At 38.5% G+C, this 121,960-nt stretch overlaps 4 protein-coding genes and 1 long non-coding RNA gene across 15 annotated transcripts; 2 read left to right on the top strand and 3 right to left on the bottom strand.

Moving 5' to 3' along the window:
• Positions 1-11,490: 11,490 nt before the first annotated feature.
• On the top strand, positions 11,491-14,263 carry LOC18425213 (short-chain dehydrogenase/reductase 1). Its single transcript, XM_011630967.3, has 5 exons — positions 11,491-11,547; positions 11,952-12,195; positions 13,063-13,140; positions 13,354-13,539; positions 13,680-14,263. The coding sequence occupies exons 1-5, from the start codon at positions 11,516-11,518 to the stop codon at positions 14,055-14,057; spliced, it is 918 nt and encodes a 305-aa protein (XP_011629269.2). The 5' UTR covers positions 11,491-11,515; the 3' UTR covers positions 14,058-14,263.
• Positions 11,765-13,149, bottom strand: LOC148783470 (uncharacterized). The gene is made up of 2 exons (XR_016057995.1): positions 13,009-13,149; positions 11,765-12,612 (listed from the first exon to the last, which is right to left on the bottom strand). It is a non-coding gene; the product is annotated as an uncharacterized LOC148783470 (long non-coding RNA).
• A 2,554-nt stretch (positions 14,264-16,817) lies between the features above and the next one.
• On the bottom strand, positions 16,818-46,459 carry LOC18425212 (F-box family protein). Its single transcript, XM_006829778.4, has 4 exons — positions 45,871-46,459; positions 44,927-45,100; positions 17,605-17,767; positions 16,818-17,324 (listed from the first exon to the last, which is right to left on the bottom strand). The coding sequence occupies exons 1-4, from the start codon at positions 46,083-46,085 to the stop codon at positions 17,172-17,174; spliced, it is 705 nt and encodes a 234-aa protein (XP_006829841.1). The 5' UTR covers positions 46,086-46,459; the 3' UTR covers positions 16,818-17,171.
• A 4,794-nt stretch (positions 46,460-51,253) lies between these two features.
• Positions 51,254-83,693, top strand: LOC18425211 (mediator of RNA polymerase II transcription subunit). Of its 10 annotated transcripts, none has more exons than XR_016057829.1 (8): positions 51,254-51,597; positions 74,596-74,764; positions 80,804-81,111; positions 81,230-81,299; positions 81,969-82,028; positions 82,323-82,391; positions 83,037-83,080; positions 83,222-83,693. XR_016057829.1 is itself a non-coding variant. In XM_088869795.1 (7 exons), exons 1-7 carry the CDS (start codon positions 51,294-51,296, stop codon positions 83,406-83,408), a joined length of 903 nt encoding a protein of 300 aa, XP_088725921.1. In that variant the 5' UTR covers positions 51,254-51,293; the 3' UTR covers positions 83,409-83,693. The 10 variants fall into 10 exon arrangements, 8 of the variants coding, with proteins under 8 accessions (XP_088725921.1, XP_088725873.1, XP_020517619.2 ...); XR_016057857.1 differs by having other exon boundaries at positions 83,037-83,089; XM_088869795.1 differs by lacking the exon at positions 80,804-81,111.
• A 14,249-nt stretch (positions 83,694-97,942) lies between these two features.
• On the bottom strand, positions 97,943-101,194 carry LOC18425210 (uncharacterized). 2 transcript variants are annotated; one of them, XM_006829776.4, is made up of 3 exons: positions 100,109-101,194; positions 99,311-99,736; positions 97,943-98,512 (listed from the first exon to the last, which is right to left on the bottom strand). In XM_006829776.4, exons 1-3 carry the CDS (start codon positions 100,623-100,625, stop codon positions 98,250-98,252), a joined length of 1,206 nt encoding a protein of 401 aa, XP_006829839.3. In that variant the 5' UTR covers positions 100,626-101,194; the 3' UTR covers positions 97,943-98,249. The 2 variants fall into 2 exon arrangements, with proteins under 2 accessions (XP_006829839.3, XP_088725542.1); XM_088869416.1 differs by having other exon boundaries at positions 99,996-100,968.
• Positions 101,195-121,960: the final 20,766 nt, after the last annotated feature.

The following is a 121,960-nucleotide window of genomic DNA, read 5'->3' as shown; positions in this document are numbered from 1 at the left end:
GTTGGTCCAACTTGTTGGATTGTCAACTGATGCTTTTATTAGATTGGTCTAAAGTAAAAATTAATTTTAGTAAAAATATGGTCTAACCCATTCGACCAATGCTCCAGCTAGTTTTGAATGGAGCAAAATCCTCACTGATCAGTAGCTAATATTGAATGAACCAAAATCCTTACTGATCAGTGGCCTATCTGATCCTCATAACATTGGTCAATTTTGACCAGTTCGATATAAAGTTGGACAATATTTTATTTTAACTTTTCTCAAATCCGTTCCAACCCATTTAACCAATGATTGGACTGATTTTGAACGGACCAAACTCCTTACTCATCAATGAGTGCAAGTGAGGTCTTTATCATTTTTTTTGGGTAAGTAAGTGGGGGAGAAGGTCCCCTACCCGATTTTCATTAATAATAAAGAAGAATAGTACAACTCATAAAGTTGCAACTCTAAAGTAGGGCACTTGCACTGTATCATGAAGTAATGCAAAAGAAAGAAAACCCGGTGGTCTAGCTCACCTAACATTGACATCTGAAAAAGTTATGGCTTTCTTAGCAAGTGCATCAACAATTATATTCACCTCACGATAAATAAACACTAGAGATCAAACACAATTGATAGCTTATGACGGTAATTAACAACAACAATAAAGAGCACCCATGGAACTTTGCATCGATCTTGGATTACATTGACTAACAATGACGAATCACTCTCGATCTGTAAAGGGAAACAATTTAGCTGGATGGCCAAGTCTACCCTTGCTTGCAAGGCATAAAACTCTGCAAAATTGTTTGATGTTGTTAGAATTCATAGGAGCATAGAATGGAGAATGGAAAGAGAAAAAGAGAGAACACAACATTTACGTGGTTCAAGCTGAAACCTTACCTCAACGGATCCAAAGCCTAACCGGCTACATCTTCACTATTTTGGATGAATGTTTATATCAAGAAGTACCTCTATATATAGAGGACAATCACATAATTACAAGAGATAAATATGATATGATTCTTGGATATAGATGTAAATAGTAGGATGCCCTATCACCAAACTAACTTGATGACCAAGTAATATTAACTTGTCTCTTATTATCTTCTAGATACCTAATCTTATCGAGAGATATATACCTATACATCAATAATAATGTATACCCGAGATATCCATATCCTAACAGATGTTACTACAAGGGGTTTGACAAATGCAGCAATAAAACTGTTGTCATCACTTCTAAGAACACCTCTGCCACCTGCAAGCCCAGGATTATGGAATGAAGCCCCATCAATATTTAATCTGAAGTGATTACAAGGAAAAAAACCATATAACTGGTATGGGGTGTTTGATTTCTTGCTGGCGCCACATAATTTGGAAGTTGTATATGATTTCTCTCATTGATAGGTGGATGGTCCAGGTTTTAGCGTCTACCATTTCTCTTTCATGAGAGGTGATTCTCCTGAGCAAGTGTTCATGTTTGGACATCCTCCCCTAAAAACTCGACGATTCCGTTCCTCTTATATCATCCAGACTGTAGTGAAGAAAAGGGAGTGCCACACATTTAAAAGACCTTCTTATTTGAATCTGAAGGCAATCCAGTTCCTAAGCTTAGTTGCAATGGATGAGTCTGGATTAAGTCTTTTATTGCACTTCCACGCAACCAATCTTCAAATACCCTGCGAAAAAACACAATGGAAAAGGAGGTGACAAATACTATCATCATGAGAACAACAAAAAGGGCACACGAAAATCGTGGAGATCCCTCTTTGTTGCCGAAAATAAAAGGTAGGGAGTCAATTATGTATAGCCAGCCGAGAAAACCACTTAGCCTTGGGGTGAGACTTTGAAGACCACAAACCCTTGAAGATTGGCTGAATAGGACCCCTGTGTCAAATAAAATTTCATTCCTCCTTGATAGAGAATAAACCATTAAAAGAGTCAATTCGTACCAAGAAATCTTATTATAGCTGTAATGGAGTTACAAATGATTCTACCTCTTTGCAAATTCTGATTAGAGGACCAAAAGTAGGAGAAGGAAGTTGCCAAGTCTGAGGAAAACCTTGCAAATAATCAGCTACCTTTGATTCAGCAAAAACTCCAAGATCCTTATGAATCTGGGCACCATAAGATTCTCATATAGATTTCTCCAAAAGCCAAGGATCTACCCAAAAATCCATTATCTCGCGGTCCCTAATAATCCATCTGATATTATGGCGTAGGATCTTTATCATTAATGACCATTGATGTAAATACATTATTTATCACTTGTTTGTCTCATTTGACAGAGGTCTTAGCTGTGTCCATCGACCCTTAAATCAAAATCTGAACTCCCTGAATCCCTATTCTATAATTTCATGCCTCCTTAATAGAGAATAAACCATTAAAAGAGTGAATCAGTACCAAGAAATCCCGTTATGGCTATAATGGAGTTACAAATGATTCTACCTCTTTGCAAATTCTGATTAGAGGACCAAAAGTAGGAGAAGGAAGTTGCCAAGTCTGATGAGAACCTTGCAAATAATCAGCTACCTTTGATTTAGCAAAAACTCCAAGATCCTTATGAACATGGGCACCATAAGACTCTCATATAGATTTCTCCAAAAGCCAAGGATCCACCCAAAAATCCATTATCTTGCCGTCCCTAATAATCCATCTGACATTATGGCATTAGATCTTTATCCTTAATGACTATTGATGCAAACACATTATTTATCTCTTGTTTGTCTTATTTGACAGAGGTCTTAGCCGTGTCCATCGAACCTTAAATCAAAATCCGAACTCCCTGCATCCCTATTCTATAATTTCTAAGTTTAAAGCAGGCCCATATTGCTACGCTTGGGTAGGGTCTGCAGGCCTTATGATTAAAATATATAATTATATTTATTTAAATATTATATATCACATATTATTTAAATAATAACACTATCAGGTTGGTTCCGTGTTGAGTCCACATGGACCCGAACCCGACCTATCGGGTCCAATTTTTTGAGCCATACCCAAACCCGGATAGGGTTCGATCGTTGGGTCCCGGGTCCCGAGTCCATTGCCACCCCTAGGCTAGGCTTGAAAGACCCTATGCCAACCTGCCCCCCAACACGTTTGGCAGCACTAGTTACAGAATAGGGAAAATATCATTAAAATGGTCCAATCATACGAAGGAATCAATGAGGGGTACAAATCAATGAGAAAAATGTTTAACTGATTGCTACCGAAAAATGAAAACCTAGAAGCCGGTTCAGGATTTCAAGTTCTAGGCCCAAAATGAACTAAACAAACAAAAAAAAAAAAAACTTGGTTCGGCACTTGAACAACTCTGACAAGAAAAGGGATTTAATTCTAAAATTTCTAGGGTGTTTTCATAAAGGAAAGTTTTCTTAAACTGCATATAAGAAATCAACAATTTTTTCATGCGGGCTGAACCGCATTGCTACAATATGCGAACCCAAGGTATAAAGCATCCATTTTAAAGATGGATGCAAATAAGTGGTCCATTTAAAAACAATTGAAACTAACTATCCAAATGTTTTCTTAATAGAATTATTATTTCTAATCTTCAAAATTTATTTATTTTTTTATATTCATTATCTCCATATTAGAGATTACATGTCCTTAAAAATTAAGTCCGAAAATCCATCTCAAAAATAGATTTTTAAGAGGTCACTCATTTCTATATTGACTCATAGAAACCGTGTCCTTATATTTATTATTTGTACTTTTTTTATTATTAAAAAATTAAAAAAAAATTATATATAATGAGACCATTTATCTTTGATACAAAGATGTCACAATTATTTATAACCATTCGATGTAAAATCTTATAACTTGGATATGGCACAAACTTCGAAAAATTTTCTTCTAAAGTTTGAACTTGGTCAATGGAATAAGTGCAGCCATCCAATTTCACATCTAATGGTCAAGATTAATTCTGACTTCCTTGCAGTAAAGATAAATGGTCTCATTGTATACTTTTCATTTTAAAATACCCATCAAAACACACATGACCATGAATTGAAATGAAAAAAGGGAAGTATTAAATTATTAAAAAGTCAGGTACATTTTGATAAATAAAAATAGAAGGAAAAAAAAAGACGTCATTGTAGCTATCTTTTTGAAAATTAATACTCAATTCGGATGTCAAATAAAAAAACCTTCCCATTGAAAAAAGTTGTAATTTTTTTCAACCTTATTAATAAATATTATCATCTTTTTTTATTAGTTTGCTGGACTGTTTGGATGGTGTGGACTTATTAAAATGAGTTTCACGAAGGGACAAGGCGCTGAAGCAGGGGTGGGCGGGAGGTATATTTGCACTCCTCTCACAATAACATACGCTCTCTCCTCATACAAGTCCTACTAGCTCCATTTGAGAGAGAGAGAGAAAATGCTTGCCTCACTCGAAGCTAGTGTTGTAGTTATGCAGGCAGCCAAGCATGGTGGTGGAGTAAAAATGAGTTGCAACTGACATCTAGAGAGAGAAAATGGCGCCATGGCCAAAGCTCAAATCCTAGTTTCTGCAACTCTTTTTCGTCATACATTTTCTCCCATTTCGAATCATACAACTCTTCTTCCTCAGCCAATTTATAGAGATGGGATTTGGGGTTTTTGTCTCTTTCGGGGTTGAAGCTTGGGAGCAAAAGATGGATGGTTTTTACAGAGATGGGATTTAGCGTGATTGGTTTCTGGTGACTCAAGTTTAGAGAGAGAAAGTAGATAGATGGGTTTTGGGCGTTTCTATTGTTCATGAGTTCGTGAGAGATGGCCCATCTGAAAAATTTGTGAGAGGAGTGCAAATATGCCTCCCGTTCTTGCTGTTTCCTTCGCGCTTGGTCTTCTTGACTTGATTTCTTCAACGAGGGGAGGGATAGGGCTAGGGCTTTTGCTTGCTCCCAATGTGCAGAGAGGTGAGGAGAGGGAAAGTGTCGAGAGGGCGTGAGGGAAAGTAGGGAGAGGGAGAGGGGAAGTATGGGAGAGAGTGAAGAGTAGGGTTAGGGCTTCAATGTGCAGAAAAGTGAGGAGACGGAAGAAGGGGAGAGAGATGGAGATCAGGGTTTCAATGTCCCTGCAACAACTCTCTCTCTCTCTCTCTCTCTCTCAAGTTTCGTCTCTCGCTCAACGCAAAAACTAGAGAGAAAGAGGGCTTTGTCACTGAGAGAGATAGAAGGCTTTGTCACTGAGAGCAGAGAGGTGACAGAGGAGAGAGCAGAGAGACGATAGGGAGGTAGAGTAGAGAGGGTTGAGAGAGAGTGAGGCGAGATAGAGCATAAGAGGCTCGGAAGGAGACGAAGGAAAATGCCATAAAAAAAATTCAAAGTCCAACTCGAATTTTTTTGGATGGTGAATTTGTTTTTACAAGATATTTTTTTCTTCCAATCTAAAATTTTGGCAAAATCGTGTAGTTGTCCAAATGACCAAAGTCCATTTCGCAAGATTTTTGGATTGCAATCCAAAAATATTTCAATTTTGGGTACATCCAAACTGGCCCTTAGAAATAAGTAACAATAACCTCACTAGGGCGTTAAGAGACCAGTGTGTTTATGTAATGGAGAAGCATTTTATAAAGGAAAAAGTTTATATAAGGATGCTACCTTATAATGTTGAACTACGGATGCCCCTCAAAAATCCATCGGAAAATATAGTTTTAATGTTGAAAAACCCTTTGATTGATCATCTCGACATCAAGATGTATGACTATGAAAAATAAAAAGTTCTCAAATCTCAAAAATAATGCATTTTACAACATATTATCTACACCGTCCATTTTCAAGATTTTCATATGTTTACAGATCTACTTTATTTTAACCATTTTTTAAATTTAAAATTTTATAATTAGATATAAAAATAGATTTTGAGATAATCCTAAGAACATTTTACATCAAAATTATATACCATGATAAAATTTGAAGGTGCACCTTACCTCTACACCTACGGATGCGTCTCTACGCAAACTGCACCCTTTTATAGCTATACTATACTCTTGCAATGAAACACTATATAGAGTGTTTATACTGTAGAGTGTTTATACTATACTCTTGCAGGAGCATACTGTACATCTACTCCCTTTATCAAATACTTGGGAGAATTTTTTCAAATTAGAATTTTGGGAAACACCTAAAAATGATTAGATGATTATTTTCAAAAGTGGAAAAAAAATGAATTTTTAAGTTTTCTAATGCCTAGATCTCACTATCCAAAAATTTTGCAGTCTCTATTCAATCTTGACACATTATTGTTTTCAGGTATATAGAAAGTGCAATTAGGAAATTTTTTCAAATGAGGTTAGCCTATGGGATGAAGAGATTATATCCTCAAAACTTGGAGTCCAACAATTAGTCCTACGTTGAGTTTTACCCAAAGGAGTAAATAACTAGTAAACTCTCCCCAAAGCATAACATTTATTTTTATTTTTGGGAATTGAAAGTTATTTTTAAGGTTTGATTGTTTGAAGGAAAAAGTTTATATAAGGTTGCAATCTCAAAGTGTAGCATTACAGATACACCTAAAAAGTCCATTAGAGAATGTTGTGTTAATGTTGAAAAATATGAATATGAAAAAAAAAAAAGATTATGAGTTCTAGAAATAGTGCATCTTACAACACATTATCTAGACTATCCATTTTCAAGATTTCTATCTATATATAGATCTACTTGATTTAAACCATTTTTTTATTTTAAAATTTTGTAATTAGATATGACAATAGATTTTTAGATAATCTTAAAAAAAAATTACATCAAAATTAAATGTTATATTAAATTTGGAGCAGCGCCTTAACTGGATTGTTTAAGGTTGCAACCTTATACCTTGTTTGAATGAGGTGAGTGCATGTTCGAATTTTGGAATCATTCAAATGCCACTTTCTAAAATTGTGGTTTCATTTGACGGTAATATGAAATCACTCCCCACGTGTATAGGAAGTGACTTTTTTTATTATAATATAATAAAACAATAAGAGTTGATTTTGTCTTAAAATATATATATATATATATATATATATATATATATATATATATATATATATATATATATATATATATATATATATAATAAGACAATATTAAAAAATTCAATTATACGGTGATATGAAATCACTTCCCATGTGCATTGGGAGTGACTTCGTTTTATTATAATATAATAAGATAATATTAGAAAATAATGCTAGGGTCATTCACGTCAATTTTTATAGGGAAAGCTTTCTATATTCTCTCTACATAATATATCCAATCGGGGACGGGGAGCATTCATACTATGCGAATTTGATGTATAGCTTTGTGCCTAAAACTTGAAATCCTTCTTCTTTGCCTTCCCTTCCTTTTTCTTACATCTTGCGCTTCCTCTGATATATATATATATATATATATATATATATATATATATATATATATATATATATATATATATATATATATATATATATATATATATATATATATATATATATATATATATATATATATAGTATCGAGAAATATGGCTTCAATATTAGAAATCTTTGTGATAGCCTTAAAATATATTTTCATTTTTAATTATAAAATTTAAGCTTCAAAAATAGTGTAGGTTGAGCTGATCTATGAAAACTTGAAAATTGACGGTCCAAAAATGCGTTACAAATGCACTATTTTCAAAACTCGAAATCTATTTTTTTTCTCATGTTCATGCAACTTGATATCGAGATGATCAATTCGAGGATATTTGGACATCAAAACAACCTCTTCTAGTAAAATTTGTTAGGTGGGCTCTAATTTGATTGTTTAGTGCCTCGGTTCTCTAAAAACTTTTTCCTATGTATAAGGACATCCTAGGATTACTGATAAGAACTAGGAAGTGTTTGGTGCTTCAATTAATTTCACACAAAAACACACACTAATAAGAGAGGCCGAATAAACAAGTAAACCATGGAAAACAATCCATCTCCACAAGAGATATCCGAAATTCAGAGAGGCTATCCGGATTTAGCATTGAAGAATATCGCATTCCATTCTAAAAAAAGAATATCGCATTGTTTTTATTGTAAAACCAAGTATTTGAGGCAAGATATTCCACCGATTTTTATTTATTATTTTTATTTTTATAAAAGTCTGGATATCCTCCTCAATGGTTGCAGTATTTCCATTTATTTATTATTTATTTATTTATTATCCATGTTCCTAACCCATCTCTCTCTCCACCCGAACAGAAACGGACAAATCAGATTTGCTGGCAATGATCCACTTAAACTAGGCCAAATCTCTGTCTCTGTCATGCCCTAATGAAGTGTTGGATGCCCATACTGTCATACCCTAATGAAGTGATGCATGCCCATACTAAGGAACTGGGAGTTAAGGTAGAAGAAGATAATAAAACAACATGTTTAAGTACGTTATCAAGATAGGGGTGGCAATGGACCCGGACCCAACCCGAAACTTGACGTGCAGATCCGACCATGGTCCGGGGTGTTCAAGAATTGGACCCGGCGAGTCATGTCCGAGTCTTAATATTGGACTCAAATACTATTCATGTAGACCCGACCCAAATATTGTTATTATATAAATAATACTTAAATAAACATAACTATATCTTTTAGTTATAATATTTATATAATATATATATATATATATATATATATATATATATATATATATATATATATATATATATATATATATATATATATATATTTAACCTAAATTTAAATATATTTAATTATTTATTTTCTATTTTTTTGGATCGAGTTCAGTTGGGTTCGGATCTAGGTCCCATAATTTTTTGAGTCCAGGTCGAACCCAAACTTGAACCCGACCCGACCCATTGCCACCTGACCCATTGCCACCCCTATAACAGGATCTGACATATTACCAAACCATTGAGGGGGCCTGATTTAGTTAAAACCAGTCCGACATTGATCGAACCGGTTGAATCCAATCTTAAAACAAAACAAAAAAAGAAAATACAAGTGATAGTTTAAACTTTAAAAATATATAATATACTAAAAATATTGTGATTTTTTTTTTGTTGGTCAAATTTGTCAAAAGTAATTGGTTAGACCAGCCGAATCAAGTCCAACATTGATTTTAACTTCCATTTTCTTTTTCTTTTTTTTTTCTTTTTTTTTTTTTTTTAATATTGGACCAAACCAACCAAAATACTGGCTAAAATGCCAGACATTTAAATCTTTTTCTTTTTTTTGGAAAAGATGTGTCAGCATTGACCAGAATCTTTAGCCGCAGGCGACTACCATTTGTTAATACCAGTGATTTAAAAAACGCCGAGTCGAACCGGACTCGCTCGGTTCGACTCGAGAATCGGCACTGGACGTGCCGATTCGGGAAAATTACACGAAATCACCCGGTTCTAAAGAGAACCGAGCGATTCTGTACAGTGACTCGCCGATTCACTGTATGTAATCGTCGAGTCACGTGAAGAACACGGGCTGCACAATGTTCTTCACGGTATTCTTAAAAATTTTTCATTTTTTTATCATTTTTCTTGTTTTCTTCCATGTGATCGAATATGCAGGCTTTATGCAACTTTTTTCAGCCTTTTCATGGATTAAATGGCAGAGAAATTTAGTGTTTTTGGATCATGAAAGTTGCATTTTTAGGGTTTCCGTCTTTTCTTGTGTTTCATGCCAAATAGGGCATGAATCTGTGAAAATTTATAAGCATTTTGATCGTAAAGCTGTTCATCAAAAAATTCTATTACAAATTTGTGATAATCGTTGAGAAAAACAGAGTAATTTGGAGATTGAAGGCTTGGATTCACGAAACCAGGTAAGAACTTTGGGTTTTTTTTTTTTTCTGCCATATGATCCATTCCAATGCATATTTTAAAACTAATGAGTTACATTTGTAGGGGTTTTAATCTTTATTATATCTTTTATCATGTAACATATTCAATTTTATTTAATTTGCTCAATTATAGCCTGATTTTTTAGATGAACATAGTGATGTCTATGAAAAAAAATTTCTGCTGTTTTTTTTTTTTTTTCGCCTTTCGATTTTTGGTTCACCATATATTACAAAGAATGTGTTAGATTTCTAGGGTTTTTAATCGTTATTGTCTTGTTTATAATCAGATGTATTCAATTTGATCTGATTTATTCAATTTGAGCTTCAGTTTTTAGATTCAATGACTGTTGTCTGGAAAGAGCTGCGTTTTTTTTTTTTTTTTTGCTCAATTTAATCGATTTGATTTGATTTATTGATGATAATGTGTTCATAATTTAGGGTTTTGATTCCTTATATTGTTGTTTATCAAAAACTGTACTCAATTGGATGTAATTTATTTGCTTGGAGGTGGATTTTTGAGTTAAAATGACTGATGTACGGTGGCTATGAGAAAAACAGAATTTTTTTTTTTTTTTTTTTTTTTTTTGTAATCCATGATCGAATTGTTTTTTTTTTTTTTTTTGTAATCCATGATTCAATTTTTTGAAAATTTTTTTTTTTTTTTTTTTTTTTGTAATGCATGATCGAATTTATTTTATTTTATTTTTTTTCGTAATCCATGATCTAATTTTTTTGAAAATTTGTTTTTTTGTTTTTTTTTTTGTAATCTATGATCGAATTTTTTGTAATCCATGGTCGAATTTTTTGTAATCCATGATCGAATTTTTCGTAATCCATGATCGAATTTTTTGTAATCCATAATCAAATTTTTTGCAATCCATAATCCATGATCGAATTTTTTGTAATCCATGATCGAATTTTTTGAAAATTTGTTGTACTTTTTTTTTTTTTTTATCTACGATTGAATTTTTTGTAAAATGATGATTTTCCGAAAAGATGTGAAAATCGTGACAAAGTTTTGATTATCATGAGGTATTAAACCAATATTATTCACATATCGAGTCCCAACAGTAATAGGGTAAGGATGAGCACGACAGTATAGGTGAGCATGAAGGATGGACAAGTTTCCAGGATTTTGGATTGGGAACACAACAGAACACTAACACTCAGGGATTTGAATATAGTTAAATGCCTGCTAATATCGATGATTCGTTTTTAGATCAAATCAATGAATTGTCAAACGAATTCAATAAATGGCACCAGCATGACCAAGAAGAAGAACATCGTCCTCTGTCATATTATTTTTAGATCATATATTACTAATTGTATGCTTTATTGTCGTCCATGTATGTTGATATACTTATTCCATAATAATTCTATGTTTATCCTTTTGTGTGACGTAAATTAAATGGTAAATAGTAGTTCATACAGGAAAAGAACATATCAATATTTGCATATTCATGCAAAGAAATGAAAATTATTAATAGAGTACCCTCATTTTTTATTGAATTCTTAAAAAAACAATATTTATAATGAATTGTAATAATTTTTTCGAATTTTTTTGAAGCTTTAATATGATCGATTCACTCGATTTTCGATCCGAATCGTCGATTCACCGATCCGGATAGATTTTTGAGATACCCAATCCGAGTCACCGATCCGCCTTTTTAAACCATTGGTTAATACAAAGGGTCCCCATCCACTTCCAGTTGTTATAAGTACAATCGTTACCCCAGCCGCCACCACCATTTCTGGTAGTAGCAGGAAAGATGGAAGAGAAAGGCATGCTAATAAGACCTAGGTGATGTGCTCACTTCTTCCACTTCCTCCTTTCTCCTTCTTTCTTCCTCTTTTTTCCCCTTTTTTTGATAGTTTTCATAACATTTTTTTGAAGAATCCTTCCATTTTTTCTTCCTCTTTTCTCCCCTTTTATTCTCCTTCTCCCCTTTTTTGTTAGTTTTCACAACAGTTTTTTGAAGAATCCTTCCATTTTTACACTTAGAGATGTTAAACCCAAGTCCCATAACCTACAAATGCATCAAGTTTTAAGTCAGAGAGTGTCACAAGTCATCAAAAGGATTGAACCAACTCTCTTTTTTCCTGCAAATCCATGAAGATTCTAGTTAAAGAACAGTATAGCAGGAGAGAGAGAGAGAGAGAGAGAGAAGAGCACCAAGCTCAAGCTCAGCTGAATCCATTATGCAGGTATGCAGTGGTCACAGGAGCTAACAGAGGGATAGGACTGGAAATAGTCCGGCAGCTAGCTTCACAAGGCATCAATGTGATATTAACATCAAGAAACACAGAGAGGGGGATCAAAGCCACTTCAGATCTCAACAACTCTGGTCTTCCTAATGTGACATTCCACCAACTAGATGTGAGAGACCCCATTAGCATTTCCTCCTTTGCCAAGTTCATTCAGATCCAATATGGAAAACTTGATATTCTGGTAAGATTTGAGCTCAGAGCCTTCACCATCCATATGATCACCAGCACCACCACTACCACCACCATCAAAAATCAATATCATCAATCTAGATCAACAAATAGAGGGATAGAGCACCGTGATTAGGTGGGATCGAGGTCCCTACGAATCGAGATTTTATGAAAAGGGGGTGAGCTCCCTCAAAAAAAATGATTTCTGGTCGAGATCCCAGCTTCAGACTGCAGGAGCGCTCCCAGTAACCATGATCAGTATCATCATTTTATCCTAAGCCAAATTCATTCAAACCAATTACACCAACCAAAAATAAATAAATAAATAAAAACTTAGCCAAGTTTCAAAGCATAGTTCTGATGTTATCACCATCAATATCATTGCATCCTCAGCCAACTTCATTGATTGACAGCCAATATGTAAAACTTTCTGCTTAGCCAAATCAAAAATATGAAAAGGAAAGCTCAATGATATATGGATGCAGTTAGCATGCAGCCAAGCCCGCACATGTAAAAATGCGGGGCCTTGATAAATTTATTTTTGATATAGAATTCGATCCTAATTTTTAGAAAATACATAATCTTTAACATGGACATCATGAATATGAATAAATAAATAAATTTTGAAAACTACAAATAATAATTGTATTAAAAAAAACATTTGAACCGTTAGTTTCAATTGTTTTTAAATGGACCATCTATTTGCATCATCTTTAAGATGGATGCTTTATACCTCTAGACTGCATATTATACAAATGCGGTCCAGCCTGCATGAAACAATTGTTCATGATATATATAAGACAGAAGTTTCACAGTCATCTCTAACCACATAATAGCTCTGATATCGTCGTAACCATCATCATCATTCATGAACTTGCAGGTAAATAATGCAGCAGCTTCTGGGGTGTCAGTGGATGCTGAAGCACTGAGGGCCATGAACATTGATCCAGAATGTTGGGTAAGTGACCTGCATATTGTTTGATTATCCAGGATTTAGTATGAAAGTAACATATAATCCAAAAGTCTAAAGAACATTATATTTGTCGGTTCATCACTGACCATCAAATTGAGGGATGGTGAGGGAGAGGAAGTGGAACTGTCTATCAGGTCATGACTTGTTCCGAGGGGGCTCTGTATACCTCTAACATGTAACCTTGTTTCATTGATGAAGCTTTCTGGTAAGGCAACCAACATGGTACAATGGGTTGTTCGCCAAACCTATGAATTGGCAGAAGAATGCTTGGATACAAACTACTATGGATTGAAAAGATTGGTGGAAGCACTTGTTCCTCTTTTGCAACTTTCAGACTCGGGAGCAAACCTTGTGAATGTAACCTCTCTTAGAGGAGAGCTCAAGGTAAACAAACCTAAAAAGTTTTGCCGTTTACAACATGGCAAGGCTTACAGTTAACACTTAAAAAAAAGGCTTATAATTCATATGATCAAAAAGAAAAAATAGCATTTCATAAAATTCTCATCTCTCTCTCTATGGTTCAGAGGATGCCCAACCCGAAGCTTCGGGCGGAGTTGGAAGATGTAAATAATTTGACAGAAGAGAAATTAGATGAAATGCTTCAGAAGTTTTTGAAGGATTTGAAGAATGGAGAGCTCGAGAAAAATGGTTGGCCCCTTATGTTACCATCATATAGTATGTCGAAAACTGCCCTTAACGCTTATACAAGAATTCTAGCAAAGAAATTCCCCAAAATGTGCATAAACTGTGTTCATCCTGGGTTCGTGAATACCAAACTGAATTGGAATACAGGAATCATCCCTGCTGAAGAGGGGGCCAAAGGTCCTGTCAAGGTGGCTTTGCTACCGAAAGGGGGTCCTTCTGGCTTCTATTTCGATGAGACTGAAATCTCAGCATTCTGATATAAGCATTTTGGCGCATGATCAGGAGATAGCTGCCGAGTCTATCTATGAGAGTAAGAGACATGCCAGTGTGTTGTGTGTGTTTGTGTTAGAGGAAGTATCGAGAGAGAGCTCAAAAACCATTGAAAGATGTATCTTTCTAGTTCATCGAAATATTTACCTTGTGAGCTCTTCCAATCAAATAAAGCTATTGAGTTCTTTTAGAATCCTGGTGCCTTCCTGCAATTGTCCCTAAATTTCAATGTTAGAATCAATTCAACTCAACTTAAGCAGAACACTCACGATCATTCTGTGAAATAACTTATATTATCCAAAGCATGAAGTAAACAAAGCTGTCACATTCACTTCCAATTCCAAAATTTTAATGAATGAAAAGATGTTGCATTCACTTTCCACCAAGTGATCCATGTATCAGTACCGCAGACCAAGTTTCTTGTCAAAAACAGATTCATAATTCTATGTATTTGCATTGCAAAGAACCACAAGAATTAAATGGGTATTACCTTCTCATACAACTCTTCTAATCTACTTTTCCTCAAAATTAACCTGATCAATGATACAACTATCTTCAGACTAAAGAACCATCTCCATGTCTACCTGTAAAACATAAATGATAGTATAAGACTCTAAGCAATATGTATTCACATATGTTTCCATTGCATGTTCTCTCTCTAACCTGGCTACCTTGTCTTTATTGTTAAGTGCTCATGCCTGCCAGCGAAGCATGCTTACCTTCAAGTAAACCAACGACAGGAACTTCTTTCAAGAACATAATTCACCTCATTTATTTTCATCAAGCAGCTTATAAAGACAAAGAAGGCTCTGGAAAGTGGAAAAGTGGTCTATAGAATGAGCTTAAGGTTTGATGAACAATGGAACACAAAATTGAACAATCACCATGAAGAAATGAACTGCAAGTTTCTTATTTAAAACTGGTGTATGCATTCAAGTCTCTCTTAGATCTACATGTGTGTCCAATTTATACAATCGGGATCCATTGTTCTGAAACAGAGATGTCAAATTTTCTTTAATGGGAGGCTCCTATTCCTCCAAAGTAATAGTTGCTAGGTGGCCCTGCTCAAAGCTTCATCATCAACCTGTTAACCGGGTTCATCAACCTGTTTAGCCTGGTTCCCAGGGTCCAAGTTTCTTCCACAGTTGATCACATAGATCTTGAACCTTCCGAAAGTTTTTTTTTTTTTTTTTTAATATTACCCGCTGGTAGTGGGTTAGCAATTTTTTGAAACTATTAGTACTGTTCAAAAGGGATTAGCATTGGTAGGAATGGAAACCGAGACCGATAACTAAGTCACTTGTGGTGCTAAGACATGGCATCCAAATTTAGTCAAATGGTGATTATTTTTTCTTTGTAATTGATCGAAGGCAAATTGATCGATTATTGTTTGTTTTTCTAGGGTTCTTTGATTGCCCCGATTTAAACTAATTTATAATTGTATAGTGGGTACTGGTATAGTCTGTTGGTGGAAGTGGCAGGGTGATGATGTCAGTGATTGTGGTAGAACAGTCAGAGTGGTGGCGGTGGTAACCATGGGGAAGCGGAAGTGCTGGTAGTGGTAGTAGTGCGGTGGTGGTGCTGGTCGTTTGGTGGTGGGGGTAGCAGTGATGGAGTGGTGTGGGAAGGTATAATTACATCTCGTACGATCATTTCCCTACGCATAAAACATGAATTTCACTTCATAACAGGAGGTATGGTTCCAATATGAACAAGAAGCCCTTATAACTGTTCCGAAGTAAATAAAATAAATCTCAATTTTCAATATCCCTTTTATTCAAAAACTTCAAAAATAAAGCAAAAAACCCTGATTGAAATTATCTCAAAGCATGCTTACAAGTACTCAAAAGCCAAGAGTCATCATCATCGTCAAAACCTTTTCCCAATTAATTGGAATTAGTTACACGAATCTCAGTCCATCATTTTGCTTTATCAAAGGTCACACTTTCAGTGAAACCATAAATCCCCATATTTTTTTTCACTACTTCCAACCATGTCCTTTTGGACTTATTTATATACATATTGAAAAAAGAGACAATAAAACCCATATGGACAAAACAAAAAAAAACTGTTTTATCTATGCGAATGTGTAGTTCCACAAGAGCATTCAAAATCCCCTTCAAGGTATGGGCACAAAATGAAAGTCTAAATTAAAACCTGCAGTGGAAAATGGATCTTTTAAGCCCTTCAATAATTTTATAAAAACATTTGAGCTCTTCAATGAAATTTTCCCAAAAATTTTAGTTGATCAATGCATCATTATGACTTACTAATTTTTGTTTCCACAAAATTTATTGTCTAATACAGAGTCGTAACTCTATGCATGTTTCCTTAGTGATGCACCAAAAGAATCAGGACAGTTAGCCTTTGAATACATCTGTGTCATATTCAGTTTCACAATTCTCAGATTTAAGCTGATCAATGGCACCTATCCTCATGTGGGAGAACCATACTTGGTACTTCAGCCAGATAAACAGAGGCTTCATGCTTACCTGCAACATATTCATGACACGATGTATTTGCACACATTTCCAGTTCATGTTTCCTCTAGCTAACATGGCAGACTTCAGTTTATCGAGTGGATGCCCTGCAAATCCTTGTAGAAACATGCCTACCTTCGTACAAACGAACTAATCACTTTTAAGAACATAATTCAACTATTCACCGTTTTTTTTTTCGTCACTGCTTTAAAGAATTCAAGGTTTAGTATTCAACGATCAAATATTAACTAAACAGATGCAGTTAAATGAGTAAAAAAACACATTCATAAATTTAATAGTTGTGCATACATCATCAACTCACTAGAATTCCAACGTGCATTCAATTTGTACAAAGAAGACCAGCTGTTCTGAGACAGATCAATTTCTCCTTAACAAAGGCCCAAGTGAACAGTCACCATGCAAAAGATGGCTCCTATTTCGTAGCATTCACCATCAATCCTGCTCAGTGAAAATCACTCCCGAGAGGTTCTAAGAATACATAGATCATGCATACAGATTATTACAGGACATGACCCAAAAGTGGGTCCCTCTCTCATCACCATCCATTACTTCTTTGGAAAGTGATGATGCCAAGGAACTATGGTAATCCATAATATACAATCAAATGGTATTACAATCTTTGAGCTGCTTCATCTTCTTAGGCTTCACTTGGCTTTCATGGATACTCATCTCTGGTTGATAGCTAGGCACAGGGTGATATTTCAAGGATGCCAACCTTTCCTGGTTTCTAGCCATCTTCCACTTATGAACATCCTGTTCATTAAATTAAAAAAAAATCATTTTATCAATGATTATCAATGGAACATGGTACCAGTGGTGATGTAAAAGAAGCCACAGCCAAGTACAAAATAAATTAAGGGAAACCAACAAAATGGCACGCCCACACCTTCATAAATCACGCAGACACCCTAGGCATGTGGAATTTCAAAGTGGTGCCTGAACAAGTAGGTTTCAAGACATTGCGCTAAAAATTTCTAGGGATTTTTGAGATAGTTTCCCATAAATCAATGATTGGGAGAGGAATAACACTTACACGGGCCCTCGTGAACCTTGCAATGCATTCTTTGCAAACTCTGAGTTCCATCTCAAGTGCTTGAATTCGGGACTCCACAGGAACAGAACTTTGAGCAATCACCTCTTTCTGATGACCACAAATAACTTCAGGCTGCCATACATTCAGCGCCACTGAAGCGTGTCTGTGAAACCCCAAACAAGATCAGAGGGAAAAAAAAAATTACTAACCCAACAAGTACATAAATAATGCTTCCTGGGCATACGAGCAGCTTTGCTAACGATGCAAATTGAATTCAAAAAAATTGATTTGTTCTGAATTTTATTTTACTTTGGGGCACGGTTGTAATTTTGTATTATTTATTGGTTGAATTGGGACTTAAGTATAAGGGGGCTAAAAGGAAATTTATTTAGACAATTGGGTAGGATGGTCAATTTCCTACTTGTACGGGAGTGACGAAATTCTTCGTTGGAAGATGGATAGGTTATAATAGAAAGTAGATAAAGATAAAAAGTAGATAGAGATATTCATGGGGCCCACATGACTTAGAGAGAGAAAGAGAGAGAGAGACATATGTTAAAGTTGGTTAGAAAGATAGAGAGGGGGAGAATTTTCAGGTGGGTTTAGTTGATATGTAAACAAACAGGGTGGTACGTACATATTTAGGAGAGAGTTGGGTTTTTTCGTGAAGAGATATTTTTTGAATGAAAGTATAAAAGAGTATTTATTCTCTTTGGCTTGAATTACAGCCACTTATTTATCTCCATTGTTGCTGATTTTTGCTTGTGTTTCAAGATCAAAACCTCCTTGAAGGAAGGCTGGATTTATTTTCCGGACTCCTTTCGCATCAAGTGGTATCAGAGCAACAAGTGGCGACTACGATGGCTAGTCATGTAGGTTGTGGTCATGGGAATATTGTGTTATACCGAAGGATCGACAACTTGACGGAGATGGTTGCATGGTTGCTGTAAGAGAGAGATCGGCAGCAAGGTACCCCAAACGAAGAGGTTCCAGCATTGATGGATCCGAATCATGACGGTCTTGATGGAGATGGGCACAAAGCACGACTTGAATCTGGGACAGAGCAGGCTGATGATGTGTCTGTTTATCCAAATTTGCTTGATGCGCGACGGCGTCGATGGGGGCATGAATCTGATGAAGAGTCGGGCAACAGACCACCAAGAGGCCGATATGACCGGCATAGGGGTAGGGATAGGGAGGAATCATGTGATCGACATCAAGATGCACAGAGGTACAAGCATGAGGAGTTTGCAATCCATATTCTGCAAGGAGACATTGCTTTTGCTAGTTCTAATTGAGAGGTGATATCAAACCCGTCCATTTTCGATGTCATTTTCCCTAGAAGAATTTTTTATTGGTTGAGTATGGTTGAGCGCTTCTTTGATTGGAAAGAATTGTCCGATTCAAAGAAGGTCAAGCTTGTGGCTCTTAAACTTAGGGGGCTTGCATCAATATGGCAAGATCAAGTTCAAGAAGTATGGGTTCGAAAGGGATGGTGGGATCAAGTTCAAGGAAGCACGGGTTCGAAAGGGCAAAGAAAATATCAGCTCATGGGCCAAGATGAAAGAAAGGATGTGTGAACAGTTTCTCCTGCTACAAAATCCATTTGAGAGTATACAAACGAGTATTACCGCTTACACTTGTGTAATGGGTTAGTGGAGGCCGATGATCAAAACGTGGCACGTTATGGTTCGAGGCTGCAGGGTTGATCCGAGATAAGCTCATCCTGCATCATGTGCCTTGGTTGGAGGCAGTCTATCAAGCCGACTTGAAGGTGGAGGAACAACAAAGAAAGGGCAGCCATACGCCAACCCATACCAAGAGCAGGATCATCACAGACTGGGAGGCCGGCGCCTCCAACCCGGGGTGTTTATGCAGCAAAATATGACCCAGCTGCCGGCACCTAAGCACAAACCCGAGCCCAAGAGGCTACTAGCCCAAGGTGTTTTAGGTGCAATGAGGTGGGGCACCAAGCTACAGAATGGCCATTGAATGCAGCCAGCGCCACACCAATTTGGTAGAGCCTAAGCATGACACTGAACAAGGGAAAGACAATGAGGAACACCCAGTGATTGTTGCTGAAAACGAGGCTGATTTTGATGACCACATCAACGAAGTGGTGGCTGATCAAGGAGATACCTTGCTGGTTAGACATGTTCTCTCATTACCACGTGCACCCAAGGAAGAGCGTTGGCTGAGGACTAACACATTTCGCACCTGGTGTACATGTAACGACAAGGTATGAAAAGTCATCATTGATAGCGGTAGTTGCGAAAACATGGTCTCTCAAGAGATAATAGACAAGTTGCATCTCAAAGTCGGAAAGCATCCATATCCTTACGAGTTCACATGGTTCAAGAGCGGGAATGAGGTACCTGCTACTTCTTGATGCATAAAATTTTTGATCTGTAATTTCTATAAGGATGAGGTATGGTGTGATGTTGCACCAATAGATATTTGCCACATACTCCTATGACATCCCTAGCAATATGACCGGAAAAAAAAATTCACAATGGTGAACGTCACACACCTTTTGGAAGGATAGTCGCAAGGTGTTATTGCTGCCCTTGTGTGAGGAGACTCCACCCAATTCTTGTAAAGAGGAGGGTGTAGCTCTTCTCTCAAACAGTTTATGCAAGTGAGTGAGGAGACTGAGCTGATTTATGCACTTGTGGGAAAGGACTTCGGGCAGCTTGTTTCAGTGCGAGAAGCTCTTAAACCACTCTTATTGGAGTTTGAGGACCTTCTGCCAGATGAGTTACCTGTTGGATTGCCGCCTATAAGGAATATACAACATTGTATAGACCTCATACCTGGGTCAAGTTTACCTCACCTATCAGCATATAGAATTGAGTCCTAAAGAACATGATGAGCTCCAGAGGCAGGTGGGTGAGTTGTAGGCAAAAGGGCTTATAAGGATTAGCATGAGTTCATGCACAGTACTAGATTTACTTACCCCTAAGAAAGATGGATCATGGAGGATGTGTTGTGACAGCAGGGCAATTAACCAAATAACAGTTACATACCAATTCCCTATTCCACAGTTAGGTGATATGCTTGACATGTTAGCTGAGGCTACTGTATTTTCAAAATTTGACTTGAGAAGTGGCTACCATCAAATTCGCATACGCGAAGGAGTTGAGTGAAAGACTGCTTTTAAAACAAGGAGTGGGTTGTATGAGTTATTGGTGATGCCTTTTGGCCTATCAAATGTGCACGTTTATGCACAAGATGACACAGGTGCTACGACATTTTATTGGCAAATTTATGGTGGTTTATTTGATAATGTACTTGTTTATTGCAGTAGTTTAAAAACCGGATCGGTGCCCCAGATCGAGCACCCCCCAAAAACCCATCCGGATCGGTGAATCGACGTTTCGGATCGGGAATTGATCGAATCGGTTGGATTCGGTCTTTTAAATAATTCAAAAAATTTATTAAAAATCATTATAAATGTTGTTTTTTCAAAATCTAATAAGGATGAGGGTGCTACATTAATAAATTTTATTTTTTGCATCAATATGTGAATATTGAGAAGTTAACCTTCTCTCAAAAAAAAATATGAGAATATTGAGATGTTCTTTTCTTGTATGAAGATTCTCATCAATCATTTATTAAAACCTAACTATATACAATATTATACATTGAAATTAGAATTATTGGTTTGTTTTTTATTATTTTATCATCATTTTACTATACAAATAAGAATAAATTTGAAATTTGTCTTATAATATCATCTAATTTAAAAATCTAATTTACAACTATAACAAAAAAATAATACATTGCATAATTTATAATGTAAATAAATTAATAAATAAAATATAAGATTAGATTATCATTGTAATTAGTATAATTATTAATTACAATATTATAATAAACGTGATTCAAAAAACCAGGTTATGACCTCACAAATAAATAAATCTAATATATAATAATTAGTGTTGATACAAATATAGAATTTAGTAAGACAATTTGCAATCATATTTCAATAAAATTTGGAAAATAAATAAAGAAATTCATATTTCCAATGTGGGACAATTGATAAAGCAACTTGAAATAAATTCTAAAGTGGTATGAGCTAATGTTACTTTTCTCTTAAAATATCCCATAAACTAGTATTTTTTTTAATGTTCAATAAACCAGTATTAGTATTATTTTTTGCTTTTTTTAATATCCTATGAGGTAGTACTATTTTTTTTAATCCCAATTACCTAATAGCCTAATAGTAATAGTGTTTTTTTTTTGGATAAGTAAATTTAAATTTTTTTGGTGAAGGATAGAGGTGGTGGGCCTTATCAAGCAATTATTATTTTTAATAATTTTCCTCATTTTGTCTCTCTTAAAAAAAATTTAAAAAAATCACTATAAATCTCTAAAAATAGTGTTCTTTTAGTTTCTAAAAGAAATTAGGAGTGGTGCATTACGTACTTTCATTATTTTGGAAAAATAGGTGCATAAAGAGATGTTTTTTTTTTATAATGTTAACTTTTTATTGTTGTATAAGTGAGTACCAGTGAAGGGGGAGAGAGAGCACCTCGAGTACACACAAGAGGGGTATCTCGGTCAAAAAATAGGTCCCGAGACCCTATACAAAAGATTAGCCTTGTCTCCTGCCAGATAACAAAAAATTGTGGTGTAGCAAAAAAATGATCACCCGAGTACAATTAAAAAAGAAAAGCTAACTATAGTCCTGGGACCCCTCTGTGTCCAGAGCAAAAAAGGAGATGGACCGGTCAGGGTCTTCCACAGTTGCCCGTGCTCCGTCTTTAGCTAGAAGATCAACGAGCTCGTTCGACGTCCGCCAGGTACGTCCATAAGACGATCATATCCCTGCATATGTGGTGAATTTCGTCAAAAATCCTTGAGAGGTACAAAGGAGGAAGGGAGGTGCCTGCTGCCCAAGAGATGATATTTTGGGCATCTCCTTCCACCACCAAAAGTTGACCCCATGAGGGATTGAACCTTTTGAGGCCCAAGAGAAGAGCCAAAGCCTCAGCAAGCTGGGAATCTCCTTGTCCCTTCCGAGTAGGTGAGGAGAATATTGCTATTGTGATCACGAAATGCCCCTCCTGCCCCGGAAGGCCCTGGGTGCCCCAGCAAACACCCATCAAAGTTGAGTTTGACGGTGTTTTCTGAAGGGGGCTGCCAGTTGTGAGGCCTTTTGTTCTTGTGAGGTTGGAGGTGCATGATATTCTCCCACTGACTGAGAAACGTGTTAGAGGGGATTCCTACAAAGTCCCTGTGGGTAGAAGCCCAAAAAGTTACTAGGGAAGTAACCTCATGGAAAAGCACTAGAACTTCGTTTTTTAGGCCTCGGAACACCCTCTCATTCCTTTCTAACCATATGACCCATATGGTAGCAGCGAAAGCTGACTTCCACAAAGTCCTACCGGCCTTAGGCTAATAGTTGCCAGAATAGGAGGAGGTGAGAACCATAACCGAAGGTGGGAGTACCCAATGAAAGTGGAACAGCTGAAGTATTAGGCTCCAAAGCTCGTAAACCTGGCTGCAATGTAGGAAAAGGTGAGGGTTCGTCTCTTCCTCTTGCAGGCACATAGCGCATTTGTTAGGAAGCGGAAGGCCTATTTTTTGAAATTGATGGACTGTGAGAGCCCATTGGTGGCAGTCTATCCAATTGAACATTTGGACTTTTGGAGGGGCTATAGTTGACTAGACTTTGGTCAGGACAGAGGTGGGGTTCAGGGGGTAAGTAGGGGGTTGAATAAGTTTGTTGTAGGAGGCAACTGAGAATCTTCCGGACGGACAGAGAGTCCACACCAGAGAATCAGTCCCTGATGGAGATAAGAAGATTGGGTGTAAGGCAAGGGACAGAGAAATGAAGAGTGAAGTCTCTTCTTCGGTTAGGTTTCTTGAAAGAGGGATTCCACAACCTACGACCGCCTGAAAGAACCATTTCTTTAGCTACAGTGGACTCTTTGTTGGAGGAGAGGTGAAAGAGAGAGGAGAAAAGGTCCTTCAGAGGGGAATGTCCAATCCAAAGGTCGGACCAAAAACGCCCTCTCGTTCCTTCTTTAGGATGGAAGCGAATAGATTGATTGAAAAGGGCAAGCCAGGAAGTTAAGGATTTACAGACTCCTGAGGCCCTACTTCGGGAGGTCCTGTCAGGCACCCACTTGTGATCCGGGATCCTGTATTTGTTGCGAATGACCGGTGCCCGGAGAGAGTTAGGTCGGGTGGCCAAATCTCCACCACCATTTTCTTAGCAAAGCCAGGTTTTGTTTTCTCAGATCCCTGATACCTAGGCCACCTTGGGATTTGGGTAGTCGGACACTGTCCCAAGAAACAAGATGGTGTTTGGTTTTTTCCCCTTAGCCAGACCAGAGAAAGTTTCTCATAAGCTGGTCCAGCCTGTTAGCAACCAAGGCTGGCATGTGGAAGATGGACATAAGGTAAACCGGGGCATTGGCCAATGTAGCTTTGACTAGCGTCGAGCAGCCTGCCAAGGAGAGGAACCTTCCTCTCCAGCCAGCCAGACGCCTATCCACTCTATCAATAATCTGAACCCGTTGTCTTTTTTTGGGCTTCCCTAAACCCAAAGGAATGCCCAATTATGTGGTGGGGAGATCCTCTACTTTAAAGTCCTAAGTAGGAATAAGGCCTCTAATCTCTTGTGTTGTCAGACCCACCCCCATCATTATTGATTTATCCATGTAGACTTTGAAGCCAGTGGCAGTCTCAAAACATTTGAGGAAGAGACTGAGGTTGTCGATCTCGAGTAGGGATGCGTCAAGAAAAACTAAGGTATCATCTGCGTATTGCAGATGTGACACCGACAAAGGGCCTTGTGAGCTACTTTGGAAGGCTGAAAGAAGACCTTCTTGGTCAAGACGGGAAATAGATCAGCTGAAAACCTCTGCAACAATAGCGAAGAGAAAGGGGGACAAAGGGACCCCTTGGTGAAGGCCCTTCGAGGAAGGGAATAACCTTTAGGGCTCCCATTTATAAGAATAGAGAAATGGGGGTGGGAAATACATCCTTTCATCCACTTTCTCCAAAGGTGTCCAAAACCCATCATGGCCATCGTTTCATCAAGTAGTGACCAATCGACATGGTCACAGGCTCTTTCCCAGTCAACTTTGAAAATTAAGCCTGGTTTCTTTGATAAGTGCCTAGTGTGGAGGCACTCATGAGACCACTACCCCATCCAGAATCTGCCTATCTTGAATGACGGTAGATTGGGACGGGGAGATGGTCAGTGGGAGGACATGCTTGAGTCTCGATGCCAGAGCCTTAGCTAGAATCTTGTAAGAAGATTTTAGTAGGCTAATGGGACGAAAATCCTGTAGCTCCTCTGCCCCCTCAATTTTGGGAACAAGAGCGATAAAAGTTGTGTTTATCGCTTCGTTTAAGATCCTCCTATGGTGGAATTCTTCGAAGAAGCTGCAGAGGTCAGGTAAGAAAGTACCCAAGAAGGATTTAAAGGGGGCCACCGGGAATTCATCCAGCCCCGGAGCTTTGTCTTTGGCTAGTTGGTCAATGGCACAAGTGATTTCCTCTACTGAGAAAGGTCGTTCCAGCCACTGTAACCAATGAGTTGGAAGGGTAAGAAGTCTAGAGCGGTCATTCTTGGTCGGTAGTCCAAAGGGTAGAGACACTTGAAATAAGCAAGGATGGTGGATTCTATCTCATCGGGCTGAAACAGATAGCGATTATCCACCTTGATATTGGATACCGAATTGTCTTTTCTACGGCAGTTTGCTATGCGGTTAAAGAAGGCAGTGCTCTGGTCCCCTGTTTAAACCATTTGGCTCTGGATCTCTGGTACCAGAAAATTTCTTCTTTCTTGAGGGTGGATAGGTAGGCCAACTTGGTTTGGGTTCCAAGGTTAGCTTTCTGTGAGGGGTCTGAACTCTTCTATCCCATCTAGGTCTTGAATGGATTGTAGCAGAGAGTTTTTAGTTTGAGAGTAGTTTCCATGTAGAGACTTGCTCCAAGTAATGAGAGACTTTTTGAGGAGTTGGAGTTTGGTTTGAAACTTATAACCAGCTCTACTCGAAACCTGAGATGAGAAAGACGACCACCAACTAGGGATAAGACCAGAGAGGGAATGCTCTTCTAACCAGGCCAGTTCGAAGCGAAAACGTTTCGGGCCCCTTGTAATAGCCAGGGTATTCAGCAGAAAGGGGCAGTGATGTAACAACCCAAATTTTTTTTATAAAACTAGAAAGTAATAATAATAGTAATAATTCTAAAAGATACCAATAATATATTGCTAATTTTATATTATTAATATAAATATTGATTAACATTAAATAATATGATATTATTGTTAAATAAGTTAGTCCTCAAAAATGGTCACACCCATGTTAATATATCATTGCATAATAATTGAGGGTTTATCTTTATAAAATGGACATTCGGTCCACCATCTTTTTATCTTACTTTTACCTCTCATTAAGTGGCATGGCATGGCATCTAAGCCTATTTCATTTAAATTTGACACCTCCTTTATGAGGTTTTAGGTGTACTCTGTCTCTAGAGCAAACTCTTAAGTTCTCTACCCACTACTCCATTAGAGCTCATAGTGGAAGCTTGAGGAGACTGTGTAAGGAGGAGTTGGGGGCATTGTTTCTCATTAGGTAGGTGGATTTAGAATCTATGTATTACTAATTTTATTCAAGTATGAAGTGTACAAGAGTAGAATGTAGCAACATGTGCATGGATGTGCAAGAGTAAGCCAGAAATCTTGGAAATTAAGTGTTAGAATCCATGATTCGTTAACCTATGTTAATTGTGAAAATGTTTGCAAAATCCTCCTGTGAATTTAGTTAAGTTCAAGAAGGTTTTGACTAAATATTAGACTTTGGCTTGAAAGACAATATTTATGCTTTAGTACGTAGTAAAATTGGGAAATGAAATTTCTAGGAATTGTGGGTGTTTTTGTATCGAATTATTCAGTGACCAAATGGTGGCCAAATAGACCCAAATCGGTCTTGAATGAAAGATATGTTTGTCTAATATAATTTTGCTTCTTGTACTATCTTGAAATTCTTCATATTTTAGGATTTACAGTTCATAATGTGTGAATGTCACTTTTGATAGACAACAGAAATTCCAGCCAATGTCACCTACGTTTTACTGAACTTTTGGCCAACCAATAAGTGTCCAAATACCTCCAAATCACCACCATTTGAACCGTATATGCGTCTACTATAATGATCATATTAAAAACCATGCTCAAATTCTTTATGAATGAGAAGCTATACTCTCAATTACGTAAATAGGTCACTGTAGACAGTTTTAATAAATTGCAGAATTGATGTTCCTGTGGTCATGCATTTTAAACGACCAAATGATGCCCGTTTTCTTCCAAACCACAATCATTTTAAAGAGTTATGAGTAAACTTGAAATCACATGTTGAGCACTTTCGAAATTCTTCCTAATTTGAGAGTTACATGATTAAATGCGAAGTCATGTCACTGTGGGTAGCTATTACGGAAACTCAAAACTGATGTCACTGTTGCCACCAATTTTGTATGACCAACAGAGATCATTTTTCTTCCAAATCACCACCATTTGAAAAGTTTATGGGAACACTCAAAATTGCATGTAAAGACTTTCGTGAAAAACCCCCTAGATTGAAAGCTATGCCCATTTATTGGGATTAGGTCACTATTGACAGAACTTTCCAGAAATTGTGCATGCTCAAGTATGAATGCTATTTGGTGAATGTTATATGCTATTCAATTAGTGATTGTGAATGCTATGTAGTGAATGAAATGCTATTTAGCAAATGTTATGTGATATTCATTTGGTGAATGTGAATGCTATACAATAAATACCATGAAAGGGATGTGAATACTATTTAGTGAATGTTATGTGATATCTAAATAGTGAATGTGCATAAAGCGAGTATCATGACATGAGTGTGAATGTTAATTAGTGAGTGCCCTGTAATATTTATATGTTGAAGTGTCATATAATGAATGCTATGCAATGAAATTCAATGTGCTGGCAATGTGAAAGGCCTGAGTGCCAAAGAATGAATGCTAAGTGAAGAGTAATCTGAAGGCATGCTCCAAGCATGACCCTCTTTTGTGATTGACAATAGTGAAGTGATGCAGTGACGCCACGCACAGGTTACTTGTGGTGGTATGATGTGACATGATAAGAGAATAAGGCCGGCAATGTTTGTTAACTCCCTGTAGGATACGAGAGGAATTAGGTAGAAAGTGTAATGGGTGGGTCGCGCCCCCCAAAATTTAGTGTATTATAAGAAGTAAATAGTAAACTGTCTTGTAAGGCAAGTGTCTATCAAAGCCCCAAAGCACGTTGGGGACTGTGTGTGTAAGTGTGAGGGCATTACCGAATAGGACACTCATTGTAATTGCCCTCTTTCCCAAGTGATGGTAGAAGTCCTAAACAATGAGATTTGGCTTGGCCAGATGAATAAGGTTACTTCTATTCGAGAATAGGTGAATCTAAGGAGTGAGCGGTTAATGATTGGATGTGTGAATGTGAATGATGATATTTACATTGATTATATGATAACCATAATGTTCAATATGCCATCCGTGATAATTATATTGATAAGATTGCTAAATTGAATGCTTTTTCCTCTATAATTGCTTATAGTCAAAAGAATTATTCATGATGCCTAGATGGATATATCACTGATGCATAGCAACTACATCCTCTTACTGGCCTTTATAGCTCATTCATCTTTTTCTATCCCCGTAGAGTAGAAGTTGTAGGTCAAGAACAACCAGTAGGGTGATCGATCTGGTTGACGAAAGCTCGTACGTGTCGAGGAGATCTTTTGCTTGTATGTGTCTAGCGGCCATGGACCATGTTTTTGTCTATATTGAAGTTAGATGTTATGTACCCAAGCCTTCGGTGCCTTGAACAATTATATTACTCCAAGTTGTTTATGTAATAATATAAGTTTCAATTTTATTTTACCTAGATCTTGTGCATTTTTTTATAGAATTTCTTTACTTTCTTGGTTTGCTTGGTTTACCGCTTCATTAAAGCAACGCCACTCCGACCTGAGTAATGTTCGCTACCTCTGAATCACGAACCCGTACCCTGCCACCCTCCGACGAGAACAGTAGGGCCAAGAAGTGGGGTCGTAACAGTTTCAAAGTATGCCAATCAAATCTCATATTATAGATCAGGCAATGCAATATGCTCAAAGCATGCTGACCGCTACGCACCATTGACCATGCAATACACTCAAAGCAGGCCAATCAAATTTCATATCACAAGTCGGGCAATGCAATACGCTCGAAGCATGCCGACTGTCACACATCATTGACCATGCAATACGCTCAAAGCAGGCCAATTAAATTTCATATCACAAGTCGGGCAATGCAATACACTCAAAGCATGCCGACTGTCGCACATCATTGACCATGCAATACGATCAAAGCAGGCCAATCAAATTTCATATCACAAGCCGGGCAATGCAATACGCTCAAAGCAGGCCAATCAAATTTCATATCACAAGGCCGGCAATGCAATACGCTTAAAGCATGTCGACTGTCACACATCATTGGCCATGCAATACGCTCAAAGCATGCCAACTATCACACATCATTGGCCATGCAATACGCTCAAAGCAGGCCAATCACAAGTCGAGCAATGCAATACTCTCAAAGCATGCCGATAGAATCACAAAATCAGGCCCTATAATACACTAAAAGCAGGCACCTCACTATTATCAATTATGGTCATACAATACGCTCAAAGCAGACCAAACAAATCTCATATCATAGTATGGCAGCACAATATACCTAAAGCACGCCAATCAAACACACATCACAGTATGGCAGTGCAATCAAACACATATCACTTATCATCTCATATCTCCTCATATCACATATCATACCACATCACATCACACTACCAAAATGATGCCATAACACATAACAGAAAAGCAATCATGATCAAACAGAATCCTAGCATATCATATAACAATCAAAGGGCTTACTTTGGTTCTCTGGGGTGGAGCCCCTTGCCTCCTGATCTACAAGTGCAAACACTCGGCTTTGAGTCCTTGGCTTAGGCTCGGCTCCCATCACAAGGCAATTTCTGATCAAGTGGCCCAATTTGCCACACTTAAAACATGGCTTCGTCCTTAGCCAGCACTCGGGAGCCGCATGATCGAGCTTCCCACAAGAACCACATGGCATTGGCTGGTTCTGTCTAATATCGCCCTGAAAGGTCCTCTGGGATTTGTCATGTCTCTGATCTCCTCTCTCTTGGAAATCTCTCGAAGGCGGGGGCCTTGTCTTGCGCAGCTCCTTCCTCAGCCGGTATTCATCACAATCTCTCTCTATTTTCCTAGCCAGATCCACCAGTGAGGAAAAAGTCTTAAGATTGGCCGCCATTATTCGTCCTCAAATATCCAGCCTAAGGCCCCTCTCAAACTTATTTACTTTTTGAGCCTCCGTATTGATTACATGCGGAGCATATCGAGACAATTCTGAAAACTTAGCCGCATATTGCTCCACAGTTAACTTCCCTTGTTGCAATTCTATAAACTCTACTTCTTTCCTCTCCTTTACAGAATCAGAGAAGTACTTCTCATTAAAGGCCTCCAAAAAATTCCCCCAGTTTACTTCGGTCCCTGACCCTTCCCATAATTGCTTCACTAAGCCCCACCAATGCTCAGCATCTCCTTCTAACATGAAGGTTCCCAGCTTAACCTTCTATTCCTCAGTGCATTGCAAGACTCTAAACATTTTCTCAACCTGCATCAGCCATCTCTCGGCTTTCTCTACTCCACCAAGTCTTGCAAAGGTGGGTGGCCCTAACTTCTTAAACTTCTCAACAAAACTACTATCATAAAGTCCTGGGCCAGAGGCAGTCGAAGCTGACATATTCTCCTCCATCATCAGGGTCATGGCCTCGAAAATCTTCAAAAATTCACCGAGGACCTCGACATTCTCATTGCTGGAGCTCGCATTATTGCTCCGAGTCCTCGGCATCTCCAACCTAAAACAAAAACAGCTAGTCACCAACCTAGCCAAAACAATTCTAGAGACACTTCTACAACTCTCTAAGCCAAGGATCCTATCCAGACTACTCTGATACCATATCTGTACTCCCTGGCCCCTACCGTTCTCGTCGGAGGGTGGCAGCGTACGGGTTCGTGATTCAGAGGCAGCGAACGCTACTCAGGTCGGAGTGGCGTGTTGCTTTAAGTAACTTTGAGTAATATAATTGCTCAAGACACGGAAGGCCTGGGTACACAACATCTAACTTCAATATAGACAAAAACATGGTCCACGACCGCTAGACACATACAAGCAAAAGATCTCCTCGACAGGTACGAGCCTTCGTCAACCAGATCGATCACCCTACCGGTTGTTCTTGACCTACAGCTTCTACTCTATAGGGATGGAAAAAGAGGAATGAGCTATAAAACCCAGTAAGAGGATCTAGTTGCTATGCATCAGTGATATATCCATCCAGCCATCATGAATAGACTATAAGCAATCTCAGAAGAAAAAGCATTCAATTTAGCAATCTTATCAATACAATCATCACGGATGGCATATTGAACATTATGGTTATCATATAATCAATATAACTATCATCATTCACATTCACACATCCCATCATTAACCACTCACTCCTTAGATTCACCTATTCCCGAAGAAGCCATATTCATCAGGACAAACTAAATCTCATTGTTTACGACTTCTACCATCACTTGGGAGAGAGGGCAATGACAATGACTATCCTATTCAGTAATGCCCTCACGTGCCTTGCAAGGCACAATTTACTATTTACTTCTTATAATACACTAAATTTCGGGGGGTGCGATCCACCCATTACACTTTCCACCTAACTCCCCTAGTATCCTACAGGGAGTTAACAAACATTGTCGGCCTTACTCTCTTATCAAGTCACATCATACCACCATGGGTAACCCATGCGTGGCGTCATTGCATCAATTCACTATTATCAATCACAAAAGAGGGTCATGCTTGGAGCATGCCTTCAGATCACTCTTCACTTAGCATTCATTCTTTGGCACTCAGGCCCTTCACATTGCCAACACATAGAATTGTATTGCATAGCATTCATTATATGGCACTTCAGCACATGAATATTACAGGGCACTCACTAATTAACATTCACACTCATGTCATGATACTCGCTACATAATATGCACATTCACTATTTAGATATCACATAACATTCACTAAATAGCATTCACATCCCTTTCATGGTATTTACTGCATAGCATTCACATTCACCGATTGAATATCACATAACATTTACTAAATAGCATTTCATTCACTGCATAGCATTCACATTCACTAATTGAATATCATATAACACTCACCAAATAACATTCATACTTGAGCATGCACAATTTCTGAAAAGTTCTGTCAATAGTGACCTAATCCCCCATAAAATGGGCATAGCTTTCAATCTAGGGGGTTTTTCACTAAAGTCTTTACATGCAATTTTGAATTTTCCCATAAACCTTCCAAATGGTGGTGATTTGGAAGAAAGAGGATCTCTTTTGGTCATACAAAATTGGTGGCAACAGTGACATCAGTTCTGAGTTTCCATAATAGCTACCCACAGTGACATGTCTTCGCATTTAATCGTGTAACTCTCAAATTAGGAAGAATTTCAAAAAGTGCTCAACATATGATTTCAAGTTTACTCATAACTCTTTAAAATGACTACGGTTTGGAAGAAAATGGGCATCATTTGGTCGTTTAAAATGCATGACCACAGGAACATCAATTCTGCAATTTATTAAAACTGTCTACAGTGACCTATTTACGTAATTGAGAGTATAGCTTCTCACTCATGAAGAATTTGAACATGGTTTTAATATGAACATTATAGTAGATGCATATACGGTTCAAATGGTGGTGATTTGGAGGTATTTGGACACTTATTGTTTGGCCAAAAGTTCAGCAAAAAGTAGGTGATAGTGGCTGGAATTTCTGTTGTCTGTCAACAGTGACATATTCACACATTATGGACTGTAAATCCCACAATATGAAGAATTTCATGATAGTACAAGAAGTAAAATTATATTAGACAAGCATATCTTTCATTCAAGACCGATTTAGGTCCATTTGGCCACCATTTGGTCACTGAACAATTCGATAGAAAAACACCCACAATTCCTGGAACTTCATTTTCCAATCCATTCTTCAATTTTACTACCTACTAAAGCATAAATAATGTCTTTCAAGCCAAAACCTTCTTCAACTTAACTAAATTCACAGGAGGATTTTACAAACATTTTCACAATTAACATAGGCTAACCAAGTATGGATTCTAACACTTAATTTACAAGATTTCAGGCTTACTCTTGCACATCCATACACATGTTCCTACATTCTACTCTTCTTCACCTCATGCTTAAATAAAATTAGTAATACATAGCTTCTAAATCCACCTTCCTGATGAGAAACAGTGCCCCCAACTCCTTACACAGTCTCTTCAAGCTTCCACAGTGAGCTCTAATGGAGTAGTGGGTAGAGAACTTAAGAGTTTGCCCTAGAGAGAGAGAGAGTTTTAGAGAGAGAGTACACCTAACACCTCATAAAGGAGGTGTCAAATTTAAATGAAATGCGCTTGCTTAGATGCCACGCCACTTAATGAGAGGTAAAAGTAAGATAAAAAAATGGTGGACCGAATGTCCATTTTATAAAGATAAACCCTCAATTATTATGCAATGATATATTAACAAGGGTGTGACCATTTTTTAGAACTAACTTATTTAACAATAATATCACATTATTTAATATTAATCAATATTTATATTAATAATATAAAATTATCAATATATTACTGGTATCTTTTAGAATTATTACTATTTTTATTTTTATTATTTTCCAGTTTTATAAAAAGAATCCGAGGTAGGTTTAGGCAGGGTGAGAGAATGGGAGCCAGGGACCAGAGAGTAGGAAACGGTCCAGCTTGGCAAGGGAAGGTTGAGCAGAGTGGTTGGACCAAGTATACCTATTCCCTTGGAAAGTGATGTCCATGAGTTCTTGGCGAGACACAAAGTCAGAAAAGTCAAGCATGCCTTGTGAGATGTTTGGATTGAGATTCCTCTCGTATGACCACCTGGTGATATTGAAATCCCCACCCAAATACCAGGCTGTGTGGGGTAAAGAAGCAATAAAATCTAATCAGACCAGAGGCGAGAACGGAAAGAGGCAGAGTTAGGTCCGTAAATAGCAGAGAATTTGAAGGGAAACCCGTCTAAAATCCGAGAGAGGAGGACCGTGACCGAGAAAGAACCTATGTGAGAGGAATGGAGATGGTGCTCAGTTGGGTTCCAGAGAACCCACATTCCACCAAAGGCCCCTTCCGCCGGTAGGGTAACCCATTGGCAGGGTCTTCTACCCCACACACTACGGACTAACCGTAGGTCAGGCTCCGGCTATTTGGTTTCAGTTAAGGCTAGGATGGCAGCACAAAGTTTGACAGAGAGGTCTCTAACAAAGTCCCTTTGGGACTTCTGTCCCAAACCTCTAATGTTCCAGGAAAGGATCTGCATTGATAGAGGAAGGAGCAGCAGGGGAGGCAATCCTGGCCGACCGCCTAGAAGAGGGAAGCACCGGGGTGGTGGAAGGAGTTTGGGCACCGTCGGAGTGTTTGTCATAGCTAACAGAGGAAAAGAGATTAAGCAACTCCCTTTGACCTTTTACGCTCACCTTGGCACGACTATGGGCATCAGCTAGCAAGAAGCAGTACGTCGGGCCTTCAGATCCGTCGTGTTCGAAGCCCATCACCCGGAATATCTCCTTCATTCATTCTGCGACTCTGTTGTCCCCATCCCCGTCGACCCTTTCGACTTCTGCATCTGCCAAGGGGGGAGAGATGGGAGCAGGAGAGGAGGGGACGGTAGAGGCTCTAGGCAGATCATTGTTAGGGTGAGAACCAAGCGGGGAGAGGGCCAAGGCAATTCCAAGGGAGGTTCTGAGGGTGGGGGGGATGATTGAGAAGGGTAAAGGTCAGGCGGCAAAGGTGGTGAGTCCATTGAAGTGGGAGTGGGAGGTAGGGCAGCAGACGATGCAGACGCAGGGGCCTCCGACATGTCAAAGGCGAGGAGGGATTCAACGGGAACTTCAGGGGAGGGGGCCGGAAGATAACCCAGGTAGGAAGGGGGAGGGAAAGCACCAAAGAAAGGGGTGGAGGAAAAGGGGGAAAGCGTTGTTGCACCGTACGCGCTAAGAGGTCCTAGACTTGGGGTTGGGTTGTCAAGTGACAGGTAGTGGTGGGGGTAGGGGTGGGGGACAGCTGCAAACGAGCAGGGATAAAAGGTTGGGTAGGGGAAGTGAACGGGGTGAACCTACCGATATGGATAAGTTGCGAGGATTGGGGAAGTAAGGGGCGAGGAGAGAGGAGAGGTAGGCCGGGTCAGGGGGGAGGGGTCAAGCGAGTGCACTGCAAGGATGCCATAGGGGAGCAGGGAGGTGTCCACTTCCATTGACAAAAGTGAGGAGAACCACACAGAGGACGGTGAAAAACCACCCTTGGAAAGAAGGTGTAGTGGTAGGAAGGAAAAAGAAAGCAGTGGGAGGGCCCAAGGGTTGAGAGAAGGGCTGACCTTTCAACTGCCAGAAAGAGAAGGGGAAGCCAGATGAGGAAGCAAGGGAGGGGGCCAGCCGGGGGGAGGTGGTTGAGGGGATGGGGGAGTGGCCGGAAATGGGGGGGAGGGAGAAGAGACCCCCTGGGAACCAGAAGGGGGAGAGGAGAGAGGAGAGAGAAGAGCGAAAGGTTTGAAAAGGGGGTGGGGATATCTCACCCAAGGGAGGGGGAGAGGGGACAGGTGGCGGAGATCCAAGCGCAGACGGGACGGAGGTAGGTGAGGAGGGAGCAGAAGGCGGCTGTGAGAAGCCAAGTGTCAAAGCAAGGGGGCGGTGTCATCAAGGGGATAGAAAAGGAGGGCAGAAGAAAGGACAGCAACAGGGGAAGAGGGGGGAGATGGTGGCTGAGGGTCGCCAAGTGTCGCAACAAGCAGAGCAAAGGCAGACGAAGGGGCTGGCGAAGGTGCCAGCTGGGGGGGGGGGGGAGGGGGACGGCAACGCCGTTGACCGCATGTCGAGCATGCGAGGCAACAAGCAAGGGTGAGCAGAGAGAGTGGGAACAGGTGTTGGAGCCTCGACAGGGATCTCAGGATGATGGTCAAGTTACTAGGGAAGGATCCCAAAAGGCCTTTCGAAGGAGAAACTAGGTCACTGGCGCAGCCCGACAGGGGCGAAGGATGGTCACCATCCACTAGTACCTCCTTCCCGGGTCTGTGTGGAGGAGGGGCCAATAGGCCCGAGGGGGACCCATTGTGATCCGCTACCCCACCGCCTTTGAGACGAGAGCCAGAGGGGGAGGGCTCGAGGCCAAGCTGTGGTTCCAGCGAACGGGCACAGGCTTTTGTAGGGGGGACTAGCGAGGCACCGCGTGGTTGCCAGGTGGAGAGCTGAGGGCGAGAAGGAGGACCGGGCCCAGTGCGGCCCACAACTGGAGTAGGGCCATGGAGCTGGTAGCGGCGACGCCGCTTGTGGTGGCTTGGGTTCTGGGAAACAGTGGTCCAAGAAGAGGGTGAAGGGCCCTTAGCCACGCGAGACCGCCAGTAGTTGAGAAAATTGACCGAGGGGGGGGAAGCCTCCGACCAAGAGAGGGATATAGGGTAAAAAAGGTTATCAGTCTCGATCCACACACAAGGTGGGATGACCTCTGAATCCAAAACTTCCACCAGAAGACGAATGGACCCAAGCAGAAGGGTTCAATGGACTTCCAATGAATGGAAATAAGACTGCCACAAGCCTCTGCCACTCTCCGAAAAGTGGACGGAGACCAAACATGAAGGGGCAAGCGGTGAAGAGTGAGCCAGATTTTGCGCTTTCTAAATGACCCTTCCAAAGGGGTCCAAGCTCGAAGACGGAGGGTAGCCCCTTTGAAGGCTAAACAGTTGGAGTTCTGTAACGCCTGACAAGCATGTTCTGTGGACGAGAAGGAGAAAAGAAAGTCACCGGAGAGGCGCATGGCTGTGATGTTAGGGTCCTGCCAAAAGTTTTGTGACCATTTTTCTATTCCTCTCGCATCAACTCATGAAGGCTGGAACATTCCAACCAGGGAGGCAAGATATTTGGATTGAAGAAGGGCGGATTCTTCAGGGGAGATGGAGACAAAGAAAGGGCAAAACAGGGAAGCCTTAAAAGGAGGGGAAGAAGACCCCTTCGAGGCCACAGGAGACGCTAAGGGAGAAGGGGAAGACGAGGGGCGACCAGTTACCTATGAGTAGGAAAAAGGGAGGGAGGAGGTGGGGGCAGCAGCCGCTGAAAGCTCCCGCAAAGAGGTGGGTGGAGGGGCATGTTTCACCTTCAGGACGGAGGGGTCGAACACACGAAGAGGGGGCTGCGGCCTGGTAGGGAGAAGGGGAGCATGCCGGGATGGCTTGGGGTAAAGGTCATAGATAAGGTTCTAGTTGAAAGGGGAGGGAGCGAAGGAGGACGACAACGACGTCTCCGCCTCATTTTTTCTACTCTAGTATTTCATGTGCATACTAAGATGTTGTTTTCCTGCCTGGATGTCTACATAATTATTAATTGTAATATAGTATTACAATATTATATCAAAACAATTTAAAAATATTAGAAACAATTCCATATTATAAGATTAAAAGAATTAATTTCCCAAATAAATTAGTATCACATCAAAGTATCAAACATATATTACTTCGTTTTACTCATCCATATTGCAACCTAACTAACAATAATAATATATATTGAAATTGAAGTTGTTGGTTTATAACTTTATATTTTATAATTATTTTACTATACAAATGAAAATATAAAATGTCTTATAAAATCATCTAATTTAAAAAATCTTACTTACAATTATAAGAAAAAATAAAATATTACAAAATTTATAATATAAATAAATTAATAAATAAAATACAAGATTTGGTTATTAATAAACTAAAAAAATTCATATTTTGCAATGTGCGATAATTGATAAAGCGACTTGAAATAAATTCTAATGTGGAATGAATTAGTGTTATTTTTCTCTCTTAAAATATCTTCTAAACTAATATTTCTTTTAATATTCAATAGATTATAATTAATATTATTTTTTTTGTTTTTTTTAATATCCTATGAGCTAGTACTAATTTTTTAATCCCAATTAACTAATTAATTAATTATTAATCATATAATGAAATAATCCCATGAGATAATAGCCTAATAGAGTTGTTATGTTTTTTTTGGGTAAGTAAATTTAAATTTTTTTTGTGAAAGATAGGGGTGATGGGCACCCAATTATTATTTTTAATAATTTTTTTCCTCTTTTTATCGTATAATTTAATTGCCACCATCAGGCGTGCACCCTTCTTATTCATGACGTACGTACACCATCGTGCGTACACCATCTCACTCCAATTTGCTTTCTATGAAGTTTATTAGAAAGCAAAAGTGTATTAAAAAATTGTCCCACATCGAAGCGATATGGAAGAAAAGATCCTATAAAAGAATCAAACCAACCCAAGTTATTGGATGTTGTTGTTGTGGGTTTGTGCACGCTGACATAAGAAGTTAGGGGTAAAGTGGGTTTGTGCATGCTGACATAAGCATGCTGGGGTTTGGGGCTTTAATTCATGGGTCAGTATATAGTTGAAATTTTTAATAGAAAAACGTTAGTGCGAGTCAGATCCTGCGATCCATGACATCACTTGGTGACTCCTGATGTCATCAAGGCGATTCTAGGTAGAGAATCGTCCGAATCCCATTTTTCTACACGATCCAGGACGGGCTGGGCGCTACTCGATCCGGATCGGGTCGTCGATTTTTAAAACACTGGTTTATAGTATAGATGTCAATGCCCATGTTGATCATCTTTGCCAACTACTAACAATGCTAAGGGCTGAGAAGCTATACATCAATCTAAAAAAGTGTTCCTTCTTGGCCATAGCCTGGTATTTTTGGGCTATGTTGTGTCTTCAGATGGGGTGAAGGTAGATCCTAAGAAGATGCGTGCTATAGTAGAGTGGCCACTTCCAAAATCAGTAACAGAAGTGCGAAGTTTTCATGGACTTGCTACTTTCTATAGGAGGCTCATTTGAAATTTCAGCAGTATTATGGCCCCAGTTACCTAGTGCTTGAAGGGTGAAGCTTTTCATTGGACTTCAGCTGCAAATAAAGCTTTTGACACCATCAAAAAGAAGATGACGAATGCTCCAGTGCTTGCATTGCTATATTTCAACAATGTTTTGGAGGTAGAATGCGATGCATGAGGCAAGAAGAAAGTATTCCACATATGATGTTGAGTCCTATGCGGTGCCTCAAGACTGGCAACATTATTTGGTGCAGCGAGAGTTTATCCTATCTATCGATCATGATGCGTTGAAGCATATTCATAGCTAGAAGAAGCTTAATGCATGCCATGCAAAGTGGATGGCTCACTTGTAAGATTTCACATTCACTATTCGGCACCAGTGAAGGGATCAAAATCAAGTGGCCGATGCACTGCGCCGACACTTCTACGTCTTGCGCACCATGGCTGTAAATGTGGTGGGTCTTGAAGCTATTCGGGAAGCATATTTGACGGATCTATATTTCAGCCCTATTGTTTCAAAGTGCAGTTCATGTGATCATTCATCTGACTACCAGTTCACTTTATTTGATGGATATTTATTTTATAGTGCACGGTTATGTATTCCTGATACTTCTCTACAAGAGCATCTTATATCAGATCTCCATGGAGGAGGCCTTGTTTGTCATTTTGGCAGAGATAAGACGTATGCCCTGGTGGAGGAGCAATATTGTTTGACACGCATGAGGGATGAGTATCGTTTTGTTGACAAGTGCAAAGTATGTTACGTGACCAAGGGACATTCTCATAACACTGACCTTTACACACCATTACTTGTCCCGACTAAGCCCATTACCTATCCCAACTAAGCCCATTACCTGTCCCGATTAGGCCTTAGGTTGATTTATCCATGGATTTCATTATGGGGTTGCCTAAGACATCACAGAGATAGGATAAACCCTTTAAAGAGATCGTGCAATTACAAGGCCTTCCCAAGAGCATTATTTCAGACCGTGATACTCGTTTCCTTAGTCATTTTTGGAGGACTTTATGGGAGAAAATGGGTACTAAGTTGCAATCCAATAATGCTTATTATCCACAGATAGATGGCCAGACCGAGGTGATCAAGTGTGGACAACATGCTAAAGAGTTTGATTAGAGAAAATGTGAAAGTGTTGGATTTGGTATTACCGCAAGTTGAATTTGCTTATAATAATTATCCAAATTGGTATACTGGGAAGACTCATTTTACAGTGGTTTATGGTATATCTTCTTTACATTTTTATAATTTAATTCCTTTGCCTGCACGTGAGATTGTAAATCTAGATGTTTAAAGGAGTTGCATGAGAGTGTTTAAAGAAACTTGGAGGAGAGCTATGACAAGTACCAGGATGTTGTGAATCGTCACCGTCGAGAGAAACTGTTCGCTATTGAAGTGTATTTGAGACCTAAAAGGTTTCCTGTTGGCACCTATGGGAAGCTCAAAGCCAGGAAGATTGGACCTTGTCAGATCAAAAAGAAGATTAGTAACAATGCTTATGAAGTGGAGCTACCGAGCAGATGGAATATCTCTCCAACCTTCAATGTTCAAGATCTATTCGTGTTCCATGTTGATGCCGACCCGACGGAGTCGAGTCTTCACCAACCGGGGGAGGATGATGCAAATTGAATTCACAAATATTGATTCCTTCCAAACTGAATTCAAAAATATTGATTCCTTCCGAACTTTACTTTGAGGCATGGTTGTAGTTTTTTATTATTTATTTGTTGAATTGGGACTTAAGTATAAGGGGGCAACAAGAGAAATTATTTAGACAATTTGGTAAATTATCAATTTCTTTCTTTTATGGGAGTGACATGATTCTTTGTGAGAAGATGGATAGGTTAAAGTAGAAAGTAGATAAAGTTGAAAAGTAGAGAGAGATTTGTGGGGCCCACCTGACTTAGAGAGAGGTATATGTTAAAGTTAGTTAGAGACAACGAGGGGGAGAATGTTTTGGTGGGTTTAGTTGGTGTGTAAACAAAAGCGCTGGCACATGGCTCTTTAAGAGAGTTTTTTAGAGAGATGTTTCTTGAATGAAAGAAGAAAAGAGTATTTCTTCTCTTTGGCTTGAATTACAGCCACTCATTTATCTCCATTGTTGTTGATTTTGCTTGTGTTCCAAGATCAAAAGAAGGCTGGATTTAATTTCCTAGCTTCTTTCACACCAAGTGGTTGAGCCACAAAGATCTGATAAATGAGTGGCTGTAATGGAGAAAAATGAGTGGCTTTCGATCTTGAAACACAAGCAAAATCAGCAACAATAAAGATAAATGAGTGGTTGTAATTCAAGTCAAAGAGATAAAATATTTTTTTCTTCTTTCATTCAAAAAACATATCTAAAAAAAACCAAACTCCTTCCTAAAGAGGCAAGTACCACCCTTTTTTGTTTACACACCAACTAAACCCACCAAAAATTTCTCCCCCACTCTATCTCTCTAACCAACTTTAACATATATCTCTTTCTAAGTCACGTGGACCCCACAAATCTCTCTCTCAGCTTTTCAACTTTATCTACTTTCTACTTTAACTTAATCATCTTCCCTACAAAGAATCACGTCACTCCCATAAAAGTAGGAGATTAACCATCCTACCCAATTGTTTAAATAAATTCCCTTCTAGCCCCATTATCTTTAAGTCCCAATTCAACCAAAAAAATTACAACCATGCCCCAAAGTAAAATAAAGTTTGGAATAAATCAATTTTCCTAAATTCAATTTGCATCATCCCCCCCTGGTTGGAGAAGACTCGACTCCGTCGGGTCGGCATCACCATGGAACACGAACAAATCTCGATTATTGAAGATTGGAGAGATATTCCATCCACTCGGTAGCTCCACTTCATAAGCATTGTCATTAATCTTCATTTTTATCCGACAAGGTCCAATCTTCCTAGCTTTGAGCCTCCCATAGACTCCAATAGGAAACTTTTTAGGTCTCAAATACACCATCAAAAGATCTCCAACATTGAACAGTTGCTCTCAACAGCAACGATTCACAACATCCTAGTATTTGTCATAACTCTCCAAGTTTCTTCAAACGCACTCATGCAACTCCATATATTCGGGCATGCTCACAGCATCAGGATCTACAGTCTAATGTACAGGTAAAGGAATTAAATCATGAATGTAAATGACACATACCATAAACCACTGTAAAAGGAGTCTTCCCAATAGAACAATTTGGAGAATTATAATAAGCAAATGCAGCTTACAATAACACCAAACCCGTTCTTTCACATTTTCTCCAACCAAACTCCTTGGCATGTTGCCCACACTTTTATTGATCACCTCAGTCTGGCCATCTGTCTATGGATGATAAACACTATTGAATTACAACTTAGTACCCATTTTTCCCCCATAAAGTCAGCCAAAAATGACTAAGGAAACGAATATCAAGGTTTGAAGTAATGGTCTTGGGAAGCCCATGCAAGCGCACTATCTCTTTAAAAAACAAAAGTAGCAACCATCATAGCATCTGTAGTCCTCTTACACGGTATAAAGTGTGTCATCGTAGAAATCGGTTCACCACCACCATAAAAAAATCATATCCTCGTGTTGTCCTAGGTAACCCCGCAATGAAATCCATGGATAAATCAACCCAAGGCCTAGTCGGCACAAATAATGGTGTGTAAAGGCCCGTGTTCTGAGAATGTCCCTCGGCCACCTCACGTACTTTGTGCCGTCAACAAGCAACATATATACTTACCCAAAAAAAACAAGGCGACATACATCCCTCCTCGTGCATGGCCAAAACTATCACTCCACCAAGTCATACGTCTTATCTCTGCCAAAACAACCACTAAAAGCCTCATTGATGCTCTCATACAAAAGTATCAAGAATACATAACCGTGCACCATAAAATGAATATCCATCAAATAAAGTGAACTAATAATAAGAGGAATGTTCGCCTGAACTACAATTTGAAATAATAGGCTGAAATATGGATCCTCCAAATATGCTCCCCGAATAGCTTCAAGACCCACCACATTTACACCAAGGTGCACAATAGGTATAAACGTCAACTTAGTGCATCTGCCACTCTATTCTGATCCCCTGACAGGTGCCGAATAGTGAACGTGAACTCTTGCAAGTAAGCCACCCACTTTGCATGTCGTGCACTAAGCCTCTTCTAGCTATTGATATGCTTCAATGCATCATGATCGGTAGATAGGATAAACTCTCGCTGCACCAAATAATGTCGCCAATGTCTTAAGGCTTGGACCACATCATGCATGAAATACTTTCTTCTTGCATCGAGTTTTTCACTAAAGAAAGTAACAGGCTTCTTCTCTTGACTGAACACTGCACCAATCCCCATGTGAGAAGCATCACATTCTACCACGAAAACCTTGTTGAAATCTAGCAATGCAAGCACTAGAGCATTCGTCATATTCTCTTTAACGGTGATAAAAGCTTTATTTACAGCTAAAGTCCAAAGGAAAGCTTTACCCCTCAAGCATTTGGTAACTGGAGCCATAATACTGCTGAAATGTCTAATGAACCTCCTATAAAATGTTAGAAAGTCCATGGAAACTTCGCACTTCTGTTACTGATATTGGAATCGACCACTCTACTAAAGCACGCACCTTCTCAGAATCTAGCTTCAACCCATATGAAGACACAACATAACCCAAAAGTAACAGGCTATTGGTTAAGAAGCTACAATTTTTAAGATGGATGTATAGCTTCTCAGCCCTTAGCACTGTTAGTATCTAGCAAAGATGATCAACATGAGAATTGACATCTATACTGTAAACAAGTATATCATCAAAATAAATCACTACAAATTTGCCAATAAAAGGTCATAACACCCGTGCCATCATGTGCTAGGCGCATTTGATAAGCCAAAAGGCATCACCAACCACTCATACAACCCAGTCTTTATCTTAAAAGTGATCTTCCACTCATCTCCTTCGCGTATGAGAATTTGATGGTAGCCACTTCTCAAGTCCATTTTTAAAATACAGAAGCCCCAACTAACATATCAAGCATATCATCTAAACGTGGAATTGGGAATCGGTATTTAGCTGTTATTTTATTAATTTCCTTGTTGTCTACACACATCCTCTATGATCCATCTTTCTAAGGGGTAAGCAAAACTGGAATTGCACATGAACTCATGCTAACCCTTATAAGCACCTGCGATCAGTAATAATGCAGTCCCTTATGATTCTCCCACCTTGGTTGTTCGAAATTTAGTAATCCTAAGTTAGTGAACCAATTGGGATCAGATCAAATAGAGAAGCAATAAGAGTCATAACTCATATATGTACGTTTAACTCTGGCATTTACTATTTGTTTGAATTTTAATCACTAATCAAAATAAAGATACTCCCACATGTTAAAATACCCTATAAAAGGCTATTGCATTTCCAGTTGTAGGTGAGCAGCATGGCTGCAATAGTCGGGACGGGGGAGTGCGATTGAATGGTTAGGATATGACAATTCCAACAGCCTAAGCCATGTTTGAATCACACTGTTATTTCACCACTAAAAAAAGTTATCACATGGTCCAATGGTACATGATATTCCAAAACTACATCTCTCAACATCAAGAACTGTTGGTTTAGGAGCAACAAAGCCCCAACTCTTATCTTGTTCAAACCCATCACACAAGGATGGAGTAAAAATGGGCAAAACAGTAATTGGTAAAAAATATTTGGCTATAATACGTAATTCATGAGGAAAATCGCCAGGGGACTCATGATGGCATGATTCCTTTGGAATTTCATATACCATGAGCGCCCCACTAACAAATGGTTGGAATAACTGTACTCAGGTGGCCATTCCAATCAGCCCGCTGATGAATGCTTAGAAATTAACTACACTCAGGTGGTCATTCTTGTGGGCCCCACTCTGGCTAATCTCCAACCATCCACCAATGGGAACAAATGGTGGATCTATCCATGCAGTATCATATAATATGACTATAATATCATTTTTCTTTAGGAATACACTTGGTAGCTGTAGCACAAGATACCTCAATGACATTTCACACTAAGGCTGAACATCAATGAGATATGAATTGAGCAAATCAAGTCTAGGAACAAATTGGATGAGCAAGAAAAATGTGTTCTTTATGTTCAGGTAAAGATAATTTCTCTAGTCCCTATTAATTAAACTAGAGCAACAGTGCAGTACTAGACCATAAGCTAAAAATTTCCGTCTCTCATTAAGAAAACAAATACAAATCTCAACGAATTAACACAAGAGGACACACAAATTGTATGCGAGAAGTACCTGGCCTTCTGTAGGTTCTTCAATTCACGGGTTAATTCTCTGATTGTCTCACCCTCCTGTAACATGCGGTGCTCCAAGTCCTTGAGACTATTCTGAGAAAGAGCAATTTCGCTCTCAACACGAAGAATTGCTCGTTTATGAGCAGCAATCTTGCGACTTCTATCTCGTTCAAAGCTATCCCACCAGTAAGGAGAAGAAATCAACAAAAACAGATAATAGTGAACAATTTATCTACAAGACAAAATTTAATTGTTACTGAGCAAAAAGCAATTTCACAACAGTCTGTATGGTACATAATGAGTTTTTACTATCAATCTTTTATTCAACTACTGAACTACATTTTTTTTATCAATAATCTTTTATTCAATTACATTGATATGCACGCTGATTCACTTATCCATATATCCAGAAGGGATATGATTACCTATTAATTTTTTAAATAGCAAAAATTCTGACTTCCAGTCATTTTCCCACATAGCCACGCCATAAAAACTGATAAATTTCAATCGAGTACTGAGCTTCCAAGTGAAATTCATGAGGTCCCACAACCATGGCTTTGAATTTTGAAAATTCAAAGAGAGCTTCCATGATTCCAATTTCCACTTTGTTGCACAAATTCATAATAAAAGTAATTTTTAATTGAAATCATAATAAAAAAACTGAAGATTAAAACCAGAAATCATGAGGAAAATAATGCATAATTACAGTTGGGTATTAAATTTTCCAAGTTAAATTAACTGAAGTCGTGTACCCAACGTCAGTGTAACATCAAAAATAGACATTGAAATGAAACCCATCAATGTGATGATAACCGGAAAAAAACTGTACTAGGAACTAAGATTCCATGTAAGACATTGATTAACGGGTTCAGTTTATGCACAAGGATATAGGGATTCCTGGTCTTGTAAATATATTTGGAAGAGCCATTAGACTATAGGGATTACCTGGTCTTGTAATTAGATTTGGAAGAGCCATTAGACTGTGAAGAAGATGGAAATTCTAGGGTTAGAATAACACTCCACAGGTCATTGTGGGCTGATAGTCTTTTGAATTGCTTGCAACTTATGGCAAGAGAGCAAAGATCCTTGAAACCCAGTATTTTTCTTTTCACACCAAGCTCGAATATCAAACTCCATATCTCATCTGGTAAATTCGCCATTCTTAATTAGACGAATGCATCTCAACCCTTATTTTGAAATCAAACCACTGTAAATTGGAGAAGTTAGCTTTATTGTTCTTTAATGGACATCACAAACCTGGAAAACAACTCCCTGCAAAACTAGACCCCAACTAAGAAATCAAAACCCAAATTTTGAAATCAAACCACTACAAATTGGTGGTGGTAAGCTTCACTGTTCCTAAAACCCTAAACCCAAAACCCCTAAACCCTTTATGGAGAACACAAAACCAAGATAAATATATATTTGCAACTCTCCAAGCCCCATAACCCTTACTCATCAAATAAACAGTAAAAACGTTAACGATGAATTCAAAAGACCGCCTGTAAATGTATCGAAAGCCTCCGAAGCTATTCAATCTGTACCCCAAATCCCAGAAACAGCAACTAACTCAATTAGGCTTCACATAATACAAGGTTCTTGTCAATGAAAAACTACACCAAAACCCTTGTTTTTGAATCAACCCTCACGTCTTAACTTCGATTCAAAACCCTAAAATCAGCTGCTCAGAATCTAGGAATTCTGCAAAAATCCGACTAATTTTCATAACAAATTAGGTTTTTTATGGAAAATATGGAGCTTCTTCGAGTATTCAGGGATTAAAAAGGGCTGGGTTGATATAAAATAATAGAAAAAATGGGTGAGGTTGGCACACAGGGTTACGAGGGTACGGTCTGTATAGAGTCGAGGCTCTAAACAATCAGAGTAAGCCAACTTTCAAATAGCGTTGAGAAATGTGGTTTCATTAGTGAAAGTCATTGAAATAGCCTTAAAATATATTTTTTTTTGTTTTTAATTATAACATTTAAAGCTTTAAAATGGTATAGATCGAGTATATCTTTGAAAATTTGAAAATCTTGAAAATTGATGGTTTAAAAATACGTTATAATATGTATTATTTTTGGAACTTGAAGTCTATTTTTTTCTCATGTACATGCATCTTGATGTGGATATGATCAATTTGTAGATATTCAAGAATCAAAAAACCTCTTGTAGTGAAATTTTTGAAGTAAGGTCTAAGATGATTGTTTAGAGTGCTCTATATAATTTTTTATCTATTTTTATTTCTAATTATAAAATTTTAAATTTAAAAATAATTCAAATCATACTAATCATAGAATTTTTTAAAATTGATAGTCCATATAATATGTTGCACGACGTACTATATTTTTAGACTTTTTATATATATATCCATACATCTCTTGTTGGAATGATTGGTTATATAATTTTCTAATATCAAAATAACTTTATTCAATGGAGTTTTGATGTGCATCTTAATTCTACAATTTAAGGTGTCAACCTTATACAAGCTTTTCCTAAAATAAAAACATCGAGGTTTGAGCAATAAACCCTCATGTTGTAGAATGGTACATGTCTAAATTTTGCTGGAGATGTTAGAAACCTCATGGTCTATTTTCTCGTGAACTTAAGACTTTGAAAATAGATCAGATCAGATAGATCTATAAACATTTGAAAATTTTGGAATAGAAGTTGATAAAACTTGTTATAAAATGTAGTATTTCTAAGATAATTTTTTGTCATATCCATAGATCTCGAGTTGAAATGATCAATGGGTGCAGTGAGCATACGAATGCATCCGTAGATATAGAGGTAAGGTGCACCTTCAAATTTTATTATGGCATATACTTTTGATGTAAAACGTTATTAGAATTATCTCAAAATCTATTTTTATATGTAATTATAAAATTTTAAATTTCAAATTTTTTTAAAATCAACTAGATCTATAAACATATGAAAATATTGAAAATTGTCAGTTTAGATAATATGTTGTAAAATGCACTATTTATTAGACTTAAAATCATTTTATTTTTCATGGTCATACATATGTACTATTTATGAGACTTAAAATCATTTTATTTTTCATGGTCATACATCTCAATGTCGAGATGATCAATCAAAGGGTTTTTCAACATTAAAACTACCTTTTCGATGGATTTTCGAGGTGCATCCGTAGTTCTACATATAAAGTTGCAACCTTATATAAACTTTTTCCACAATCAATTGAAGGGTTGTCTAAGATAATCGATTGGAGGGTTTCTAGCACATAAGCAATGTCTTTTAACGGATGTTTTTGGTGAGTCAATATTACGCGCTGACGCCTTGTATAAACTTTTTCTTAAAGTAAAAGCCAAAGACCTTTCATACTCTTGCAGGTGCATACTATATATTTACTCATTTGGGTAAAATCTAATCTATTAGTAATTTTAAGATTTCAAATTTTAGGATGCAACCTCTTCATCTCAAATCCATATAATCATCATCCAAACGTTATCTCAATTATTTGGGGTCAACTACACTAATCTTGTTCTAACATTATGCTCTATAAAGACTCATATTAATCAAGCAGACATTCCGCTCTGTAAAGACTCATACTAATTAAGCAATAAATCACCATATATCTTCTCACAACTTCCAACCATAGCCTTTTGGGTCTTTCTCTTGTCTATTTGGAGCCTTGTGCTTTAACCAAACCACCTCTCAAACAATAAAACATTTCAAATTGCACTATTTATGTACTTTAAAAAAAGGGAAATTTACATAAATTTATTGTTTTGTTTTTTAAATTTAAAAGTATCCATACATTTCATATTTTACATACATCCCATAATTTTAAGAGCATAAAGTGTATTTTAATTTATCCCTTTTTATATGCATCAAGTTAAGCTCAAAATTGCTATATCATATTTTTTACCATCATGCACTTATAAAAAAATATTTTTTAAATAAATTAAAATAACTATTATCAAAATACCCCTAAATATTGTAGAGATTATTTAGCGTTTGTTATTTTTAAAATATTGTTTACAAGTATGTGATGGTGAGAACTATAAACATATATCAATTTTCAGCATAATCAAATACACCGAAAAAAAGATAAAATTAAAATAGACTTTATATTCTAAAAAATCATGACTTAAGTGTAGAATATGATAAATATGAGCATTTTTTAATTAAAAAATGATTTTTTTCAAAAATATTTCGTAAAAAATCACCTCTCGAGATTGAAATGCCTAATTTTTTGAAGGTGTGATCTAATTGTTAAAAAACTTCAAATTTAAATTTTCAATTTTAAAATAATCAAATAGTGATTCTTAAATTGCTCCTAAAATTTTAAATTCAATAAATCCTCACAAATAAGTGCTCTACCCAAGGGAGTAGATAGTAAGCTCCGATGGGAGCATGGTATATATGCTCTAAGTGCAATAGATGGTATGGTCCCATGTGAGTATAAATTCTGTTGCCATCAAATGGTGTAAACTTTGCTGCTCAAGTGTTTAAAAGTGTATCTTCACCATTATCTCATACTTGAAATGGTGTAAACTTTGCTGCTCAAGTGTTTAAAAGTGTATCTTCACCATTATCTCATACTTGAAATGAAGAATTAAGGTGCACGTCAAATATATATTGTAAAAGGTAGTTTTGGTGTTGAAACACACCCTAATTGATGATATCAACATCAAGATATATATGAATATGAAAAGAAAAAAAGATTTCAAGTCTCAAAAACAGTGTATCTTGTAATACATTATCTAGACCGTCTATTTTTAAAATTTGTATATATTTGTAAATTTACTTGATTTGAACAATATATGGAGTTCAAAAATTTATAACTGGATATTAAACTAGATTCTCTAGCGATCCTAATGATTTTTTATATCCAAATTACATTTATACTAAAATTTGGAGGCACGGGCTTAATTTGATAGTTTAAGGTTGCAACCTTATACAAACCATACATATCTCAACGTCTAGAAACCAAGAGAATAATCAAAACATCCTTGTCATTTTAGTCATTTTGTTCTTTAAATGAGTATGTAAGGATGACAAATATTGATAGTCATGATTGGGGGCCCATCAGATGAACAAAAAATAATAAAATTAAAATACTTAAAAAGATCGATTGGTTAGAGCAAATACATATTTTATATTCGAAAATACTAGTTTCATTTTTATTTTTTTTCATTTATATTTCATTTAAACTAGTCATCCATTTGTATCGGAGATAAATGAAACAGGAATAACAAAACTTTTAGACCCATCCCCATCCCAACCAAGTGAGACGTCCTCAACATACACCTACATGCGCACCACATGGGGTCCAAGTTGAGTTAAGCTAGACTTGGAGTGAAACTTCACTCCGAGTTAGGTTCAACCCTAGGCCCCAAACATGGACCTAGATCCCTTTGGAGTTCTAGACTCAACTAGCAAGTCCAATATTCAAGAGGATTGGCAACGCCCCAGATGCCCTAGCTCGACCAGTCTAATCTTAAGGGCTCGTCTAATTGACCCGGCCATAAACGACCCTAGCCGAGCTAGGCTTGGGCCAAGAGCCATGTAAAGGAATGCTTAAGCTCAGCCTGAACTAGGTTAGGACCAAGTTGGGTCACCTAACCAAGGGCCTAGGCCACGAGCCAGAGCAAACCAAGGCCCTAGGCCACGAGCCAGAGCAAACCAAGGCAGGGCCACCAAAGATCTAGGGCCAATCCACTGCCAATCCCAGTGCATCCAATCACAATTGATATAAAATTATGGACAAAATTTATATAGAGTGGAGGCTCCAAACAATCAAATTCAAGCATACCTCAAAAAATTTACTAAAAGAGGTTGTTTTGATGCCCAAATATCTTCAAATCGATCATCTCGACATCAAGATGCATGGACATGAGAAAAAAACAAAATTTTAAAATAGTGTATATTGCAACAAATCATCTAGACGATTCATTTTGCCTTAAAACTAAATGGTCCATATCGATATGATCTAGACATTTTATCGATATGATCTAGACATTTTTTGAGTTTCAAATTTTATTGTCAGCCTTGGAAATTAATTTTAGAGCTATCGTAAATATCTCCAATGCCGGAAGTGGTTTTTGTATGTGGATTTGAGGTTTATCTCTTTTAAAAGAGCCTGAGCCTTATAGAAACTTCATCCCACAATAAAATTTATAAAAAAATTTACGTAACAATATTTACTGGGAATTTACTGGGAAAAATTCCTGGTTGATATTTTATGCCAACCAAAAGTGCCCTAAATTATTGAATTTCCAACACAACGGATCGCCACATTTAGACCACACTCCATTTGCAAACGAAGCTTTTAATATATAGAGAGGGAGTTTTAGAGAGAGAAGAGAGAAAAAGAGGAGCCGACCCGCGCTGAGAGAGAGATGGGGGAGGTGGAAAGGGGTGAAGAGGCGGAGGCGCCACCGAAGCAGGTGGCGGTGGCGATGGAGCGGCTGGGGGACGCGGCCCGTCTCATTGCAGAAATTAGGCTTGGTGCAGATCGATTATTGGAGGCCATTTTCCTCACCTCTCTCTCTCCTCACCAGCAAAACACCACCACCACCACCATCACCACCACCACCACCAACAGCAACAATAAGAAGACTATCAGCAACAAGAAAGCTCTCCAACTTATCGCCAAAGAAGAGATAAACATGCGCCAGCATTTCCAGCACCTCCGCTCTCTTGGTTGGTTTCCCCCTCTCTCTAAGATCTCTTTCTCTCCCTAGGCTTCTTCTTGAACTTCATTTTCATTTTTTTTACACAGTGTTATACTGCATTTGATATGCATTCTCTTTGATACGTTAAATTTCTATTTCTTTTATAATTTATGTTTGGATTCTCATTGCCATTTGAGCTAATTTAATTTCTAGGGCTTCTTCCTCTTTAATGCATCACCCTCGACCGTTTGAGCTGATGCGTTATCTGGGGTTTCTCGTGTGTGTGTGTGTGTGTGTGTGTGTGTGTGTGAGAGAGAGAGAGAGAGAGAGAGAGAGAGAGAGAGAGAGAGAGAGAGAGAGGTGTCATCTTTTGATCATTACAGAAATGGGTTTAGAATTGGTGCATTTTGTTCAATTTCTTTAACTGTATGATGCCTGCATATGCTATAGATTAAGGATGGATAGATTCAATTTTTGATTTGTTTCTGTGTACTTTCCTTTTTTTTCTCCCTCTTTTATCAATGGTTATGAGTTCTATCCTTTTCCTCAGCGAGGATGGGAGGAAATGAAGGGTGGTTTATTTCCATGTCAAATCAGTAAATCCCCTCGTGTTATGGTTTGCTCATATTTGCAAATATTTTCTCTGCATAGAATGCTACTATGCATTTAATATCTAACTATATGTTCGTATTTGTTTTCGATTGAGCATTAAGAATTCATTTGAATAGCAATACTTCTGGCTTGTATCTGGTTTTCAAATTGGAATTTTGGTCTCTTCTTCTGGTTCACTAGAATTATGCAGCCAATGTCAAATTATGAGCATTTAGCGATCGATTATACCATATCATATTCACACTTCAATTGCCCGTGCGATTTGGATAGGATAGCAATATGGCCTAGTCATTAAAACTTCCAATGATCATTGAAGATGATACTGACAAAGTTTTCTTTTGCTTCTTAGATAACTTCAAGTGACAAAAAGATGTCCTTATTTTTTTGGCCTGTACTATAGGCCTTATGAAGGTGGCTGCACTATAATTTTATGATGCCTAATTTTTTTTTAATTAATGCAATGAGATTGATGAGGTTAATTTGATATATGGAGTCATTCCTTTGAGAAATTTATATAGTAAGTGTTTGTAGGCTCACAAGCTTACACAGATTGGAAGGACTTACACAGTGTCGGTAAGTCCGTTTGCTCGCTCAACTCAGTATATAACTATGTCATACATATATTTGCATGAATGAAAGCTAAAGATTCTCATCTATAACCAAATAAGACGAACCACATTGCTCTCTCCCTTTTGACTGGTTCAGAAGAGCCCTTTAAAATGAAACTCCCTTTAGAAAACCCTAAAAAGATTGACGAAATTTTTAATGCAGCATTGAATCCCTCCTCTTCCAATTAATTGAGAGGTCTCATGCCTTAGTTGACCATTATATGGCCCTTCCTCCCAAATCTTAACTATGAGGTGTCTTGTCCGTGTTAGCTCCATCATGGAGCTTAGTTCTTTTCCCAAAGCATAAGCGTGAGGCTTCATTGCCTTGTGAAGCTTAATATGGCCCTTGAACCCTATTCTCGAATCCTAATAAAGAGGTCCCATGGGCTTTTTAATCCCTATTATGGCTTTTCACATTATGGCTGACCAGAATATGCTCAAGCATCACATCGCTTTCCTCACAATTTGAATTACCTGTGTCTCCACTCTCTACGATTCAATTGATTGATCAGCTCCTCTCACTCTACCATGACCACTCCTCTAAGCTCATGAATGTATATCTTTTCTTTTTATGGGCAACCATTTGTTCATTAATCAAGGGAAAGTTGTAGGATTCCTGTACATGGGTAACTGTTGTTGTTGAAGTTTGCTTAGGAAAGCTTGGATGGATCATTGGGACTTTTGTTGAAGAGCGATATGTGACTGAACCCTTAATGACTAGCCTGTCCCATGTCATTGTTGGAAGACATTTTTCATCATCATGGGTCCCCGATGCGGAATAAAAGGAGAAGCCGGTCAATAAAGCCTAATATACAGTGGAAATTTTGATAGTCTCAGAATGGCCCTAAAACTGATCAAGATTTTCATAAACACTTCAAAAGCCCGCCTGTCAAGTTTCGTCGCAATCCGACATGTCTAGAGCAGTGCAGACCAAGGAGCAGTTTCGGCAGAATCAACCTGTAGCATCCTGAAACAGACCCTATAACTAGAACTATATTTTTGGTGTCTCAAATTGCTGTAGAACTACCGCCATTGGATCTGGCACGGTTAAAAACTCCCAGGGGCCAAATTTCAACTTAAACATACATCCCAAGAAGAAGCTATAGGCAAAATATCGAAACAGGAGGAGCCACACACTCTTCCCGTGCGGCCACCCTGCCATTAAGCTCTATTAAAGGGATAGTCGCGAACAGTGACTTTTGATGCTCATATCTCACCCGTCTCGAGTTGGATCGCGCTCAAATTTGGTGAGTGTGTTTGACTCGTCAAGACGAGCATTTCGATATGCGGCACGTCCCATGACAACGCCCGAGCGCGAAGAAAAGTTAGAGAGAATTTGTTGATCCGTGAAGAAAGTTGCAGGAAAATCAGTAGCGTCTTGCCTCACTCGAGTGGCCAAATCACGGTGCGTGCAAACCCGGTTGATGTAAAACCAGTTCCATCGCGTGCTTAAGGTCTAGGGCTATCTTTAGCCCGAACCTTGTATATGATGAACGGTCGGATTTGGCACAGGAAGCCGATGAAGTGACTGTAAATTCAAGTGTCGGAATTTTAAATTCCGGTCAAAACTCCAAAGTTGCGAAATCTTTGTCCGGGCATGGAATCGAGCTGTGTTTATTGCTACACGATCATGACGGCATGCTCAATGTGATTCAGCAAAGAAATCACAGAAAAGCATCAAGGAACGAGCACACTATCGATGTGAAGTTGCAAGATTCATTCAAATTTCAAGTCGCATGATCGTGGCCTAAAAGCACGATCTATGGCGCGAAGTTGGTGTCAAGTCAATCGCCATGTCGAGCCCTACAAAACAATCATCTTTCGATCAAACAGGCATCAGAACAACCCCGGATCATCTATGAAAGATTACGCACATTCTAGGGCAGCACAGGGACTATTTTGGAATTTCACAAATTGTTAGGAAGGGGCAAATCTATCATTTTGCACCCTATTTTTTAATTTCTTTTAATTCAATTAAATCTTAATTTTCAGTAATTAGATTTACTTTTGATCAATCCGCCCATGTTTGGGCATAACTCTATGTATATCACGTACTACTTTGTACGAGGACCTTTGGCCAATGAGAACTTTGCTCAATAAAATTTCTCTTTCCTCTTATTGTTGGGTCACATTGAGATAGAGAGAGAAAAGAGAGAAACTTTTGGATCGGTACCCCTTGGCTCAAGGTAAATCTTTCTCTCTCTTTTCTTTTCTTTTCTTTTCTTGTTCTGTTTTCTTCTTCTCTCTCTTCTCCTCTTTTTTCTTCTTCTTGGTTTGATCCTCACTTAGAGGCCATGCACGGCAGTGGCAGTGCCGTGAAAGCCTCTTTTTTTTGTTTTTTTTCCCTCCTGTGGTTTCACAGGTCGCGCATGGCGTTGGCAGCACCATGCGTGAGCTTCTTTTCCCTTCTGTTCGTTCATCTCTATCTCTCAGCGTCGCTCGCAGACGGCCCTGCTCGTCACCGTCTGCAAATGTGTCCTCGACGTCTCAGCAAGTAACACGGGCGGTGAAGCTTATTGCACCCGCAGGGGTTTCACCTTGTTGCAGGCGGCGATGCTTAATGCCGTTTGCCAAGGGTTGTGGCAATGCCCATCGCCGTCCACGTGCTTCTCTCGTGAGCTCGGTATCTATCGTCGTGCGCTAAGTTTCTCTTGTGCGCTCGGTATCTGTCGCCGTTCACTAGTCTTTCTCGTGCGCTCGGTACCATTGCCGCACGCAGGCTTCCTTCGTGCACTTGGTACCTATCGCCGTGCGCAAGGCTTCTCTTGCGTCCCATGCCTATCGCCATGCGTTTCACGAGAGGTTATTGTCGTGTGCCTCACCAGAAGCTACCGCCGCTCGCAAGGGACGCTCTGTCTTCTCGTGTTGCCAACAGTGATGCCTATCGCCAACCGTAAGGGATGTGCTGCCTTCTCGTGCCACTAACAGTGGTGTTTAGCGCCTCTTAGACCCTATCTCTTCGCCGCCTCGTGCCTTCTCTTCGTTCTCTTCTCTCCTCACTTGACTGAGGGTAGACTAAGTTTGGCACTGTTATAGCGGTTTGGTTGTCGAGCAATGTTACCTTCGTGCTGGTCTTGAGTACCATGCTTGTCTTGTTGCCACACCAGATTAGGACAATTGCATTGGCCTCGGTTTCGAGTAGTATTGCCGTCGTGCTGGGCTTGAGTACCATGCCCGTCTTGCTACCACTCTGAGTCGGTCGTGGGTCCAACTATCATGCTAGTCTCATCCCCTTGTCAAGTTTTCTTCTCTATTCAAACCTTCCCCTTCATCACCCTCGATTATGAATGTGCATTGCCCTAAGACAAGGGTGGGCCCTTCGGCCCACTTGTCTTGCTAGTTAACCATGATAATGTTGTGCAGAAAAGAAGGAGATTGCAAGTTAAAGGAGGCGATTCCGAACCAGTTGAAGTAGCTGGGGGGCTTTCCGTCGTGATCTAAGAGGGCGCCCACGTGAGTCAGCCCGAGTAAGTCACGGATCCAGGTGAGGTTGGTCCCCACCTCACATCTAAAATTCCTCTCTCACTAGTTGGACATCTGCCCTTGTTCTGTGAACAAGGTTCCCGAGAGAGCGATCTTAGATCCCAGGTCTTCCAACCCGAGACACGTGCCATCCGATCACCTAGATCCGGGGAGGCGAGATCGAGGCACCTAACCAGCTTGGCGACTCCACTGAGGACTTATTACCCCTTTGTTGGTTCGCTCTTGCTTGATTAACATCACCTTTTCCTTTCTGCATTACATTCTATTGGCATCTGGGTTATGCAACCCGTTCATCCAAGTCGGGGACTTTCTTATCCCCGCACTTGTAATTGTCCCAGGGACGCTAGCTGCTCAAGCTTCCTTACCTACACTCCTTTTGAGTCAAGACTCACAGTCCGACTTCTAGGTTCTTTCCTGGATTGGTGCGAGAAGGGACCTAAAGGTCCCTAACTCCCCGCTTCCTCGCCCTGGTGGACCCTCCACCGAGGCCCCTCGCATTGGTAGCATAGCTGCTACCGCACACTTCATGCACTCTGCTACTGGCAAGTCCCTTGCCAGTCACATTGCTAAGGTACGCCGGAAGGTTGCCTCTACCTCTCTCGCGAAGGGCAAGCAGGTTGCCATAGCTCCTGAGGGTCGCTGCAAGGCAACCCCCCATGCTCCTTCACCACTCCAAACCTCTATACCTAGAGGCTCGATACACCGAGGCGGAGACCCCACGACTTCACCTCTCGCACACACCTAAAGGCTCGTGGTCCAACCACTCGAGCCACACCTCGGGGCAACTTTCATGCTGCCTTGAGCTCGCGTCCTGGGGTAAGCCTTCTCGGGCCAAATCCTGCATGTGCCATAGATTTGCATCCCACAACTTGGGGTAGCGCCAGTTCTGTACCAGCTCAAGCACACGAGGGCCGGCTGCTCCGTCCTCTCTCTCAGCACATAGCTTTATCCTGTGAGAGATAGGCTCTCGCCCAGTACCTCACAGACACAAGCTCGTGGTTCTCGACCTCTCAAGATCGAACCCGTTGACTGAGCCGGGCTGACCCCCAAGTCACTCGGATGACTAACCCTAAAGGTGCACACGCACCAGCTTTGTAGGTTCCTCCCCGATCTCAACTCAGGTGGAGTCATGAACCAGCTCCTTCTGTCGCTCTTCCTTCACCAAGCAAGCACCTTGAGACCTGGTACTCAAAGGTTTTCCCTAAGAGTACCATCTTGAGTTAGCCGCCTCAAGTCAGGCATGCACTTGGGCCCCACAAGGGAATTCGGGGCAACGACCTGATGTTAGACAGAGGCCTCCAGCCTCCAAGGCAGAAACCCAGGTTGCCTTCTGTCTTGGGACCCCACTCTCTGCTCCAATTATTAGACGCAACCCTTGCATGCTCAAGAAAAGCGAGGCTATCTAAATCTTAGGCCTGGTTCTGGGGCGAAGTCCAAAGCAGCCTCAAGATTAAGCAAAAGAGAGGCCTGTAGATCTTGACCAAAGAAGCCTCTTAGGCAGTTGAGGTCACCACTCTTGGTGACTTCCTGCCTCATAATCTCTTTTTCCCTCAGCGAATCCCAGAGCCAAAGCAAGTCCAAGAATATTGCTCGGTGATCACTGCCCAGAAGCCACGGTCCTAAGACTGTCGAGAACCGGTTCTCACAAGGTCGGCATACAAGGCTCGAGTCTAATCGGGGCATGTTGAGCCCCTGTAGACCGACTTGCCTCGTACAACTCGCCAACCCTCGCAGTCCACTACTCCACCTGGCGTTGACCTTCTAGAAGAAACGGTCAGCGTCATGGTGATCAATGAGCGGGACGACGCCCAAGAGGAGCGGATGAACAAGTTCGAGGTAGTGATGCAGTCCATCCTCGAAAAGATGGATCGCCTAGAAGCCTCCAGGTCTCCTTCTTCTCACCATGACACCGATCCCCCGTCTGGTGAAGACACAGTTCCTAGGCAAACTCCCCCACCAGTCTCCCAGAACAGCTCTGCTTCCCGCATGGTTTTGAAAGTTGATATCGATGCCATGGTGACCCACAGTCTTAAGAACAAGGTCTGGGGCATGCAAGAGGTGCCGCTCTACCAGAAGCCACACCCTTCGTATATCGATCAGGTGTCGTTTCCCCCAAACTACCAAAAAGGGAAGCTCCCCCTGTTCAACGGTACTACGTCCCATCACCAGCATACTGCTCACTTCCAAGCGGCTTGTCGAGAGACATCAACTGACGGGCGACTCCTCCTCCGTCAGTTTGTCGAGACTCTCGAAGGGCCAGTTTTCCAGTGGTATGCTCGGCTGCCTCCAAACTTGGTACACACGTGGCAAGAAATAGAGGAGTTGTTTTATCAACGCTTCTACGAAGTTCAAAGGAGCGTGGAAACCATCGAGCTCCTCACTTTTACTCAGGACCTTGGTGAGCCAGTTGACAAGTTCATCAGCCGATGGAGAGAGTTGGCAACCTTTCATGCCACTCCCATGATTAAAAAAGAAGCAGTTCAGACCTGCATACGGAATATGTTGCTTGAGATTGCCATGCATGTCGAGGCCTCCAATCCACTCTCCATGTTTGAGCTCATCTCTAAAGCAGTTCGTATAAAAGGTCTGTCCAAGCACCATGGTGGATCTCATCAACAACCTTCTGGCTCGAACTCTCGCTTCAATAATCAGGGCAACTAGCAAAAAGTGGTGATTAGTGCGGCCGTCACTGTGACTGACACTAAGAACGCCGCCTCTCAAACCTTGGACCTCTCCAAGGCACAGATGCCTCAGGCCGGAGGCCAGCAGCAGTCCTACAACAGTGTCTCGTCCCTTAAGAATATAAATCGAAATGACTTATGGATCCAGCACTAGAACAAGGTGTACCCTTTCGAGAAGGAGTGGGTTGTTGTGCTGCGTCGGTTACTGCTAGAGCAGAACATGATCTAGCTGCCAGAGGTCAAAACCCTAGAGCTGGCTGGGCAAGAGACAAACGAGAGGTATTGCGCTTATCACCGGAGAGTCGGCCACCCCACTCAAGACTGCTATACACTCGAAGACTTTATTGAAGCCCTTATGAACAAGGGCCAGATAAAGCTCGAAGAGTTAAAGAAGGCATTTGGGGCAACTGAGGCTGCCCTCATAGTAAAAATCCAAGAGGGTGACGAAGGATCGCTATCCTTCGTGCGCTATTCTCTGTGATGCTCGAAGAAGGACTCGTCCCGCCCAAGTTCCTGCCCCCAGGAGCTGAGAACATCTGGTGCTCGTATCATCACATACGAGGCCATGACCTGAGTGAATGCACTGGCTTCCACAAGCTCTTAGTAAAGAAGACCTCTCGACACAAGCCTAAGGAAGCGCTGAGCTAGATCCTCTGCAGGCCCTCTTCAAGGCAATGCTCCAACAGGGTCTCGTCACTCCCAAGCCCGTCCGACAGCCTAGGCATGTTGCCCGAGGTACAGAAAAGCTCTGGTGCCCATATCACCAGGTATGGGGAGCTGAAGGAATGCTTTGGGTTATAAGCTATAGTTGCGGAGAAAGTTCAGAAAGGCCACATTGCTTGTGCCGTTCCTCCCAGAACGCTTCCAAGCCATCGCTCCCGTTCAAGAGGAAGCCCCACTACGGGCCCCTATGAGCATACACTAGACCCTTTAGAGCCCTTGACTTCTCAGCCGTGAGAAGTCTACCATGGATGAAGTAGGCTCAAGTCCCTGAAGCGTGAGGTAGTCCACCAAGCTAGGGCTACTCACCAGCCCGATAGGGCAGACCAAACTCCTCCACAGGGATCCAAAAGGAGACGAGTGCCTAGGCCAGCTTGCCGAAGGAATCATGTTCCTCAACCACAATAGGGCAGACCAAACCCCTCCACAGGGATACAAAAGGAGACAAGCGCTCAGGCTTGGCTCGGCTCGGCTCGCCTTATCCCTTTGTCCAACCAGGCGGACGCCCCTGAGTCATCAACAACTCGGGGCGTTGATGACTTTGTCCAACCAGGCCAGCTTGCCGAAGGAATCATGTTCCTCAACCACAATAGGGCAGACAAAACCCCTCCACAGGGATACAAAAGGAGACGAGTGCTCAGGCTTGGCTCGGCTCGCCTTATCCCTTTGTCCAACCAGGCAGACGCCCCTGAGTCATCAACAGCTCGGGATTCGTCCAATATGGGTGACGACGCTAAAAACACCCCCCAACAGTCAAAGTTGGGGCAAGACCTAAAATACCCCCTGTGCACGTTCAATCCTGGCAATGACGTAAAAAGCTTCCTAGTACATTCTAACTCTTTTTCTCCTCCCTCTTCTATTTCTTCCACAGGTGCAGCTTGACAGTGTCCAGACTTCGACACTCTAAATAGAGAGCTCGGAGGCACCAACCTCAGCAGGTCACAGCAGAATGCTTAAGAAAGATGCTGGCCCAAGCAGCGGGATTCTTGACAGTCGCCGATGCCCTGGTAGCCAAGCCAAGGCCGAGCCATCTTCAAGCTCTTGTTCCAAAGAGGTCTCCCATATGGTGCAGATCTTGGAAGTACCATCCAGCACGGGGCAAATGAGCCTAAGATCGAGGAAGAAGCTATAGCCCACACTTGAAAAGCTCAAAGTCCTCAAGTTTCCTGATCCTTCACTTTTCCCTAAGCCTCAACCTCAAACATCTACTTCCCTAATACAAATCCCTATTTCTTCCCCATTAACCCAGACCGCATTAGCTGAACAACAAAGTCAGCCGGTGTCACAAACCAAAACTCAGCCAAAACCTGTTCCTAAACCTACCCTACCACCTACACTAGTGACTGGATCAGGAGCACAGAAGATTAGTGAGGATAAAGTGAAATATGATGTAATTGGGCATTTGAGAAAGCTTCTTGCTCTTCTAAGCATCTATGATACCCTTCTGCTGTCTAGAGATTATCATATGGCCTTGGTTCAAGCTCTTTCTAACCCAGAGGTGTACGAGACCGAAGTGGAGCCTATTGAGGTTGACCCAGCCATTCTGAGTGGGTGCTTGGCAATCTCCTTTTTCGAAGATGACCTGCAGTTGGGAGGCAAATTTCACAATCCCCCCCTCTACGTGAATGGTGAACTACATGCCTGCCCTATCAATCGGATCAAGTTGGATGGAGGGTTAGTAGTCAACCTGATCCCAAGAAGGATCCTCACTCGATTGGGATTAGGATCTGGCGACCTCGCTTCTACCCACATCACCGTGCAAGGGTTCAACCAATCAGGAGAGAAGCCAGCTGGCACGATGCGCTTTCGTCTCAAGATTGGTGACCTCAACGATTACGCTCAGTTCCACGTAATCGACACCGATACCTCTTACAATGTCCTGCTTGGTCGCCCTTGGCTTCACGATTAGGGGGTGGTTCCTTCCACGCTCCACCAATGCTTCAAATACAGTCGAGATAGGAGACAGCACGCGGTCTATGCTAATAAGAGGCCGTTCCCTGTAGCTAAGACTCACTATGTCGACGCTAAGTACTATTTCACAGACCTTCCAACACTAGAAAAGTCAAAGGATGATGATTGGAAGCCTGTGAGAGAGATAGGACCTTCATCTCATGATGATGTTGAAGATCTGGGGCGGATGATTACTAACATGTTCAAAGAGGAGGAAAGACAAGGCAAGATCCTCCCTTTGACTCCCATCTACGCAACTATACCTTGCCACCTCTCCGAGGTCATGGTGTCCTCTCCTGAAGACGAAGATTCTCCCTCTTACCTCTACTTCTAATTTGCCAAGACAAAATGGCGAGCTACAAGCAACTCTTGAGACTGAGGAGGCCCTAGAGGTAGACCTTCCAGCACCGAGGGTCACCTATACACTGGACCAGCAAAAAGTCTTGCATGTCCCCATTGCTCTTTTAGAAGCAGAATTGGCACACCAACCACCAAGGAAGGTACTCCAAATTCCATCCTCCTTGAACAAGGGGACCACCAGCAGCCAAAAGAGGGTTTTACACTTCTCAGAGGCTCTCTAAGAAGTACAAGTGGACAAGATTCAGTCCTCTAGCTCTCAGGAACAAGACCTCATGGCAAAGCTGAGAAGTGAGGTTCGTAGCCTCCAGAATCAGTTGGAGGTTATGCGCGTCGCTTCAAAGCACTTGAAGGAGTTTGTCCCGGAGACTAAGATCTATGACGAGCTCAAAACTAATGCACCTCGAATCGAAGCCAAAGCTCGCCCAGATTGGAATATTTACAGTGAACATGCCCACGAAATCATGAGAACCATGAATTATGAGCCCCTGTCTAATCAAACACTAAGGGGTGAGGAAGCAACTGCTCCCCCCATTTGAGGTCATTGAAGCTACAATAAGCTGTCAACAGATGAAGCAAGGAGTTGGCTATCCTTTTTTCGTCTCACATGGCGAAAGGGCAGAAGCAATGAAAAAGAGAAGGAAGAAGAAAAACATGTCGCCACAGAAAGAGAAAAGAATTGTTTCATTCATCAAGAGGGCATCACAAGCTTCTTTTCTTTACAATAAGAAGAAATGAAAAGAAAAAGAGAAAGAAGGCATACTCAAAATCGATCAATTGCTTCATTGATCTCCCCCCTGTATGCTGCAGCTGATACCTTCGCCCGCTCAATTTCGCTCTTCAGCTCTGCCACCAGCTCCGCCTCATGCTCCATCAAGGTGGTCCCTTCTTCCAAGGAGCACTCGAGAGCCAAAATATTATTAGCAAGCATCTTGTCCTTAGCTTCCCAAGCTGCAGTCTCCTTCTCGAACTTGTCAAGCTTTTGCGTCAGCTGTAATATCTTCGTTTTCAAGGCCATCACCTTGTTGTGGCGTGCGACGGCCTCTTCAGCAGGGTTGGATCTCTGGGAGACTGTGGCATCCTTCTGCTGCAATTGGGTTTCTACCAGTTCGCGGTAGCGTAAAAATGAGGATTCCCAAGGGGGGTAACTGCGAGCTCTCCAGCCACTGTGCAGTTGCCTCTTCGCACAAGGCCTTTGTTCTCCACCTCTCTAGCTCATTTATGGCACTGTCAAAGTAAGGGACGATCTCTGGTACTCCCCTCACAAGGGCTACCTGTCTCAATTGCTGGATTGCACCATCAAGCTCAGTAAGAGGCAGACCCTTTAGCCTTTGCACGCCCAAACGAAGCATGTCCATCATTATGCCGGACACCCCACTCAAGCTAGGCCTAGGCGGTGCTGCTGAGGCTGTTGCAACGGAAGGAGTATCAGTCTCCACGGCAGAATTCGAAGGGATGATAGCCATGGGAGTTGCCGCCTCTTCCCGAGGGACTGTGAAGCCCAGGCTCTCATCAGCTGTAGAGGGGGCCATAATTTCGACCTGCTCGGCCCTCGCAACCTCCTCACCTGGCCTACCAGCCTCATCATCAGCAGGCTGGGTCCCTCCAAGGCCAACCTCTTCTCCTTGCCCCTCGTTTTCTGGAGCAGTCGCAGCATTCTCCAAAGCAGCCTCAGCCCATTCAGGGCCAACTCCTTCTTCCTCTTCCCTTTCTTCTTGAATTGTCATCCCCGCCCCCGTAGGTTCGACACCTTCCTCCTCTTCTCCTTCGCCCTTGTCCTCCCCAACAGCCAGTTCAGCTACAGGTTCTCCCATGGGGCCCGCCTCCTCTACAGCTAAAGGTACCGCCTCTGGGACCTCAAAGCCTGACCCCTGAGGATGTCCTGCCTCTGCATCCTCTATAGCCTCATCACCTTGGGCAGCCGCTTCCTGCTGCTCGAGTGGCCCCTCTTCAGTCCCTGGGGCTCCAGCCTCTTCTATGACCACAAGCTCTACCAGGCCTTCTCTTTCCTCGTTAGGCACAACAGCCTCCTGAGTTCCAGGGGCCGTCTTCGCCTCAATTGCCTCATCAAGGCTGGCCTCACCAGCCCTGTTCACCTCCATCGGGACTGGACCCTCCCCTTCAGCCACGAACGTCACTTCCCGGTCAGAAGCAATTTCGATGGGGGTAGTGGGATCTGAGGCACCGGCCTGAGCCTCTGAAGGGCCAGAAGAAGGTTCAGGAAAAGGAGAAGACGAATCCTCAAGAGCAGAGGGCGTTGGAGAAATAGCAGGAGATACGTAGCACTCTGAAGAAGCAGATGGTGAGGAACCATCCTTTGGCTCGCGGACCGTTGGGATCTTGCGCCTTTTGCATTTTGGAGCCTTGGTTGCCTTCTTAGCTGGAGTGTAGGGAGCCACTGGGGTAGCCCGCTTTCTCTTCTTTCCTTTCGCTCGCTTGGGTGCAATAGCCTTGAAGGTGCCCGTTTTGTAAGAGCTGGTGGTCTGCTTGTTGTGCGGGCCATTCCTTATGAGCTCGTTTAGGTCCTGCATCGGGTGCTCCTCGAACCCAGGAACCTTGTGACCCTCCTTCCATCGGAAGATCGCAAAAAGATTATCAAAGATACTCTCGGTCTCATTCTCCACAGTGAGAAACCAAGGCACGGACTTGTCTACATCAATCTGACGCGGCCGCTCAATCGTGCACCGGTCATGGGGAAAGCCTAGGGTGAATATCTCGCCCAGGGGAGGGGTCATCGCCATCTTTCGCTGTCTTGTATCTTGACTCCAACGGCTACTCTCCCCCTTCCAGGGGTGGTCCACGTTCCAGTACCCCTTACTGGTGATCCTCCACCAGCGTTCGTGTTCTTCTGTCGCCCGCACTGTTCTACCAAAATGGGGCAACACATACTTGTTGATTTTGGTGACCTCCAAGCACGTGGCCCAAGCAGTGCGAATATGCCTCGGGAGCCAAGACTCCCTGCGGGTTTCCAGCTGGTCCTTCTAGTGAGCAGCCTTGCTATGCCGCTTCTCGAAGAACACTGAAAACAAGCGTCCTTGATCTAGCCCATGCTGCCGTGCGAATCGATGATGGCAGTATCCCTCAAGCTTCGCACTATGGATGGTGCAGTAGGCAAGGACTCTGCCTCTGACACTTAGCATGAACATCAGCTCTTTTTGGCTGGTGAAATCACCGTCTAGGTGGTGGCCTAGCTTGTCAACAAATGCATGCTCTGTAAGGCCTTCGACTGGGAATGCAACTCTGGTCATGTGAAGATGATCATTATAAAACAAGCTGCGCGCATGACCAGGTGTGTGGAAAATTGCCCTCTGCTCGGCAATCTTCAAAAGGAATGGACACATGGTATCTTCCATCACCCTATTCTTGAGATAGGTGCGCAGAAGTAAGCTCCGAACCAGCCATAAACATCATGGATTGGGAAAGGGGTTTTGAAATCCCTTGGGAAGGCCTCACCGTCTACTATGTCATTCCCTCCTTCTCCTTGATACAGTCTCCCCCTGGAATGGGTCCCAGGCCATAATAGATGATGCATAGGACCGATTGTACGAGTGCATACTCTTTTCCCTGCGCCATGTCACAGGCCACCTAGAACGTGCCTGGACAAATGATGTCTGCCCCTCCTGGCAGAGCAAACTTGCATAAGAAAAGGACCAATTAAGTTGCTAGGAAGATATGCCCATTCTCCTTCCGCAGCTCAAAGGCTGGAGAGGCTTTCTTTTGGGGTGCCTTCTTCCTTGATGCTGAACCAACTTCATTTGTGCAGTCGCCGTAGAAAAATGTTATTCATTCGGTGAAAGAGACCCATCCACTTTTGGGCTCGTCGTAGAGTCAATGGTAAATCTCAAACAGTTCTTGAAGCCCAGCCGGTGGGGCTTCTTTCCCTACTCTCTCCCCTCCAAAGATGACGGAGTTCGGGGATACAAACTCGTCTTACATGGCGCTAAGGAGCGGAAAGCCTACCAATGAAGTGCAGGTCCATCTCCATGACCAAGCAGCCACGTATTATTGGCATGGCTCCAAGTCTCCAGCAATACTTTGACCGTGTTCAAGCAACGACATAATAGCCCAGCGAGCATTGGATAGCTGCCAGGAGGGAAACTCATCTCAAAATAGCTCTGAAATGGCTTAGCAATTCCATAGTCCATGACGAGTAACCCTTCAGATACTGGTGCTCCCCTTGCACCCGCAAACCAGAAGAAGACCATTTCATGCCGAGGGTTTTTACGATCCTCTTGCCTAAAGTCGGCAAGTCCCAGTTCGAGGCTACATTCCGGTGCAGACAATTTAGGAGGCCTACCCCTTTCTCTACCCTCACATTGCCGTCATTATCTTCTCTCACCCCAAATCAGACGGGGTCACTCACAAAGGTGACGCTCAACGGCCACCTTGGTTCACACAGAGCTTTAGTGAGCTAGATTGGCTCACCTCTCACAAAGCTTTCGCCGGTGAATTCATTGGTATCAAGCTCCCTTGCTCGTGGAAGATTCTTCACATCTGGGATGGCGCCTTAAGGTTGGGCCATGAAGTTAAAGCAAAAGCTTCACTGCCGCGCGCAAGGCATTAAGGCAGGACTATCGCCGTCCCACGGCCAAAGATGGGCTATCGCCGTCTCACGGCCAAAGATAGGCTATCGCCGTCTCACGACCAAGGGGTTATCGTCGTCTGTCAAAGCAAAGCAGAAACACTTGCGCTCTAGCTGTTTGCACATGTCACACGTGCGACACACCACGCCCCTCAAAATCTGAGCACGCCACTTGACACCCGCGACGTGACCTGGCACCGTGCGTGCGGAATTTAACGGTTCGCCGCCCCACGGCCCTTGGCCTCCTAGACCGTTACGGCCTTGCGATGCATCGGCCTCTCACCGGTGTTTCCTCTCCTCGCCAAGAACTCACTCCAAGCTCGCCGAGAATCCCCGTTTGACCTTGTTCTTTCCCCTTTCCAGTAGTCGGGAATATCAGGAAAACTGCCAGAATTCCATAAAATGCTCTCTTGAGACCTTGCGTGTTTCCCTTTTCCCTTCTTCACACTTTTGCGGTTCGCCACAACTCACCAGAATTTCATTGTGTTTCCGGTGAGTTCACTGCTGCTCCTCTTGCTTCTCTTCTAATAACCAGAGGACCGTCAGAACTTCCTGACCCTTCTGCAACCGACCAGCAACCGCGGACGTACCGGAGAACACTAGACTCTTGCAGATTCACCGAAAAGTCTCGGCGAAACTCTAAGTAGCCCCTGTTCTTTGCTTAGCACTCTTCGAAAACACTCACAAGCACGTTGCGAAGGCCTATGACCTGCTCCAGCTCGCCAGAAGGCTCCTAAAAGCCTGAGTACTACAGATTTTGGCCGGAAAACTCTTGCCAAGGACTCTTGACAGAAGCCCGACTCTCTCTAAAAAAACTCTCTTTGACTATTTTACCCTTCGGTAAAACAATAAAATGGGGTTTTCCCCCTTTTATACTCAGCGGTGCCACAAACTCCCCTCACAAGTTCGAAATGATGCTTCAGTTCTCATCTTTAGACGACAATAAGACCAGACTGGGGCGGGTCGAGCTCGAGACTCGAAGGGGTTATCGCGCTCCTCGTCGAGGAGCTATCGCCGTGCGCCTCGTCAAGGAGCTACCGCCGCACGCCTCGTCGAGGAGCTATTGACGTGCGCCTTGTCGAGGAGCTATCGCCGTGCGCTGCATCAAGGAGCTATCGCCGCGCTCCTCGTCAAGAACCTAGCGCCGTGCGCACTTCATCAAGGGACTAACACCCATGCACCATCCAAGAACTACTGTCGTGCACATACTATGGCACTCCCATCCGGATTATTGTTTTGCCTCCTCAGGAAGTTCATTCCCTGCACCACAGTCTCACTCAGGGAGTCAAGTCTCCAGTGACGATTCTTCACCCCAAGGAGTCACATTCCCTTACCACACAATAGTTCGTGCTGCATGACCTTAAACTGCACAGCCATGGTCTAGATGCACGACCCTAAACTGCATGGTCCAAACTATATGATCTTAAACTACAGCGGAGGTCAAGCTGTATGACCTAAAACTATAGTACACGTCCTGGCCGCATGACGTTAAAAGGCTTAGCACCTTGGTCCAAACTATACGGCCTTAAACTATAACGGAAGTCTAGTTGCACGACCTTAAACTACATGGTCTTAGTTGCTGCATAACCATGGTCCAACTGTATGACCTTAAACTATAGTACACGTCTTGGCCGCATGACGTTAAAAGGCTTAGCACCATGGTCCGAACTATATGACCTTAAACTGTAGCGGAGGTCTAGTTGCACGACCTTAAACTGCATGATCCTAGTTGCAGGACTTTAAATTGCATAGCCATGGTCTAAGCCACAAGACCTTAGAACTGTGACTCACATAGTCCATTCACATGACTTTAAGCTCGAAATGGATGTCACTATCCCCAGTGGGGTTACACCTCTGTTCCTGACTATAGTTCCCAGTGGAGCTGCATGCAGGCCACTGCCCCTCATTCCCAATAGGAGTCACATCCCTATTGTAGCCCGTTATCCTCAGGAGTTAGGGTCATTCTTATCTTTTCAATCCCTGGTGGCGTTGCACCTATGCTCCGGCCTGTCATTCTCAGCAGAGTTACACGCATACCATTGCCCATTATCCCCATGGAGTTCCATCTTTCACCTTAGGGAGTCATACTTATCCCCTAATCCCCAGTGAAGCCCGCTTCTCCATTAAAACCCCTGGCTGGTCTTAACCATTTTATCCCCAGGGAATCCACAGACCTATCCCCCATGAAGCTTCACCTACATGGTGACCCACACAATGGTCTGTGTTGCACGACCTTAAAACTGCATGGTCTTAGCTGCAGAACTTTAAACTGCATAGCCAAGGTCCAAACTACATGACGTTAAGCTATAGTGGAGGTCTAGTTGCATGATCTTAAACTACATGGTCCTAGTTGCATGACTTTAAACTGCATAACCATGGTCCAAGCTATATGACCTTAAACCATAATGCACGTCCTGGCCACATGACGTTAAACTGCTTTGCACAGGTCCAGGAGGCATGACCTTAAAGACGTCCCCACACATGCGCACACGCCCTTTACGTGCATCTTCATGCACGCCTTCCCTAACTGACCAATTCATGTGCGCACCCCACCTTCATTACTCCCTAGTGAGTCCATTCACTTTATTACCATCCATCATTCCCTAGTGAGTTTCACCCATGCTCACAAAACGGCAACCATTCCGCCATCCATACTCGCCGTCAGCTAGTGGTTCACCACTTTTCACCTGCCATTCATACATCATCAATCTGTCATAGGTAGCCTCGCGCCATCTCCCCAAAGTGAGTCAAAACCACCACTGTACTCACTCCATGGCCTCCACAGACTGCTATTCATCACCACCACAGTCTAGCTGTATGACCTTAAATCATAGTGTACGTCTTGACCGCATGATGTTAAAAGGCTTCTCACAGGTCCCGAAGGCATGACTTTAAATACGCCTTCACCAAAACATAATGAGCATGGTGTATACCTGGACAAGGGAATGCCATGGGTAAAAATGGCGGACAGGCATGGTCATGAAACCATGAGTAAAAGAGTTCCGTGAATAAAACCCAGGCACGGTGACCGTGAGAAAAAACGGATGAAGAGGGTGGACATGGCCGCAAGGTCATGGGTAAAAGAGCCCGAAAACAATGGAAGTTGGTGAAAACCGTCTGTTTGGCTCCACTTCCCCAGTCCAAGTGAAAACCTACGAAGTGCACTTGGACCGACAAAAAGCAGGTTGACGCAGCTTCGGAGTCCCAGCCGGCACCTGCACCCAATTGCCAAACAGGTACAACTCTGGCCAATAAGGTCCCCACAAATCCTCAGCTGCCAACATCCAATCGCAATACTAAATAGCTCGCCCGGGAGTGAGAGCCCCATAAGATCTCCCACACTTTAACATCAAAAACAAAAACGAGTACCTGAGGGTGCGGGCGATGAACAATAAATCCTTCCAAAAATGCTAAAGACTCCCACGAAGGCAAGAAATTGACAAAGCCAGAGCCCAACCTGCCAGAGACTTCAGAGATGCCTCCCCATGAGATCGCCTCGCCAAAAACCTTCCTTTAGCCCACTGGCCCAAACCTTTCAGACATGCCCATAAAAAGGCCTCGACTAGACCCGGCAGGATGGGGCCCATGAGGCCGCCTCGCCAAAATTCCTCTAGCCGACAAGCCTAGACCTTCGCAACAAGCCAAAAGCTCCCGATTGGACCCTGCTAGATGGGACCTACAGAGGTAGCAGCAAACAATGCCGACCAAAGGTTCATAGCACTTGGCCTCCAGATAGGCCAGATTCTGACCAATGAGGTCCCTACAAAATCCTCAAGTTGTCAGAATCGCTAATAGTCCCTTGAGGGTGAGGAGTTCGATAGATCCCTCAGAAGTCTCTTCTCCCCCTAAAGTCTCCACGGATGGACCTGTACATTGCATCCAAACGTCTGAGCATCCTAGTTACAGTATTGCGTGAATCTCCTCGGCGTTCACGTAGTCCTTTGACTATAAAGCCAGAGAAAATTTTCTGAATGATTGTCCAGAGAAAATTTTCTGAATGATTGTACTTCTCGCTTCTCTTGAAGCACAACATTCAGTGGGGCATGCTGTTGGAAGATATTTTTCATCATTATGGGTCCCCGATGTGGAATAAAAAGGAAAAACCGATCAATAAAGCCTAACATACAGTGGAACTTTCGACAGTCTCAGAATAGCCCCAAAGCTGGTCAAGATTTCATAAGCACTTTAAAAGGCCGCCTGCCAAGTTTCGTCACAATCCGACATGTCTAGAGCAGTGCAGACCAAGAAGCAGTTTCGGCAGAATCAACCTCTCTTGAAACGGACCCTATAACTCGAACTATATTTTCGGTGTTTCAAATTGTTGTGGGACCACCGTCATTAGATCCAGCACGATTGAAAACCCCTAAGGGTCAAATTTTAGCTTAAACAGACATCCCAAGAAGAAGTTATAGGCAAAATACCGAAACAAGAGGATCCGCACACTATTCCCATGCGGCCACCCTGCAACTAAGCTCCATTAAAGGGACAGTCACGAACAATGACTTTCGATGCTCATATCTCACCCGTCTCTAGTCGGATAGCGCTCAAATTTGGTGAGCGTGTTTGTCTCGTCAAGAAGAGCATTTCGATATGCGGCACGCCCCATGACAACACCCGAGCGTGGAGAAAAGCTAGATAGAAGTTGCTTATTCGTGAAGAAAGTTGCAGGAAAATCATCATCGTCCCGCCTCGCTCGAGTGGCCAAATCACGGTGCTCGCGAACCCAGTCGACGAAAAACCAGTTCCATCGCCGCACACGAAGCCGATGAAGTCACTGCAAATTTCGGTGCTGGAATTCTAGATGCCGGTCAAAACTCCAAAGTTGCGAAATCTTCGTCCGGGCAAGGAATCAAGCTGCATTTGTTGCCACGTGATCATGACGGCATGCTCAGTGTGATCCAGCGAAGAAATCACAGAAAAACATCAAGGAACGGGCACACTATCGATCTGAAGTTGCAAGATTCATTCAAATTTCAAGTCGCATGATCGTGGCCTAAAAACACGATCCATGGCTCGAAGTTGGTATCAAATCAATCGCCATGCCGAGCCCTACAAGAAAACAATCATCTTTCGATCAAACGGGCATCTGAAGTTGCAAGATTCATTCAAATTTCAAGTCGCATGATCGTGGCCTAAAACACGATCCATGGTTCGAAATTAGTATCAAATCAATCGCTATGCCGAGCCCTACAAGAAAACAATCATCTTTCGATCAAACGGGCATCATAACAACTTGGATCATCCATGAAAGCTTACGTACATTCTAGGGCAGCATAGGGACTATTTTGGAATTCCAGAAATTGCTAGGAAGGGGCAAATCTATCATTTTGCACCCTATTTTCTAATTTCTTTTAATTCAATTAAATCTTAATTTCCAGTAATTAGATTTACTTTTGATCAATCCACCCATGTTTGGGCACAACTCTATATATATCACGTACTACCATTGTACGAGAACCTTTGGCCAAAGAGAACTTTGCTTAATAAAATTTCTCTTTCCTCTTATTGTTGGGTCACGTTGAGAGAGAGAGAGGAAAGAGAAAAACTTTTGGATCGGTACCTTTAGGCTCAAGGTAAATCTTTCTCTCTCCTCTTTTCTTTTCTTTTCTTCTTCTCTCTCTTCTCCTCTTTCGTCTTCTTCTTTGTCTGAGCCTCACTCAGAGGCCATGCATGGCAGTGGCAGTGCCGTGCATGCCTCTTTCTTTTGTTTTTTTTTCCCTCCTGTGGTTTCACAAGTCGCGCATGGCGATGGCAGCACCATGCGAGCTTCTTATCCCTTATGTTCGTTCATCTCTATCTCTCAGTGACGCTAGCAGACGGCGTTGCTCATTGCTGTCTACAGATGTGTCCTCGACACCTTAGCGAAGAACACAAGCGGCGAAGCCTATTGTCGCCCACAGGGGTTTCACCCTGTTGTGTGCCTATTGCAGGCAGCGATGCCTATTGCCGTCTGTGAAGGGTTGCGGCAATACCCATCGCCATCCACGAGCTTCTCTCGTGCGCTTGGTATCTATTGCCGTGCGCAAAGTTTCTCTTGTGCGCTCGGTATCTGTTGCCGTGCGCTAGTCTTTCTCGTGTGCTCGGTATCCATTGCTACGCGCAGGCTTCCTTCATGCCCTTGGCACCTATCGTAGTACGCAGGATTCTCTTGCGTCCCACGCCTATCGCCGTGTGCTTCACGAGAGGTTGTTGTCGTGCGCCTCACTAGAAGCTACTGCCGCCCGCATGGGACACGCTGTCTTCTCATGTTGCCAACAGGGATGCCTATCGCCGCCCGTAAGGGATGTGTTGCCTTCTCGCGCTGCTAGCAATGATGTTTAGCGCCGTCTTCGATGCCTCGTGCCTTCTCTTTGTTCTCTTCTCCTCACTTGACTGAGGGTAGATTCAGTTTAGCACTGCTATAGCGGTCTGGTTGTCGAGCAGTATTGTTGTCGTGCTGGTCCTAAGTACCATGCCCGTCTTGTTGCCACACCAGATTAGGACAGTTGCATTGACCTTGGTTTCTAGTAGTATTGCCGTCGTGCTGGTCTTGAGTACCATGCCTGTCTTGCTACCACTCCGAGTCGGTTTCTGGTCCAACTATCATGCTAGTCTCGTCCCCTTGTCAAGTTCTTTTCTCTATTCAAACCTTCCCCTTCATCACCCTCGCTTATGAATGTGCATTGCCCTTAGACAAGGGTGGGTCCTTTGGCCCACTTGTCTTGCAAGTTAACCATGATAATGTTGTGCAGAAAAGAAGGAGATTGCAGGTCAAAGGAGGCGATTCTGAACCAGCTGAAGCAGTTGGGGGGCTTTCCGTTATGATCTAAGAGGGCGCCCACGCGAGTCAGCCCGAGTAAGTCACGGACTTAGGTGAGGTTGGTCCCCACCTCACATCCAAAATTCCTCTCACTAATTGAACAACGCCCTTGTTCTGTGAACGAGGTTCCCGAGAGAGCGATCTGAGATCCAGGGTCTTCCAACCCGAGACATGTGCCCCCAATCACCTAGATTCGGGGAGGTGAGATTGAGGCACCTAACCAATCATTCCCTGAGTAATTTCTAATGGAAAACCATCTTTAACCTACTCCCCCTCCTGCAACAACAAGAGTTTCCTAGGTGTTCCGGTTAACTAACAGAAAAACAGAGAGAAAAAGGAGAAGAGAAGATAAGCAAATTCCAAAAAAGAGATGGAGAGTCTTATCCATCATATTGGCTAGATTCCACGCATATGGTCCATCTTCCTAGGCCCATCTGGTGACATTCAGTATTGACCTCCAACAAAGAGTGGGCCTGTGAATTCTCGAAAGAATAATTTGAGCCACATGAGGAGTGCTTTTGCTTCAGCTGTATTCCCATCCCTGACCCCCACAGGACTGGCAAAGACAACACAATGCTCTATTTGGACTAGACAAAATTAATGTAAATCGGAAATAATGTTTTGTCCATTCTCTGTTCTGCTCTTTAATCTCAATGTTCGGAATAAGTAGTATAGTTAAAAAAAAAAAGATTTCCTTTTTCAATAGAAGTAACTTGCTTGATCGGTCTCTGGTGGATGACATAGACTGCTGTAGAAATAGGATGCACTCAATTAGGAAATGGATACTGTATACTGAAGGATTATTGAATTGAAAACATGTCATCCATTGGGCCACCATCCATTGAAATAATGGGAGATGATGGAAAGAGAGATATATCCTCTAGAACCTGACATGGCTCTAATGGTGTATCCCACTCTCTGTCTATCACTGTCCATCATTTCAATGGATGGTGATACTGTAGGCATTATGGTTTCTCCATTGTACATTGTATTATAGTATACTTCCCTGGTCTATTTGTGCATGATATGTATATTTTTTATGCTTCCACCTTGCCTATGCTATTAGTAATTTTTTTTGAGAAATGTGCTATTAGTAATTTAGTGTGCTTTTTTTTAATCTTGGAGTGCTCCTAAGTCATACATGAACATTTGAAATGTCCTTATATTGCATAGATATGAGAATCTTATTGAGTGAATAAGATGCTAAAAGTTGAGTTTCTTCTCCCAATGTTAGGAAGGAAACTGGAAGCTTCTGGTGTTTTAAGTGGGACCTTGCGTGCTCAAGATAACGGTTCTTGGGGTCTTCATATGCCGCTTGTTTGTCCTGATGGTGCTGTGGTTGCATATGCTTGGAAGCGCCAACTTGCTGGTCAAGCTGCTGCATCAGCTGTCGACAGAACCAGGTGTGTCTCTCTTGATTAATAACATTTTTTTGACAAAATAACTGCAGCTGATGCACTGACAAATGCAGCTAATTGTGCAAGTTTATCTGTAGATACAACCATATCTAGGATGACATCATATTGTCGGATCATCCTTCTGAACCCAAACTGATTTGTGCTTGTAAAAAGTTTTAACTCAACAAAGTTTCAGTTATATAGAGCAATTCTTTAAATGAATAATATTGATTTACATCATTAGCAGCCAACAAGTTATGGAGGCAGGATCTTTATTCAGATATTGCAACATAGTGCTTCCTTTCAGAGGTACATGGTTAGAAAGAACGGACATTTAGGTTAAAAATCTGGTTGTTTGGATGGTTTATTCACGCCCCTTGCACTTTCATAGATTAAGAGCATACCCTTAATGTTCTTAAACATTGAGTGCATCTCTTTTTGGAAATAACTACTTACCTTGTGCATTGTGAATTTTTGACAGATTGGTCCTGTTTTTCCATTTTGATCCAAAATCATATTTATGTTTTAATTGACATTTCACTAATTGGTAAATGGGAGTTATAGTACAAAAAGTGACATAATTGTGACTACTTGGTGAATGTTATTAAGGCTTTGGCTCAAATTTCTATGTTCATCTTGATATCGATTGATTTTCATGGGAGTGGATGTATAATATCACACTCTGGCACTCTGCTGATGCATTGAGTAACCCACGCTATTGCTTCTCCTTTCAGAAGAATTTGGCTCATGAGGAATCCTGTGTCCAGTTACTCTAAATGGCAAAGATGCTTTACACCCAAACTATCATACTCACATCATGGGTCATCTTAGGAATGCTTTTTTCTCCCACTTGCCATCCTATTTAGACCCATCAAAAACTCATGCTCCCTCTTTGATATAGCGCCTAGCCCTTGAATACTTCATCTGTCTGTAACCCTCTTTAATTGCTCAACTCCTACTTTAGAGCCATACCAAATGAAAATCCATCTCTACAATAGATTTTGGAGAGATGTTTCATTTAAATAGGTGTGTCGGCCGACTCATAGAAACCTTGTCCTTCTTTAATTTGTCCTGGTATCTTTTTTTCTTTCTTTTTTTGTGGAAATATAATTTGTCCTAGAATCCCTAGTACTGCCCAACAGAGACTTGTGTTGCATGAGGCTGCTTATTTTAGCTTGTATTCCTTCCTAACCCTTTCTTGCCTCCTCTCAGTTCACCAAATGAAATAATTACATCTTTCTACCACTCCAATGAACTCACGTTGCAAACTTTCTTATTTGTCCATCCTTGACATTAGTTCATGGGTATCTAGAAAAGGGACATGTAACTCAGAGAGTGCCTGCTAAAGCAACCTCAATAAGATCGATTAGCTCACTAAAGGATGAAAATTGCCCTTTTCATGGGGTCTACATTCTCTCAAGGTTTTGGACCATAATTTTCTAAATCACCTTCCTCCCAAATGGCAAGAACTCTAGCTACGTGCTTGTGAGAGAGCCTGCACAATGTAGTACATCCCAGGAATGTGGCTATATCGCTAATCAACCTCTTTAGTCTCTTTTCTATTTCTTATTCTTTTCGTCTTTTTTGTTCCTCACAACAATTGTTTACAATTCATAACAAATTAATTAAAGATCGTCGTTCATAAAAAAAAGGGATTTTTTTTCCTGGAGATGTTTATGGAACTCTCATTTGGTTTCACTAGGGCTTACACTAGGCATCTACTAGATGAGGTACCATGGTGTATTTTGTTTCTGAGCAACATAGTTTTGATTGGAGTTCCAAAAAGCATCAGGCAGTGCCTAGGCGATCCGGGGGGTCCAAGCTGCCTAGCGCTTAGTCGGGTGCCTAGAACCTAGGCGGCCTAGTAAAATAAAAAGTTGTTTTAAGATCATATTTTGTATAAAAAATTAAAAATTACATATTGAGGCATATTTTAGTCCATAATTCTATGCACTTCAAATTCAAAAATCAAACTTTGAAGTCTAAACTTCAAACCATTAGGCATTAGAGTGTTAGACTATTTCCATTGTCCATACCATAATCCAAACTCCATGCACCCCATAGTCCTTTCCCTTCGATCCTATGGAAATAAAAAAAACAGGTTTTTTGATGTTTCTGTCTCTCTAAATGGGCTCTAATGGAGCTTAGGTTTGAAGTGAACCTAAACCCCAATTTTTACTATCTTATTTTTATCAAACAACTCAAAAATGCCCAACGAGGAGCATTTTCACCCCTGGGCTGAGCACAAGCCCTAGGCGGATGCCCAGGCGGGTGCCCACGTGCCTCGGCGGCTGCCTATTTTTACCGTCTAAGCCTAGGCAAGGCACTGAGGCTACTTGGATCGCCTAGGCAGACCACCTTTTGAAACAATGGTTTTGATTGATGAGACTAGAAGCAATGTTAACACAAAGTTAGAAAATCTCTGGTGGTCAACAACCGGCTAATACCACTGCATTTTAGAGAGAAACAAAAAACTGAGAAGAAAATTGCAAGGAAAAGGCACAAACATGGGGATCTGAGACCTCTGCCACGCACTACAAGAACAAAGAGAAGAAAAACCCGTGAGAAGACTCTCTCTCTCTAAATGTTACTGTTTTGTTTGTTCATTCACCATTAAAAAAATCAACATTATAAGAGATTGCCATCCCTTTTATTCCCTCTCTAAAACCTCCTAGTCTTGCGTTTCCAATGATAACTCCTAATCCACATCTGAACATAAAGATAAGCCTCCCTAAAGATCGATAAACGGTAACCTCCCATTTGAAGATGGCCTCACTAAAAAAAAAAAAACTCTTTCAAAACAAAAGAAAACTGCCGTCTACCAATAAGAAAGGTCTTATCCTTCTAAAAAAAGACGTGTTACTAAATAAAACTGCATCATGTTCATCATCATCATTTTAGCCTTTTCCCTATTAATTGGAGTCAGCCATAAGTCCCCATATCTTTTCAAACTTCTTCCAACGTCCTTTTTGCCCTTTTTAGTCCTTTCACTTGAACTAACTCGCACCTCCTAACAGGTGTTGTACTTGGTCGGCGCCACACATGGCCAGCCCACCTAAGTCTACTCTCTCTCATTTTATCGCCTATTGGTGCCATGCCTAAATTCTCTCGAATAGATTCATTTCGAATTCTATCCCTTCTTGTCATGCCACTTATCCATCTCAACATCCACATCTTTGCTACACTCATTCTATGGGTATATTGTTTTTTGTCCGCCCAACATTCCTCCCCATAGAGCAAAGCTGGTCTCACCATTGTCCTATAGAACTTGCCCTTCAGCCTCTTACTAAATAAACTTGCTAAAAAAAGACGAAAAAGAAGATTTGCTACGGAGATAAATAAAAATAAATTAAAAAATACGATAATTTAATGCTACCTCTTCCGATCCCGATCTGATCGCTCCAAAAAATCTAGCGTGATACCTCATCATCCTCCCCTGGTTGAGGAGAACTCACCCTCAAGTTAAGCTCTTTGTCACTAGAGGAATTTCATGTGTAAGGAATTAAGTGCTTGACATTAAAAACATATGGAGTTTTCATATGGCTTGGTAGCTTTATTGAATAGGCATTAACATTGATCTTCTTGAAAATTTCGCATGGCTCAATCTTTCGATTGTTGAGTTTGTTATACTCCCCAGTAGGATACATGTCTTTGGTCAAAACAACCGACACATAATCTCTGACTTCAAATACTTACTTGCGACAATGCTTATCTACAACAACCTTGTATTTAGCATTATTTGCTTCAATTTGCTTCTTAACCTGCTCATGAATGTTTTTAATTTGGTTAGCTAAGTCTTCTGCTTTGCCACGAAATTTCCCTGCATGAGGTATATGAGTCAAAGCACACTATTTGGGTTATAGCCATAGACAACTTCAACCGAGCTTTTCTAAGTAATTCGATTTTGGGATCTGTTGAAAGCAAATTCAACTTGAGATAAAGCCAAATGCCACTGCTTCGGCTTGTTTCCTACCAAACTGCGCAACAAATTTCCCAAGCTGTTATTCACTACCTTTGTGTGACCACCAGTTTGTGGATGATAAAATCTGCTAAAACATAATTCAGTTCCCTTCAATTTCCATAGAGATCTACAAAAATGACTCGTGAATTTTGCATATCTATTAGAAGTAATTAAATTTGGAATGTCATGCAATCGGACAGTCCCCTTGAAATAGATTTTTGCAATGTTAGAAGCATCCATAGTTTTCATGCAGGCAATAAAATATGCCATTTGGAGAATTTGTCTACACCACAAATACATAATCCGTACTCCTCTGCGTTTGGTAAACCCAACACAAACTCCATACTAACATCCTCCCATGTTGTAGCTGGTATTGGTAATGGATTTTTGAGTCTAGTATTCCCTTCGGAGGTCTGACAAATTTAGCATCGGTCTATAAATCTACCAATGTCATGCAATATCTTGGGTAAAAAATAATCCTTAGACACCAAGGTCATGGTTCTGTCACGACCAAAATGACCTTCATTATGCAACTCCCTGACGATCTTTTCCAGTAGTGACCTTCATTATGCAACTCCCTGATGATGCAGTCTAGTTGATCACACTAGATTATTTTGGAGCAATAGGATCGGGGTCAGAAGACAACATTAAATTATAGTGTTTTTTACTTTTTTATTTTTTAGCAAATCGTTATTTTCTTTTTCTTGAACTCGCTGAAAATCACCGGCACCAACAACCAACGAATACAATGTTTTGGAGAGAGAAACAAAAGCCGAGAAGAAAATCACAAGGAGGAGGCACTAACGTGGGGATCCGAGACTTCCACCATGCACCACAAAAACAAAGAGAAGAAAAAACCGCGAGAAGGCTCTCTCTCTCTGTACATGTTATTGTTTGTTCATTCGCCATAAAAAAAATCAACATTGCAAAACACGGCCACCCCTTTTATACCCTCTCTAAAACCTCCTAGTCTTGCCTTTCCAAAGACACCTCCTAAACCACGTCCCCACCTAAAGATAAGCTTCTTTAAAGATGAAAAACTAGTAACCCCCCATTTGAAGATAAACCTTCCTAAAAAAATGGCCTTAACAAAAGGAAAGGTCTTATCCTTCCAAAAATAGACATCTTAGTAAAAAAACTTGCTAAAAAAAAAAGAAAATAAAGATTTGCTAGCAAGAGAAATAAAAATAAAATAAATAAAAAAATACGATAATCTAATGCTGCTTCTTCCTACCTTGATCCCATCACTCCAAAAAATCCAGCGGGATCAACTCGACTGCATTAGTCGCACATAGAATTGGAGCTGGGTGGGTGAAGTGAAGATGTGCAACTGAGTCTTATGTGAACGCCGCATATCAATGAAGCTGAAGGGGAAGTTCTATAGGACAACTATGAGACTAGCTTTGCGTTATAGGATAAAATATTGGGCTGGCCATGTGTAGCATAGACCTAATACACCACCGGTTAGGAGGTGCGATTTGGTTCTAGTAAAAGCTCTAAAAGGCCAAAAGGACATGGATGGAAATAGCGAGAAAAGATATGGGTACTTATGGTCTTACTGAGGGTATGACCCTTGATAGAGCAAAATGGCAGAACATGATTTATGTAGCCAACCCCAAATAGTTGGTATAAGACTCTGATGATTATGATGATGATGAAAATTCATTTCCCATATTTATATAAAGCCTGGCCTGGCTCTCAAGTCTCGGGCTTCACTATCATGAATTTGGGCTAGGCCCAAACTACTAAATTCCGGGCCTGGGACCTACCTGGCCCAGGCCAGGGTTGACCCTGCTCGAATCCAGCTTGTTAACAGCCCTAGTTTCATCTAGTATTGATTTTGTTCAGGTGTGTTAGATTTATTGGAACTGGAATTGGTGAATGTAGGGGAACCATAATTTCTGATTCAGATGTTCTTGCACTGTTAATATATGAAACTTTTGGTTGATTAATGGTGCTTGCCCATGTGTATTAAAGTTTTTGTCTATACGTTTCTTAGTTATATCTGAGTATTTATAAAAGAACGTAAAAAATAATCTTATAAAACAGTTATTATATGGAACCATTGATTTTGAATTTTTCAGGTTAGCTCTCAAAGCATTTACCGACCAGAAGAGACGTTTCTTTCCCCACCTAGAGGATGAATCACTTAGCCAGGAAAAGTCGGGCGAGTTTGCCATTTCAAAAAAGCTTCGCTGTTCTTTTGGGCCAACCAGTAGTGATCTCCAGCATGACATTGTTGATGAGATTATCACAGAGAGGAAAACTCTATCTGATATTCTTACTGGTTTGGAAACGGATGCACCCAACTTAAAAATCTTTACCTACCAACGCTTGGATTGGGTCAAACGAGCTTCTTCATTGTCGTCTTCTTTGACAAAGGAGAATTGTGGTGATTCCTTGAAAGATTCAAAATTCCCTACTTTTAGCAAGTTGATGATGGGGACTACTGGTACTCAAGAACTAGATCGAGTGGCTGTTATTGAGTTGTGGGTTCCTTCTGTTTTCAGGGCTGTAGTATCATTGAACCCAGCTGGCTCTGTAAATCCAGATTCAGTGGCTTTCTTTTCTCCTGATGAGGTAATTTTGGTGAGGTTTTTGTGGCTAAGATTACCGTGCAGCAATGAGCTTGATTTAATCAATCAATTTGAAGTATAGTTACTGTAGTATATGGGAAAGTATAGTATTATCTGATAGGCTATGGAAAATCTGTGGTCCATTGGGCTCTTTGCTGGCCAATCAAGGGATGGAGATTAACAGGAGAGAGAGTGGGACTCACCAGAATGGGGCATGTGCTTGGTGGTGGGTCACACGCTCTCTGTAATTCTTCTTCCTTTATTTGCTGATCCATGAGTTATAGTATAATTTTCCATGTAATTTACTTTTGTTATTTGGAAAGATGCGTTTGTTTTCTAGGGATTTATGGGTCTCAAAAGAACATTGTCTTTTGAGCTTCTTTTTGTTGTTTACGGCCAATGTTCTAGATCTCACCCTATTGACTTGGACTCGGGTGAGTTACTTAGACTCAGCAACCTGCTGTGTCTGGAACACAGTATGTTATGTAGCCTGTATAAAATGTACAGTACTTGGGTGACTACTGTACAGACTTGCAATGCTAGGCATTCCTATCACCCCCAATTTACTCACCTAAAAGATTTAAGGCGACAAATTGAAATAAATGGTGTCTCTTTGAGCTTTTTATTGTTCAAATGCAGTATGGTTCCTGACCTCTCTCTCTTCTTCGTGAAGGTTGGAACCTATATTCATTCAAGAGGCTCCTCAGTTCATCATGTATATCAACATCTTACGGTAATTGATACCCAATTTGTATATGCTCTTTATAACTAAAGTTTTGTTGGTGGTCCAATAGGCTCTGGTTTTCCATTAGTCCATTGGGCTCATATCGTTCCAATAAAATCATGGATGGTGATGAAAAGAGAGCAAGCCGAATGATGCTTCCCACCCTCTTCGTCACCATCTATTCCAATAATCAATCATGACTTGATAGTGTAACTCTAATGGATTGGATGATTACTTTCCATTTTTCTGTACACCAAATCTATGAACCTCTTTTGTATTAAATTGTGTTGCTAAATCTTGCAGGATAATGCTGGAAAGGCTTTGCAGTATTTCCTTGGCACGAGGAGTCATGCTTCATTAGACCTCCTTTTTGTACGTAAAGCTCTCCACTTCATTATGTTTCCTTATAATGTATTAGTCCTTGCTGCTGTCTCTGCATTTTGCAGAAGGCAATAAGCTTCTTTCACTCATCTGAACTTTTCATGAGGTTCAGCCTCTTAGAATGCTGGTTATGGAAAGTACCCCAAAATCCAATGGGGTATGATATGTGTTACTTAGAATGGGACCCATTTGGAAGAAAGCATATCTTACTCATTTGGATTATCTTACACTTGAGGTTGGAATGGCCAGGGCAAGAATGTCCATGGTCCAAATCTCAGCTTGTGGCAACCAAAATATGGTTAGTGACAAAATTATACTGGCACATTGATGATGCTTATCAGGTGGAATATGCTAGGATTGTTCTTAGTATAGAATGCTGTCAATTTTTTCTTATGATTTCCTAAAATGGTCTTGAAAAAATAAAAATACAAGCATGAAAAATTCTCCATATCTCAGAATTTGACTACTCTCCTTCTATTTAATTTAGAAACACTTCCCCGACCTTCCGCCCCCATCAAAAAACAAATTCTCGCCAACTTTGAGCCTGAAACCCAAAATAATGGTTCTGTTTCAGAAGGAAAAGAAAACCCTGATGTGAACCTTTAACTGATTTTTTCTCATGATTGTCTGTTTCAGAAGTGGATTTCTGGATATCAGACATTGTTCACCAAATTGTGCAGGTATGTTAGGTACTGGTTTTCTTGGCTTTAATGGTTTTCAGATTCCCTCTAACCTTAGTGTCCTATATGAACTAGTTTCTTTGGATTAAAATTTTTCTTTGAATGATTAGTTTTATGCGTTTGAGCATTTTCACTTTGCAGTAAGTGCAGCTGCTTGCTGGCCATGGACAAGCCTTCTGGTTTGCTATTGCCTCCTGTGTATCGACCATTTCAGCAACTTCCACCTAAACAGAATGCATCATCAACTCAACCAAATTCAGCAGCAAAGGATCAGAGTTCGGATGCGAGTCATGCATATCATATTGGATGTGTTCCAGGTGAAGCCTAAACTAATATCCGGTGGCTTTGGAGCATAAATTTTGAGTAAGAGAGAGAGAGAGAGTTTTCAACGGTCACTGAGACCAACGAGTGCCAGTCTTTTGAATTTTTACTTACGGCAATCAGAGTTTCCAATGTTGCCTCTAGTGTACATAGAACTCAACCGATGAATTTCCTCTCGCTCGCTCACTCTCTCACTAGTTTTTCCCTCCCATTTCTGCATAGTGGCATTTCACTCTGTATCTTATCTGTACAAATGATGTATAATGTAATTTCATTTTCACCTTCTTTCTTATATGCACGTGGTGTGGTCATAGTATTATTGCATGGGATTGTGTAGTAAAGACCATTTACCTTTAGTATAAGGAGGTCACAATCTCCTGAAGGTGTCAAATGAGAGCTCGGCTTTAACTTCGGGAGTCATTTATGTACACTCTAAAAAAGTCTTCTTGGGCTTTGAGAGTGGTCCAGAGCATATATCCCCAGCCGCCTACACCACCCTCAGCCGCCTACACCCCCAATGACCTCATTTTACATCTAATAGTTAGATATAATTGTACCTAAAGGAAGCAAACAATCGTATTGCTGACCCAGTGGAGCTCACATATTCACAAAAATAGTAACTCAAAGAGAGAGTTTGGCTTCATCGAGAAGGTACATTAAACACAATTGAAGGAGAATCTAGTTCTTTTTGTTCACCCAGTCTTTTTGTTCACGCAAAAAAGAAAGAAATCTAGTTCTTTTAGGAGTCTATGATTTGCCATGTTTCAAGTAAGCTGTGTCAAAAGATGGCTGTAGCCTAGCATGATGTGGAATTGTTTCTTCACCAGTATGCTATAGACCTAGATCAGACGCGTTTAGCACGCAAGGTAAACTTGGACCCGGACCTGATGATTGGACCCAACCTGGATCTGGGTAATGGGTCCAATTTTTGGACCCGGGTGGTCAGGTCCGGGTCCATGTGGACCTCACCCGGACTCGACCTGAATTATTTAAATAATATTTAATATACTAATATTTTAATAATATTTAAATACATATATATTTTATTTTTGGTCAGGTGTAATCGGGTTTGGGTCTAGGTCCGATCTGACTTGCTGCCACCCCTTGCTCAGCGGGCCCTAAAAATTTGTGTTACTCCTAGTTAAAACTACATTTATTGATACTATATAAAGGTGCGCTTTATTTTGATTGTTTAGAGCCTCGGCTCTATACAAACCACCCCCTTTTTTTTTAATACACAAAAGAGTGGGCAGAATAATAAGTTTGAGCATGGAGTGGGAGTATTTGAATAAGGAGTGGGAGCATTTGTTACATTAAGAAGAATGAATGCACACTATCACTTGTCATTTTTAAAGATTCCAAGTATTTTTGGGATTGTAAGTTATAAGGTCACTTATCTTTGATAGGAGGCCACAATCACCCCAAACCGTTAAAACCAAGCACTTGCGGCTTCATCATTTATCTACACAAATTTCGGGAGAGAGCTATCAGCACTTTGTGAATAATTAGTGACACAAGTCGAGACAACCAATCATCATCATCATCACCCAAGTCTTATCCAAGCTATTTGGGATTGGCTATTATGCCATTTTCTTCTATTAAAAGTCCTATAATTATGTTTTGTCACTTTGCTCTATTAAAGGTTCCATATTCAGCCAACTGTAAGTCAGCATATCTCTTTGGCCGGGCCCCTAAGCCCTCCTAGGCATTGGGCGCACCGCTTTTTGAATCAAGGTACATAGTGGTACCTGGTGCTGCATGTGGTTGAAAAGTAACACTAAGGGTCTCTCTCTCTCAATCAATGTGTATGCTGCCTTGGCCACGATGTCTCAAACTCTCTAGAGGGGCAAGTTCAGTGTAATTCGTTTGACTATGGAAAAACCATAATCAATTGAGATATTGAAGAGAGTGAGAGTCTGGGGGTACCCAATGTCTCATGTTATTTTGTAATGGGTCCTACACTCATCACTGTCTCCTACTGTTTGGAAGGTGATGCCCCAACAAACTCTTTTTGCCCATAGTCCATGGTACTAGAGCACAGTTTTACAAATGGACATATCCTCCTCTCAATTTTTTACTATATTTTTAGGGTTTTTTTCTTGCACTTGTGTCTCCCTTTGGTTTAAAATGAATGAATATTTGTGTATAAGAAAGTGATCCTTAATTGACCCCCATCCACATGTATGTGTATTTGTATACAATAGAGTCAAGGGCAAGCTTTCTATGCTTCCCCTAGTGCATATAATTTATATACGTCCCTCTATCCAACTGTCCATTTTGAATGGTCGACTGAGATGACCCCAATCACAATATTACATCTCTATATTATTCTATTTTATTTTTGTTTTCCAAACTATTTTGATACCAAAATTTGGGCATCTACTCCTCACTTAAACACACTTGTAAAAAATATTCTCAATAAATAAAATAACCAAAATCCCCCTTGAAAGTTTCAAAGTTCATTTTAATTATTATATTTTGACAAAAAAAAATAATATTTTATTTAGGTGCGCCCCATTGAGATTATGGCATGTACCAAATTTCATATCCATATAATTTGTATTTAAAAAAAAAAACTAAAATATGAGGCGTATGATCTTAGATTAAACGGTCAGTGGCACATTGATCTAAATTTGATGGCTGGATTGGGGGAAGCATATATCTTCTATAGAGTGGGGAAGTGTAGAAACCTTTCCCTAGTGACATAAGTTTGTTTTGGGGGAAGAGAAAGGAATTGTGAAATCTGCAACGAGTAGGGGAGGGAATCAGGTCAAACAACCCCACCAGTTAGCTGATTGACTAGGTCGATCTGGAACCGACCTGATTGGATAGGCCGGGTCTGGGTCTGGGTCCAATGACCGAGACCCAACCTAAGTCCCAGTGCAACCTAGATACTGATAGGACGTCGTCAGTTCGGGTCCAATTACCAGGCAAATCCTTGATGCTCTAGCGAGAACCGGAAGCACAAAATTAAAAATGAGGCACTTTGTTGCTTAGTTGACCTAGAGCCCACTAGACCTGTGTATACCCCTAGATGTGGTTTATATAGAGCCGAGGCTCTAAAATTCAAATTAGAGCCCACCTTCAAATAGTGTCGAGAGATATAGTTTCGATACTGGAAAGTTTTGTGATAGCCTTAAGTAATATTTCCATCTTAGTTATAAAATTTAAGGTTTAAAAAATATTGTAGATCGAGCAGATGTATGAAAACTTGAAAATCTTGAAAGTTGACAGTCCAAAAATGTGTTACAAGATGCACTATTTCCAAAACATGAAATCCTTTTTTTTTTTTTTTTCATGTACATGCATCTTGATGTCGAGATGATCAATTTGATGATATTTGAGCATTAAAACTATCTCTTCTAGTAAAATATTTGAGTTAGGCTCTAATTTGATTGTTTAGAGCTTTTATTTATATATATATATATATATATATATATATATATATATATATATATATATATATATATATATATATATATATATATATATATATATATAGAGAGAGAGAGAGAGAGAGAGAGAGAGAGAGAGAGAGGGGGGGGGGGGGGGGGGAGGAGACATTCGTGGAGTTATGAAATATACTATGAGCAAGTGCATGAATGCGTGTTGGGTGCTTGCATCGAGCTTGGTACTATGCCCTTTTATCACAATTTTCAAGCCTCTCTCTCTCCTCCACCCAAAGGTATCGAACAACTCTCTCTCTCTCTCTCTCTCTCCTCACCCAAGGGTATCCAACAATCTCTCTCTCCTCACTCAAAGGCATCTAACAACTCTCTCTCTCTCTCAGTCCTCACCCAAAAGCATCTAACAAAACTCAACTTTTAAGAATCCTAGGTTAAATCTATCTCCATTAAACATTGGCATTTCCCATCCAATCAGCTTCCACACGTGTGTTCCCCAACTTGCACATTATTTTACACACTTTCACTATATAAGAAAGCTCTTCGAAATTATAAATCACACTTTCTCTCTTTATATAATTTTGTCTCGATATTTTATGTACTAGAACATGTAGCATGCTCCAGGGGAGCAAACTGTGCACTTGCTCCCTCGAGCATAAGAGCTTTTTTAGGAGGATTTAGTTGACCTAAAATTTCGGAATCCAGTTTAGAGTTATCAGTTGAGAATTTTGATCTTGAGCTCCTAAACACTTAAGTCTCTATTTAATCTAATGTTTTAAAATCCAGATTGGGCGGGTGAACGACCATTTGGGAAATTGGTTTGGCTATGTGAATTGCTGATTTGGATGATCTGACTGATCATCCTAGTGAGAACCAGTCAATAAAAAATTAAAATTAAAAAAAAATAAAAATAACTAAAAATAATAATTTAGAACTGGCCGGTTCCTTTGGAGAAATTCCTTGGGAACCGGCCCAATTCCCAATTCTAACTGCGAACCATGTCTATTCCCATCGATTCCCTATTCGGATAAAGCAATTCAATATGGATCATCGTTTTTTAGCACATGATTTAGTATAACATATTTGAGGGTAACATCAAAGTTAGAAAACTCAAAACTCATTTCTTTTCATTTGAATATAATAATCATCTAGTGATTTTTAGGTGGTTCTTAAAATTTCGTATCAAAACTTTTTTCAAGTTAGTCTTCGGCATGGGGAAGTAAGTGTACAATATGCTCCCACGGGAGCATATTATATGTGCTCTTAATTTTTTAAGGCGCGCATTTTATGTAATACTTTTGTTTTGGTATAACGGATCACAATTAAGCGGCATTTCAAATATAATAGATAAAAGGATCAAAATTAAGCGGCATTTAAAATATAATAGATAAAAGTGTGTGACAAAATTCGAAAAATAGACCTTTTAACTTTAAGCAGTCAAATGAAACAACTCTGGCCGCTCGATTTCACATCCAATAATTTAATCATCGCCTCTTTGTACCAAAAATAAATAGATTTATTGTTTATATTTAATTTTATAGCTTGGTTCAGGAGTTTACGATCCGTCCTATAAATACTCGAAGATAAAGTTTTACCTAATGGAGTAAAAGATCAATGTGTTCCTAAGCAAGCATATAATCTTTTGGAAAAAAATTATTATTTTTGGGTAATTCATTAGAAAAGCCCAGTCTTGCCGGTTTTTTTTATATAGAATAGGGAGTTAGCTTTTTTTAAGGTATCAATGGTAACTAGGTATCTTTCTTAAAAAATAAAGGTTTATTTTTCAGAAAATATTTCTATTTTCAGAGTGAGATAAGCTAGGGAAAAGAGCCTTAACCGGGATTTTTGAAAAATAAAAGCACCTCCATAACACTAACCGCCATGAAAGTGACTGCTCAAGAACACAAGCCATTGTCCACAGTTGTCGACAAAACAACTTTAATTATTCTCTGTTTTCTCACTAAACAAATGGGGTTAAGGCATAATAATTTTGTTTTGTCTTGACTTTAGAGCTTCATGTGAATAAATAATTCTAGAGAGAAGATTGCGTTTTGCATAAAAAAATATAGAGAGAGAATCGTGTTAAGTACACTCACCTCGTGATTAGGTTGGTTAATTTTGGTCCCTTGGGAATCAACTAACATGATATTCTCTCACTGATTTTATCCATGTAGTCTTGTTTTTTAGTGCTTTTCCTTTCTTTGTTTTTGTTTAATAATCTAGAGAGAGAAAGAGGTTTTAATAAGCTAGACAGAGAGAGAATGAGATTCGTGGAAACCTAGAGAGAGAAACAAACAAAATCAGCACTCAAGATTCTCTTGCTTCTCAAAATTGGCATCCCCAATCAAATTATTTATAGAGTGAGAGTGACCCACTTGAGAGGAAGTATTCAAATTTTAGAGAGAGAGAGAGAGAGAGTGAGAAGGAGGGCATTTGCGTTTGGGAAGAAATGATTTAAATTCTATTAAGATTGGGAAACATCCTTTTAAAGGAAGGATCCAAGTTAATGGAGAGAGAGAAATATTCCTATATTTCCAGTCAATGATTTACAAATCGGGTTGGTAACCCAGATCAGGCACTCCAAAACCTGGCTTAGATCGGTGAATTGGTAGTTCGGATTGTTGTTTTACTGTTTGAAAAAGACAGTGAATCCGTGAAAAAATAGGTGAAAAAATAACGAACCACCCAAAAATCAGTCCGAATCGGTGAATTTGTAGTCCAGATCATCGTTTCATTTTACGAAACAGCCGGTTCCCATTAAGACTCATATGTTTTCCTATATACACATAGAACTGGAGCAAAGTGACCGATTCCCAGATTAGACCAAATGATTATGTGCCGACCCAACGTTTTTTAAACCACTAGTTTTAGAGACATAATGGATACGACTCATTGTTTTGTAATTTATATATGAAAATGAGAGAGACCAATCTACTTAGACCATTCCTAGACAATAGTGTTGGATTAGGTCTTAATCCGTTAAATCTAATCCGCTCTATTGCTCTTAATTTGACTTCAAACCAAATAAAACCCATGTGTGATTCCATCTAACGCAACTCCTTAATTCTCATGAACTCATGTTTAATAAAAGTCATATGTGAGCTCAAATTGCCAAAATGGTTATGCATTATTTTTAATTTGACATGCGTCACATATCACTATAGAATTACCTTTTTGGGTAGGCTTTGCTCCAACACAATGACATGATAGGCTACACCAACCCTAATAAGGGAAAAGGTTTATTTACATCTTGATGGGGTTTATGAGTTAGCTAATTCACACTATACATATGTTGGCCCTAGCTCAAACCTATCTTAAAAATAGACTTTAAGTCCAAAATTTTAGGGATTCATGACCTAAGTTAAGATTATTATGAATATGAAATAAAATAACTTTTTTTAATATTTTAAGTGTGAGTTTTTTAGAAAAATTTCTTCCCCATCTAAATTCATTTTAGCCCTGTGGGGTTTTCACAACGTCCTATCTTAGAGATGGACAGTAGTGAGTCCTCGGGCTCTTGCGCCCGCGGACTCATGAACAACTTTTCTTTGTATTTATGCACCAATATAACTAAGAAAGAAGTTTATACAAGCTATACAAGTAAGCGACACCACGTAAACTCACAAGAAAAGGTTGTATTGGTATTGAAAAATCCTCCAATTGGTTATCTCGAATTGTGAAGTATTTCAAATCTTAAAAATAATGCAGCTCGAAGTACATCATCTAAATCATCTATTTTCAATTGTTTATATATCTTTTTTATCCGCACTATTTTTGGAATTTTAAACTCCATAATTTAGAGTAAAATATATTTTCAAGCCATCATAAATTTTTAAGAAAATATACAATAAGACTATCTACTTTGCTATAAGGTCATAATCACATTTAGACATCAGACATATGAAATTGGGGAGTTGGAGGATGTGTTATCAATCATGCATAAAATTTAAGATAATTTTTTCAAAATATTATTTAGAAAAATTGCAAATGCTCTTGTTTCACATCAGATAGATAGGGGTGCTTCTAACGATTGTGCTAAATGAAAGATGGTCTTAAAATATATAGTTTCTAATTTATATAGGAAAAGTATAGAATGAGACCATTTACCTTTGGTACAAGTTGGTTACATTAATCTTGACCATTGAATGTGAAATTGGGTGGCTGCAATTATTCTATTGATTAAGCTCAAATTTCAAAAGAAATTTTTTCAAACATTGTGACACATCCAAGCTATCAAATTTTACATCAGATGGTTATAAGTAATTATGACCACATTATATCAAAGGTAAATAGTCTCGTCGTATACAATCCACCACCAATTATTGGATCTTCGCTGAACTAGACTAAGAACAATGTCAAATGCTAATGGATAAGTCACAGGTCCCTCAAGATAAACTTGTATTCATACCTTTAACAATAAATCAAATGTAATTTGAAATTAACAACAAATCAAATGAAATTTGAAACAAATTGAGTGAGAAAACAGAATTTGATATTGAAAATTTGCTATTAAAAACTTTACCCTTTTTTTTTTAACATTAATACAGAGCTTATGAATCGTCACGACACAAGGCTGAATTTCAATGGATCGTGGCAGCATGGCCACTAAAATTTGTACTTTTTTCGTTTTTGTTAGATGAACATATCATGTAAGTTCAATGGAGGTAAGCAATGTTGTATGTTATCGACCATTATAGATATGACTATGGATTTCATCATGATATCTCCAACTTTCATGATTGAAAGTGACGGTGATCTAACCCCATGGTATCCTGTATTCTATATTATTATGGCAAAATTATATGCTCCCACGGGAGCATAGTGTACATTTGCTCCTTTAAGCAAAACATCGCTGGGAGTACTTTTAGACCCTAAAATAACGTCATGAATTGGAGATGTTACAATAATAATAATAATAATAATAATAATAATAATAATAATAATAATAATAATAATAATAATAATAATAATAATAATAATAACAATAACAATAATGCAAAAGATTCACTAGAGATCATCCAATTTCCAAACTCTCCAATCTAAGAATGATTTTGGCAATCTAGATCAATAATCATTAAATGCCATTAGATTCAAAGGGTAGGTGTTTTGGTCCCCTACCACCTGAATACCCCCAATTGTTTTATTAGAAAAGTATAGAATGAGATCATTTATCTTTTGTATAAGGTTGTCACAAGTAATGTTCACATTAAATGTGAAATTAAATGGTTGCATTTATTTCACTGACCAAGCTTTTCAAAAGAAATTTTCTTGAAGGTAAATAGTTACTTTTATTGTGACCTCCTTGTACCAAAGATAAATAGCCTCATTGTATTACTTGATTTTTCACCTGTTCGACCGATCCGGCATATCCAAGTCGGTACAACGGGGTGGGCAATTGAGACCCTCATTCCTGGTTTTAATGCACTTGATTTTAGTATTTTAGTTACATATTTTTTTTAGACATACTTCTAAAAATAAGTGGATCCCATATTTCATATCATGCAAATTCTCCGAAGTGGGTCTTTTACGTGAGGGAGTAAGTATATAGTATGCTCCCACATCAACACTCCACACTCTTTGATAAGAAGAAAATCTTATGCTCTCTCTCCATACATAAAAAGATAAATTTATGATCTATCTCTCTCTCTCTCCTCACACTTAGATAAAAAGGATAATTTTTTTTAACAAGAAAAAAAAGATAATTTTATGCTGTTTTTTTTTCTCTCTCTCTCTCTCTCTAAATGGAATGTTTGGTCAAATAAAGATGTTCATGTTTGCCTAATTTGTCAAAGAAGGCTGCCCCACGATATCTTTTCAAGAAGACAAAATGCTCCCAAAGAAATACATATCTTTTCAAGAAAAGTAATGTATACGTATGCTATGCACTTCACAACTAACCCTTAAATCTCCACATGTTATATTCTCTCTTTTGGGGATGATCATTATCCATTTATTTTACTATTTTTTAGTAGTTTTATTGTTACTAAATATTTATCAATGCCGACTTCCTAAGAGGAGAGATAGTACAATACACGTGTTGTTGATCAATAGTTAAAAATAGAAGAGCTTTTTCTTTTTTTTGGGTACAAAAAGCTTGTGTCGGTGTAAGGCCCTGAAAAGTTTATAATGGAGTGAGACTTTAAATTGTAGAATTAAGGTGCACTTCAAAATTCTATCGGAAAAGACTCTTTCGACATTGAAAATCATCTTGATATCAAGATGTTTTTAATGGATTATATATAAAAGGAAAAAAAATTATATAAGGGGGCAACCTTATAATGTAGAATTACGGATGCACCTCAAAAATTCATCGGAAAATGTAGTTTTAATGTTGAAACCCTTTGATTGATCATCTCGAAATCGAGATGTATGACCATGAAAAATAAAAAGATTTTAAGTCTCAGAAATAGTGCATTTTACAGCATATTATCTATATCGTCTATTTTCAAGATATTCATATGTTTATAGATCTACTTTGATTTTAACCATTTTTTAAATTTAAAATTTTATAATTAGATATAAAAATAGATTTTGAGATAATCCTAAGAACATTTTACATCAAAATTATATACCATGATAAAATTTGAAGGTGAAACTTACCTCGACAGCTACGGATGCATCCGTATGCTAACTGCACCCTATATAAAAAGATCATTTACCTTTCATATAAGGAGGTCACAACTATTCTCACTCAATAGATGTTAAATTGGACGACTTATGATGAGTTACAAAGTCCAAGATTTTTTTGGGAACTTTGCGTCCAATGACACTTTTATAAGCACCTATTTTGAAATACAATAGTGTTTGTGACCACTTTCTACAAAAGATAAAGGGAAAAGTTTATATAGAGCTGAGGTTCCAAACAATCAAATTTGAGCCTACCTTAAAGAATTCACTAAAGCAAGTTATCTTGATGCCCAAATATCTTCAAATTGATCATCTCAACATCAAGATGCATGGACACAAGAAAAAAAATGGATTTCAAGTTTTGAAAATAATGCATTTTATAACTCATTTTTGGACTGTCAATTTTCAAGATTTTCAAGTTGTCATAGATCTGTTGATCTACAATATTTTGTAAGCTTTAAACTTCATAAATAAATATAAAAATATATTTTAAGGCGACTAAAAAAATTTCCGGTATTAAAACCACATTTCTCGACAATATTTGAAGGTAGGCTCTCGTTTGATTGTTTAGAGCCTAGGCTCTATACAAACCGCACCCTATGAATGGTTTCTTTACGGACAATCCTATATAGTAATAGAACAATTGTTTATGCAGACTCGATCGTATTTGTACAATATGCGGACCAGAGGTATAAAGCATTCATCTTAAGATGGATGCCAATAGGTGGTCCATCTAAAATCATTTGTAACTAATGATCCAGATGTTTATTATTTCTAGCTTTCAAAATTTATTTATTTTTTCATATTTGTGATCTCTATGTTGAAGATTATATATTCTCTAAAAATTATGATCAAATTACATTTAAAAAATATATTTATTGCCAAGCTTGCATTTCTACCTGTACGGGCTTGGCCGCATGCTAACCGCATCCATATTAATATGGAAAAAAAAAGATTTCATGTTCCAAAACTAATACATTTATAACACATTATCCAGACCATCCCTTTTCAAGATTTTCATACATTTATAGGTACGCTTGATTTGATCGATTTTTGAAGTTTAAAATTAACGATGAAAATATATTCTTTAGCCATCTTAAAAAATTTTGATATCTAAATTATGACAAAGTTTGAAGAAGCACCTTACTGAGATTGTTTAAAGTCGCAACCTTTTAAAAATCTCTCAGTTCTATTAAACAGTAAACCTACAATAAATGTTATTCAATTTCCATAAACTTTTGTAACAGTGTGGAAAAACTATTTTCATCCCTGAAGAAATATATTAAGAGAGAGAGAGAGAGAATAGGAATAGGATTTTAAAAAGTTCAAAAGTCATGCTAGTTAATGCCTGCTTACACATGGAGATCTTATGGATACTATGTATCCATATTTGTCACCTTTGTGTCTCTCCTTTAATGCTTAACTACCTTTTTCCTTCACAACCATCAAAGTTTAATTCCTTTAACCTAAGATGGAGATATAAAATTACCATAATTGGCCTAATAATCTAGGTTAACTTCTTTAACCTAAGATGGAGATACAAAATTACCATAATTGGCCTCTTAATCTACAAAAGTGTTATGGAGTTTGAATCAAGGTGAATTTCCATTTCTCAAAGCTCAACCACAATTATTGAGATACATAGGCCATGACCATGTGGTTTTGTTTGGATGTACTTATTATCACTGATAATTTATCGTTCCAATAGAATCCGTCATGATAATGCACTGTCGGCTTTTTGGCTTAATCCCATGTAAAGTTATTAGATATAGACTTTTAGGTAGTTTTATATATAAGTTTATTTTTTTAAAAAAGTTATTTTTAAATTATTTAAAATAATTTGTTGATAATCACATGTTCTTAATTATAAATAAATAAAATAGTTGAAAATGCCAAAAAGCTAAACGAAAAAGTACGTATAATGTATCAAAGTCGTGCTATAGAAGTAAGGTGCATCTTAGAAACCCAAAAAATTATTGTAATGCTAGAAAACCTTCTTATTTATAATATTGACTTCAACATATATGGATACAAAAAATAGTGTATCTTGTTATATATTATCTAGACTATCCATTCTTCATGATTTTTTAAATGTTTATAGAACTACTCAATCTGAACTTTTTTTTTTAACTTTAAAATTCGTAATTGGGGGTGAAAATAAATTTCATACTATTGCAAGGCATGCTGGAGTCAGAATTGTATCTTTACGTACAATTTGGATGTGTGCCTTACTTGTTTAAGGTTGAGGCCTTAGAAAAACCTCGCCCAAAGTTAAATAATTAAACAATATAGTGCATACTACAAATTATGTACCAACAATTAACAAAATAGCATTATTCAAATTATATTAATTTCAAATAAGATAATCTAAACCTAAGATTAACAATCTAAATGGGCCCTCTGTATCTCCACACACATCTTAGTTACATTCTTGGAGACATCGAGCCTATCGGTTGAACAATGGAAAATGAGTCGAATATAATATCACATATTACATATATTATAACACAAACACAGTTAGAACCAGTGCGTGAAATTGTTCTCAACCCACACTTAGGATCAGATTAATAACATTGTTCTCATCTGATAGTGAGAATCATACGACTGTGGTGGGCCTCCAAACACACAAATTTTATTATGCCGTTTGCCTTTATTAGTATTAGCTTCTTTTGTCTATAGCCAGGCAACTTATTTTTGTATATACCACTCATTGTAATTATTTTAAAAGTATTAGTCAGTTTAAAAACAAAATAAAAAAAAAATTTATGTTTGTACAAATAAAGGTTTCTCATGTAGTCATGCACAAATAAACGTTTCCCATACAAGACTTACAATGTGACCATTCAATTTAATCATGACCTTTTAAGTCTTGCAATGCATTATTAGAGATTAAAATAAATCTTCAGGCCATCACAAAGATGTATCTTTCGACATTATTTGAAGGTGCGTTTTATTTGGATTGTTTAGGGCCGTAATCTTATACAAACTACATCTATAAAGTCACATCTCCTAAAAAAATTTATGATGGCTTGAAAATCTAGTTTTACACGAGACAAAACTTCATTTAAATGAAATAAGAACCAAAACTAATGACTAATGTGGAGTAAACACTTGAAAATGACAGAAAACATGTTACACGATAATTCTAGAACTTGAAATAAAACATGTCAAAATGTAGACCATTTTAGAAACTAAAACATGCCCCCTTTTTTTTTAATCCATATTTATGATTGTCATGATCCTATTTGCAAGTTTTTCAGCACTAAAACTGCAGTTTCTTTGTAAAGCCATGGCTACAACCAATGAATTATTTTTCGTTTACACATTCTTTTTAAAACAAAAATATACAAAAAGATTGTCCAACTTAGCTACAACGAGATCCGGAATTAGGCTTTGGCTCTAATGGTTAGTAGCTGACATTTAATAACGTCATATTTCAAGTTTAATTCCATCAAACTAATCAAAAAAAAAAAAAAAGATTTGTATATAATAAGACTATTTACCTTTAATACAAAGAATTCGTAATTATTTATAACCATTTGAGATGAAAATCTGATAAGTTGGATGTATTATAAAGTTCAAAAAAATTCTATTTGAACTTTGAGCTTAATCAATAGAATAAATGCAACCACCCGATGCACATCAAAGGATCAAGATTAATTGTGATAATTTTGCACCAAAGATAAATAATTTCATTATATACTTCTCCAAAGACAAAAAATTGCTCTTAACTTGTAGGTTGTGAAATTAAACTCACACCCACATTTAGCAACATCCTATGTCAAGTTCAATTTCACCAAACCACCCAATAAAAAATATTACAAAGAGATCACAATTACTTTTAACTTGATGGTTGTAAAATGAGACTAATCATTGACCAGACTCAAAGTCTAAAATACACCTATTTAAGCCACCGGTCCAATTTCATATTTAATGATTAAAAGTGTGATTGTAACCTCCTCCTTGTATCAATGAATCTTGTTATATACAAACCATTAATAAAAAAACCAATAAAGTTTCAAAAAGGGGCCGGCCCCAATACTTTAGTTGTACGTTATGGTTTTTATTCTCACTAACATCTTTAAAAACCACTAATCATTTCAAAAATTCAAAAATAGATAATGGCATGTATTCCCGACTAAATTACCCAAAAAAAATAATGCAATGGACAGTGTAACTTGATGAATTTCAATTTACCACTGAATTACCAAAAAAAAAAAAAAAACAGTGAAGAGGCCAGTGTCAGTGTAATATGATGAATTTCACTTCCCAAATTACTTTGTACTAGATATGATTTTCTTGTAAAAGGTGAAAAAAAAAATTGGGCTTGCATTCAAAACTAGAGGAATATATGGAGCCCTACAGAGAGAGAGAGAGAGAGAGAGAGAGAGAGAGGAGATATAGACCCTAACAGGAAGTTGAGAGAGAGAGAGAGCAACCCATGAACAAAATAAGAGAGAAAAATGGGCAATCCCATGAACAAAATAAGAGAGAAAAATGGGCAATCCCATGAACAAAATGAGAGAGAACTCTCTTTTCTTTTTTTTTACTTGAAACAGGTGAATAAAGAGACAGGGAATTCTCATGAACAAAACCCCCTCTTTTCCTCATTGTTAGAGAGAGAGAACTCCCATGAACAAAACCCCCCTCCCTTTTCCTCATTTCTCTTTTCTGGGTTTGTCTGTACAAAAACAGTGAATCTAGCCTCTGTGTTTTCTCAGTTACTTCCACTGTTCACTATTGCTTGCTTAAAGGAGAGAGCTTTAATGGCTTCCCCCTCCTCCTTTTTAAAGTATTTAGCCCCTTATTGTCTCCTCTCAGGTCGCTCCAACTCCAAGGAAATCAATGAAAAGCAGGTTCATTTTCTCACTCTTATGATTGATTTCGCCGTACACAAACTGATGGTCTCTCTCTCTCCTGCTCTCACCGACCATTGATGAAGTTTGAAGGAATTCAGAGTCTGACTGCTTCAGTAACACCATCTGAGGAGGTGGAGGGAGAGAGAAGTAAAACCCATTTGTTGGTCCCTCAGACTTTTCCATGGTTCCATTGCCCAAAGCTTTGTTCTTCTCTTCCTCACCTGCAAAAAAAAAGGAAAAAAAATACCAACAAAATTAGATAAATGCACAGACATTGCATGCATGAGAGAGAGAGATTGCAATACTTTGGGAACAAGAGAGAGAGAGAAGAGAGAGCAAATGAGGCTGAAATACATAAGGAAAATGCAGAAAGAAAACATAGTAGAGAGAGATATCCCAAAACAAGTCAAAAACCAATTTCAAATTATGAATTTAACAAAACCAATGGAAAATCCATGAAAAGGAGGATAATGGAGAAGCACCCCAAATCAGACTAGGGCTTAAAAAGAAAGGCCAAATTCTAAACCACCAAACAAATGGTAGTAAAACCAAATACGAAAAAATACAAAAAAAAGGAAATTAGAAAAAATACAACCAAGAACTCAAAGCCGGTTAAGAACTTGAAAAGAGAACACAAACCCAAGCAGAAACAGGCCAAACCCATTACATATAATAAAAATAAAAATAAAAAAGAGAGAGGGAGGAATAAATAAATAATAAATTGAAACCTACTAAATAGAGAGACCACAATGCACAAAAAACAAAATGCATGAGGCTTAGAACCCAAGTGTGTAGCAGGAGAATAACCAGATGAAAATATAACATCCAAAAGAAGGAAAAAAGTGAAAAAAAAAAAAAAAATGCAGCATTACATATTAAAAAAAAATGTACCAATGTGATTTCCAGTGACTGAATATCAAAAAACATGCAAAAGAAATTGACTCACAAACCCTAATCAAATTCAAAAAAAAATTAATTTGAGATCATTCACAAGTAGCGAGAGAGGGAAAAATCCATACCCTGATGTTGCAGAGTGCCAAATCTACTGTAAAAACCAGGAAACGCCCTGCTATTTGAAGAATTGAGAGACAAATCAGTGCATGTCGAGGCAGATTCATCCCTGTTACTCAAAATCGAAGAATCACTTGCTCCGCGTCCATTGCTAGTCTCAACCTTCCTCTGCATTGTTGGTTGTTGCTGCTGTGGCAGAGACTTCCTCCTCCTATATGCATTGGATTGCTCTCTGTATTTTCTTGCCATTATCACATGCCAATGGTTTTTCACTGCATTATCAGTCCTGCCAGGAAAGAGCCTAGCAATCATGGCCCATTTGTTGCCATATAACCTATGAGCAGCTAAGAGTCTCTCTTCTTCTTCTTCACTGAAAGCCCTCCTATTGATTCTTGGGTCCAACTGATTGAACCATCTGAGCCTGCAACTCTTACCTGTGATGAGAGAGAGGGGGAAAAAAATCAAGAGAGAAAAATGGAGAAGTGGAAGATCAAGTGCATGGAAATTTTTTTATTTTTTTTATTTTTTTGTCATCTTTCTAGGATTTTCTTGTAATTTTTGCTATTGGATTTCTTGATAAGAAAATTGGGTTTTTGGTATTTTCTTGATGCAAAGAAAGGAGAGAGAAAGAAACAGAGAGAGAAGATAAAATTTTTGTTTTTTCTCTCTCTTCTCTCTCATTAATTTCTTTACCTGAATCAGCAATCAAAACTGAGAGATATGCAATGAGCCCAGTAACCTAAAAAAGCACACTTCTCTCTCTCTCTTTCTCTCTCTGCATTTGGGGTTTTCTCTCTCCTCATTACCTGATCTTCCTTCAAGCCTTTCAGCAATGACGTTCCAGTTTTGGGGACCAAACTGAGCAACAAGCTCCTTAAGCTTTGCATCCTCAGCTGGTCTCCAATGGCCTCGGGCACAGAGCTTAGAATGCCTATCTTCATTCTCCTTCCCACCACAATTCCCCATGGGCTCTTCCTCATGGCTCTCTCTCTCATCCCTGTAACAGTCTTCCGTCCCTCCCTTCCTCTCACTATCCTCCATCGATGACTGAAAGCTCAAAACTTTCCTCTTGCTCTGTTTGGCTGGGCTCAAAACCTGAAAACCCATCTCCCTCTTGCTCTGGGTCTCACCTGAAGAAGAGGAAGAGAACAGCCCCAGAGCTTTAGGGCTTTTACTGTAACTCTCACTGTTACTATTACTGTTGCTGTGACTATTGCTGGTTCTTTGATGAGGGTAAGAGAGAGAGCCCATGAAATCCCCCTGAAAGCCTATCTCTGAGAACCCATTTCTGATTTTTTGAGAATATGGATTGGGCTCACTCATTTTCAATCTCTCTCTCTCTCTCTCTTTCTCTCTCTCTCTCTCTATATATATATATATACACCAACCAAGAATCTAGAGAGAGAGATGGGTATTGCAGGTTAGAGAGAGAGATGGGTGTTGCTGATTAGAAAGATAGATGGGTGTTGCAGGGTAGAGAGAGAAAGATGGGATTGAAAGGAAGGGAGTTTGTTATCTGGGTTTCGTTTTAGAGAGAGAGAGAGAGAGAGGATTGGGGGAGAGGAGTTGCAGAAACCCACACAGTTAGTTTGGAGGTAGTGAAAGAAACAGATGAGAGGAAAAGACTGAGTCAGGACCCAAAATTTAGTGTCAATCCCTGAGACTTAAAAAGGAAGAGAAAACCCCTCGTGTGGGGAGGTCTTTTTAAATCCACTCTCTCTCTCTACACTTTCTCTCTCTACTGTCCCTCATGGCCTTGACAAAGCAACCAGAGTCCCTCTCTTACTTGCCCACACCAAAACGCCTTTGCTTTTCTAAGCAAAAGATAGAGAAAGAAAATGATAAACTTTGAATCCAACCCACCTGTCAATTGCCATAAAAATGTAAACAGTAAAATAACAAACAAACAAAATAATAATAATTTAAATCTTTTTAATTTTTTTATTCTTGGGATACCCCAAAATTCATTATTCCTTATGAAGCTTTAGGCCCAAAAACTCAAACCCCAAGGTCTAGGATTTATCATATCCGAGTCCCAACTTTTTTTGTTTTCTTGTTTTAAGTTTGGTATTCGTCATTTAATTTCTAAAAAGTTTGGTCTAGTCAAATTTGGTCTTACTATTGATCGAAACTAATTTGATTGGTCTTATTATTGTTCGAAACTAATTTTATTGAGTTATAAAAAATATGAATGATAGTTCAAAAATATATAACATGTCAAAAAAAAAATTGTACTTTTTATCGATCGAACTTATCAAAACCAGTCAAATTTGATCGTAAAATATTTTTTTATCAAATCTAATTTTTATATTGGACCAGGTCAACGAAGAATCTTGATAACTGCACATTCAAATAATATAAAGGGTAAAAGGAGAAATGCAAAATTGTCTCTCCCTCTTGATATGTAAATGTACCCTTGAGTATGGTAAGAGTTACATTTATTTTGTACGATGTTCTATAGAAAATGGGTAAAATATTATCTCTTTCTTCAAATATTCATTTGGGTAAAGTATATAGAGCTTTGAAAACCCTTTCGAGTGTTGTTTGTATAAGGCTAGGGCCCTAAATAATCAAAGTAAGATGCACATTCAAATGGTGTTGAAACATGTTATTTCAATACCATAAATCATCGTAATGTTTTGAAAATTTATTTTCATCTCCAATTGTAAAATTTTAAATTTTAAAAATAATGTAAATTGCGCATACACTTGTTTTAAGATTTAAAATCTATTTTATCTCATTTTCATACATCTTGAGGTCGATATGATTGGATAGAGGGTTTTTAAGCATCAAAACAACTTTTTTTAGTAAATTTTGAGATGCACTTCAATTTGATTGTTTAAGACATCGCCTTTATAAAATCTTTTTCCCCCTCTAAAACTTCTAGAGTAAGATACAGTTGCACTAGAGAATTGGGGCAAAAGTTTCCTATTTTCTCAAATATTCATCTTGATAAAGTACAAAGAGCTTTGAGAACTCTCTCTCTAAAAGTTTATCTTTCTTCAAATATTTTCTCTCTCTAAAAATTTATCTTTCCTCAAATATTTTCTACTATCATGATATGTTTATGTACTATATAGCATATGATAGGGTTGCACAAGTTCTATAATGTTGTATATGGAGGAAAGTTTCTCTCTCTTCAAGTAGCTGTCCTGGTAAAGTACGCAGACCTTTCAAAACTCTCTCTCTCTAAAACTCTCTTTCTTCAAGTGAATTATTTCCTAGAATTTTGAGCTCAAACCTTGACCCCACCTCCACATTTACAAGACTACAATCCAATTTTTTTGTTTTCTTTTACTTCACTTTTAAAGTTTTCAATCCATATTTTAAAGGGAAAAGTTTATATAAGGTTGCAACCTTAAAATGTAGAATCACGGATCACCTCAAAAATCTATCGGAAATGTTATTTTATTGTTGAATAAACCCTCTAATCTATCACCTCGACATTGAGATATATGAATATGAAAAAAAAAAAGTTTTTGAGTACCGAAAATTGTGCATCTTGCAACACATTATCTAGACCGTCCATTTACAATCTTTTTATATATTTATAGATCTACTTGATTTTAACCATTTTTGGAATTTAAAATTTTCTAATTAGGTATGAAAATAGATTTTAAGATAATATTAAAAAGTCTTTATAACAAAATTACATATTATGATAAATTTTTAAGGTGTGCCGTAATTGGATTGTTTAAAGTTGCATCCTTATAGAAACCACACCCTATTTTAAAAGGAAAAGGTTTGTATAAGGTTGCAACCTTAAAATATATAATTAAAGATGCACCACAAAAATCAATCGTATAACGATGTTTTAGTGATGGAAAACCCTCTAATTTATTATCTCGACCTCAAAATGTATGAATATAAATAAATAAATAAAATTTCAGTCCTATTAATAGTGTACCTTGCAACACATTATCCAGACCGTCCATTTTCAATATTTTCATAGGTTTATAGATCTTCTTGATTTTAATCATTTTTGGGGTTTAAAATTTTATAATTAGATATGAGAATAGATTTTGAGATAATCCTAATAATTTTTTACATCAAAATTAGATGTCATGATAAAATTTAGAGGTGCACCATGCTTGGATTGTTTAAGGTTGCAACCTTATAGAAACCACACCCATTTTAAAAAGAAAAAAGTTTATATAGAAAGAAAAAAGTTTATATAAAGGTGAGGCTCAAAAAATTCACAAGAAATATTGTTTCAATGCTAAAAACCCTCAATTTGATCATCCGACCTCAAGATTTATGGACATGAGAAAAAATAGATTTCAAGTATTGGAAATAGTATTTCTTGTAATATATAGTCTAAATATCAATTTTCAAAATTTTCAAGTGTTCATAGATATTCTCGATCTACATTAGTTTGAAATATTTAAATTTTATAATTAGAGATGATAATAAATTTTCAAGTCATCATAAAGCTTTTTTATACTGAAACAATATATTTCGATACGATTTGAAGGTGTGTCTTAGATTGATTGTTTACGGCCTCCGCCTTTTAAAAACCACACCATTCGGAAGAGGACCATTATACACAATGAGAACATTAACCATTTGACGGGGAGGTCAATAATTACTTATAAGTTATAACTATTTGATGTTAACTCTGGTAGTTTTAGCGTGTCATAAAGTTTGGAAAAAAATATCTTTTGGACTTTAAGCTTAGTCAATAGGAAAAATGCAGTCACCCAAATTGATATCTAATTATGAAGTTTTAAATGTAATCACCTTGTACTAAAAGTAAATGGTCTCTTTATATATTTTTCATTAAATAATTCATCTTTGGAAGGTTGTTTCGATAAAGTTTCGAAATATCAATGAGATAGCCAAAGTAACCCTTCTAATTATAGAGTACATACGATGTAACTGTCAATAAATGAGAGTATTTGGTAATTTAAGTGACTTTAGTCACCTGAGTCAAATCACTCAAATATCTTCATATAATATTTGTAAACATAAAAATATATATTTTATAGAAAATATTGCTTCGGTTTTGGAATTTTGAACAAGAGAAACATTTTGAACCATAGTTAAACATATTTCATATATTGGATCCAAAAAATATTACCAGACCTGGACTAGATCGACCCGACCCAACCCTATCCCTGACCTAAATAGTGTTTGGGTCCAACTGTTGGACCCAAACCCAACCCATAGGGTCCATTTTTTAGACCTATACCCGGACCTAGATCAGTTCTACCCCTCAGGGTCAGAATCCCCTAATAAAAGATATCATCCCCTACTAATAAGTTCCAAACCAAGAACAAGATTTTATAAATAAAAGCATAAACAACTATATTCTAAGTTTGAACCCAAAACTAGTGAGGTCATTTAAGTTGCTTATTTCAATAATTTTTGCAGCAGAATTACCAAAATGCCTTCACTTATCCAAATCTAAAATAAGGCATTTATATATGGAAAAAGTTTATATAGAGCTGAAGTTCTAAACAATCAAATTTGAGCCTACATCAAAATTTTCACTAGAAGAGGTGGTTTTGATGCTCAAATATCCTCAAATTGACCATCTCAACATCAAGATGCATGGACATGAAAAAAAAGTGGATTTCAAATTTTGAAAATAGTATATTTTATAACGTATTTTTTTACCGTCAATTTTTAAGTTTTCATAGATCTACACTATTTTTGAAACTTTAAACTCTATAAATAAAGATGAAAATATATTTTAAGACTATGACAAATATTTTCAATATTGAAACCACATTTTTCGATAGTATTTGAAGGTAGGCTCTAATTTGATTGTTTAGAGCCTAGGGCTCTACAAACCACACCCTTTATATGTTCACTTTTTAAATAATTTACTTTAGTAGTAAATTAGTTGACTCAGTAACCTCACTCGTTATTTTTTAGGTGGCTTGACCCATTTGGCCAGTATTCTTTATTAAATTTTGTAAATATTTTTCATGTAGTTACTAGAATGGCCTCAACAGTTGGACTGGTGAAAATCATTTATTAGAACCCCACACTCTTAACTTTTTGACCCATATGACAAGTTGCAAAGTTAGCATGTTTTCCAAATGTGAGATGGACTTCATTTATAATCATTTAATTCACTCTGAAAATAACCTAGAAAATAATATATATTTTTATCAATTAAAATCACTTATGCCAATTTTCCCCCAAGTGAGGGGACAAAGGACTTCTAAGATCATCATATTGTGTTAAGGTTTGAGTATTTGAAAAATTGTCGATCTGGATCGAGAATTAACAATTTTAGTTGAGATTGGTAATGGCCCAACTTGAATTCATACCGTAACCAGGAATCAATATCATTTAAATGAATCGTCCTAGTTCAGAGAACCAAGAAAGTATATTATGTAGTCAAGTGACCGAAATCAGTAGAATCACCCAATTCCCTCCTTTTTTATTTTCAAACATGTTTGTTTATAATTATTTCGGAATAGATCAGTAAAAAAATTTACCTTCTCCAATTTGGCTGGGAGACTCGCGATTTGAATCGAAAGCCTCCGAATTCAGATTGACCCTGTAATCGGATTGTCGCCTTGGCCGTCCTGAGATTTTAGACACTCCCAAGGCAAAGATGGAAATCCATGTTTGGTGAGAAAGAGAGATGGAAATCAACATTGCTAGAGAGAGAAAGAGATGTAGTTTCACTTTGGTAGAGAGAGAAAGAGATAGTAAGAGATGTGGTTTATTTGTAGAGAGAAAGAGATGTAGTTTCACTTTGTTAGACAGAGATGGAAATCAACATTGCTAGAGAGAGAAAGAGATGTAGTTTCACTTTGGTAGAGAGAGAGATGGAAATCAACGTTGCTAGAGAGAGATGTAGTTCACTTTGGTAGAGAGAGAGATGGAAATCAACGTTGCTAGAGAGAGATGTAGTTTCACTTTGGTAGAGAGACAGATAGTTTCACTTTGGTAGAGAGAGATGGAAATCAACATTGCTAGAGAGAGAAAGAGATGTAGTTTCACTTTGGTAGAGAAAGAGATGTAGTTTCACTTTGGTAGAGAGAGAGAGATGGAAATCAACATTGCTAGAGAGAGAAAGAGATGTAGTTTCACTTTGGTCGAGAGAGAGATGGAAATCAACATTGCTAGAGAGAGAAAGAGATGTAGTTTCACTTAGGTAGATAGAGAGAGATGGAAATCAACATTGCTAGAGAGAGCTGTAGTTTCACTTTGGTAGAGAGAGAGAGAGATGTAGTTTCACTTTGGTAGAGAGAGATAAAAATCAACATTGCTATAGAGAGATGCAGTTTCACTTTTGTAGAGAGAGAGAGAGAGATTACAAAAGAGGGGTTAAAAAATGAAATTTTTACTGCAAAGAATGTGGCATGTAGTTTTGTCTCTTTAAGGGGGTTTTACTGTTTTTGGGGCACTTATGTTCCATAAATAGCAGCAATTGCATATCGACTATGAATTTTTTGGTACAATTTCCTTGCTGCCAACTGCAAACTGCCGAAGAAGAAGCCCAAATTATTCAATTTCCCTCAATTCATTTCCAGAAATGTAAATGGACCCTCTCTCTCTCTTACATTATATTATAATTAATAATCATACCGACATCCAGGCAGGGAAACGCTCACATCTCACGTACTTTTCTAAAATAATGAAAAGGACATAATATAAAAAAAATACTATTTTTAAAATTTTTTAGTGATTTTTTGAAATTATTTTGAAGCCAAAACCAGCTGATTTTCCGATTTGAACTGCCGATCCACCAATCTGATACAATTTTTTAGGTGTCCGATCGGAATCACCGATCCATTTTTTTAAATCTTGGTCCTTGGGATTTGGCACACTCTAATCTCTAATGTACCCTCCCTCTCTCTCTAGCCCAAATAATTGAATTTGGCTCAAATCATTTCCCCCCTCTCTCTCTCTACCTCCCCAACTTTCTCTCTATCTCTTATGCACCCTCTCTCTAATCCAATAAATTGTCTCTCAACTTATAATCAGGGAATGTAAATGCACTTTCTCTCTACTCTGTCAATCTAAATAATTCATTTTCTCTTAATCCATAATCAAGGAAGGTGCCTGTACCCTCTTTATCTTTAAAAAAACAATTGAATTTGGCTCACTCCATATTCTCTCTCTCAAATCAGTTTAGATCGGTGAATCAACGGTCTGAATCACTATTTTATTGTGCAGAAAAAATAACGAACCAGTTAAAGATCGATATGAATCGGTGAATCTGTGAGTTGCGTATTATGAGCCCTGAAGCAAGACACCATCTCACACCCCATTCATCAATTGATTAGTTTTACTGTATTTTAGTTAGAATTTAGTCTCTCTCTCTAACCTCCCAATCATGGATCCATGAAAAAACCCAACAGTCACACCATCCCCTTGCAAATGAAACTAGTTGGCTGAACTATATTTTCTTAGCAGTACCCACTTTCTATCACTCTCTCTCTAGAAATCTCTCTCTAAAATCTATTTTTCTCTCTCTAAAATCGCTTTCTCTCTCTAAGTGGGTGCACAGGAATCCAGGATTGATAGTTATGGGACATAAAATCCAAGCAAAAGGGTAATGTAAATGCCAGATTTGAATGCTGGTTACAGGTCCAATTGTAGAGAGAGAGAGAGTTTGGTCAATATTGTACGAGAACAGTCTGAGTCCTCATTGCAACACAGGCAAATACCCAGGCAATACCCAATTGTTAGTAGCCATTCAATTCTCTCTCCTCTCTCTCTACACGGATGAAATCCCTATGAGGCGGAAGCCTTATGAAAAAAAATATAGCCTCGCATTAAATCTTGTTAAAAAAATGATTAGGTATTTGAAATCTATGGTTCTAAAATCTATTTTCACCACTAATTATGAAATGTTTAGTTCAAAATATGGTATAAGTGTCTGCGTGTCTCCCTTCTCTCATGGATGCATTTCCTATGAAGCCTAAGCCTTATGAAAAAAGTAAAGCTACATCTTAAAATCTTGTCAAAAGAACACAATCGGCACTTAAAATTCTTCAGATGGTCCTAAAATCTGTTTTCACATATTTTGAAATTTTTAGCAAAAAAAATGGTACAGATCTTGTAAATCTACAAATAATTGTGAATGGACGATGTAGATAATATATTATAATAAAAAAATTGTTTCATGCAAGCTGCACCGCATTCCTATAATATGCGGTCCACAGGTATAAAATATCTATCTTAACGATGGATGCAAATAGGCAGTATATCTAAAAACAAGTATAACTAACAATCCAAATGTTTTTTTAATATAATTATTATTCTTAATTATCATTTTTTTTTTTTTTCATATTCATGATTTCCATTTTAAGGATTATATATCCTCTAAAAATTATGATCAAATTATATTTAAAAAGTATATTATTTGCCAAGCCCGGATTTCTACAATATGCGGGCTGGCCGCATAGAAACCGTATCCATTATGATATATACTATTGTTAGGACTTGAAATCCTTATATTTTCTTCACACTTATAATGATGAAGGTTGAGATGATCAATCGGAAGGTTTATTTATAAATCAATTTATGCTAAAACTGGAGGCATATTACATGACACCATCATGCACCATATAAATATATATAAAAAAATTTAAACTTTTTTAAAGGACTGAATTTCCCCGTCATTTTCTAATGGTAATTTGGTCTTTTGAAGTTTAAAAAATATTTGTTTTATATTTTGACTTGTAAGGAATATTATGTACAACATGATCAAACTTTTATTTTTTTGTACTTAATAGAAAAATATTACAATACAAATAATATCATGCATTTTCAACTATCATATCAAAATTTGATAGTTGGAAGCATAGCTTAAAGGGTGTGATTTCTATAAGGTTGAAAACTTAAATAATCCAATTAAGGCACATCTCCAAATTTTATCATACTATGCAATTTTGATGTAAAAAAATCTTAGGACTATCTGAAAATCTATTTTCACATCTAATTAAAAAGAATTAAACTCAAAAAATGGTTAAAATCAAGTAGATCTATAAACATATGAAAATCTAGAAAATGGGTGGTTTAAATAATGTGTTGCGAGATGTACTATTTTCGGGACTTAAAATCATTTTTTTTCTCATATTCCAATATCTCGATATCGAGATGATCAATTAGAGGGTTTATCAATATTAAAACAACATTTTTCGAATGATTTTTTAGGTGCCTTTGTAATTCTACATTTTTAAGGTTGCAACCTTATATAAACTATTTCCTTACTTAACCTACTACTAATTTTTGCTTGTTAGCTTTTTTCTATATATATATATATATATATATATATATATATATATATATATATATATATATATATATATATATATCATGTGAAATAAAAATAATACTAAAAATGGGAACCGAAAAACGCGAAGTAGGTGAGAAATTAAATGGAAAACCCACTTCTCATATTTATTATTTCTCAGTAACCAACCTTTTCAAGCGATTCCTAAAAAAGTAAATAAATAAATATAAACGAAAAAATAAATAATACACAACAATAATAAAACCTTTATCCTATGTTCTAGGCTCATATGGCCCATTAATGATGACGTAGGAAATGCAAGGGCCCACAACATGCAAACAATGATGACGTGGATACTCGAAATGCTGACCTGGCTCTCTGCCCTCTATTTTTAAATATTTTTTTTCTTTTTTCCTTACCAAAAATGGAAACCGCAAAACTCACTCATTAGAGAGCCCCCGCCCAGCTGCATGCTGAAACCCTAATTAGGGTTTTCCCCCATTTTTTAACCAAAAAAGGCAGCTTTTTGGACCCCAGAAACCCTAGAATTTAGAGGCCTTTGAAGCTCTCTATGTCCACTCAATCATGGCAATGAGGGTTATTATTGAGGACATGTCGTATAAAAAGTGGCATAAAATTTGAACCTTTTGAGAAAGAAAAAAAGCCTAATAAACTATTTAAAAAATAAAATAAAAGTCCAAATGATGGCCCCTAAAACCCTATGCTCCTTTGTAACCATGCTAAATACCACAAAACAATGGATTTTGTTTCCTTTTTTTTTTCACTCAAAATTTGATTTTCTTCACCCAATTTTTCCCTTTTTATTTACCGAATGGCGATCATTTGATACTATGATTTGGGTTTATACCATTTTTTTTTTGTGAGAGTGAAATGAAATGCCAAAGCCTAATAATCCTATAGAAGTGGCAAAAGGTTTGGTCCAAAACTGAAAATTCATTATGATTCCAAAACCCTAGGCTCCTTTATAACCGAACTAAAGACCACCAAAAAGTTTGCTTTATTTTCATTTTTTTGTCCTTTTTATTTTCTCTATTTGCATTAGTATTTGGTCAACTACCATACAAAAAATTAGGGGTGGCAATGGACCCGGACCCGGACCCAACCTTGGACCCAAGGGTAGACTCAACCTGGATTCTCGGGTATAGACTTAAAAGTTGGACCCAAGTAGACAGGTCTGGGTCCAAATCTTAAACCCAGATACTATTCAGGTCCAAGTTTGAGTCCAAATCTTAGACCCAGACACTATTCAGGTTCAGGTCTGGATGCAGTAATATTTTTCAGGTCTTAATATATGAAATATATTTAAATATATAGATATTTTAATTTTTAAGTAAGATTGGGATCCGAGTCCCATGTCATATTTTGGAGTCTGGGGCTGGGTCTGATTGAATCAAGACTTGATCTCACCCATATAAAAAATTAGGTTATTTTCTCATTATTTTTCTTTTTTTATTAAAAGGTGCGGTTTTTATAGAGTCGGGGCTCTAAACAATCAAAATAAAGCCTTCAAATAGTGTTGAAAAATGTGGTTTCAATATTGTAAATCTTTGTGGCAGCCTTAAAATATATTTTTGTATTTAATTATAAAATTTATAGCTTAAAACGTAGTGTAGATCGCGAGTATCTATGAAAATCTTTAAAATTGACGGTCCAAAAATGCGTTACAAAATGCACTATTTCCAAAACTTAAAATTCATTTTTTTTTTCTCATGTCCATGCATTTTGATGTCAAGATGATTAATTAAAGGATATTTGGGCATCAAAACAACCCTTCTAATGAAATTTTTTAGCCAGGCTCTAATTTGATTGTTTAGAGCCTTGGCTCTACATAAACTTTTTCCTTTATTAATTGGCCATCACAGTATAGTACCATAAAATTGGATTTTGTCCTATTTATTTACTTAATGATGCTTTATTTACTCAATGGCATCATTAGTAACTCACATAAAATTCGGTTTTATGCTTTTCTCCTTTGTCTAATCAATTGATATCATAGACAGTACCAAAAAACTAGGGTTTATACAAAATTTCTTCTTTTCATTTGCTCAATGGCCATCATTAGATCTTACCATAAAACCTGGGTTCTATCAATTTTTTTTTCCTTTTTTTTACTCTCATCATGAAAGTGAAGCAAACAAGAAACCCTCATAATCCAATAAAAAGTGGCAAAAATGTTGAGTTTTTTAAGCAAAAAGAAATGAAAAAAAATACATTAATAACTCTCATAATCCTATAAAGAGTGGCAAAAACTTTGAGCTCTTTATGCAAAAAGAAATGAAAAACTCTAATATATTTTTATCCTAAAAATGGGTTTTCTTTTTTATTATTATCCTCTTGTTCTTTTTTTGTGGACTCGATGGCAATTATGGTTGCTTCTTTGACTGATGAAAGTTTCAGGCCAGCATCAGAACAATGAAGATTTTGACAGATTTGTTCTCGATGATTTCTCATAATACCAATATTGTCCTTACATTTTTACCGTTGTAATTTTACGCCACGTCACTCTTAACGGTTTTTTAGACAAGATGCTTATTGGGAGATATTTACGAAAATATCCTTCGTTTAGTGATTTAGTGGATTTGGAAATACAGTTTTTGAGCCCGTATACTATGCTCCTGCGGGAGTATAGATTGGATATCTACTCTCTCAATCAAATACCTACTTGGGAGATTTTTTAAATATGAAAAGTTCCGAGTCATTTACGAACTACAAGATGATTATTTTCAAAAGAAACAAATTTTGAATTTCGAGTTTTCTAATACTTAGATCTCATTCTCTAAAAATTAGACTATGAGGTCTATTCTTAAAAATTTATTATTTTTAAGTGGTCAACTAGATTTTTTTTTATTGTAATTAGCATATAGCTTGAGCATGTTCAATCTTCAAATATTGGAGCTCTAAAGTTAATCCTAGATTTGGTTTACCCAAGGGAGTAAATGAACAATACACTCTCACAGAAGTATAAAGTATGTTGGCTTTTTAAAATAATTTAAATATTTTAATTTTAATGGTCTAAAAATCAGACGACTAAGAATCAAAACCCTATCGACCCGGATGACTCAGAATCAAAACCCTGTCAGCCCGGATATAGGGTCTTAGACTCTCAGCTGTAATTTCCCCCATATCAATTGTTATTTTTTAAGAAAATGGTCTGTCACATTGGCCCTTTGACTATGTCTGAGAAACTCAAACTCGGCCTCGACCAGCCCGAGTCTCTAATTTTAAACACTAATTCATTCCAAAATATTGGGGTTAACATATAACGATTAATTGAAGCTAATCACCTATCTTGCCAAACTATTAGTGAATTTTCTAGGAAACTACAATAATTTTTTAAAATAAAGGCATGGAGACCATAGTGAATTCTCATGGAGTAAACCCCATAAATTTCCCGGAAAAAAATCCAATAGCCATTGATTTAGCACTTTTTTCCATTTTAGCTGGTACAATGTATTAAAACCAATGATTTAAAAAACACTAGATCAATATGGAATTGTCCGGTCCGACTCAATAATTGGTCACTCCGACTCAATAATTGGTCACCCCCGTTATGATTATACGGCTGAATTTGAAAGGGAATCAATGATTCTGCACAATTCTCTGCAATAAAACCGCAATCAAGGCCATCGATTTACCCATTTGGATCGGTTTTTAGCCCGTTCACTATTTTTTTTTTTTACCAATTTACTATTTTTTCCATGCAATAAAACAACAGATCCGAACCCTCGATTCACGATCCAGGCCGATTTTTGGGATGGCCAATCTTGGTCCCGGATCTATTTTTTTAAATCACTTGTTAAAATAAAAAGAGCAAGTCTCTCTCTCTCTAATCGGGTTGGTTGTTTCATTTGTGATAAGGTTGTATTCAATGTCTTATCTCTCTCCACTTGTTTAAGGAGAGAAAACAGCCAACACTTTCTCTCTCTAGGTCAACATCTCTCTTTCTTCTCTCTCTAACCAAGCTGTGTTATCTCACCTGGGAATTGTCATAATTTCTATTCAATGTCTTATCTTTTTGTTGAAACTTAATGTCATAAGTTTTATGTTTACTGATTGTAAACACCAGATTTAGCAGTTCTTCAGATTTAGTGCTGAGATAATGAAAAGACAGAAGAGTACACGAAAGACGAGAAAGCTCATTAATCTTTTTTTTTCTTTTTTTTAATGTCTCTTTTGGGGTCTTTTCATCTTCTTTTATTGATGGGTTTTCTGAACTTTTTCATAGTTTGGATATGGTTTTGAAATAATCGAAGTGCTCATGATAATTGCAGTCATAAAGTTTTTTAGAGAGAGAAAGCAATAAAGTGGGGTCTGAACCGTTCGGGCGAGGAATCTCGGTGCATGAATGCAAAGATCGGTTTTCTTAAGCCAAGCCAACTGTCTGAAGCTGACGACCCTCATGATTCTCTCTCCAAATCTCTTCCCTCCCTCTCTCTCTCTCTAGACCTGTATCATTTTCTCTCTCTAAAACTCCCATTCTCTCTATAAAACTCTCCTTTTCTCTCTGTAAAAATGTCCCTTTCTCTCTCTCTAAAAATCTCTTCCTCTCTTTCTAAAATCTACCATTATCTCTCTAAAAATCTCACCTTTTCTCTCTCTAAAAACTCCCCATTCTCTCACGAACTAATAAGCTCTTGCCTTTCTCTCTCTAGAAATCTCTCATTATCTCTCTCTAAAAACTCCCCATTCTCTCTCTAAAAATCTCTTCCTTTTCTCTATCTAAAACTCCCCACTCTCTCTCTAACTACAAAGCTCTTTCCTTTCTCGTGATTCTCTCTTTTCTCTCTCAATCAATCCAAACCCACTTTTCGTTTCGTCCGGTAATGACCTCATCTCCCTTACACGTGCATGGCCATGGCAGGATCTTGAATTGACACGTGTGCACGTGTACGAATGCAGAGGCGTACCGAAGATTTACTCAATAAAAAATCAGAGAAATTAACAGAAAAACTTTTTATTTTTTTAATTTAAAAATATTTTTATATTTGTACAAGACCGGGGTCCTAACACAAAATAAAACGTACCATCAAAAAATATCGAGACATATTATTTTAGTAGCGTACCTTCAAATAGTATCAACACATGTTGTTTTAATTTCGTAAATATTTTTAGAGTAATGATCCTATTAGACTCTCCCCTACAAATATGTGTAGGGCTTTAAAAGATCATCATAAGAGTTTGTATGGATCTTTGAAAAAGTTATCACATGAACGTGCGATTTGATTTTTCTATAGATTCGTGTCAAATTTAATGATGATCTTTTGGGGTCCTACACACATAGGTGGAAGAGGGTCTTATAGGATTATTTCTCATATTTGTGATGGCCTGAAAATTTATTTGTATATCTATTGTAAAATTTAAAGATAAAAAAAAATACTGTAGTTCGAGCATATCAATATGCACCCTGGAAATCTTGAACAACATCAAAACAACTTCTTCTAGTTAATTTTTTAGAGGCACTTTAATTTGATTGTTTAGAGCCTCAACTTTATATTTTTTTTTAAATTTTTTCTATTTAATATTGTACACTTAAATCTCACTTTTTCAAATGAATAAATTATTTTTATTTAATTTTTAAACATATCCGATAAAACTCAAATTTCGACCATTCATACTGATCACTACCTAGAGGTTTTATTTTAGGGAGCAGTTGGCATACGGATGCATCCGTAGGTGTAGAGGTAAGGTGCACCGTCAAAATTTATCATGGTGTATAATTTTGATGTAAAATGTTCTTAGCATTATCTGAAAATCTATTTATGTATCTAATTATAAAATTTTAAATTTAAAAAAATGGTTAAAATCAAGTAGATCTATAAACATATGAAAATCTTGAAAATGGACGATGTAGATAATATATTGTAAAGTGCACTATTTATGAGACTTAAAATCTATTTATTTTTCATAATCATAAATCTCGATGTCGAGATGATCAATCAAAAGGTTTTTCAACACTAAAACTACCTTTTTCGATGGATTTTTTAGGAGCATCCGTAGTTCTACATTATAAGGTAGCATCCTTATATAAACTTTTTCCTTTATTTTATTTTCAAAAAACATAAAAAAACCGCCTTGCTCATTACTTGGAATAGTTTCAAATGGATAGAATATTAATTAGTTAACCTCTTGGGATATTTTGATATAGAAAAAAGAAAGGAAGAAGTTCATATAAAATTGCAACTTTAAACTGCAGAAAAAAAGAAGAAAACGAACACACCTTAAAATCTATCAAAAAAAAAAAAAAAGGTTGGTTTTGTGGTGGAAAATCTTATAGTTGATCATCTCGACATTGAGAAGTACCAATGGAAAAAAGGAAAAATATTTTATTACAAAAAATAGTACATCTTGTAATACAATATCTAGACCGCCCATTCCCAAGATTTTCATGTGTTTGTAGATCAGCTCGTTTGTACCAAATTTTAATTTTAAATTTTATAATTAGATGTGAAGTAGTTTTTCATGTCACAAATGAAATTTTCGACACCAAAATTATATTTTTTGATGAGTGTTGGAGGTAAGTCTTAATTAGATTGTTTAAGGTTGGCAACTTATACAAACCTCACTCGCTCATAAATTGCGCAACATTTATTGTTTATTTTTAATAAAAATATATAATAAAATGTCAATAGTTATCCGATAAATTAATAGAAAAAATACAAACACGTTAATATCACACTAAACTCCCCGCCAACGTATGCCGATAGCAATAATTGTCACCAAATTCATGATAATACTTATAAGGTTTAGTATCAAACACGTTTCATTGTATCATTGTCTTGATTAAATTTTTAAAATCATGCATCATAGTTGGGAGAGAGGATGGACCCACGTTGTAGGAGAGAGAGATTGATTGATTGTTCAACTTTCAAAAAATGGGAGAGATTTGAGGGGAGAGATGTTCAAAACATGGTAGGGGTGGTAATGGACCCGGGCCCGAGGGATAGACCAATTCTGGGTTTGTGTCCCATTGGGTTCGTGTCCGAATCCGAGTCCCATAACATTTTTCATGTTTCTGTGTCTCGCCTAACCTTGAGCTAACCCACCCCTGAAACATGGGAAGAATTGAGGGAGATAGGTTTCAAAGATGGGGAAGATACATAAAGAGTGATAGAGAGAGGCGTTTAAAACATGGTGTTGATTTAAAGAGAGAGGAAAAGTATACAATGAGATCATTTATCTTTGGTACAAGATGGTTACAATTAATCTGGACCATTTGATGTAAAGTTAAGCAGCTGCATTTATTTCATTGACCAAGCTCAAACTTTAAAATAATTTTTTTCAAATTTTGTGAGGCACTTAAGCTATCAGATTTCATATTAGATGGCTGTAAAAAAATATAGCCTCATTGTATAAAAGTAAATAGTCTCATTGTATACAATTCCTTCAAATATTGGAAGGATTTCAAACAGGAGGATAAAAAGATGGGTGTTTAAAAGATGGGGATGAAGAGAGAGATGTTTAAAGACTTGAAAAGAGACATATTAGATAGAGAAATTCATATAGGAAGAAAATGTGGAAAATTAAATTTATCTTTTTTTTTAATTTTAAATAAAAAAAATCATTAAAAAAAAACATAGTTGTATATCAAGCCCAAAGAAATAAAAAATGGAATAAAATAAATTTGATTTCAATAAATTAAGATTCTAAATATTTTGACATCCAACATTTTATAAGCTCATGAATACTTATTTTTATTTTTTCGTCTTTCTAGAAATTTCAAATATACTCCTGGGCACAGATCAATTTTGTAAAACCTATTTTTTTCACTACTTTTCAACATCATTTTAATATGCATTGTTTAATTTTGCTTTAAATATACTAAATTTTACAAATAACTCCTAATATTAAATTTTCTACGCAAGTTAGCCCCACCAAACTTTCTTAGCAAATACCCCCCAACCCAAAAATAAATAAATAAAAGTTTAATCTACCATCTATTACTTTTGCCCACGCCTCTCTCTCTTCTTTCCCACGAAAAGGTGGTCAGACATAATCTGAGGGCGGTCCAGTAGTATAATGTTTGTCCGGTAAATAACAGTGGTGGTCCAAGGAATACAAGTGGCAGTCAGGTACTGACAAAGAATGGTTCAGCAATAGGCCCATGCGGCCTGGCACTGCTAAAGAGAGGTGACAATAGGCCCATGCGGTCCAGCAATAGGCCCAAAGTGCGGTCTGGCAATATCGAAGAGTGGTCCTACATGTTTTTAGTTTAACAAGGTCCGACAATATCCAAGAGCGGTCTGGCATCCCATGTAGGGCCACATGAATGTCCGGCTAAAATTAAATTTTTATGTAGGAAAATTGATATCTCTTCTAAAAAATGAATATTTTGTTTACTTGAGGGGTATTTGTTAGAAACATATATTTTGGGGAAAAAAGAGAAAAATTTGGTTGAGGGGCGGTCCGGCAGTGTAATGTCGGTCCGGTAAATAACACTGGCGTTCCAAAGAATACAAGTGGCGGTTGGGTACTGACATAGAATGGTTCGTTAGAATGGTTCGGCAATAAGCCCATGCGGTCTAGCACTTCCAAAGAGAGGTTCGACAATAGGCCCATGCGGTCCAGCAACAGGCCTAAAGTGCGGTCCGACAATATCAAAAGTGGTCCTACACGTTTTTTAGTTTAAAGGGATCCGACAATGTCCAAGAGCGGTCTAGCATCCCATGTAGGCCCACGTGAATATCCGGCTAAATTTAAATTTTTATGTACGAAAAAGGATATCTCTTCTAAAAAATGAACATTTTATTTACTTGAGGGGTATTTGTTAGAAAAGTGTATTTTGGGGAAAAAAGATAAAACAATTTAGTTGGGGTAATTTGTATAAAAAGTTTAGTCTCGGAGGTTATTTATAGTTTCTCATAAATATATTTTTCATTCTTTTTTTGAATGTTTTGTATTTTTCTTTATTTTCTTAACACATTTTGGACTAGCCGGGACCTATTCAGTTGAACTGACTAGTTTATCGGTTACTCGGATCCGACCGTTGTAAGTTTGATAGGCCGGTTCGATTTTTCTAACACTAGTTAAAGCATTTCTGAGCGAGAGAGGGACGGGCGCCGAGACAAATGCGTCACTATAACGAAATAGGTATTTATTGAGATTTATTTATCATGTTGCAGCCGTTTAATATGAACCTGTTATGGTACAGATAACGACTAACAAATTCACCAGTAATTCCCAAGGTGAAATTAACGGCTCAACGTAACAACCAACAAATTAACTGCAAATCCCCAAGGTAAAATTAACGGCTCCATGTCATTATAACAAGGGTGTGGTTTCTATAAAGCTCCAACCTTAAACAATCCAATTACGGTACGTCTCCAAATTTTATCATGTAATTTTGGTGTAAAAAAACATTAGAATTATCTGAAATTCTATTTTCATATCTAATTATCAAATTTTAAGTCAAGTAGATCTATAAACATATGAAAATCTTGAAAATTAACGGTCTAGATAATGTGTTGTAAGATACACTATTTTTGGGATTCAAAATCTTTTTTTTTGTAATATTCATATATGTCTATGTCGAGATGATCAACTAGAAGGTTTTTCAACATTAAAACAACTTTCAAGTGCATTCGTATTTTTAGATTTTAATATATAAACTTTTTCCTTATAAAAAACTTTAAACATAACATTTTGCCTTTTATAAACACAAAATTTATAATTCAAGTTTGAGCCTATCTCAAATTTGATTAGAAGAAGTTGTTTTGATGCTCAAATATCCTCAAAACAATTAAATTTGAGCCTACATTAAAATTTTCACTAAAAAATGTTGTTTTGATACCCAAATATCATCAAATTGATCATCTCGACATCAAAATGTATGTACATGAGGAAAAAATGGATTACAAGTTTTGGAAATAGTACATATTGTAGGGTGTTTTTGAACCATCAATTTTCAATATTATAAAGTTGTCATAGATCTACTCAATCTACACTATTATTTTAAGCTTAAAATTTTATAATTAAAGATAAAAATATATTTTAAGGATGAGAAATGACCTTGTGAGACCTTCCTATATCTACGTATATAAGACTTCAAAAGATCACCATTAAATTTGACATAAATATCTAAAAAAATCAAGTCTCATATTTATGTAATTGCCTTTTCTGAGATCTGTGTTAAATTTGATGGTGATCATTTAAGATCTTACGTATAAACGCTGGGAAATCTCCTAACATCATTACTATTTAAAGATATCACAAAGATTTTGTTTTATTGGGAAATACTATAAAATTTGATATATTTATCAATTTTGCAATCCAAAATTTTCTCGCACTAAAAAGCATCAAGAAAAAAACTCTCTCAATAAAGTTGTGAGTTTGAACGCAACTTTTTCTACATTTGATGAAAGTCGTAACGGAGTTTGTCAGAGAGCCAATCGTCACGGTCTCTTTCGACCGAAACTGAAATAAAAAGCAAACAATAAACAATTTTAGAGAGAGAAAGTAGTGATGAGAGAGAGGAGAAAAAATGCAGAAAAAGTAGGAAACGCACGGGTTCAGAATCTCTCGGTTTCCTCGACTTTCTCTCTCTAAACAAATGTAGGGTGATGATCTGCTTTGGTGACAGTTTCGTTTGATGTGAACCGTCTATTCAAAGTGAAGCTTTTTGGAAGGGATTGGCGCTGCATCACACGTGCATCGGTTGTCAGCAGTCAGATATTATGACCAGCAGGGAAGAGAGAGAAAACAAAGGTAATAATTTCTCTCTCATCTTTCTCTCTCTAAAGGCACTATTCTCTCTCTAACAAAACAGTTACGGTGCCTACTCTTTCTCTCTCTATCTCTCTCTTCCCTTACTTTCACCCTGGAAGTGTTTCAAAAACCTGGCCAATGGCGGATGGTGGGGAATCGGCCGTTTCAACCCAAGCACCGCTGATTCAAAAAGTGTCAAAAAAATAAAAAAAATATATAGTTAAAATATGATTAAATAAAATGCATCCAAATTAATGAAAAATAGATTTTTTTTTAAAAAAATCATCTAAAATCCGAATTTTTCTTTTTACTTTACGGTAGATTCTCATTCCATTTTTATTTCAAACGACATAAATAAACTTTCAAATATTTTACCCAACCCCCTCATCCCTTATTTCCTCGTTTTCTCACTTTTGGCTATAAAAACTGATCCCAACAAACTTTTTTATTATTTTTCAATCTAAAATTTAGATACACAAGAACAAGTGCCTATGTTGCAAATGGGTTCCTTTTTCTATAAATTCTTAAGTGCTTGATATTTTTAGATTTTTTGGATTATTCAAATTTTAAATACACAAGAACCCTGATTTTTATAAGAAAATAAAGGTTTCAAAGGCAGAGAGAGAGAGTATCGTACGGTGAGAGTAATTGAGGTTTTGAAGGCAAGGAGAGAGAGAGGAGAGAGAAAGAGAATTTTACTAAGAAAAGTGAGCAGATTCCATTGTAGTGAATGGAGAGAGAGCCATTGCTGTAGTAGAGAGATATTACCATAGTGAAAATGCAAACAGGAGAAATGAGGGTTAAAAAAGATTTTGGATTGAGATGAAATAAAATAGTTTGTTGGATCAGATTTTAAAACCAATAGTAAAAAAATAGGAAAATAAGGGATAAGAGGGTTGGATGAAATATTTGAAGGTTTATTTATGCCGCTTGAAAGAAAATTGGAAGCAGGGTCTACCGTGAAATAAAATGGAAAATTAGAATTATGTATAATATTTTTCTTTTAAAAAATCAATTTAAAAATCGATTTATGTTTAGGGGTATTTTTCAAATTTTTTAAAAATAAAAAATATAAAAATAAGTTTTCATGACCGAAGCACTTTACAATCTTTGTTCGAGATTATAAAAAACATTAAAAAACAAATTATAAACAAATCTTTTATTTTTTTGGGATTTTATATATGTTAATTTTTTAAAATATCTGGTCAGACTAACAAAAGTGGCCAAAACCACATCAGCTAAACCCCAATTCCGGTTTGACCATCGGTCCGGTGTTCGACGGGCCGATTTTCCGAACATGATCTCTCTCTCCACCCAAACAGCTCTCTAACTAAAAAGCTCAAACTTGACTTATTTTCTTATTTTCTAACTAACAAGTAATTAGTAAAAAATAGAGTTTCTCTCTCTAACTAAAGAGTTCAGGGTTGTGCAAGAGTCCCCCTCTCCAACCGTTTAGTTCACGCTTGGGCTTTAGTATCTCTCTCTAGGGTTTAAGCTGGCTAAAAAATGGATAGGGTCATGCGGTGGAGATCGCATTTCTATATTTGCGGTCCTCGAGGTATATAACATTTATTTTAAAAATGGATGAAAATAAATGGTCAATCTAAAAATAATTGAAATTAATAGTTTAAATGTTTTTTTAACATAATTATTATTTTTAATTTTCAAAATTTATTTATTTGTTCATATTCATGATCGAATACGTATCCTTAAAAATTAGATCAACAAA

The sequence above is a fragment of the Amborella trichopoda genome, chromosome 1 (assembly GCF_054954075.1).
Source record: "Amborella trichopoda isolate Santa Cruz 75 chromosome 1, AtrichopodaSantaCruz75HAP2 v2.0, whole genome shotgun sequence".
In the NCBI taxonomy this organism is placed as follows: domain Eukaryota; kingdom Viridiplantae; phylum Streptophyta; class Magnoliopsida; order Amborellales; family Amborellaceae; genus Amborella; species Amborella trichopoda.
The sequence above is the reverse complement of the archived record's forward strand: the minus strand, read 5'-3'. Positions and strand labels throughout refer to the sequence as shown.

Bases quoted from the DNA above. Each gene is read 5' to 3' on its own strand.
- LOC18425213 (XM_011630967.3), top strand. From the start codon at position 11,516: ATGGAAGAGAAAGGCATGCTAATAAGACCTAG. The intron at 11,548-11,951 runs GTGATGTGCTCA...TCCATTATGCAG, and splicing joins GGCATGCTAATAAGACCTAG to GTATGCAGTGGTCACAGGAG. The intron at 13,141-13,353 runs GTAAGTGACCTG...TCATTGATGAAG, and splicing joins ACATTGATCCAGAATGTTGG to CTTTCTGGTAAGGCAACCAA.
- LOC18425212 (XM_006829778.4), bottom strand. From the start codon at position 46,085: ATGGCGAATTTACCAGATGAGATATGGAGTTTGATATTCGAGCTTGGT. The intron at 17,768-44,926 runs GTACTTCTCGCA...GGGGTTTCACAG, and splicing joins AAGAACCTACAGAAGGCCAG to ACACGCTTCAGTGGCGCTGA. The intron at 17,325-17,604 runs GTAAGTGTTATT...TTTAATGAACAG, and splicing joins CAAGGTTCACGAGGGCCCGT to GATGTTCATAAGTGGAAGAT.
- LOC18425211 (XM_020661959.2), top strand. From the start codon at position 51,294: ATGGGGGAGGTGGAAAGGGGTGAAGAGGCGGAGGCGCCACCGAAGCAG. The intron at 74,765-80,803 runs GTGTGTCTCTCT...TGAATTTTTCAG, and splicing joins TCAGCTGTCGACAGAACCAG to GTTAGCTCTCAAAGCATTTA. The intron at 83,090-83,221 runs GTACTGGTTTTC...TTCACTTTGCAG, and splicing joins AAATTGTGCAGGTATGTTAG to TAAGTGCAGCTGCTTGCTGG.
- LOC18425210 (XM_006829776.4), bottom strand. From the start codon at position 100,625: ATGAGTGAGCCCAATCCATATTCTCAAAAAATCAGAAATGGGTTCTCA. The intron at 99,737-100,108 runs GTAATGAGGAGA...CTCTCATCACAG, and splicing joins AAGGCTTGAAGGAAGATCAG to GTAAGAGTTGCAGGCTCAGA. The intron at 98,513-99,310 runs GTATGGATTTTT...TTTTTTTTGCAG, and splicing joins TGGCACTCTGCAACATCAGG to GTGAGGAAGAGAAGAACAAA.